Source organism: Eleginops maclovinus, chromosome 22, assembly GCF_036324505.1.
Source record: "Eleginops maclovinus isolate JMC-PN-2008 ecotype Puerto Natales chromosome 22, JC_Emac_rtc_rv5, whole genome shotgun sequence".
NCBI classification, from domain to species: Eukaryota; Metazoa; Chordata; class Actinopteri; order Perciformes; family Eleginopidae; genus Eleginops; species Eleginops maclovinus.
Window position 1 is genome coordinate 574,270 of NC_086370.1, and position 121,896 is coordinate 696,165.

General features: G+C 42.6%; 8 protein-coding genes across 15 annotated transcripts in view; 4 read left to right on the forward strand and 4 right to left on the reverse strand.

Moving 5' to 3' along the window:
- The window catches only part of fbxw4 (F-box and WD repeat domain containing 4), a 61,795-nt gene extending 16,322 nt beyond the window's left edge, over positions 1-45,473 (forward strand). Inside the window, exons 7-10 of the mRNA XM_063875479.1 lie at positions 10,552-10,617; positions 40,754-40,894; positions 44,320-44,461; positions 44,531-45,473. Of these exons, the coding sequence (XP_063731549.1) occupies positions 10,552-10,617; positions 40,754-40,894; positions 44,320-44,461; positions 44,531-44,665 (484 nt within the window). The 3' untranslated portion in view covers positions 44,666-45,473. The remainder of the gene's footprint in view (positions 1-10,551; positions 10,618-40,753; positions 40,895-44,319; positions 44,462-44,530) is intronic.
- A 3,657-nt stretch (positions 45,474-49,130) lies between these two features.
- wbp1la (WW domain binding protein 1-like a) lies at positions 49,131-54,794 on the forward strand. Of its 2 annotated transcripts, none has more exons than XM_063874531.1 (4): positions 49,131-49,332; positions 51,081-51,180; positions 51,547-51,752; positions 52,777-54,794. In XM_063874531.1, exons 3-4 carry the CDS (start codon positions 51,569-51,571, stop codon positions 53,235-53,237), a joined length of 645 nt encoding a protein of 214 aa, XP_063730601.1. In that variant the 5' UTR covers positions 49,131-49,332; positions 51,081-51,180; positions 51,547-51,568; the 3' UTR covers positions 53,238-54,794. The 2 variants fall into 2 exon arrangements, with proteins under 2 accessions (XP_063730601.1, XP_063730600.1); XM_063874530.1 differs by having other exon boundaries at positions 51,591-51,752.
- A 1,124-nt stretch (positions 54,795-55,918) lies between these two features.
- ctu2 (cytosolic thiouridylase subunit 2 homolog (S. pombe)) lies at positions 55,919-64,343 on the reverse strand. Of its 3 annotated transcripts, XM_063874514.1 has the most exons (16): positions 64,083-64,342; positions 63,264-63,338; positions 62,468-62,546; positions 62,210-62,269; positions 61,536-61,596; positions 61,334-61,443; positions 60,972-61,213; positions 60,176-60,311; positions 59,957-60,088; positions 59,370-59,461; positions 59,190-59,281; positions 59,017-59,094; positions 58,701-58,794; positions 57,804-57,870; positions 56,340-56,398; positions 55,919-56,143 (listed from the first exon to the last, which is right to left on the reverse strand). In XM_063874514.1, the coding sequence occupies exons 1-16, from the start codon at positions 64,136-64,138 to the stop codon at positions 56,083-56,085; spliced, it is 1,494 nt and encodes a 497-aa protein (XP_063730584.1). In that variant the 5' UTR covers positions 64,139-64,342; the 3' UTR covers positions 55,919-56,082. The 3 variants fall into 3 exon arrangements, 2 of the variants coding, with proteins under 2 accessions (XP_063730584.1, XP_063730585.1); XM_063874515.1 differs by lacking the exon at positions 57,804-57,870 and having other exon boundaries at positions 64,083-64,343; XR_010164969.1 differs by lacking the exons at positions 57,804-57,870; positions 58,701-58,794 and having other exon boundaries at positions 64,083-64,343.
- A 3,552-nt stretch (positions 64,344-67,895) lies between these two features.
- On the forward strand, positions 67,896-72,690 carry LOC134858570 (E3 ubiquitin-protein ligase RNF166). Its single transcript, XM_063874544.1, has 6 exons — positions 67,896-68,246; positions 69,537-69,693; positions 69,851-69,963; positions 70,468-70,582; positions 71,220-71,327; positions 72,520-72,690. The coding sequence occupies exons 1-6, from the start codon at positions 68,080-68,082 to the stop codon at positions 72,583-72,585; spliced, it is 726 nt and encodes a 241-aa protein (XP_063730614.1). The 5' UTR covers positions 67,896-68,079; the 3' UTR covers positions 72,586-72,690.
- A 10,144-nt stretch (positions 72,691-82,834) lies between these two features.
- Positions 82,835-89,414, reverse strand: LOC134859144 (zinc finger protein SNAI2-like). The gene is made up of 3 exons (XM_063875480.1): positions 89,230-89,414; positions 85,713-86,504; positions 82,835-84,198 (listed from the first exon to the last, which is right to left on the reverse strand). The coding sequence occupies exons 1-3, from the start codon at positions 89,306-89,308 to the stop codon at positions 84,020-84,022; spliced, it is 1,050 nt and encodes a 349-aa protein (XP_063731550.1). The 5' UTR covers positions 89,309-89,414; the 3' UTR covers positions 82,835-84,019.
- Positions 89,415-91,258: 1,844 nt separating this feature from the next.
- Positions 91,259-99,715, reverse strand: LOC134858547 (steroid 17-alpha-hydroxylase/17,20 lyase). The gene is given in 9 exon segments (XM_063874513.1): positions 91,259-91,641; positions 93,030-93,133; positions 93,348-93,466; positions 93,468-93,518; positions 96,304-96,522; positions 97,326-97,412; positions 98,393-98,628; positions 99,055-99,193; positions 99,280-99,715. Coding segments are annotated over 9 exon segments (1,593 nt in total). The 5' UTR covers positions 99,634-99,715; the 3' UTR covers positions 91,259-91,357.
- Positions 99,716-100,431: 716 nt separating this feature from the next.
- borcs7 (BLOC-1 related complex subunit 7) lies at positions 100,432-104,708 on the forward strand. The gene is made up of 5 exons (XM_063874542.1): positions 100,432-100,622; positions 102,178-102,240; positions 102,396-102,439; positions 102,627-102,647; positions 102,732-104,708. The coding sequence occupies exons 1-5, from the start codon at positions 100,458-100,460 to the stop codon at positions 102,781-102,783; spliced, it is 345 nt and encodes a 114-aa protein (XP_063730612.1). The 5' UTR covers positions 100,432-100,457; the 3' UTR covers positions 102,784-104,708.
- Positions 104,709-105,438: 730 nt separating this feature from the next.
- nt5c2a (5'-nucleotidase, cytosolic IIa) lies at positions 105,439-121,466 on the reverse strand. Of its 5 annotated transcripts, none has more exons than XM_063874508.1 (19): positions 121,360-121,466; positions 120,220-120,327; positions 118,960-118,998; positions 117,915-117,988; positions 116,779-116,896; positions 116,582-116,677; positions 115,587-115,678; positions 114,783-114,840; positions 112,670-112,763; positions 112,539-112,592; positions 112,346-112,429; positions 112,169-112,210; positions 111,924-112,031; positions 111,779-111,845; positions 111,033-111,203; positions 110,907-110,958; positions 109,814-109,874; positions 108,910-108,996; positions 105,439-107,164 (listed from the first exon to the last, which is right to left on the reverse strand). In XM_063874508.1, exons 2-19 carry the CDS (start codon positions 120,318-120,320, stop codon positions 106,928-106,930), a joined length of 1,635 nt encoding a protein of 544 aa, XP_063730578.1. In that variant the 5' UTR covers positions 120,321-120,327; positions 121,360-121,466; the 3' UTR covers positions 105,439-106,927. The 5 variants fall into 5 exon arrangements, with proteins under 5 accessions (XP_063730578.1, XP_063730573.1, XP_063730575.1 ...); XM_063874503.1 differs by having other exon boundaries at positions 108,820-108,996; XM_063874505.1 differs by having other exon boundaries at positions 108,820-108,996; positions 121,192-121,365.
- Between the last annotated feature and the right edge of the window lie 430 nt (positions 121,467-121,896).

Below are 121,896 nucleotides of genomic sequence, written 5' to 3' on the forward strand. Positions count from 1 at the left end.
ACATGTGGAGGGATCTCTTCATTTTTTCCAGAGCTGTTTATATATATATATATATATATATATAAATATATACAGTATATACAGTGGAGGAAATAAGTATTTGATCCCCTGCCAATTTAGTTAGTTTACCCACTTACAAAGAGCTGAACACTCTGTCATTTTTATGATAGGTTGATTTTCACAGTCAGAGACAGAATATCAAAATCCAGAAATGCAGATTAAAAAAAAGATATACATTAATATGCATTTAATTGGGAGTATTAAGTATTTGATCCCCTTGCAAAACATGCCTTAGGGGAAGGAGGTTATCAGCCAATATTTTATGGTACATGTCCCCCTCCATCACCCCCTCGATGCGGTGAATCGCCCTGTCCCCTTAGCAGAGAAACTGCTTGACGCTGGGGATGGTGTTCTTGGGGTCATAGTCAGCATTTCTCTTCCTCCAAACACGACATGTGGAGTTGATGCCTAAGATCTTGATGTTGGTCTCATCTGACCACATCACCTTCTCATAAGCCTTCTCTGAATCCTTCAGAGGATCACTGGCAGACTTCAGACGGCCTGTACATGTGCCTTCTTGAACAGGGGGCCCTTGCGGCGCTGCAGGATTGTAATCCATTACGGCGCAGTGTGTTACCAACAGTTTTCTTGGTGACTGTGGTCCCAGCTGCCTTCAGATCCTTAAAGAGTCCCTCCTGTGTAGTTCTTGGCTGACCCCTCACCTTTCTCATGTTCACTGATGCCCCAAGAGGCCAGATCTGAGATGTTGGAGCCCCAGATTGAGGGCGATTGATGGTCATTTTGTGCTTCTTCCATTTTCTAATCATCAAACCAGTTGTCTCCTTCTCACCAAGCTGCTTGCTGGTGGTCTTGTCTTCTATTCCAGTCTTGTGCCGGTCTACAATCTTGTTCCACCACGATCACAGACCTATCTCTGGTCTGGCCCTCGGTGGAGAGGTTGTAATCTGATTTATTGACTGTGGACAGGTGTCTTTTATCCAGGTAAAGAGTTGACATCAGGAGTACTTTCTTAAAGTGAGAGGACTTATTTAACCGGTCCGTGGGAGCCAGAAGTCTTGTTGGTTGCAAGAGGATCAAATACTTATTTCCCCCAATTAAACACAAATCACTTTATATCTTTTCTTAATCTACATTTCTGGATTTCTTTTTTATATTCTGTCTCTCACTGTTCAAATAAACCTACCATAACAATTACAGACTGTTCATTTCTTTGTAAGTGGTTAAACTAACTAAATTGGCAGGGGATCAAATACTTATATGGATACCATATATACAGACGTGGACAAAAAATGTAAATGTAAATAAAAATGTATTGAAAAAAAACTAATGAAAATCAGAAATTGCTTTTGAATTGTGGTTCAACAGAATCATTTTAGAAAACAAAACAATGAAACTGGCCTGGACAAAAATGATGGTACCCCTAGAAAGACTGAAAATAATTTGACCACAGGCTCATGTTCAACTAAGCTGTGTCCTGTAATTAGCATCACAGGTGTCTTCAGACTTGTAATCAGTCAGTCTGCCTTTTTAAAGGGTGAGCAGTAGTCACTGTGCTGTTTAGTATCATGGTGTGTACCACACTGAACATGGATCACAGAAACTAAGGAGAGAGTTGTCTCAGGATATTAGAAAGAAAATGATAGACAAGCATGTTGAAGGTAAAGGCTATAAGACCATTTCCAAGCAGCTTGATGTGCCTGTGACTACAGTTGCACATATTATTCAGAAGTTTAAGGTCCATGGGACTGTAGCCAACCTCCCTGGACATGGCTGCAAGAGGAAAAGTGATGACAAATTGAAGAGACTGATAATACGAATGGTAACCAAAGAACCCTGAACAACTTCCAAAGAGATTAGAGGTGAACTCCAAGGTCAAGGTACGTCAGTGTCAGATCGTACCATCCGCCGCTGTTTGAGCCAAAGTGGACTTAATGGAAGACGACCGAGGAGGACACCACTGTTGAAAGCAAATCATAAAAAAGTGAGACTGGAATTTGCCACAATGCATGTTGACAAGCCACAAAGCTTCTGGGAGAATATCCTTTGGACAGATGAGACAAAACAGGAACATTTTGGCAGGTCACATCAGCTCTATGTTTAGAGACGCAAAAATGACGCAAACAAAGAAAAGCACACTACTGTGAAACATGGAGGAGGCTCGGCTATGTTCTGGGGCTGCTTTGCTGCATCTAGTACAGCGTGTGTTGAACCTGTGCGGGGTATCATGAAATCTCCAGACTATCAAGGCATTCTGGAGCGAGATGTGCTGCCCAGTGTCAGAAAGCTCTGTCTTAGTCGCAGGTCATGGGTCTTCCAACAGGATAAGGACCCAAAACACACAGCTAACAACAACCAAAAATGGCTCAGAACAAAACGTTGGACTATTCTGAAGTGGCCTTCTATGAGCCCTGATCTAAACCCTATTGAACATCTGTGGAAGGAGCTGAAACATGCAGTCTGGAGAATGCACCCTTCAAACCTGAGACAGCAGGAGCAGTTTGTTAACGAGGAGTGGGCCAAAATACCCGTCAACAGGTGCAGAAGTCTCATTGACAGTTATAAAAATTGCTTGATTGCAGTGATTGACTCAAAAGGTTGTGCTACAAAATATTAACTTCAGGGTACCATCATTTTTGTCCAGGCCAGTTTCATTATTCTGTTTTCAAAATGATTCTGTTGAACCACATTTCAAAAGCAGTCTGATTTTCATTCGTTATTTTTCAATACATTTTTATTTATTATTGCTTTTGTCAGTTTCAAGTTATACCAACTTGAAACTGGGTACCAACAATTTTGTACCAACAATTTTGTTGGTACCCTTCTGTTCTGGTATCCATACCAGAACATTTCGAAATTAAAAATCCATCATTTTAAAGCAGTCATGTTATATTATTTTGGGGTGTCACACAGTCCAGTTCCTTTCTATGCAGCTTTTAAAATCTTTCCATTAGTCATCCCAGTTCCTTCCTGTTACCTCCACCAGTGATGTCCGTCTTTCTTTAAGTTTCCCTCATACATGTCATTTTTTCCTTTGAATGATTATTTGTTAGAATTACATTTCTGATGAGTAGTGTAATAAATGAATGTTTCTGTTCTTTAGTGAAATTAGGTTACCAGATTTAAATAAAAGTGTGAGGACGATGACTTAAAGCAGCCAGTCACATGACACAAGTTTTCTATGGAATTAGTTATTTGTTAACCTGGTTCAACATTAAGGTTTGTGTAGAAAAGTCAAGTGTTAAAGTATAGGTGTGAGTAGTGAAGCAGGCAGCGTCAAGCCCTGACAGCATGGGAGTGTGTGATGTGTGTCATCCATACAGCACATTATCCTAATGAGCATCACTCCCACCACATTTGGAGCCAGAGAAAGCTCTGTGATCACTGGACCTCTGCGTTGAGTGGATCCTCACGTAAAATAAGTCAGTCGCGCTCCCTGCTGACCTTCCACACAGAGCCCTGCTGTCCCTTACTCACACTGACCTGCCCCCAAGGACTGGGATGGCTTCAGGGAGCCATAGGGACAAAGCTCAGAGCAGTGTGTTTCCTCTCGATGATAAATGTATATACAGCTCCAGAAAAACTGAAGAGACCACTCCACATGTTACTTTAACTCAAACACAATTAGTAAAACCGGAAAAAATGATAATGCTGCAGGGCTGTCTTATTTTTTTCTGCAGCTGTAGGCTATATGTTGTTTTTTTAATAAATAAAAACTTTAGAATTAGAAGGTGTGTCCAAACTTTTGACTGGTACTATATATATATATATTGTATATATATATACACTCTGCCCGGCCAAAAAAAAGGTCACCACCTGGATTTAACGAGGCGAACAGGAGAGAGCCTCCCATTGGATAATGATGTTTCAGCTGGCAACAAGTTATTAACCCTAACTGATGCAGTGAGTCGCTTCTCATTTGTTAAACAGTCATGTGGAAAGACATATCCTGTGGTCGTGGAAAAGACGTTATCTGTTTCAGAAGGGTCAAGTTATTGGCATCAAGCAGAGAAAACCTCTAAGGAGATTGCTGAAACTCCTAAAATGGGGTCAAGAACTGTCCGACACATTATCAAAAAGTGGAAGGACAGTGGGAACATCATCTTCCAGGAAGGGATGTGGTCGGAAAAAAATCTTGAATGATCGTGATCGGCGATCACTAAAACGTTTGGTGAAATCAAATCAGAACAGCAGTAGAACTCATGGCTGTGTTTAACAGTGAAAGTAAGAGCATTTCCACACACACAATGCGAAGGGAACTCAAGGGATTGGGACTAAACAGCTGTGTAGCCGTAAGAAAACCACTTGTCAGTGAGGCTAATTGGAAATACGACCACTTCAGCATTCTGGGTCTTGTTTTATTATTTTAGGTATGTCTTTGAGTTAAATGATTTCGGTTTTTTAAATTATTGTATTCTATAAACTACTGACAACATTTCTCTGTTGGAATTCAACAGACACTGGAATGGCTGCCATACATGTAGAGATCAAGAGTTAAGAAACATGTGGAGTGGTCTCTTGAATTTTTCATTCAAACTAAATACATGATGATTATAAGGGAGCTATTTGTTTTTTATGGTGATACAATGACAAGTCCAATATAATATTGTCAGGTCAAACTAAATAAAAGAACTACTCGCATTATGGACGGTCTTGTCCTTCAAAAGACCTTAAAATCTAAATGTCCCAAAGTAACATGTTTTTGTTATGCATTCGTTTTTATATGGTCATTTATACAGTCCATGTTCGGAGTGTACTGTGCAGTTTCTGTACATCGATTATCTGGAGGGACCCTCCTCTTTCTCTGAGGGGCTTCCCTGTGTGCTGCAGGGTGTAAGGACAGGGGGGGGAGTATGCTGTACACACTGTAAAGCCCCCTAAGACGCATTGTGCATTTCTGGTCAGAGAAATGTGATGGATGGATTATGGACTATATTCCGCAGCCCCACAGAGGGGTAGCTAGCGGACATGTTGTTGTGTCTGCTGAGAGCCGTCTCAGTCTGTTCCAGCCGGGTGCACAGAGCCGAGGGGCCGCTGAGGAATGTCCTGGTGACCCTACACACAGGAGACACAAACAGAAGCCAAAAGGGCCACAGGGGGGAGGGGATGGGACAACAGGGTGCTGTGTGTGTGTGTGTGTGTGTGTGTGTGTGTGTGTGTGTGTGTGTGTGTGTGTGTGTGTGTGTGTGTGTGTGTGTGTGTGTGTGTGTGTGTGTGTGTGTGTGTGTGTGTGTGTGTGTGTGTGTGTGTGTGTGTGTGTGTGTGTGTCCATGCATAACAGTGTGAATTTGTGACAGAAAGGGCATGTTTATGGTCATGGTATACAAAAGTTTGCCCATGTGTAAGAATGAGAAGTGTGTGTGTGTGTGTGTGTGTGTGTGTGTGTGTGTGTGTGTGTGTGTGTGTGTGTGTGTGTGTGTGTGTGTGTGTGTGTGTGTGTGTGTGTGTGTGTGTGTGTGTGTGTGTGTGTGTGTGTGTGTGTGTGTGTGTGTGTGTTCAGCACATTGTCTCCCTCCCTGACCGATATAAAAGCATCATAACCCTTTGAGCACTTTTTACAAACTAGATACACGTCAGGCACAAAGCCCGGGGTCAAGCGCAACAAATTAACAACCCTCTTTCTGGTGGGGGGTGACAGTGCAAAGCTAAACCGCCTGTGGATTCCATAGCCAAATGCCTTCACATTCCCAGAGCGGGATGTGGGCTGTCCTCCTGCATTCATGTGTAATTGCTCCTCAGGCAGGGGCTGAGATAAATACTGACTTACTTTTTGTGTTTGTACTATGTCCCCTAATAGAGGACTTGTTTGGAATTCCCTAATTCCAATTAAAGTCAAGACGGACATTCTGGAAGAATTGAAATCATGTGTCACTCAGGGTCAGGACCGCCATCAGAGCCGGGTTAACGTTCTAATCCAAACCTTTAGAATGCCATTTCTTTTTGGAAGCTATTACATACTTCAAATATAATACTTACAATAAAACAAATAGAATCAGCTACATAGGCTCAACTTTTATTGAATCGTTTAAGCTAGGCCCCAGTCCACACCATAAATAAAATGAGCCTTTATTATTGTCTGTACGGAACGCCAGGGCTCATGAGAGACAGGAGAGAGAACACTCATAACAATAAGAATAAAACATGTAACAGCTTTAATAAAATAGGTAAAACTGTTTACATCTATACATATGAATATGATAAATCCGGAGTAGGAACATACAGTCCTGCAGTTGGTTAAGGTCCTGGCTCCTCGGCAGCTCAAACTCGGCCCTTTTCTCTCTTCAACAGGGTTCCACTTCATGCTGACACAAATGATTAACTTAACTATAATATCAGTGGAAAAAATGTTTGGATGAATCGTCATAGTATCAGGCAGAAATGAACCTTTGCTGTCGAGCTTGTTACATCCTTGTATAGGTTCACTCTGTTAGAGAGTTTTGGAATTGTCTCAAATCTGGCAGGCAGTTCACACATGCTCCACAGCAGCATGACATCACTCCGCACTCGCTACTTTAAAGGTTATGTGCATTTAAGTTAATGCTTCATATATCTAGGTAGTACATTATATTGTCTTCCAGATTATGCTGAGGCTGCAGGGTGTGTGTGTGTGTGTGTGTGTGTGTGTGTGTGTGTGTGTGTGTGTGTGTGTGTGTGTGTGTGTGTGTGTGTGTGTGTGTGTTGTAAATGACAGGGTTGTAAATGCTTGTATATGCTTCCTTTCATATCTTTAATTGTGTGTGAGTGTGTGTGCGGCTAGCTGATGAGGTTACCCAAACGGCAGCAGAGGCCCAGCATGCTGCTAATGATGAGAGGAGTGGGGGCACAGACCTGGACTCATTGCTCAGAGATGTCACTGTGTGTGTGTGTGTGTGTGTGTGTGTGTGTGTGTGTGTGTGTGTGTGTGTGTGTGTGTGTGTGTGTGTGTGTGTGTGTGAGTGTGCATTTGTGTGTGTTTAGGGGGGACACCTGCCCCACATGAGGCGAGAGAGGCTCTGACCTTAGCAGCTATAATATCAGTGCGAGCTCTGACCCCACATTGGGCCCGTTTGGCCCTTCAGCGGGGTGAGAGAGGGAGGCAGAAGGGGAGTCCTGCTCTCATTGTATGGCTGCTGTCCTCTGCCGGGGCCACAGCCCATTGAGGGGTGAGTAATGTGAGTAATGGAGAGTAATAGGGTCCAGATAGTGAGTGTGGCTGTAACCCTATTGTATCCTGTGTCAGCAGGGTCAGAGGTCACCCACCAGCACATTGGTCCCAGCCCCACCCGACCCAATTGGGCCATAAATGAGTTTACCCAACACTAATTACTGAGGGCTTGCCCATGGGCAGCACTGCTCAACGGGTCTGACAGCTGCCTGTATGCCGCACTTAGAAGACCTCAGCAACCGCCCCCCCCCCCCTTTTTAGATTTACGAGAGCAACATCAGTTTCTGGCGACAGTAGAAGGTTTTTGCAGAAGCAGTGACGCTGGGATTGCAAAGTAGCTGGAACACGACCACAAAAAGGAATATGTGTCAGGGGCTCTTAAGTTGTTTGCAGGTTGAACCAACTGTGAACCAAACCAGGCCAGCCTGACACCAGAACAGAAGTCTTTTCAGTTGAAGAGGGGTAATAGATAGATAGATAAATAGATAGATAGATAGATAGATAGATAGATAGATAGATAGATAGATAGATAAAAAAGTAGAAAATATACATGTCGGAATAAAAATGTACACAAAATATAAAGCAGGATATTATATATACATTAAGTGTGTAACATAAATGTAAAAGGCACAGTGTGAAACTATGGAGAAGAGAGATATTTGTCAGCCAGGGGGGATTTGTTATATATAAAGAGTAATATCAGTAATAGCAATTACAAGCGATCCAGACTGTTCCTGTTCTGATGCTGTCCTCCCTGAAGACGATTGGCCAGTCCAACATGACCACAGAAACATTTCAAACATTACAGGAACAAAGCCTGAGCAATTGTGAACCTATCTTTTTAGTTTTCCATTCGACCTCTCCTTACTTCTCAGTTTCTCTTCACTTGCAGATTACACATCCCTCTTACTGATGTCTTTGGCACAGTCCAGAGAAAGACGACAAAGACACTGTGGACGGCCGCACTGGTTGTCTTGTTGAAATGAAGGGAGGCTTGCTGCCAGTTTCTGACCTGTGCACCAACACAGCTGGAGCTAATAGCTTCCTTCCTTTCTCTGTGGTTTACTGGCTGGGAGTTAACCTTGGGGTCAACATAAATGAGGTTTCCACTTTGAATATACCTACAGTCAGTCCCTGAAACAATCTCTGGGATTGTCTTATTCCCGTACATATCTATATCTTTATCTGCAAATGATAAGTTGGCAATCTTATTTCCTCAAGCATAACAAAGTGCTTCATGCACCTACAGAAACATGTTTCAGTGTTGTCATCATGGAAGGCCAGTCATTCAATCAATCGTTTTGATCCCCAGTATTTAATAAAGGTTTTGAATGGAAATGTTTGGTAGTGATTGATGTGTTTTCGTTGGATGACAATAATGAAATCAATGATACTGTATTCATATTTTGAAAGTAATTTATTCCCACAGGAGTTCAGCAGAAGTCCTTTGACTTGGTGTTTTCCCTTCATGAGGCTACAGAAATGTGTTATAAAGAGATACTTTATTTATCGCGTACTGTCACAGCAGCAGTGTTTTCAAGCATTGCACAAGTTACACATATTGTATAGATACAAAAATAATTCAATTTTAAACACTACAATATACAGTGTCACCGAGCGATATATAGAAATACCCTAGAGACACATATCTCTATCTGCGTCAGTCCCCTCCATCTACACTATTGTCATCCAACCAACAGCACTTCAGCAACTATCTGTGAGTAAAAGGTGGGCCCTCCCCCTTGTCCGTCAACCCTGTAGGAGGGCCCTAAGCCATGAGACTCGGCCCGGCCCAACAGAAGCCCCCCCACCACCAGCACCCCTGGTCACCACCCGCCCTCTACATAGCTTCTAACAGCCAGACACATCTCGTCAGCCTGCTCCCACAGCGCTCCTCCCTCTCCTTTCTCTGCCCCCCCCACCTCTCCACAGGCCCGGTATTCACTGTGCATACCTAGCTGCTAATTCCAACCTGCCACTCCAATCAAAGGATCACCACTGTGTCCTTCTGCTGGGAAACTGTGTGTGTGTGTGTGTGTGTGTGTGTGTGTGTGTGTGTGTGTGTGTGTGTGTGTGTGTGTGTGTGTGTGTGTGTGTGTGTGTGTGTGTGTGTGTGTGTGTGTGTGTGTGTGTGTGTGTGTGTGTGTGTGTGTTTGTGTGTGTGTGTGTGCATGGTCAAGTCATGTTTTTAATGTCTTAATCCGTGCTATGTTTTTATAGTTGTGTCAACTTGGGCTAAAATTCCCACTTCTGTTTTGAACCAAATCCTACGTTTATGAACTACATTGGGTAGGGCCGCTGCCACCGTTAGAAATGAAGTGCTGTCAGTCACTATTGTCCTGGGCCCTCTCCTTAAGTCAATTAGGTAATGAATAAAGAATAAATCCCCAAAACTAAGGGAAAATGTAGGTCCCTCTGACTGTATTACCAGCAACATGGCCGAGCGGAAAGATTATTACATCCGATTTCCCAGACAGGATGCCCTCGCTCGCCCTGTGCTGAACACTGTCGAACCACAAAGAGAGATATTTAATATGACATCCCAGCTGCTTCCCAAACCTGCCGGCAGCCTGGTTTACTCTCAGTGGTGATGCTGCACCGATGGCAGCACGTTTCTCAGTTTGCTCGGCCATGTGATTTATTGTTGCGGCAGTGGCCTCTGTAGTTGTCATTTCTTTAAATATAATGACAGATACAATCTGCAGAGGAAATCAGCATGATTTTTTAGGATTATTAAATGAAATCAAATCTCTCCAGTTTTGCTTACTCCTTATCACCTCCGTGGGAGGAATGTGTCACAACGTGAACACTGTGGTCGCAGTGTGTCTGCTCAGAGTGAAACACTAACTCCCTGAGAAGTCGTCTGTCTGAGGCTTTCATCTGCCTTAAAAAAACATAAGGTCTCAGTTGATCTCTATTCTCCATGCCTTTATAAATGCATAAACTAAAGACCTGATCTGTTTATATTTTTACTAAACAGCCACTGGTGCTTTAAAGCTTCCTATACAGAGGGTTATTGTGAGACTTGAGAGGCTTTTGTTCTCTTCAGGAGTTTGTGCTCATTCAGAGTCAATGTGATGAAGGGGAGAAAGTTCATGTTTTTTACATTTAAGATGTATTTGTTTCCCTGGTACAGTAGACAGTTTAATATGATTAACAGAATGATGTTAGCTTTGGCGATATTGTTATTCTAACAATGGGTTTTTGCTGAGAAATGTGACGTTCATCCTTAATGTGTAATGGTAAGATCAGAACAGAAGTCTAATGGACTTCCTCTCCTGTCAGTATGGGCTGGTGGCATCAACACTTTCTCCTGAGTCAAGTTGATGTGTTGAAGTGGTTTTAATGACACTAACCGTGGTCTGTGTGTGTCTTGTGTGTGTGTGCAGGTCCTTTGTAACGGGCACTGCATGCTGTGAGAACACGTCGCCTCTCCGCGTCTGGGATGTTGAACGGTAAGTCCTGTAGCTCTGCTAAAATGCTTATTGGTGCTTCGTAGGATGTTTAATTTTGGGCCTTTTTTGGTACCTCTGGCGGAGTGGCAGACTGGGGCCTTTCAGACAAGGTGTATATATGCAGGTATTGATCCTGATATCAGAGACAATGTGACCCGCACACACGTGCACTTTATTTAACTACTGATTGACTCTGAAGGTCATTGTTGGGGCTTTATAGCAAAGGGGGGGTCAATATGCACACACTGCTTTTCAGTTTTATTTCTATCATTTTTTTACTTCACCAATTTCTACTATTTGGTGTTGGTGTGCTGCTTTTAATGCAACAGGAAAAACCAATGAGGAGGGGATACTTTTGGAAGGTACTGTATGTATGTACAGTATCTCACAAAAGTGAGTACACCCCTCACATTTTTGTAAATATTTTGTTATATCTTTTCATAGGACAACACTGAAGATATGACACTTTGATACAAGGTAAAGTAGTCAGTGTACAGCTTGTAGAACAGTGTGCATTTGCTGTGCCCTCAAAATAACTCAACACACAGCCATTAATGTCTAAAACGCTGGCAGCAAAAGTGAGTACACCCCTAAGTGAAAATGGCCAAATTGTGCCCAATTAGCCATTTTCCCTCCCTGGTGTCATGTGACTCGTTAGTGTTACAAGGTCTCAGGTGTGAATGGGGAGCAGGTGTGTTACATTTGGTGTTATCGCTCTCACACTCTCTCATACTGGTCACTGGAAGTTCAACATGGCACCTCATGGCAAAGAACTCTCTGAGGATCTGAAAAAAAGAACTGTTGCTCTACATAAAGATGGCCTAGGCTATAAGAAGATTGCCAACACCCTGAAACTGAGCTGCAGCATGGTGGCCAAGACCATACAGCAGTTTAACAGGACAGGTTCCACTCAGAACAGGCCTCGCCACGGTCGACCAAAGAAGGTGAGTGCACGTGCTCAGCCTCATATCCAGAGGTTGTCTCTTGAAAATTGACGTATGACTGCTGCTAGCATTGCTGCAGAGGTTAAAGGGGTGGGGGGTCAGTCTGTCGGTGCTCAGATCATACGCTGCACACTGCATCAAATTGGTCTGCATGGCTGTCCCCCCAGAAAGAAGCCTCTTCTAAAGATGATGCACAAGAAAGCCCGCAAACAGTTTGCTGAAGACACGCAGACTAAGGACATGGATTACTGGAACCATGTCCCGTGGTCTGATGAGACCAAGGTAAACTTATTTGGTGCAGATGGTGTCGAGGGTGTGTGGCGGCAACAAGGCGAGGAGTACAAAGACAAGTGTCTCTTGCCTACAGTCAAGCATGGTGGTGGGTAGTGCTGCGTACCGGTACGCCGAACCGGTACTGGACTTGTAAAAAGTTTCGGTTCAAGTCCGGTTAAAACCGGATCGTCAGGAACTGGTACTTGGACTCACAAAAAAACTAGCAGTTACGTATATTCTCCTTTTTATTCTATACCATCTAAAACCTTCCATAGATCGAGAAATTTGCGCTGAGAAAAGACATCGTGTCGGCTTCTGATATGGCGGCCATTACTGAACTCACCAAGTCTCGCAAAATATCGCAACTGCTCTTTGTAGTAAACTAGTAGTTTACTGTAGTTGATGTCATAAGTCATTTGTAGACTAAGTGGCAAAAAGTGTTTGTAACTTTTTTTTTACATTTGTACTTTGTAGAGAAATGTAGACAGAAGTTGGAAGGACAGGAGCAGGGAACACAATACACCGGACAAGTTTGAATTTGAGTTGATATGAGTTTGTTTTCAATGGATAATTAGCTTACAATAAGTTCACTTTAGTTACTCACCCAAGCCATGGGTTCAGGTCCGGACTTATAAGTCCGGACCTGAACCTGAACCTCTGGACTTGAGTCCGGACATGAACCTGAATGTGAGTCCAGGTAGGCAGCACTAGTGGTGGGAGTGTCATGGTTTGGGGCTGCATGAGTGCTGCAGGCTGTGTGGAGCTACAGTTCATTGAAGGAACCATGAATGCCAATATGTACTGTGACATACTGAAGCAGAGCATGATCCCATCCCTTCGGTAACTGAGCAGCAGGGCAGTATTCCAACATGATAACGACCGCGAACACATCTCCAAGAGGACCACTGCCTTGCTAAACAAACTGAGGGTAAAGGTGATGGAATGGCCAAGCAGAGGAGTGGAAGAGGATTCCAGTGGCAACTTGTGAAGCTCTAGTGAACTCTATGCCCAAGAGAGTTAAGGCAGTTCTGGAAAATAATGGTGGCCACACAAAATATTGACACTTTGGGCACAATTTGGCCATTTTCACTTAGGGGTGTCCTCACTTTTGTTGCCAGCGTTTTAGACATTAATGGCTGTGTGTTGAGTTATTTTGAGGGCACAGCAAATGTACACTGTTATACAAGCTGTACACTGACTACTTTACCTTGTATCAAAGTGTCATATCTTCAGTGTTGTCCCATGAAAAGATATAACATATTTACAAAAATGTGAGGTGGGTGCTCACTTTTGTGAGATACTGTATATTTGTACGAGTAACTGTGTATGTGTATATATGAGCATGGGTACTTCAGGAAGGTAAAGCCGACCCTCTTTATAAGCAATGGTATGATGACATGATAAGAACTTGTCTTAGCCCACTTAACTTATCACAAGTGTTCATCCTTAATGTCAAGTTTCCATTTTTTTATTTCTATTGTCATTCCTAGTTTCTTTTTCTGTCTTACGTAAACTTTATGTAAAAAACATGAGTTTGTATTCTGAGTGACGTCAACAAAGGAAAAGTATTAAAGGAATCAAAAAAACAGGGGCCACCATGAAGACAGGGGGTGAGGATTACTGGAGGGATAACTTGTTGCTGAAGGGCAATCAAACCCTCTGCCTCTTCACCACTTGAACAATTAGAAGTCATCCTAGCGACGTAGTAAGCTAGCAGACTGTTACAAACGAGGGAAAACAAAAGCTGTAGTCTAACTGTTATGCTAAGCTAAATTCACAAACGTGTGCTGCGTTTAAAGGCAATGGAAAGTAGGACATCTTGGCTTTGTGTGAATTGTGTTCTCATCTTTCACATTAAACATGCAACCCATACTGGTCCTAAAGAATGGGCTGTTTGAGATCCTCCCCCTACCTCTGTCCCGGCGTCTGTTTAGCCAGTACGGTAGGCATGGTCAGTCATTCAGTGGTTTCAGTAAGTTTAGATTGAGGGCCTAATTTCTGCTGAGCCCAGTGCATTATGGGTAAACGCTCTGTAATGTCTGTAATTGACCAGGTTAATGGTCCCACACGGCTTCTCTTGCCATGTACAGTGTTACTGCATCAGTCCATGGAGACAGCAGCGGTGTGGCCCCAGGTTTTCTGAACACTATAGGACTATTCTTGAGCAAGGAGCAGATCGAATGGAGGGGCCTCTGAAAATTCCTGTGAATGAAAAGCAAGGCTTAAACCTGATACTCCCCTCCAAGGCTGCTGTAAGACCCAGCTTTACCTGGGCCAATCACAACAGAGTGACACGACACAACACAAAAAGCTGCTTCCTGCTACCGAATGGTGTGGAAATGTGGGATGGGGGGGATGCAGGTGCTCAGGTATACGGATTGATTAAAAGGTGAAGCAGACCCAGAACATGTCCTACAAAGTCAAGGGATGTCTTTCAGGGAATAAGCTTAAGGACATTTGAATATTTGACTCCCGGCTGGGGGGGTGAGACTTAATAATGAGAAAACACAATGATAAAAACATAATTATAATATCATCATTAAAACCATTATCAATATAAAAGTGTTTCATGACATTTGAGGAGCAATGCTTGACGTCCAACATGCCCAACAGGTGTCAGACAGACAGAGACAGAGCCCCCTGGAAAAAATAGAAATAAAAAATTGCAAGACAATCGTGCAAGTAATTGCAGAAATAACTAAGTATAACTACATAGATGTAAAACTGAATATTAGATACAATAGTGTACTCGGGGTATATATTAATGTCTCATGTATTATACAGACATTACCAAGCTGAACAAAGGTTGATGTTTTTTTTCTAGTCTCGAGAGGGAAAATAAGTCAGGATCAGGTCGAGTCTGTCTTGGCGCATTAAACTGATATCGTGTAAGAAATATAATTCAGGGTCATTTACACTGCCTGGACAAGGTATCTGTAAACATGGACCCCCGACCATCAAGCCGGACGTGTAAGTTGTTGGCCTTCAGTGGGGAACTGTCAGGGCCCTATAGGCCCTCTCTAAGATATTCAAAGAAATAATATTGAAAAAGAATTCCATTTTCATTATTTATACCTAAATTACTTGATTTAAGGTTTTCATTCATAATCGTAAAATTCATATTTAAAAAGAAAGTTGGAAGGGGTTATTTCTTCAGATTTTCCTGAAGGCAGTTTTCTTTTGTGAAGGGTTAAATGAAAGAAGCCCCTCTGGCCCTGGAGTTACTGGGAAGATAGGAGGTGAGGGGGGGTCCAGCTATAGTAACTCAAGAGAGAGTAATGTCAAATGACCAATCATATCTTCTCTCTAAATGGGGGGGCTTTACTGTCCGCCCGCTCTCAAGCTAAGGGGAAAGTAGCTAAGTGTTCACTTTTATCCAGAAGGAATTGCTGATGACTTGTAAAGCAAAGGATCAGCTGCATGACCTTGATGCCACTTTGTGTGTTCACACAGAGCTGGGTTAATCATACTATTTTGATAATCACGTTTGATATCGTGAGAGACTGTCAATTTGTTTTATTTACTCTAGTCAGCCATGTTTGGCAGCAGAGTTGATCTAGCTTCTTGTAGCTTTCTAGTTAGTCATCGCTCTTCTGGGAGCTAGTTACTAGACGTGCATTTAGCGGTCCCGGGCTTAGAGGGACACCTGTGCTTCATTTGGGGAAGCGCTCTGAGGGCGGATAGGGAACCTGTTCGTGGGTTTGTTAATGTGTGCTGTTATGCACTACAGTGTATGTTTTTTATGTGTTGTGTTTTACTATGTTTTGTGTTATTGTGAGTGGATGCCAGTTTGTCTTCATCTCAGGGATAATGTCAGTAGCTAATAACACTGCACATAGCAGCATTAATAATAACCTAACATTGGTCTCATAGAATGTGAGGGGTCTCGGTCATGTAGTTAAAAGGGGACGTGTTTTCGCGCATCTCAAATCGTTGAAACCGGACGTAATTTTTCTCCAGGAAACGCATATTGCTGCAAATGAACAGCGCAGACTGAGAGCGAATTGGATTTCTCAGGTCTTCCAAGCCCCTTTTACGCGCAAGGCCAGAGGTGTTGCTATTCTTTTTCGCAAAAATATCCCATTCCGCCTTGACTCTATGACGGCTGACCCATATGGCAGATACATATGATTTCAGGTCATATAAATTCCTTTCCGATAACAATGCTCATATTTATGGCCCGAATGTTGACAATCCTGACTTCTTTCTTAAGGCTTTTGATATGATACTGGCTTCCAGCCATAATGTTATCATTGGGGGCGACTTCAATTGCTATCTGGATCCGATCTTAGACAGGCTCTCAACAAAACCACCTCCTGCTTTAGCCTCAGTGCAAACTCTGAATGATTTAATTAAAACAAGGAATATGGTTGATATCTGGCGACTGCAGCATCCTACGACAAAGATTTCTCTTTCTACTCTCATGTTCATAAGTCTTACACAAGGATCGACTATTTCCTGATATCTTCTGAATTACTACCCTGCATAACCAACTCTACCTATCATAATATTTTGATGTCCGACCATAGCCCGATCTCTCTTCAGTTTAAGAATATCCTGTCTGAACAAAAGTACAGCTGGCGCTTTAACCCTCTCCTCCTTGAAGACCACTCTTTCATTGAGTATATGACTGAAGGTATAGATGAGTTTCTTACCACTAATGATAATGGGGAGGTCTCTGACTCTACGCTGTGGGAGGCCTTTAAGGTTGTGACGAGGGGCCACATTATTTAATTTGAAGCATCTAAAAAAAGGGAACTTAATGGTCGTCTTATGGATATTGAAAAAATGATTCGGGTACTTGAAGAGGCCTATAGATCCTCCCTCTTACAGCCCGACTACAATAAGATCTTAAAACTGAAGTATGAATATAACACTATCCTCAGCAAACGCGTCAGCAGCCTCTTACTGAAACTCAAACGAAAACATTTTGAACTCGGAGATAAACCAGAGAAGTTATTAGCAAGTCAACTCCGAGGTGAGCAGGCTATTCAAGCCATCCATAGGATTCAATCTAAATCAGGTGATTTGGTTACTGACCCACAGGGGATTAATGCTTGTTTCAGGGACTTCTACAAGGAATTACTGTATATTCCAGTAAAGTAAAAGCCACTGAAGTAGATTTTGATAACTTTTTTGCTAACCTAAATATTCCCCAATTAGATGGCACCTCGAGAGATGATATTGACACCCCAATCTCTAAGACTGACCTTTTGGATGCTATTCGAGCTTTCCCCTCTGGAAAAGCAGCAGGCCCAGATGGCTTTGGCTGTGAATTCTACAAGGCAGGAAAAAATAGTCCCTTTCATGTTAAGGATGGTGAATGATTCATTGAAGAATAAGAGAGTCCCCGGCTCGCTCTACGAAGCGAGTATTTGCCTGCTTCTAAAAAAGGGAAAGGAAGAGACCGACCCTGCAAGTTACAGACCTATTGCACTTCTACATTCTGATCAGAAGGTAATAACTAAAGTCCTGGCCACAAAGTTGGCTTATCATATCTCAAAAATTGTGCATCCCGATCAGACCGGATTTATCCCTGGTAGGTTCTCATTTAGTAATGTTCGTCTGCTCCTAAATACGTTGTATTCAGTTCATGAAAAGGACACACAGGCTTCCATCCTATCTCTTGATGCCCAAAAGGCAGTCGATCACATCGAATGGCCTTATATGTTTCAGACTCTGAAACGATTTGGGTTCGGGATGGACTTTATAGACTGGATCAAAATAATTTACTCCGGCCCAGTGCCTTCTATTCTCACTAATTCAGACAAATCTCAATCTTTTGATTTGCAAAGGGGCGTGAGGCAGGGCGATCCACTTTCCCCCCTCCTTTTTGATATTGGTTTGGAGCCTCTTGCAATGGGAATCAGGAGCCACCCAGGTATCCATGGTGTAAAATTTGGTGATATTGAGAGCCTTGTGAATTTATATGCTGACGATTTACTGATTTGTGTATCTGATCCATTAGTTTCAGTTCCCAACCTCCTGAGCTACATTAATCGTTTAGTGGACTGTCAGAATACACAATTAACTGGGATAAAGTGAGTTCATGCCTCTGTCAAATGATCTGAGCCCTGCATTCTTGAAATCTCTGCCATTTAAATTGGTCACTACCAACATTACCTATCTTGGACTTAAGATTTTTTACTGAAACTGAATTTCTTGGATATGGTGGACAAACTAAAAGCTAACATCAGGAACTGGAAGTTGGTCCCCCTCTCAATGATTGGCCCCATCAATGCGGTAAAAATGGTTGCACTTCCAAGGTTTTTGTACCTTTTCCAAAACCTTCCTATTTATCTACCATTGTATTCCTTTAAGCAACTGGATTCAGCTATCCTTTCGTTTGTCTGGGCGAATAAACCCCCTCGCATCTCTGAAGCACACTTACAGAAGACTGTATACAGGCGTGGCCTCGGCCTCCCTGTATTTAGGCATTATTACTGGGCTGCAAATGCGAGGGCTCTCTCCTTCTGGCAATGGGGTTCCCCTGGTGATGACTGGCCTGCTGTCTCCCCACTCTGGTTGAAGATCGAATCCATGTCAGTTACAGAAACCTCTCTCCCAGTGCTGCTCTTTTCCAGAGCACAGCCTTCCTACAAATTACTTGGTCATAACTTCATTCTCAGAAATTCCCTGAAGATTTCGAATCAAATAAAAAAGAATTTGGGACTGCCGGATGTGCCGGTACACACCCCTATCACCTGTTCATACCAGCGCAGATGGACGGGTTCTTTATAGACAGGAGAGAGAGGGGACTGTGCTGTATTGGTGATCTTTACATAGATAATACATTTGCTTCATTCCTTCAGCTCCAAACTAAATATCACCTTCCTCAACCACATTTTTACCTCTACCTTCAGGTCCGGCATTTTGTACGGGGTGTATTCCAAAATTCCCAGTCAAACCAAAGAGCCACAGTTTTTATGATTTACTTCTCTCGCAGCCAAACTCTAAACATTTGGTCTCCCGCTTCATCACTGCTTTTACAGTACCAGTGGATACCGGTCACCTCAGGCAGACCTGGGCTGAAGAATTGGGTGCTCCAGTGTCTGATGAACTGTGGGAGGAGGGCCTGTCCAGTATACAGAGCTGTTCTGTCAATTCTAGGTATAGATTGATTCAATTTAAAGTCCTACACAGACTGCATTACTCTAAAACTAAACTTAGTAAGATATTCAAATCGGTTTCTCCCATGTGTGATAGATGTGTGATTGCCGAAGGATCACTATCACACTTGTTCTGGCATTGTCCAGTAATAGCTGATTTCTGGTGTGACATATTTAATTGGTTTTCCAAACAATGTAATATAAACATTCAGCCGGATTGTAATTTGGCAATATTTGGTTGTTCCGACAGGACAGGGGCCCTTTCTTCCCATCAAAAGCAGGCTCTCGAGGCAGGCATGGTTGCAGCTAAAAAGTTAATATTACTAAACTGGAAGTCTCCATCGTCCCCATGTTTCAGAAGGTGGCTCAACAATATGCTCTCTATCGCTAAGATGGAACAGATTCCTTCTAGCATTAAAACAAATCTGAATTCACAAAATTATTTCCGGAAGGTGTGGGAGCCGTTTTTGAGGTTACTTGATACCTAATTGTATATATCATGGGTTGTGCTGCTATGTTGTGTATTTATTCTATGCAAACTCTGCCCTATCTTGCATGCTGACTGATACTCCACATAGTTTGTTTTTACTTTTGTATTTTTAGTATTGTATTGTTGTTCTTTTCTTGTACCCTTGACCCTCCTGGTGGATGGGGCAGCCTCCTGTTTTGTCAGCAGCATTGCTGTTGACTGGCGGCTTTGGACTGTTTGGATTTTTAGATATGAATCCCCTCTCTTTATGTCTGTTGATTTGTCTATTGGTACTGGGTGCTTTTTGTCTGTTGTGTGTGTTTGTTTGTTTTACTGTAAAAGAAAAAATCTAAATAAAGTAATAAAATAATAAATAAAGACTTGATCTGTAGATATTTGATGTGCTTTAAATCTTCCTATACAGAGGGTCATTGCTCTTCAGGAGTTTGGGAGAAAGTTCATGTTTTTTACATTTAGGATGTATTTGTTTCCCTGGCACAGTAGAGAAATAAATAACAACAATATGTTAGCTTTGGCCAAATTGTTATTCTAACAATGGGCTTTTGCTGAGAAATGTGATGTTGTTGATAGTTGTTGTCAGTTGTTGATATTTCTTATCATCCGTTGTTGATAGTTGTTGTCAGTTGTTGATAGTTGTTGTCAGTTGTTGATATTTCTTATCATCTGTTGTTGATAGTTGTTGTCAGTTGTTGATAGTTGTTGATGGTTGTTGATAGTTGTTGATAGTTGTTGATAGTTGTTGTAAGTTGTTGTCAGTTGTTGATATTTCTTATCATCTGTTGTTGTCAGTTGTTGATAGTTGTCAGTTGTTGATAGTTGTTGATATTTCTTATCATCTGTTGTTGATAGTTGTTGTCAGTTGTTGATAGTTGTTGATGGTTGTTGATAGTTGTTGATAGTTGTTGATAGTTGTTGATAGTTGTCAGTTGTTGTTAGTTGTTGATATTTCTTATCATCCGTTGTTGATAGTTGTTGTAAGTTGTTGATAGTTGTTGTAAGTTGTTGTCAGTTGTTGATATTTCTTATCATCCGTTGTTGATAGTTGTTGTCAGTTGTTGATAGTTGTTGATGGTTGTTGATAGTTGTTGTAAGTTGTTGTCAGTTGTTGATATTTCTTATCATCTGTTGTTATCAGTTGTTGATAGTTGTTGTCAGTTGTTGATAGTTGTTGATAGTTGTCAGTTGTTGTCAGTTGTTGTTAGTTGTTGATATTTCTTATCATCCGTTGTTGATAGTTGTTGTCAGTTGTTGATAGTTGTTGTCAGTTGTTGATAGTTGTTGTCAGTTGTTGATAGTTGTTGTAAGTTGTTGATAGTTGTTGATGGTTGTTGATAGTTGTTGATGGTTGTTGATACTTGTTGATAGTTGTTGTCAGTTGTTGATAGTTGTTGATAGTGTTGATGGTTGTTGATAGTTGTTGTCAGTTGTTGATGGTTGTTGATACTTGTTGATAGTTGTTGATAGTTGTTGATAGTTGTTGATAGTTGTTATCAGTTGTTGATAGTTGTTGATGGTTGTTGTCAGTTGTTGATAGTTGTTGTCAGTTGTTGATAGTTGTTGTCAGTTGTTGATAGTTGTTATCAGTTGTTGTTAGTTGTTGATATTTCTTATCATCCGTTGTTGATAGTTGTTGTCAGTTGTTGATAGTTGTTGTCAGTTGTTGATAGTTGTTATCAGTTGTTGATAGTTGTTGATAGTTGTTGTCAGTTGTTGATATTTCTTATCATCCGTTGTTGATAGTTGTTGTCAGTTGTTGATAGTTGTTGTCAGTTGTTGATAGTTGTTATCAGTTGTTGATAGTTGTTGATAGTTGTTATCAGTTGTTGATAGTTGTTGTCAGTTGTTGATAGTTGTTGTCAGTTGTTGATATTTCTTATCATCTGTTGTTGATAGTTGTTGTCAGTTGTTGATAGTTGTTGTCAGTTGTTGATAGTTGTTGATAGTTGTTGTCAGTTGTTGATATTTCTTATCATCTGTTGATAGTTGTTGTCAGTTGTTGATAGTTGTTGATAGTTGTTGTAAGTTGTTGATAGTTGTTGATAGTTGTTGTCGGTTGTTGATAGTTGTTGATAGTTGTTGATAGTTGTTGTCAGTTGTTGTCAGTTGTTGATAGTTGTTGATAGTTGTTGTCAGTTGTTGATAGTTGTTGATAGTTGTTGTCAGTTGTTGTCAGTTGTTGATAGTTGTTGATAGTTGTTGTCAGTTGTTGATAGTTGTTGATAGTTGTTGTCAGTTGTTGATAGTTGTTGATGGTTGTTGATAGTTGTTGTCAGTTGTTGATAGTTGTTGATAGTTGTTGATAGTTGTTGATAGTTGTTGTCAGTTGTTGATAGTTGTTGATAGTTGTTGTCAGTTGTTGATAGTTGTTGATAGTTGTTGTCAGTTGTTGTCAGTTGTTGATAGTTGTTGATAGTTGTCAGTTGTTGATAGTTGTTGATAGTTGTTGTCAGTTGTTGATAGTTGTTGATAGTTGTTGTCAGTTGTTGATAGTTGTTGATAGTTGTTGTCAGTTGTTGATAGTTGTTGATAGTTGTTGATAGTTGTTGTCAGTTGTTGATAGTTGTTGATAGTTGTTGTCAGTTGTTGATAGTTGTTGATAGTTGTTGTCAGTTGTTGATAGTTGTTGATAGTTGTTGTCAGTTGTTGTCAGTTGTTGATGGTTGTTGATAGTTGTTGATAGTTGTTGTAAGTTGTTGTCAGTTGTTGATGGTTGTTGATAGTTGTTGATAGTTGTTGATAGTTGTTGTAAGTTGTTGATAGTTGTTGATGGTTGTTGATACTTGTTGATGGTTGTTGATACTTGTTGATAGTTGTTGTCAGTTGTTGATAGTTGTTGATAGTTGTTGTCAGTTGTTGATGGTTGTTGATAGTTGTTGTAAGTTGTTGATGGTTGTTGATAGTTGTTGTCAGTTGTTGATGGTTGTTGATACTTGTTGTAAGTTGTTGTCAGTTGTTGATATTTCTTATCATCTGTTGTTGATAGTTGTTGTCAGTTGTTGATAGTTGTTGTCAGTTGTTGATAGTTGTTGTCAGTTGTTGATGGTTGTTGATAGTTGTTGTCAGTTGTTGATGGTTGTTGATAGTTGTTGATAGTTGTTGTAAGTTGTTGTCAGTTGTTGATATTTCTTATCATCTGTTGTTGATAGTTGTTGTCAGTTGTTGATAGTTGTTGTCAGTTGTTGATAGTTGTTGTCAGTTGTTGTGAGTTGTTGATGGTTGTTGATAGTTGTTGATAGTTGTTGTAAGTTGTTGATAGTTGTTGATGGTTGTTGATACTTGTTGATGGTTGTTGATACTTGTTGATGGTTGTTGTCAGTTGTTGATAGTTGTTGATAGTTGTTGATAGTTGTTGTCAGTTGTTGATGGTTGTTGATAGTTGTTGTAAGTTGTTGATGGTTGTTGATAGTTGTTGATAGTTGTTGATAGTTGTTGATAGTTGTTGTAAGTTGTTGATGGTTGTTGATAGTTGTTGTCAGTTGTTGATGGTTGTTGATAGTTGTTGATAGTTGTTGATAGTTGTTGATAGTTGTTGTAAGTTGTTGATGGTTGTTGATAGTTGTTGATAGTTGTTGATAGTTGTTGATAGTTGTTGATAGTTGTTGTAAGTTGTTGATGGTTGTTGATAGTTGTTGTCAGTTGTTGATAGTTGTTGATAGTTGTTGATAGTTGTTGTAAGTTGTTGATAGTTGTTGATAGTTGTTGTAAGTTGTTGTCAGTTGTTGATATTTCTTATCATCTGTTGTTGATAGTTGTTGTCAGTTGTTGATAGTTGTTGTCAGTTGTTGATAGTTGTTGATAGTTGTTGTCAGTTGTTGATATTTCTTATCATCCGTTGTTGATAGTTGTTGTCAGTTATTGATAGTTGTTATCAGTTGTTGATAGTTGTTGATAGTTGTTGATGGTTGTTGATAGTTGTTGTAAGTTGTTGATAGTTGTTGATAGTTGTTGATAGTTGTTGTCAGTTATTGATAGTTGTTATCAGTTGTTGATAGTTGTTGATACTTGTTGATGGTTGTTGATAGTTGTTGTAAGTTGTTGATAGTTGTTGATAGTTGTTGATAGTTGTTGATAGTTGTTGATAGTTGTTGATAGTTGTTGATAGTTGTTGATGGTTGTTGATACTTGTTGATGGTTGTTGATACTTGTTGATAGTTGTTGATAGTTGTTGATAGTTGTTGTAAGTTGTTGATGGTTGTTGATAGTTGTTGTCAGTTGTTGATGGTTGTTGATACTTGTTGATAGTTGTTGATAGTTGTTGATAGTTGTTGATAGTTGTTGTAAGTTGTTGATAGTTGTTGATAGTTGTTGATAGTTGTTGATAGTTGTTGATAGTTGTTGATAGTTGTTGATAGTTGTTGATAGTTGTTGATGGTTGTTGATACTTGTTGATGGTTGTTGATACTTGTTGATAGTTGTTGATAGTTGTTGATAGTTGTTGATGGTTGTTGATAGTTGTTGTCAGTTGTTGATAGTTGTTGATAGTTGTTGTAAGTTGTTGATGGTTGTTGATAGTTGTTGTAAGTTGTTGATAGTTGTTGATAGTTGTTGATAGTTGTTGATGGTTGTTGATAGTTGTTGTCAGTTGTTGATAGTTGTTGATAGTTGTTGATAGTTGTTGTCAGTTGTTGATAGTTGTTGATAGTTGTTGTCAGTTGTTGATATTTCTTATCATCCGTTGTTGATAGTTGTTGTCAGTTATTGATAGTTGTTATCAGTTGTTGATAGTTGTTGATAGTTGTTGTCAGTTGTTGATATTTCTTATCATCCGTTGTTGATAGTTGTTGTCAGTTATTGATAGTTGTTATCAGTTGTTGATAGTTGTTGATAGTTGTTATCAGTTGTTGATAGTTGTTGATAGTTGTTGATAGTTGTTGATAGTTGTTGATATTTCTTATCATCCGTTGTTGATAGTTGTTGTCAGTTGTTGATAGTGGTTGTCAGTTGTTGATAGTTGTTGATAGTTGTTGATAGTTGTTGATAGTTGTTGATATTTCTTATCATCCGTTGTTGATAGTTGTTGATAGTTGTTGATATTTCTTATCATCCGTTGTTGTCAGTTGTTGATAGTTGTCAGTTGTTGTTAGTTGTTGATATTTCTTATCATCTGTTGTTGATAGTTGTTGTCAGTTGTTGTCAGTTGTTGATAGTTGTTGTCAGTTGTTGATAGTTGTCAGTTGTTGTTAGTTGTTGATATTTCTTATCATCCGTTGTTGATAGTTGTTGATGGTTGTTGATAGTTGTTGATAGTTGTTGTCAGTTGTTGATATTTCTTATCATCTGTTGTTGATAGTTGTTGTCAGTTGTTGTCAGTTGTTGATAGTTGTTGTCAGTTGTTGATAGTTGTTGTCAGTTGTTGATATTTCTTATCATCCGTTGTTGATAGTTGTTGATAGTTGTTGATAGTTGTTGATAGTTGTTGTCAGTTGTTGATAGTTGTCAGTTGTTGTTAGTTGTTGATATTTCTTATCATCTGTTGTTGATAGTTGTTGTCAGTTGTTGTCAGTTGTTGATAGTTGTTGTCAGTTGTTGATAGTTGTCAGTTGTTGTTAGTTGTTGATATTTCTTATCATCCGTTGTTGATAGTTGTTGATGGTTGTTGATAGTTGTTGATAGTTGTCAGTTGTTGATATTTCTTATCATCTGTTGTTGATAGTTGTTGTCAGTTGTTGTCAGTTGTTGATAGTTGTTGTCAGTTGTTGATAGTTGTCAGTTGTTGTTAGTTGTTGATATTTCTTATCATCCGTTGTTGATAGTTGTTGATGGTTGTTGATACTTGTTGATAGTTGTTGATAGTTGTTGTCAGTTGTTGATAGTTGTTGATAGTTGTTGATAGTTGTTGATATTTCTTATCATCCGTTGTTGATAGTTGTTGATAGTTGTTGATAGTTGTTGTTAGTTGTTGTCAGTTGTTGTTAGTTGTTGATATTTCTTATCATCCATTGTTGATAGTTGTTGTCAGTTGTTGATAGTTGTTGATAGTTGTTGTTAGTTGTTGATAGTTGTTGTCAGTTGTTGTCAGTTGTTGTTAGTTGTTGATAGTTGTTGTCAGTTGTTGATAGTTGTTGATAGTTGTTGTAAGTTGTTGTCAGTTGTTGTTAGTTGTTGATATTTCTTATCATCCATTGTTGATAGTTGTTGTCAGTTGTTGATAGTTGTTGATAGTTGTTGTTAGTTGTTGATAGTTGTTGTCAGTTGTTGTCAGTTGTTGATATATCTTATCATCCATTGTTGATAGTTGTTGTCAGTTGTTGATGGTTGTTGTCAGTTGTTGATAGTTGTTGTCAGTTGTTGATGGTTGTTGTCAGTTGTTGATAGTTGTTGTCAGTTGTTGTTAGTTGTTGTCAGTTGTTGATGGTTGTTGTCAGTTGTTGTTAGTTGTTGTCAGTTGTTGATAGTTGTTGATAGTTGTTGATGGTTGTTGTCAGTAGTTGATAGTTGTTGTCAGTTGTTGTTAGTTGTTGTCAGTTGTTGTCAGTTGTTGTCAGTTGTTGATGGTTGTTGTCAGTTGTTGTTAGTTGTTGATAGTTGTTGTCAGTTGTTGTCAGTTGTTATCAGTTGTTGATAGTTGTTGTCAGTTGTTGATAGTTGTTGATAGTTGTTGTAAGTTGTTGTCAGTTGTTGTTAGTTGTTGATATTTCTTATCATCCATTGTTGATAGTTGTTGTCAGTTGTTGATAGTTGTTGATAGTTGTTGTTAGTTGTTGATAGTTGTTGTCAGTTGTTGTCAGTTGTTGATATATCTTATCATCCATTGTTGATAGTTGTTGTCAGTTGTTGATGGTTGTTGTCAGTTGTTGATAGTTGTTGTCAGTTGTTGATGGTTGTTGTCAGTTGTTGTCAGTTGTTGATAGTTTTTGTCAGTTGTTGTCAGTTGTTGATAGTTGTTGATGGTTGTTGTCAGTAGTTGATAGTTGTTGTCAGTTGTTGTCAGTTGTTGATAGTTGTTGATAGTTGTTGATGGTTGTTGTCAGTTGTTGATAGTTGTTGATAGTTGTTGTCAGTTGTTGTCAGTAGTTGATATTTGTTGTCAGTTGTTGTCAGTTGTTGATAGTTGTTGATAGTTGTTGATGGTTGTTGTCAGTTGTTGTTAGTTTTTGTCAGTTGTTGTCAGTTGTTGATAGTTGTTGATGGTTGTTGTCAGTAGTTGATAGTTGTTGTCAGTTGTTGTCAGTTGTTGATAGTTGTTGATAGTTGTTGATGGTTGTTGTCAGTTGTTGATAGTTGTTGATAGTTGTTGATAGTTGTTGTCAGTTGTTGTCAGTAGTTGATATTTGTTGTCAGTTGTTGTCAGTTGTTGATAGTTGTTGATAGTTGTTGATAGTTGTTGTTAGTTGTTGATAGTTGTTGTCAGTTGTTGTCAGTTGTTGATATATCTTATCATCCATTGTTGATAGTTGTTGTCAGTTGTTGATGGTTGTTGTCAGTTGTTGATAGTTGTTGTCAGTTGTTGATGGTTGTTGTCAGTTGTTGTCAGTTGTTGATAGTTTTTGTCAGTTGTTGTCAGTTGTTGATAGTTGTTGATGGTTGTTGTCAGTAGTTGATAGTTGTTGTCAGTTGTTGTCAGTTGTTGATAGTTGTTGATAGTTGTTGATGGTTGTTGTCAGTTGTTGATAGTTGTTGATAGTTGTTGTCAGTTGTTGTCAGTAGTTGATATTTGTTGTCAGTTGTTGTCAGTTGTTGATAGTTGTTGATGGTTGTTGTCAGTTGTTGTCAGTTGTTGTTAGTTGTTGATAGTTTTTGTCAGTTGTTGTCAGTTGTTCATAGTTGTTGATAGTTGTTGATGGTTGTTGTCAGTAGTTGATAGTTGTTGTCAGTTGTTGATAGTTGTTGTCAGTTGTTGTTAGTTGTTGTCAGTTGTTGATGGTTGTTGTCAGTTGTTGTCAGTTGTTGATAGTTGTTGTCAGTTGTTGTTAGTTGTTGTCAGTTGTTGATGGTTGTTGTCAGTTGTTGTTAGTTGTTGTCAGTTGTTGATAGTTGTTGATAGTTGTTGATGGTTGTTGTCAGTAGTTGATAGTTGTTGTCAGTTGTTGTTAGTTGTTGTCAGTTGTTGTCAGTTGTTGTCAGTTGTTGATGGTTGTTGTCAGTTGTTGTCAGTTGTTGTTAGTTGTTGATAGTTTTTGTCAGTTGTTGTCAGTTGTTGTTAGTTGTTGATAGTTGTTGATAGTTGTTGATGGTTGTTGTCAGTTGTTGATAGTTGTTGATGGTTGTTGTCAGTTGTTGATAGTTGTTGTCAGTTGTTGATAGTTGTTGATAGTTGTTGATGGTTGTTGTCAGTTGTTGATGGTTGTTGTCAGTTGTTGATGGTTGTTGTCAGTTGTTGATGGTTGTTGATGGTTGTTGTCAGTTGTTGTTAGTTGTTGTCAGTTGTTGATAGTTGTTGATAGTTGTTGATGGTTGTTGTCAGTAGTTGATAGTTGTTGTCAGTTGTTGATAGTTGTTGTCAGTTGTTGATGGTTGTTGATGGTTGTTGTCAGTTGTTGATAGTTGTTGTCAGTTGTTGTTAGTTGTTGATAGTTTTTGTCAGTTGTTGATAGTTGTTGATAGTTGTTGATGGTTGTTGTCAGTTGTTGTCAGTAGTTGATAGTTGTTGATAGTTGTTGATGGTTGTTGTCAGTTGTTGATGGTTGTTGTCAGTTGTTGATAGTTGTTGATAGTTGTTGATGGTTGTTGATGGTTGTTGTCAGTTGTTGTTAGTTGTTGTCAGTTGTTGTCAGTTGTTGTCAGTTGTTGATAGTTGTTGATAGTTGTTGATGGTTGTTGTCAGTATTTGATAGTTGTTGTCAGTTGTTGATAGTTGTTGTCAGTTGTTGATGGTTGTTGATGGTTGTTGTCAGTTGTTGATAGTTGTTGTCAGTTGTTGTCAGTTGTTGATGGTTGTTGTCAGTTGTTGTCAGTTGTTGTCAGTTGTTGATAGTTGTTGATAGTTGTTGATGGTTGTTGTCAGTAGTTGATAGTTGTTGTCAGTTGTTGATAGTTGTTGTCAGTTGTTGATGGTTGTTGATGGTTGTTGTCAGTTGTTGATAGTTGTTGTCAGTTGTTGTTAGTTGTTGATAGTTTTTGTCAGTTGTTGATAGTTGTTGATGGTTGTTGTCAGTTGTTGATGGTTGTTGTCAGTTGTTGATAGTTGTTGATAGTTGTTGATGGTTGTTGATGGTTGTTGTCAGTTGTTGATAGTTGTTGATAGTTGTTGATGGTTGTTGTCAGTTGTTGATGGTTGTTGTCAGTTGTTGATAGTTGTTGATAGTTGTTGATGGTTGTTGATGGTTGTTGTCAGTTGTTGTTAGTTGTTGTCAGTTGTTGATAGTTGTTGATAGTTGTTGATGGTTGTTGTCAGTAGTTGATAGTTGTTGTCAGTTGTTGATAGTTGTTGTCAGTTGTTGATGGTTGTTGATGGTTGTTGTCAGTTGTTGATAGTTGTTGTCAGTTGTTGTTAGTTGTTGATAGTTTTTGTCAGTTGTTGATAGTTGTTGATAGTTGTTGATGGTTGTTGTCAGTTGTTGTCAGTTGTTGATAGTTGTTGTCAGTTGTTGTTAGTTGTTGATAGTTTTTGTCAGTTGTTGATAGTTGTTGATAGTTGTTGATGGTTGTTGTTAGTTGTTGTCAGTTGTTGATAGTTGTTGATAGTTGTTGATGGTTGTTGTCAGTAGTTGATAGTTGTTGTCAGTTGTTGATAGTTGTTGTCAGTTGTTGATGGTTGTTGATGGTTGTTGTCAGTTGTTGATAGTTGTTGTCAGTTGTTGTTAGTTGTTGATAGTTTTTGTCAGTTGTTGATGGTTGTTGTCAGTTGTTGATGGTTGTTGTCAGTTGTTGTCAGTAGTCATGTTGTTTTTTTTGTTTCTGTTGTACGTCTCAGTACTACCCTGGCCTTTGAGGAGAACATTAGTTAGGTTCTGATTTGCAGGGAAAAGAACCCTTGCGGTTTAAACAACCATCAACTTTTGTCAGTTTTCTTTTGATATAGAAATGATTATCATATTAGCTTTTCTTATCATAATTTAAATCATCTTCATAGAATTGTTTCGCTAAATTTCTGAAACTTTTGGACATTATTCAGTTGTAGTTCCTCGAAGCGTCTTTATTCTACTCTAAGATTTATTCTCTGGTTGGGACATTTCCCTCCCTTCTCTCTGCATCTGTTGCGATTCTGTCTTTTTTTCCTCTTGGCGACACAAAGAGCTCCTATGATCAGCCATATAGAGGGGGATCCCACAGAGACAGCGCCATTGGAGCAGCACCCCAACTTTTCCCAGTGTCTTGGCTCATGGCTAAACACAGAGGGGGAAGCATCAAAGAGACGGACCCGGACCCTCACTCCCCTCTGTTCCTTCAGAAAAGGACAATCAAACAGCCAAGCTAGGATTCCTCACATTCCTCAGTGAAAGAGAAGAGTGAAATGTCTGCGTCGAGCTGGACTCTGTTATACAAATTGCAGCGGTATTGTCTTTCCAGTGCGTGCATGTATGTGACATTTGGAAGGTGGTCATTGTTGATCAGCCCTCCTCTGCACTCACATTCCCGCTGCCGGCTGCAGAGGTGTGTGTGCAGCAGGCTGCTGTTTGTTTTACCAGTAAAAACCTCAGCAGGGCTTCCTTTCTCTACCTGTCTGAGGCTTTTGACGAGAGGGCCTGTTTCCCAGTCAGAGCTCAGCCTCCAGCCACTTGTGTCACAAAAACACACACACTGCTTTTCTTTGGCTGCCCCTACACTAAAGGATAATGCCCCCAGCTTCTTCTTTTTCTTTTTTCAACACTGTCAATTCATTAATGAATCCTTTCACAGCCTGTGTGTGTGTGGCCCCTCAAGCCAACCTGACTCCTGCAGTGAGAGCAGACAGGCTTAAATCAGGACTTAGACTCTGCATGTCACACAGCCTGCAGCCCCTTCATAACAATCAGTAAGCCCCCCCGTCCTACACAGCTTACACTGCGGTTCAAACTGCAAATGATTCTGTGATTTACATCTCAATCTTTTTATGGTCCCAGCCTAAGCAGGCTCTCTGTGGGCTGTTTCTCTTACTACTGTGTACTTCTCTCAGCACACCGTGCTTTATCATGCCTTCTGACTGTGCCAATGTGGTATCTGACTTTAGCGCCTTGTTCCATTTATTAGGCATTAGAGGGTTTTTTTTGGTGTGCCTATGGTTATTTATGTCATATAAGTAATTATCGGCGGAGTCCCTGGGATAAGGCGGGACAGCGGTAATATTGCTACAACTAGGCCTGTGTGGAGGACAAACACTAAATAATGAACAATTTATTGTCTTTACCACTTTATGTGAAGGTGAAGGTGAGCCCCATCTGTGAGGGAGGTGCGGGTGTAGACACTCCTGACCATGACCCTGACACTGCGGATAAAAGCAGCCAGTTACATTTTAAACATTTCTAGCCCATAATTCAAAACTCTGTATCTCTGATAAATATAAGAAATGTCAGTCAACTCATTTCAGAGGTGGGAGGGGTACTCAGGTCTTGTACTTGAGTAAAAGTAGAAGTACTCAGGTCTTGTACTTGAGTAAAAGTAGAAGTACTCAGGTCTTGTACTTGAGTAAAAGTAGAAGTACTCAGGTCTTGTACTTGAGTAAAGTAGAAGTACTCAGGTCTTGTACTTGAGTAAAGTAGAAGTACTCAGATCTTGTTCTTGAGTAAAAGTAGAAGTACTAAGGTCTTGTACTTGAGTAAAGTAGAAGTACTCAGATCTTGTACTTGAGTAAAGTAGAAGTACTCAGGTCTTGTACTTGAGTAAAGTACAAGTACTCAGGTCTTGTACTTGAGTAAAGTAGAAGTACTCAGGTCTTGTACTTGAGTAAAGTAGAAGTACTCAGGTCTTGTACTTGAGTAAAGTAGAAGTACTCAGGTCTTGTACTTGAGTAAAGTAGAAGTACTCAGATCTTGTTCTTGAGTAAAAGTAGAAGTACTAAGGTCTTGTACTTGAGTAAAGTAGAAGTACTCAGATCTTGTACTTGAGTAAAGTAGAAGTACTCAGGTCTTGTACTTGAGTAAAGTACAAGTACTCAGGTCTTGTACTTGAGTAAAGTAGAAGTACTCAGGTCTTGTACTTGAGTAAAGTAGAAGTACTCAGATCTTGTACTTGAGTAAAGTAGAAGTACTCAGATCTTGTACTTGAGTAAAGTAGAAGTACTCAGGTCTTGAGTAAAGTAGAAGTACTCAGATCTTGTACTTGAGTAAAGTAGAAGTACTCAGATCTTGTACTTGAGTAAAGTAGAAGTACTCAGATCTTGCACTTGAGTAAAGTAGAAGTACTGAGATCTTGTACTTGAGTAAAGTAGAAGTACTCAGGTCTTGAGTAAAGTAGAAGTACTCAGATCTTGCACTTGAGTAAAGTAGAAGTACTGAGATCTTGTACTTGAGTAAAGTAGAAGTACTGAGATCTTGTACTTGAGTAAAGTAGAAGTACTCAGGTCTTGTACGTGAGTAAAGTAGAAGTACTCAGGTCTTGAGTAAAGTAGAAGTACTCAGATCTTGCACTTGAGTAAAGTAGAAGTACTGAGATCTTGTACTTGAGTAAAGTAGAAGTACTGAGATCTTGTACTTGAGTAAAGTAGAAGTACTCAGGTCTTGAGTAAAGTAGAAGTACTCAGATCTTGTTCTTGAGTAAAGTAGAAGTACTGAGATCTTGTACTTGAGTAAAGTAGAAGTACTCAGGTCTTGTACTTGAGTTAAGTAGAAGTACTCAGGTCTTGTACTTGAGTTAAGTAGAAGTACTCAGATCTTGTACTTGAGTAAAGTAGAAGTACTCAGATCTTGTACTTGAGTAAAGTAGAAGTACTCAGATCTTGTACTTGAGTAAAGTAGAAGTACTCAGGTCTTGTACTTGAGTAAAGTAGAAGTACCAGAGTGTAGGAATACTCTGTCACAGTGAAAGTATTCTAAATGTTCCTCCAGTGAAAGTAGAAAGTACTCTCCTCTAAATGTACTTAAAGTAGCGACAGTAAAAGTAGTCATTGTCTGATTGGTCCATTTCAGAATAATATCTCTGATATGTTTTATAATGATTGATCATTAAAGTGTTCTCAGAGCTGGTAAAGGTGCAGCTAGTTTGAATGGCTTTGTGTACTGCAGGGTAGCTGCTGGATTTACTGCAGGTGAACTACAGTCTGATTTCACATCATTAATCCAGATCTGCAAAGTAACTAAAGGGATTAAATAACTGTAGTGGAGTAAAAGTACACAGTCGCAAATTCCAGTACAGTACTTGAGTAAATGTACTTCTTCAAACCACTGCTCATTTTACTTCTAAAGAATTGTCTGTTAAAGCAGTTAAGTGACCATGTGTAGCCTTCAGGATGATCAAACCCCTCCCTCAGTGACTTCATACTTCAGCTCGTCCCACTGGTGAGTGTAATGCACAGTCAGTGTATGAGCTAATTATAGAGAAAACAGTATAATCGTAGGAACTCAATGTGCTTTACCAGTCAGTGGTAGTTCTGAGCGACTGCTCTGCTGCTCCTGCCTCACACTTCCTCTCAGAGACCCCATGAACTGCGCACTGTGTTCCTGTGACTGCTGGAAATGATGGGCAACACTGGGACAATAAGCCCTGAGTGATCATAAAGTAGAATTTGTCCTTAACAGTGTGTCAGTGGAGTACACACATCCTCAATATGGATTCATCCACTGCTGGTCCTGACCAATTAGCTGTTTCCTCTCCATGTGTGTATGATTATGATTAACTGAGTCTTTAAAAGAAAATCAAACCAAACATAGCACAACAAGTAAGGAAATGTGTGTTTGGTAGATTATTTCTTTGATGTTACAATGCTTCTTGGCAATAAATCGTATACTGTTGGAATGCCTGTCTACTTTCCTTTCAAATGGTGACACATGTGTGAGGAACATGCATTTGTGGGAGGAGCAGCAGAGCTGAGTATGTGGGTTGTGCCTGTGAAAAATGTGACAAATCTCCTCTGACAAACAGTGAACTAAACATGCTTTCCAACAGGATGAGATATTGCCACGAAGAATTGATACAACAAAGAATCTACAAAACACAAATGTCCTTACTTGTTGTGCTATGTGTATATCCTATGAGGTGTTATAGTATGTTGGAGCTGAAGGGAATAATAACACGTTAGTTTTGATCTTTTTATAAGAGTTGTGGACACACCAGAATAACAGCTGCACTGTAGGAATTGATGCTCTATTTCAGTCACCTGTCTCAGTTTTTATTTATTTTAGTGTAGATGGAGAATGACGGACATATTTACATCATACAATGACAACTGAAAAATGTACTGAGCTTTAACCTGGGAAATGAGCTACATAAGGGATCCAGCCCGAGCTTCCACTGCCTGTCCCAATGAGTGTATCAGTGTGTTCTGAGCATTTCCCCCCTGAGGATTCGCCGTGCTCCAGGTAGTGAACATACTGTAGGCAGACAGCCAGGAGAAAGGATGCCCAGATCAGAGACTGTCGCCGCTCGGACACATCCACTCTTTCTTACAGATGACATTCTCATGCCGGCAACCTGTAATCACATGGCCCATAAAGCCGGTGACCTACCAATTTGAGAATCCCTGCTATTTAGCACCGTGCACCAGCTCATCACAAAGTGCTATTATGGCTTTAAGATCCCTGTGCAGATGTCAGGTTCTTTTTATGGAAGCTTTATTTTTCTTGTGTTCTTTCTCTGTGTTTGGGACAGTTTTTTCGGAGCAGAGTCACGTTCTCCTCATGTTGCTTGAAGGACTTGGGAGAGTAACGTTATGAATTGATGATCTCTCTTTCGTCCGAGTGCTCGTGCTGTGTTGGAGACATCATTATTTAGTTCTGAATGAACAGGCTCGTATCCCTTTGGCTTGAATGCGTTCCTTTTTGTGTGACGTGCTAAGCTCCATGGTTTTAGTGGTAAGATGAAAATAAGGGGTCTCTACCCCACACAGACACCAAGTCAGCCTCATCACAGACTCCCCATTGGCCTCGGCTTAGTCATGAGACCCTGGCAATGAGAAAGCTCTCACCCAATAAGGTGCCCCGTGGGGAAAGCCCTGGTCCAATAAGAAGGCCCCCTGGGGTAAGGCTGGGGGATTACCAGACCAAGCCTGCAGATTGAGCCCCAGGCTGGGGGGGGTTGGGGGGGTGGGCACGAGTCCATGCACAGGGCAACTTGGTCGCCAAGGCCAGCCGCCCCCTTTAAATGGTTGCTATGGAGCAGGTATCAAATGTTGGAGAGTCGCACACAGACACGGTCATGGAGGGTGTTAGAGTGCAACAAAGAGACAGTTATTCTGCAGCGCTCAGGAGGCTGTGATCACAGGAGCATGGAGCCACACACACACACACACACACGGTTCTACACTCTGTAACACAGGCAAACGATCAAAACAGGGATAACAATAATAAGACAACATGATGTCCTGTATCTAATCTGAAGTGGGGGGGCAGGTTCCAGGACCAATGGAGGGTCAGAGTGTAGATGGAAGTCAGCATGTTTTCAGTGTTTGTTTGTGTGTGTGTGTGTGTGTGTGTGTGTGTGTGTGTGTGTTCACGGGGGGGCTGTGAAGGTGTTTTCAGTGTCCTGTACTCTGAGGCCAGCCAAACAGACCCTGGATATCTCTGAGTTATCTGGCTTAACTAACCCTAACTAACGAGATCTTGCTAAGCTAGCTATCAACTAAGATAACTTCCCTCTCAATGTAGTGGTAAAATCTAAAATCTCTGTCTCTATTTTATAGTTCAGTTCAGCATTCAACACCATTCTGCCCTCCAAGCTCATCATTAAGCTCAGGGACCTTGGGCTCAACAGCGCCCTCTGTGACTGGATCATGAGCTTCCTAACGGGCAGATCCCAGGCAGTGTGGATGGGGAACATCACATCCTCCACCTTGACCCTCAACACCGGAGCCCCTCAGGGTTGTGTGCTCAGCCCTCTCTACTCCCTGTTCACGCACGACTGCGTGGCCACACACAGCTCCAACACCATCATCAAGTTTGCTGACGACACGACCGTCATCGGCCTGATCACAGACGGCGACGAGACGGCGTACAGAGAGGAGGTCAGAGCCCTGACATCTTGGTGCCAGGACAACAACCTCCATCTCAACGTCAGCAAAACAAAGGAGCTGATTGTTGACTACAGGAAGAGGCAGAGAGAGGCACACACACCCATCACCATCGACGGGACTCCTGTGGAGAGAGTCAGCAGCTTCAGGTTCCTCGGGGTAAACATCAGTGAGGACCTGACATGGACACATCACACCAGGGTCATATCCAAGACAGCTCGACAGCGGCTCTTCTTCCTCCGCAGGCTGCGGAAGTTCAACATGGACTCCAGGATACTCTGCAACTTCTACAGGTGCACCATCGAGAGTATCCTGACTGGCTGCATCACCGCCTGGTATGGCAGTTGCACCGCCCTCAACCGTAAGACTCTACAGAGGGTGGTGAAAACTGCTCAGCACATCACCAGGACGGAGCTGCCATCCATGGAGGACCTCTACACCCAGCGGTGTAGGAAGAAGGCCAGTAGGATATTAAAGGACCCCCATCACCCCAGCAACAATCTGTTCTGTCTGCTGCCGTCTGGCAGACGGTACCGCAGCATCCGGACCAAGACCACCAGACTCAGAGACAGTTTTATACCACAGGCTATAAGACTGCTGAACTCCTGAGCTCTGTGAATGTCTACTCACATCTGTTTATAGTACACACACATATATATATATATATATATTATACATATCTGCCATATATATCTGTTATACATAATATATGCATCTGTCCATACCTCCTCATTCAACAGTGTAAAGTGTTTAAATACTTTCAATGTATTCCACATACAGTGGTATGCAAAAGTTTGGGCACCCCTCTGAGATTTCATGACAATTTGCTTTTCCTTTATAATAGAAGATCACAGCAACAACATTTGTTTTCCTACAAAGATGTAGACGTTTTAGTGTTTTCCAGACCAAAATTCTTAGGGTAGCATTACATAGTTTTATTATAGTAAAATAAAATGCAAAAAATGGGATGTGCAAAAGTTTGGGCACCCTTATAAATAGCATTCATTTCAACACCTGTACGGATTTATAGCTGACAGGTTGCTGCACAAAATTGCTTTGATTAGCTCATTAGACCTTCAATTACAAAGACAGGTGGAACCAATCATGAAAAAGGCTATTTAACATAGGTAATAGCTGGCTGTGCCTGGCCTAGGTTCTTTCTTAGGGAGTGGCAAGATGGGGACCTCAAAACAACTCTCCACTGACCTGAAAGCTAAGATAATCCAACATTATAAATTAGGAGAAGGGTACAAAAAATTATCTGACAGGTTTAAACTGTCTGTCTCCACAGTCAGAAACGTAGTTGTGAAATGGAAGGCCACAGGAACAGTCCGTGTGAAGGAAAGATGTGGTAGGCCGACAAAAATAGGGGAAAGGCACAGGCGAAGGATGGTGAAAATGGTCACAGAGAAGCCACAGACCACCTCCAGAGAACTACAACAACATCTGGCTGCTGATGGTGTAGTTGTTCACCGTTCCACAATCCAGCGTACTTTGCACCAGGAAGAGCTCATTGGAAGGGTGATGTGCAAAAAGCCTTTCCTGAGTGTTAATCACAAGAAGAGTCGCATGAGGTATGCAAAAGCACATCTGGACAAGCCAGAAGCATTTTGGAACAAAATACTGTGGTCAGATGAGACCAAGATTGAGTTATTTGGTCATAACATGAACAGGTATGCATGGCGAAAAAAACACACTGCATTCAATGAAAAGAACTTGTTGCCCACTGTAAAATTTGGTGGAGGATCTATCATGTTATGGGGCTGTGTGGCTAGCACAGGTACTGGAAAACTTGTTAAAGTTGAGGGCCACATGAATTCCTTACAGTACCAGGAGATTCTTGACAAGAATGTTCTAGAGTCAGTCACAAAGTTGAAGCTACGCCGGGGTTGGATTTTTCAGCAGGACAATGATCCTAAGCACCGATCAAAATCCACCAAGGAATTCATGCAGAAGCACAGGTACAATGTTCTGGAATGGCCATCCCAGTCCCCAGACCTTAACATCATTGAAAATGTATGGATTTATTTGAAGAAGGCTGTCCATGCACGGAGGCCAAGAAACCTGACTGAACTGGAGACGTTTTGTGTGGAAGAATGGGCCAAAATACCACCTGCCAGGCTTAAGGGACTTGTCTGTGGCTACAGGAGGCGTCTACAGGCCGTTATTGCAGCAAAAGGAGGCAATACTAAATATTAATGGAATTATTTCTTAGGGGTGCCCAAATTTATGCACATGCCTATTTTTGTTTGAATGCACATAAACATGTTTCTGTTTGACCAATACAAGTTATTTCACTACTGAGATGTTTCTGTTACCATAAGGTATAACATATGTTAAAATGAAGTTGCTGCTTCAAAAGCTCAGCAAGTGACAAACTGATGCAGTGGTTTTCCTAAGGGGTGCCCAAACTTTTGCATACCACTGTATGTATATATTTCACATCCTCAAATCTTTATTGTTGTTATTGTAAATATTCTTCTCTCTTTTTGCACTATTTTATTTATCTTATTTGCACCATGCATGTTGAGTTGTTGGAGGAGCATGGGACATAAGATTTTCTTTGCCAACATATACGTTGTATATGCTGTGCATATGACCAATAAAACCTTGAAACCTTGAAACCTATTACAAATCTCTGACTTGACTGACAGCTGTGAATGGAGCGCTGTGATTGGCCAAAGTATGGCACGGTTGTCCGCGATGCGTACAGGCCTGCAGGTCGCTCTTTACAATGTTTTTTTTTCAGGATACTCACACGGGTTTGTCTTTCCTAGTTTAGATAACACCTGTAGTACACGTCCTAAACTACACTTGTGTTGTTTTATCAAAAATTTGAATTGTAATTATGATATTATTATTATCTGCTGGAGTAACCGGTGAGTGCGTCTTACCAGCTCATTGCTCAACCTGGAAGTCCCTGGACTTTTCTAAAAAGTGCTTTAAAAAATCCCTCACTGCATACATAGAAGTATGTGACGCAAAATACCACTCCATACCGTCTGCAGCACTTCAGCTGCACTCGTGATGCGATGTGATATGAATAAGGGCCACAGGTGCGCTGTGCAATAACATTACGGGACTGCAGTCCCCTTGCTTTCCTATCTCCAGTTACTTATGTTGTGGGTCAGAATAATATATTTAATTAAGCTTATGCACTGCAAATGTTATAATAGTCAGATCTGTCGTCAGCCTTTTATTGCCAGCAGTCGTTCCTGCATTTGGTGGGTTAAACTGTGATTCCATTAGCCTGGAATAGGACTTCATGGCCTTCGTGCACCGAGCCACATATCCTGCAGGTGCTTCACTCCAACCTAACTTTTCACTTTGGGTTTTGTTTCAAATCTGGTTTCATTCAGTCACCTCTGTATTGAGTCCTGTTGTGGTTTTAATAATCACCATGTGCACACCTTCCAAAGATGGGTCTAAAATACTCCAGCCCCAGCTTCTGTCACCAACCACTATCCATTTGGAATGTTGATACAAAAAACTATTCAAACATTCTAGTTAAAGCCAAACTAGAAATCGATATGTTTTTAGTCTACTTTTGTAATTTTGCAACATTTTACTTTCATCCTTAAATTTACACAGGCTTTGACGGTGTGTTTCTATGGAAAGACCGCAAGAGCATCGGCTGAGAAGGTTATGTTTCTCCATAGAAATGACAGTACAGAAAATAATTGAGTTACATTTCAAACCTGGGCTTTATTTTTTAGGACATTTTGGCCAGTCGTGTAGTACTATGTGCGTATGTGCTGGAGCGCCGTTATGACAATCAATCATTAAAAATAAAAAACTACAAATCAGCTTTACAGTGTGCACAGCATATCATCCTTATAATAAGTCAGTTTGAAATATTTGTATATTTATATATTATTTTTGTAGCTAAATCAACACTTCAATAGCCCTTATTTAAATCATTATGTCCTAAAAGTTGTAAGATGTCGTCGAGTTATTTTCTCATCTGAGCAGAGCTGAAAGCATCCGCGATGGGTGGAGCAGGGCTGAAGGAATGATGACTGGAAGATCTGGGTACTTTGTTATTGAGAGTTTTGGTTTTATGTACATGACCTGAGGCCTCCAACGCTGTAACCAGTTCTCTATGCATACATGCAGTAAAGCACCCAGGAAGTGCACCAGATGTTTAAGCACATTTTCATGGTGGTACTACAACTTCCGTGTCAGTCCATGATGTCATTAGGCCCAAAAAAGTGTCCATTGCTGTTTCCAGTTCTCTTCATACATCCATAAAACATACCAGTATCAGGCTGTGGGAGCCAGCAAGGCCGCCATGAGAGGACACCCTGCACTACCCAGAGATAATCCTGTCAGCCTCAGTCTCCCACGGTTCCTCTCCAACCAGGCTGCAGGGTCCCTGTGCTTGGAAAATGACCGGGGTCATTTGACACGCAATTTGCTGTTTGCTCTCCGTGAGGTTAGGCACAGAGTCTTGCGGTAAAAACAGCCACATAGGTTTTGTTTCTATCGTAACGTACCCTGCTAGTTTGCAGCGCTTAGCACAGTTGTCATCTGATTAGTTGCGCATCAAAAGGTCAGTAGTAACTAGGTCAAAGTTGAGATAATTAGAACTTTGAGGGTATTGCTCAATTCCAAGCGGTGTGCAGCGCCGAGGGAGTGCTCTCACCGAGTCGGGCTGCACCACTGTCTCTATGGAAACACCACGGCAACACCAGCAGAGCGCCGCTTTGCCCCTCGTCGTGTGAATGCAGCCTTACGATGCCACATTTGCATTAAAAAATGTGTGCACTTTACTTTTTTTCAGGAAGCAATGGCCAAATGCTTTTACTTTGAAATACGAAAACCACGTTGTGAGCAGGCTATCTGAAAAAGCAACTCAGGTAGATTTGTGTTCATCAGCGGAAAGGATGTCTCAAAAAATGTAAAATGCAAGTCAGCCTGTAGAGTTGAGCTGCACAAACTCATCTATGAGTTCACAAATGCCGATGGAAAGTTGTAAATGTTCGACAGACAATCACTAATGCGTTTTATCTACTGAAATCAATTTAATATATTCACAGATCATTTTCGTGTTTTGGGTTTTTCTTTGTATATTTTGTAGATTGAGTTTATTTTTGGGGAATTTAGAAATCTTTCTGCATTGCGGAAGGTGTTTTGAATGTACAGATGAGACTCAACTTCACTTCATGAAGACATACCTTTCTCCTTACCTAGGACAACAGGGCTGGAATATAGACCATTTTATCTTTACAAATATTTGCAAAGTGTGAAGAAATAACATTTAACATGGATCTCTCCTCTTCTCCTCTCTCTCATCCACCAGGGCCGAGTGTGTGTGCAGTCTGGGCCTGGGGTTCCGTCGTGGGGCCGGTGTGTTGGACATGCAGTTTGAGACTCCGGCGCAGCTCTTCACCTGCGGCTATGACACCTTCATCCGACTGTGGGACCTGCGACTTAGCCCAGGGTAGGCACGGGGCCCCTGAGGGTTGGGGTCTGTTTGTTCATTAGTGACCCCTGTAGTGCAGCCCCTGTACTGTGCCCCGCTGAGGCCCCGGTCTGAATTCACAACCTACAGCCACAAACATTGCTATTAAAACCGGTTTAATGTGTCAGATGAAGTGTAAAGGGATCGCGGTGTCACTTTAAGAGCTAGGCCCCTAAAACCCCTTTCCCACCAAACCAGTTCCAGTTGTAGTTCCTTGTTAGTGCTCTTCTGGTTCCGAACTGGTTCGCCTTTTTGGAACAAGTTGTGTCCACCATCCGGAGCCCGACTGGTGCCACGTCATGACGCCACCGTTTCAGCGGCTTTTACCGCCCGCTGCAGTGCTGCTCTTCCACCGGCATTTAGTCTGCCGTTAACTCACGGCAGCGGCCACTGGAAAGTATTCACTGTCTGACTGTCACACGAGCAGCTGATGCATACCCCCTCCCCATGACTGAATGTGTTTCAGTCTGAATTGACACTGTCTGGCATCACAACGCTGTTATGAAAATTTCTCTCGCATTTTACAGGTGATGTTAGCATAGCAACTGAAGCTAATCTGACTACTTACTTTGCTATCCTGTTGAGCCATAAGCCGTTTTCTACAGGCATATTTTACCGGCGTAGTTTTCACTATGATTCCACTTGTGATACTCGGACATGGCAACCTGTGTAGCCCATGTACTGATTCCATCCGATAGCTGCAATAATACAAAACAACAGGAGAACCTCTGCCTGCTCTTCCCAATGATCAGCAACAGTGAACGGATGGTGATTAAAGTACGGTAAAATATAAACAGCATCACACTGAGCCTGGTTGGTCCTGACTGACTTTATATATGTTTTGTTACTTTGCTCAGCCTATGACGTAAGTCTGACGGATTAGATTCTTGGTTCTTGAAGGGCAGTCGAGTGGTGCCAGCTAAGAACCGGGTTTCCTGCTGCAGTTGAACCCGGAAGAACCGGTTCTTAATTGGGCACTAGCTCCGAACCGGCCCTGGAACTGCTTTGGTCAAGGGGTAATAGTCAGGTGAGCAGTTGAACTACACTGAAAAAACTGAAAGGTTGACTTCAATGAAATGTATCGGGTTGGTTGAAACCAATAATATCGTGTTCAAATTAAAAATATGAAGTTTAACTTAATATTTTAACTAACCTTATATGGTTATTTAAAACTTGTTGACGGTTTGTTGTGTATGCAAACAGTTCAAGAGGTATTTGAAGAGGAGGAGGACTGAAAGTGTCCCTGATGGAGGTGAGGGCGGCTGAAACCTGTCACTGCGAAAGATAAAGTTTCACAGTGAAGGCGGTGCCAGAGCGGAGGAGCTCTTGTAAATGTGACTCTTTAAGAATGTTCTTTTTTTATTTATTTTTTATCATTTTTGGGGGCTTTTTGCCTTTAATCGGATAGGACAGTGGAGAGTGACAGGAAAGTGGGAGAGAGAGTCGGGGTGGGATCCGGAAAGGACCACGGGTCGGGAATCGAACCCGGGTCGCCGGCATACGGTGAAGGTGCCCCAGCCAGTTGCGACACGGCAAGGGCCAAGAATGTTCTCTTTAAGGTGAGCCCTAAAAGATTATGAGTAAACATAATGATTACTAACGCTCTAACCTGAATAAAGCCACAATGCCAGGTGACCCCCCCACTTCTTCCTTCAGTAGCATGCAGCGCGGTGTGTTACTGCAGCTGACCCCCGCCCTCTGCTCTCCATATTAATGCAGCAGTCCTGGCCATCGCTGGGGAGGGCAGCATTTATTGTCGACAGCGGGGGTTAGAGAGTTCTCAGGTTGGGGGGGGGGGGTGTGAATCAGTGAAGTAAGTCAAATAAGATCTGATTGGCAGATTGCTCTGGGGACTGTGAGAGGGGTTGGGCTGGCAGAGGGGGGTCCCTCTTTAGATATCAATAATTCATTGGCCCAAACCGAACCGGCCTCACAGGGTCATCCAGGAGGTTCAGGTTGTCTGGAGGTTGGGGTACACCCCTGAATAGAAATGCAGTGTGACAGAAAACAATGCCCCCATGCTGCTGCAGAAGATATGAAAGCTCATCCTCTCCTCCGTACGAGCCGGTCCGATCGATCCTTTTGTTATTGTGGGATCAATGTGTTCAGTGTCCTGTGTTGTCGTTGGTTATTCCCTCACAGTGGTTCATCCCATTAATGGGAACATAATAATAGCATAAACCAGTCCAGCTACCTTGGTAACAATAACTGAAAGGCTAAAACAACATCTGCCGGTCATTTACCTTATCCATAGCTGACATATAAATCAACTGCTTATTCAGTAAATGTTTTGCTCTCCCACATAAGATTTAAGAATTGCATTACAGTACAACACATTTGATTCATTTGAACATCAGTTAGTTTGGTTTGTTTGAGATTGTTATCATCCATTTAATATGTGAGATAACACACACCCTGTGTTCCAGCTTCCTGTTCACATAGATCAAACACATCCACGTCCTCACAGAGAAGAGCTGTCCTCCACCTTCAGGAGGACAATAAGTCACCTTCCCATTTGCTAGAAATACTGTGTGCGTGTGCGTGTGTGTGTGTGTGTGTGTGTGTGTGTGTGTGTGTGTGTGTGTGTGTGTGTGTGTGTGTGTGTGTGTGTGTGTGTGTGTGTGTGTGTGTGTGTGTGTGTGTGTCTGCTGCCCCTTTGTCTGCCCCTGGTGTCCCTCCCATCACTTATGGATGAGGCTGCACTAATGGAGGATCGATGTCTATTGGCAGAAAATACTTATGCCCAAAATACTTCCCCTCTCTTAACCACAGCCACCCTGCTCTGAGGCTCACCCAGCCTCGGGCAGCCCACACACACACACACACACACACACACACACACACACACACACACACACACACACATTCAAGGCCTTATTAAGAACAGTATCATTTTCCTGTCTCCAAAACTCCACAACACCCACAAGTAGCTCTTTTGCACGTCTGATGGTTTGAAACTTAGATTTTGGATTTGAAGTGCTCTCAGCTGGAGGACTTTCGACTAGTATAATTTTAATATTGTTTCCCGGACCGAACTCCTTGGGTCTTATGCAATGCAGAACACTTTAAATTGGATCAAATCTAGTAACCTTAAATTTATGTGACAAAACAATCCCAACTGAATTCAAAGAACTGGGACTGTTTGTCACACACTTCAGTCTTTGGGATCAGGATTCTAAATAGAAAATCAGATTCAATTTCATTTGACCCCTCTGTTCACCACATTTTTCTGCCATGGAGCTTTCTATTCCAATGTGTCTGGTTCTGGTTGAAGCTTTGTGAAGACACTCTGTCAGTAAAAGGAAAGCAGAGAGATTATATTTGTATGCTCTAGTTAGCACACAGTATCTCTTTGTAATATTTTGAAGTATGACGTGTGCAAACTGTCCCCTCGCTCCCAACAGGAAGTGTGTGATGGAGTGGGAGGAGCCTCATGACAGCGCACTGTACTGCCTTCAGACAGACGGGAACCACATGATAGCCAGCGGCTCCTCGTACTACGGAGTGGTGCGCCTCTGGGACAAACGGCAGGCTGCATGTCTGCAGGTATGTCTGAGCAGACGTCACACAGTGCAGTTATTGCTGTTGTTTTATAACGTACCTTTTTCTGTGCAGTTCTTCCAGCTGAGCTCACGCCCGGTGAGCAGCCCGGTGTACTGCCTGAGGTTCAGCAGCTCTCACCTGCATGCCGCCCTTGCCACCGCCCTGCACTCACTGGACTTCAGACAGAACAATGTCTACATCAGATGACACACACACACACACACACACACACACACACATTTTTATTAATCTGTTCAATAAAGCTGTCTATTTTCACAAGATAATGTTTCTTAAGGAAGTGCTTTTTATGATGAGTTAATAATTAATAATAGTCCCAATGTTAGTAAAACATTCATTACTGTAGGGATTTTAACGGGGACATCTTAAATGTATATAAACATAAAACAGAGTCAGACTTTATGGATAGGTTATACCTACTGAGCACGAGAATAACCTCCACTTGTTCAAGATTTATGGACTATATTTGTTATAAAGTAATTCAGAACGCTGAAGTGGACTGTAGGTAACTATGATCGACCTGTATTTGTAATATTTGATTGTGAAATATAGAGGAAAACGGAGGGAAATGGTAATAGATGGCCCCTCCCCGCTCTCCCTCCATGTGAGCCTTGTGAATGACTGCAGGCATCACGCCCATCATGCTAACCCTGCACACACCGCTTCGTTGTGTGTCTTTGTGTCAGGTTATTGGATGTTATTGGCAGGTCAGCACTTTTTTTGTTTTGGTACTGTTTACCTGCGTAATGGTCTAATTGTTGATTTCCATCCATCCAAAATGGTTATATTGAAACATGCCAGCAAAAAGAGGCTTAATTTCACCTCAAGGCTGGGGTTTCTTAAGGACATTTGCCAGGATAAAAGCACAAACACAATCAAGGAATAGAAACAAATGACATGCACAAATCCCTAAGGAAGCTATAGCTAAAGAACCCCCTTCCCCCACACATTGTATACAGTACCTGTGTACTGTACGTATACAGTGTGCGTGTGTGTGTGTGTGTGTGTGTGTGTGTGTGTGTGTGTGTGTGTGTGTGTGTGTGTGTGTGTGTGTGTGTGTGTGTGTGTGTGTGTGTGTGTGTGTGTGTGTGTGTGTGTGTGTGTGTGTGTGTGTGTGTGTGTGTGTGTGTCCTGATGAGAAGTCAGTGTATTATCAACGGACGTTGAAATGCAGTGTAAAGCTTTATGAAAGTCAATTTACAAATATCAATGTGATTTGGAATAGCATTTCCTCCAGGACAATGCTGACAAAGGACAAATACAAATGATAAACTCTGTGAAAATAAAGTGAAGTGACACTGAAAGTGAGCTGGACAGGTCTCATGTGTAGGACAGGAGGAGCATGCTGGTGCCTGCTGGGAAGGGGCTAAGCCATTAGCTTAAGGTTCTGTGAGCTCCACACATAAAAATCACACACTGTCTGCTGAGCCAGGAAAGAAGTTGCAGAGAGCGAAACTCTTTGGAGTGGCTGTCTGGATCCACCCAAAGCTTTTGAAGGGATTAAGGCACATTAGCGTCTTGACAAACCCGCCTCATCACTGTGGAGACACACTGTTTGGGTTTACATACATTTGACCTCTGCACCTGAGATCACACCGAAGGGGATTGGGGTTTGTGACCCTCTAAATCCCCTCCGTACAATGTGAGGATCAATGTGATGGACACAGATCAGATCTACATCATCTCACATCTGGATCCTCTAGGCACACTCACAGTGCACCTGGTGTTTCACAACAGCTGTGTGTGTGTGTGTGTGTGTGTGTGTGTGTGTGTGTGTGTGTGTGTGTGTGTGTGTGTGTGTGTGTGTGTGTGTGTGTGTGTGTGTGTGTGTGTGTGTGTGTGTGTGTGTGTGTGTGTGTGTGTGTGTGTGTGTGTGTCCTCTGTGACCGTTCCTGCTGCCATTAACGGCATATATTAGATCATGTGTCCTCCATTAGCTAATATGCAGGGCCACATAAAAGGTGTGCCAGGGTGCGTACAGACATTGCACACCCATGCAGGAGATGTGACCTACAGGGACTTCTGACACTTGAATTAATCATAGAGGGTGGGGGTGGGGGCCGTCTCCACAGACACCACACTCCATATTCTGGGTGGAAGATGTTGTTAAAGATGATCTGTAGCCAGGGCGAGTATATAAGGCCTGCCGTCCTCTGCCTGGTGAAGATCTGCGGCGGTTTGGCCAGGTCCTGCACCTCCACAGTGAGGGGGGGCAGCCGTCATCACACTGCTGCTGTCTCCAAAGCCTTATCTAATTTGTGAAAAACAAGGTGTTTTCTTATTTAATGCTGAGCTATTCCTTTTTGCTAGATTCTTTAATAATGAAAAAGTGCTTTGTGTTTTTCTGTCCCGCAAAATAACTATTAAAAGCATTCAGGAGGACCCCAGTCAGGGACCACTGTCAGGAACCACTGTGGCCCTTAAGCCTACCTCACAACCGGGTCCCTTCAATTGAGTGCTGCCGCTGCTAGTTTAAACAGCGTGTTGTTCTGTCTATTGGAGAGTGTTCCTCCTGAGGTCTAGCTCCCTGTGAGAGTACTGCTGAACACATGTCACTGGCGCCATCAGGTGTTCATCCGCTGATCCTCACATGTTGATCCTCCAGCAGAGGCCACACTCTTTACCTACTGCTAGTAATGCCATCTATACATCTGTACTCATTTTCAAAAATGCACAAGTCTGATGTATGAATGTTAATGTGACAACCAAGAGAGCACATTATAGTCATATTTTTAAAATATAAAAAAAATCCACTCTTGCTTGTGATGTGTTTAGCTGGGTATGTATTTTGTTAATTTATTTAACTATATTGTATTGTATTTTGCTGCTGTAGCAACAAAAAAATCCCAATTTGGGATAAGTAAAGTATTTCTGATTCTGGTTCTGATGAATATTTTTAGACCAAGTTCTCAAATATAACTTTCATGTTCTATTTATGTCCTCTTTTGACATTTGACATGAGTGTTAACCAATCGCTAGGAAAAGAGTCCTTATTTCCTCATGTCTAAGGAAAGTTTGATCAAAACTACAGGAAGATGCTGTTTTAGGAAATAACTGAACTGCTTTTTTTAAATTAAAATATATATCTGTGAGGGGTTTGATAAGCTGCATTTGAGAGCACATTTTTATTTCTATTGTGGATCAAATTATTCCGTGCATTCCTTCAGAGGAAAACATCTTCATGTGTGCTACACAATGGAAATGACCAAGCTACCAGATAGTGAGTGTGTGTGTCCCTGCCAAATCACAGTCACCTAAAATACTGCTCACACACCAACCCTCCCAGCTCCCACCCTTCACCTGTCAGTCATTCCTGGGTCCCCGGTGCTCAGGGGACCACAGGCCTGTCAGACCTCCAGCAGCCCCTCAAAGAAATATCCTCCCTACCGGCACGACCCACCCGTCCCCCCCTCCCTCACCCCCATCCCTCTCAGGCCCGCCAAACAAAAATAAAGTCACATTGAAGAGAGAGTGGACGGGGCTCCTGCTTTGCAGATCAGTCAGTTGATACCTGATTGTTGGGCCCTTAATCCTATTGTTTCTCCGACAGGATTACCTCTGTGGTCCCTCTCTCCCTGTGGCTGCTCTCTGGAGAAAGGCCAGATTAAGGGGATTAGTGTGTATCCTCCTGACTTGTCAAACTGGGATGTAAGGAACCATTGACTTGCCTGGGCACCCTGAATGAGCTGCGGCAGAGAGGTGCCTAAAGAAGAAGTCATGAAAGGCAGTGAACAAGCCAAAATTCCCAAAAGGACAATGTGATTTGTTTGCTTTTGTTCCCTTGAACTGGGATGAAAAGTTCAAAGGGCCGGCCCTCAGGAGCCCGGAGAAAAGGAAGGAAACAGGCAGAGAGTGGAGGAAACGTAACTTTACCAATTTCACATCACTACAAAGAAAGTCATGGCAGTAAACTGCTGCAGTGGAATCTGAATCAGAAATACTTTATTCATCCCAAACTGGGAAATGTTTTCGTTTCAGCAGAAAAATACAGCATAACAATAATTAGAACTAAAAATAAGAATATACAGATATACAAATAGTGCATCTGTATATGGGACAATACAACTGGCTGAACTGTCAAGGGGTCAAAGTTCAGCGTTGATATTCTTTCAGGTGATAACAACATGGTGCCTTTACCTTAACTGTGGCTGCGATGGAGTGCAGCCGTCTTTCAACCAGAAGGTTGTGGGTTGGATCCCAGCCCATGCAGTCAACAAGTCGATGTGTCCTCGGGCAAGAGAGTTGCTCCTGATGGCCAACGGTGTATGGGGGGGGGGGGGTGTTAAATAAATATGATATTCATCACAACGACTCAAAATGACAAGAAAATGCAAGGACAACTGAAAATACAAAAGAACAACATGTTGGCAGGTTTGAGGACAGCAGTCTGTTTAAGTGATCATGTAAAATACCTGGTTTGAGCAAAGAAATGAAAGACGACATCTGCCTCAACATCGGGACAAAACCTACAGTGGATGAAATGTGTAAAGCAATCGATAACTGGTTAAACCAAACCTTTCAAAGGGAGGCTAAAGTGGAAGCTTTCCGCTCGCCTGGTGACAGGTGACGCACACTTCACTGAGCGCGCCTTTCAGAGTGACATCAGTAAGAGCCAATCACTGTCCATGAAGAAACGTCATTCATAAATGGACCAATGGAGTGAGAGCGAGCTGAGGGAACAGTTATTGAAGTTGTACTTGTTGTTATTTGGTTAGCCACCGAGGTTTTTAACAATGCAACTGTTAATGAACTCTTCAGTGCTTCGGATGTTTTAGAATCTGATGCTTTTGGCGATGGGGTCACTGAAGCTCAACGTTGGTCAAGAGAATCCAGCGACAACGGCCACAGTGGAAGAGGTAATAGCTAGCTGATGTCATTTAAAACTTAGTGAGCTACGTTAGCTTTACTTAGTTAGCCTGTTAGCTTTAACCTGTTGGCCTATTTTGGCTGACCAAGTAAGTTTGTATTCTTTGCTCTCCGACCTATCTGCCGTGACTTTGGTTTTGTGTTAGTTTAGATGCTTGCCCCAATGGTCACACCAAGTTGACGTTGCTAAAGTTAGCAGTCCTGTTAAACTAGCACGTTAGACCACCAGCTCACCCAGCAGGCGTTAGCAGGGGGGTTAGCAGGGATGGGCACTGGAGATAAATACACATAATAAGACGTCCTTTTATTGATCCCAGTTTAGGAAGCCTTTCGTCCCAGCAGCATGTAGACAAGCATTGCATATAAACTACAAATGGGATAAAAATACAAAACAAACAAAGTGAAAAGGTATATGGACAAACAGTAAAACAAGTCTAATAAACACAACAGGAAAGAGCATATTGATATCAACAGCGAAATATGTAGAGTATCTCTGTTGAATATACGTATACAGATTATTATAATGAACAGCATGTCAACTAATTACATTATAACTACAAGTAATTACACTTTGGAATAAATGTAGATGCACAAGGTACAATATAGACAAACAGGTGAAAGGTCATGAAAAAGAGGCTCAGAGAGGAGCAGCTGAGCTGTCAGGCGGCTTCAGGAGTGACTTCCTGTGTATAACTAACAGTGCTGACATATTAATATGTCTATATTTAAAGTAGCTGGTGACATTTTACACACAGGGCATAGGTATAGTTAACAAACTCATTAGTTACATCATTTGAACTAGTTAAATCAAGTAGTCATATGTTGTACTGTAGTGATAGCGACTGGTGGGTTTGTTATAGGCTTAATCCAAATCTATCCAGGGATTGTGTGACTGATACTTAAACTGTACAGGCTGCACATCCTCGTGACACTAAGTGTAGCTTGATATGTGCGTGTATTACCAGTAAACCAGTAGGTAAACCAATTGGTGAAATATGAAGATAATAAATCCTGTACAGATGTAGGAGCCTAGGACCACAAAGTGTTTCTGATCCATCACTGACAGTCGGGTCAGACCCATGCTGATGGTTCCGGCTAAATGGAGAAAAGTAGCTTGGTAAGCGCTTCTGAAAGGAATGAAATGTGTAATCACATCGGCTGCTGAGCGATATGAAACTAAAGAATGTTTTTATTAAGAGAGGATCAGGATACTACGCTCAAACTTACTTCTATAGTTATTTCATTATGTATGCCTCATAGGAACTTGCTTTATGCTTTGATCATATTACAGGAATGGTGTTCAAATGTTTTACAGCTGAAAACATTAATCAATTATTTCTCAAATAAATATAAAATCAATTGCAAAACATTTGAGTCAGTTTATAAAGACACACTTCTCTGATTCCAGCTTCTTGAATGTGAATATTTTCTGGTCTCTCACATTTTTCACCATTAGTGCCACTTCATAGAACGAACCAGCAAAGTGTTTGACAGATTACTGCCAAATAAAATATTGAGAATTGCCATCCTAGCGTAGGATAATATTTAATAATAAAAAAGGGGGCTATGCTTTGAGGGTTGAAACAGTTTGCTAATGTCATGCTGTTGAAAGAGATGTTATTTCATTACAAAACATGTATAATGCTTTTGCTGTCAGTACTATATTTGAGTATTATGGTGTGTTAATGCTGCATGTTGTTGCGGGTCTAGTGATGAGTGCTGTGTGTCATGTTCACAGGCTCTGCTGTGCCAGGGACTGAATAACCAGAGCTACATCTGTGAGTCGGGTCACTGCTGCGGAGAGACCCAGTGCTGCAGCTACTACTATGAACTGTGGTGTGAGTGACCCCCCCTCTATTCCTTCAGACATCAGGACACCTATTAAATTATGTGAAGCAAAAATACACAGGACTCAAAACACATTCAATCACATAAATGTGTCCACGCTGCTCATACAATGTGCATTTACTATATTTTAACTTAATCCAACACATATTACACATTAGAGTGAATCTGCAGCGAAGCAATAAGGAGGCAGAACATGGAGCTGTTCCTATGTCTGATCCAAACCTGATCTTCGCATCATTTTCTCTCATTTAAATTGCAGACGGGTGCTTTTCTAACATAAGCACTCCAAACTTTTCAGGGCAACCTCTGCTACTTTATAATTGACAGTTATCTTTATACATGGCACCGTTGTGAAGACGTGTTAAGTGTCTTTGGTCCATGTTCTGTGGGCCCTCTGCAGGGTTCTGGTTGGTGTGGACTCTGATCATCATCCTCACATGCTGCTGTGTTTGTCAGCACTGGCGCTCCAAGCAGCGCTTCCAGCAGCAGCGGCGGCAGAACGAGATCAACCTCATCGCCTACAGAGAGGCTCACAACAACTCCCAGCTGCCCCTCTACCTCAGTAAGGACCACCGCCACACATTCCACTCTGACAGCAGAGCCGGGAGGGTACTCAGCTCCTGTACTTGAGTAAAAGTAGAAGTACTCAGCTCCTGTACTTGAGTAAAAGTAGAAGTACTCAGCTCCTGTACTTGAGTAAAAGTAGAAGTACTCAGCTCCTGTACTTGAGTAAAAGTAGAAGTACTCAGCTCCTGTACTTGAGTAAAGTAGAAGTACTCAGATCTTGTACTTGAGTAAAGTAGAAGTACTCAGATCTTGTACTTGAGTAAAGTAGAAGTACTCAGATCTTGTACTTTAGTAAAGTAGAAGTACTCAGATCTTGTACTTGAGTAAAGTAGAAGTACTCAGGTCTTGTACTTGAGTAAAGTAGAAGTACTCAGGTCTTGTACTTGAGTAAAGTAGAAGTACTCGGGTCTTGTACTTGAGTAAAGTAGAAGTTCCAGAGTGTAGGAATACTCTGTCACAGTGAAAGTATTCTAAATGTTCCTCCAGTGAAAGTAGAAAGTACTCTCCTCTAAATGTACTTAAAGTAGCGACAGTAAAAGTAGTCATTGTCTGATTGGTCCATTTCAGAATAATATCTCTGATATGTTTTATAATGATTGATCAGTAAAGTGTTCTCAGAGCTGGTAAAGGTGCAGCTAGTTTGAATGCTTTGTATACTGCAGGGTAGCTGCTGGATTTACTGCAGGTGAACTACAGTCTGATTTAAGGGAGATTATATTTACCATCATTGATCCAGATCTGTAAAGTAACTAAAGGGATTCAATACATGTAGTGGAGTAAAAGTACACCATCTACCTCTGAACTGTAGTGGAGTAGAAGTACTCAGTAGCATAAAATGGAAATACTCTATAGTAAGGTACAAGTTTCTCAAAATGGTACAGTCCTTGAGTAAATGTACTCGTTTACTTCCCGCCTCTGTTGGTTAGCTGTTCCTCAGAGGAGTGTGTTCTGTGGTCAGGACGGTAGCAGAGTGCCTTGCTGTTTTCCCTCATTGTGCTCTGGGGTGTGTTACTTTCCAGGATTCCTGCCCAACTACCTGCTGCCAGCCTATGAGGAGGTAGTGAACCGGCCAGTCACCCCTCCTCCACCCTACACCCCCCTGCAGTCGGCACCCCACACGCCCACAGACCCTGCTGAGGACTCTCCTTGCCCCGACCTCGCCCTCTCTGTTTGCAGTGATGCTGATGCAGCGCTGCCTGGTTCTCCAGAGGTCCCGCTCAGCCCCCTCCACAGCGCCTCCCACCCCAACAAGGACTCCACCCCGGGCAGGTACCGGCGCTTCACAGGGGATTCTGGGATTGAAGTGTGCGATGGCCAGGAGCTGTGGGATCAGCACAGCTTTTTAGAAAGAGAAGTGATGGAGGAAGAGGGGGCGGGGCAAATGGAGGAGCCATGTGATGGACTTGAACAAAGCCAAGTCAGCGGAGCGGAGATCCACAGACACGCAGCGGTGGAAACAGAGCCACAGTCCCATAGCTAGTGCTGAATACAGACACTGATCCTGTGCTGAGGCCGGGCTCTGGGCTCTGTGGGGGTTTGACTAACAGGTGCGAGTGACAGGCCTGGAGACAGATAACCGATAAAGCAGAAAGTATGTTTTCAGCCGAGCTCCTCTCTTCTTGTTTTCAAGTTGAGGTTTGGTTTGTGGCTCACATCCCCCCTCCCCAAGGTGGCACTACTGTTAATGTGTACTCGCACAGTTTCTGAAGCTGTGTCCAGTGCTTCTGATCCACAGAACTCCATGTATGTGATCTGTCTGCGACATCACACCAGTTCATGTATACATATACCCCCCCCCCCTACAACACATATATTTGTACATTTACATGAAAACTTATCTTGAACACATTTATTTCTGAAAGAATTGCAACCCAGATCTATACCAAGCAGAACGTTAGTGTAATGTTTTTGCGGGTGTGTGATAAGCTGATGTCAGCCTGGTGTCTGATGCTAGCTATAGATAATATCTCATAGATCAACAAGCAGGACTCTTTAGCATCAATGTGTCCATTACGTCAAGGTTTCATTCGCCAAATCAGACTATCCCAACAGGTTTTGTACAACATGTACGTTTAGTTGAGTTGAATGACAGCTGTGGCTCCGTGCTCCTCCTGGTGTTGCTGCACAGCTGTTCAACAGAGGTATGCCACGGACCAACATTCTGTAGTAATGCTGTCCATCAAGTTTCAGCCTCCCTGACAAACCTAGAAACAACTTGTTTTTGAAACATCAATCACCTTTTCGTAGATGCTTTTTACTTCACACCTGTATCCAGAAGCCATCGTAATGAGAGTTCAGGTCCACAGCAGCATGTGACCAAACTGAAGCAGAGCCACAGATTCCATGGCTGGTCGCTCATTATGAGAGGCATAGTGAAGCTTTTAAGGGCTCATTTTTTTCAAAATGTTCTGCATGAGTTTTTCTCATTGATGCTACACTCCTGCTCTGATCAGAGTTCGCCAGGTGAGTGAGGGGGCAGGTGTGCTGCATACCGCAGAAGCAGACTACATTGGCATGTCCTGGTTTACTGGAACTAACTACTAATATCTGGGCTTATTGCTAATTCCTTCTAGAAAATAGCTTCATGGTAAAATCAGTCCTTCAGCCTTTTAAAGTGTACAGTGTGATACACAGGCCTTACAGTTCCACAGGTTAGCCAGCACAGCTGCGATCTGTCAGAGCCAAGTATGGAGACATATAACAGACATAGCACGATGCTTTACTCCAACGGTGATGCAACGTTCTTCATAAAAATGTGTCAAAGAAGATGCATTAAATAGGTGTGTGTGTGTGTGTGTGTGTGTGTGTGTGTGTGTGTGTGTGTATGTGTGTGTGTGTGTGCGTGTGTGTGTGTGTGGTGAGATGCCACAGTGCCATAATGTGCAGGGGTCAGGGGAAGTGTGTGTGTGAGAGAGTGAGAGAGACACTCCATGCTGCTGCACTGTACAGTATATGCTCTTTTTAATCCGCTGAATGAAAATATAGTTTTCTGTCACAGTTTTTAATGAGTAATTAAAAGTAATGGAGACCACCTGGCTATTGGAGTTTCTGAGACGGTTCTTAATATGAGGGGTGCATGCTAACAGCACATTGCATGCAGGTTGAATAAAGAGTGCTGTCAGCTGCTTTCATATCGCACAGTGTATATGCTACATACTATATATATCAATTATATTTATATATAGTATTGCGAAACACTTGAGTCAAGTCAACGCCGCTGTCACAACTTCAGGGGGGGAGCCCTCCAAAGAGCGTCATGGCTAATCGCAGAAATAAGAGAGAAAGACTTAACCTAAACTAAACTGCTGCTGGGGCGCCAGAAAGCCAATGTTATGCAGGGAATCATGTCCAATGTCCCGGCAGAACATCCTCACGTCCGTTTATTGCAGTGTGTCCAATATTAAACAGAATGATGATTTTCATCTTTCTTGCTGTTTCTCCTGGTAAAAAAAACATCTGGTGCGCCAATCCCCCCCTCACCTGTCTCAGGTATATACTACCAGGTGCACAGAACCTCCTTCAAAAAAAAGCACAGAACTACTGCAGCTAAAGTAACTGATAAATAATCATTCCTTTAGTACAAACTAAACCAGCTAGAGATACATATTCAATGACTAAGAACATAAACCAATATATAGCTCCAACACCCAGGGTCACTGACATCAACACATCTGAATCCAGTCTGCATGAGAGGTTCAGAAAGGAAGTACACACACTGACGGCTCTCACACATGACCCCATGTCCCACAGCTGAGTGAAGAGAGCATGGGATGGTCTGACCCTGGATGTAACTGTACTGCATATCGGGGTGAAGTGCCTTGCCCAGGGACACAACAACATGCTGACTCATGCAGTCACTGGACTGGAACCTGTGCACTGTCCCCCTGTGCCACAGCCGTCTCCCTGTAGCACAGTGACAGCAGTGCACCCCCCTGGCTCAGAAGCCAAGCGGTGTCCTGTGTGGAATAATGCCAGTAATGCTCATCTTATGGATGGCTAGGAGCCTAGGACCACAAAGTGTTTCTAGAGGGCATTTGTTACTTCCCTCTTGGAGTTGCCTCAGTTCTAAGTTCTTATTTCTTCTGTTGGAACTCCTCGAGTTTATTTCAACCTCATTGATGATCAAGATGGTTTTTAAATGAGTCAACACAGAAGAAGGCATTTATGTCTTAAAAATAACTATGTTTATTATAACAGCATTTACACAATTCCTCTGTCACACACAGCAGAGTGTTATACCCTAAACATCACTTTCATAGCAGTCTTACAATTTGGATATGAAAGCATCTCCTGCTGCCGACTGCAGTGAGCTCCACAGCGTCTGTTCACCCTTCGTCAGCCTCATCCTCCAGCAGGAAGTCTCGGATCTCCTCCCTCAGCTGAGACCTGCAGGACAACACACGCATCATTCTCCTGTCTATACTCGTGTTGTGTTGATGTTAGACGCTGGGTCGTTGCTCAAAAACAGGTGCAGGTGTTCTTACTGGGCGCAAATGACCAGAGAAGCTCTGAGTATTGTAAAGGAAAAGAGAGAGGCACAGCTCCATGTTCCTAACTCTGATTATTGTACAGTGCTCCTCACCTCCTGAGTCTCCTCTGAGCCTCCGACAGGATGTAGTGCGGGAGAACCTCCTCAGACGACTGGAGAGAGAACAGACAAGAGACAGGGTCAGTAGCAGCAGACTAAATATTGTATGAGAAACACTTATTTCTTTTTTTACAAAAATGATATTTAGCAAAATTCAATACATGTGGAACACCTGACCACCTGATCAAAGAAATTAGGGGCAGCAGTTTACTTCATCAGTTCCCAAATAAACAGAGGGCCGGCTGTGTGCGCACGGAAGATCAGAAACTGCACCAACTGCTGGAAGCCACGTTCAATCTGGCAATAGGTGCTATGATGTGTATTCATGTATTACAGTTTTGAAGGTACTTATGTGTACTATGATGGGATTATCTATATGCACATCAGATTAATATGATGGGTGAGGCGGCTTTCATCCACTACGCCCTAAACTGTGGAACACCAGAAACATCAGAGGGGTCGTGCACTTTTAACCGGCTGCTGAAGAAACACCCCTTCTTAAAATTCAGTTTCCAGTATAACGTATTTACTTTAGTATATCATTGTATCTTGTTCAGTTGACTTGTAAGTTTTAACGTATACTATGTAACATTTCCTTTTAACTTGATCTCTTGATCTCTTATGCTCTGTGATCACCAATGCATTTGCATCATTTGGTTGTGTATACATGTTTATTCTATGTGTTTTATTTTGTCTTTGTATTCCTTTATTCCTTTGAGGGGGATAATTATTGCTTTCATTGTTTTTATTATCATACCTTGTACCTGCTTGTGTTTGAACACATTTAAACCCTGTTTTATGCTGCATGTGATCCCAGGCCTTACACTCTGATCTGAGGTGAAGTTCTTCTTGTTGGTTTTAATTTGTGATGTAAAGCACTTTGAGCTGCACCTGCTGTATGAAAAGTGCTTTATAAATAAAGCTTTATTATATTAAGTCAGATATAAAGGGCATTTGCAGGAGGCATTTGGAATACTGCGAGTGTAGAACTCAAAGATCAAACTCCATGCTCTGCACGTTGCACTGACGGGAAATGGCAGAGAAAATGAAGGAAGGGTGAAAGAAGGAGTGATAGTGTATAGAAAGCTAGTGATTCTGCAGAACTATCATATAGTCAGCAACAGTAGGAACATGTGGACCTCACTGTGTCCTTTGACCCCGCTCATGGAGTTTTCAGTGACGGATGATGCATAATGGGAATCTGTTTTGAATCCGTGCTTTAACACTAAATGCCTGTGATATTGGAAGGTGCAACAGATGTTGACATGTTATTTCTTAAGTTATATTGGGTCAGCGAATGTCATGGCTACTTTTATGGATGCATATTTCAAAAAGGACTATCAAAGACTTCAGTGACCCATGTCTAATCTTAAAACTGTTTTCCTCAAAGTCAAACATTCAATCATTTTAAAAGGACCCCTTTAACAACAAATACAAAGTTTAGATTGTGTCCCTCACCAGGTCTTTGATGGTCAGCTGACAGCTGTAACACAGCAGGCTCCTCAGGGGGGGGGGCTCAGAGGCTCTGTCACACAACAACACCACAGCATTTAGTTTTTGTGTCCGCTTTACAATTGCACCCAAAAAGTATAATGACATCATGAAGACACAAAGACAGAGGCTGCAAGAGTAATGACATCAGCTCCATCTGATCACTGCTAATGTGGACGTGCTATCGCTAACACGCTAAAGTAGAACAGGATGCACAAACGAGGGCTAACCCTGCGGCCCGTTACTGTACATACATGAAACCTGCACTGACTGAACAAGACATAGACCTGCAGACTCGTGACAATATATTCAACAATCCAAATATGTATATATGATCATTCAAATGATCCACGTTTTACCCTGATATCTTGTTTCAAAGGTTACTATATCCTTTTAAATTTAATTAACACCGGTCCAGTCTTCTAGTCTTGATACAAGACGCCTCCAAAAAATCCATGGTACACAAAACACACTTGTTTCTATTACCACTGTGATAACTGTCTGCTACTTCAACACTTTTTAATGTAACTTCTCATTGATGCGGCTACTTGTTTGATTAGATACTCTGTGTTTAAGATGTGAGCTTTCTCTCTGTAACACTGTGAATCCCTATGGGACGGATGACGGACTTCTGAGTCCAGCAACTCCTGTCCTCATCGATGTAGACTGCTGGCTTTAAAGGGAGCACAGAACAGCTTCAGCTGCCCTGTCCACACACTGCTTCAGTTCTGATTCCACTGTATGCATGTCAGACTGAGTATGGAGAGGTTACTCACACACCTCCCTTAAAAAAAAATGAACCTTTTCATTTAGTGTCCCTAAGAGCCATGTTTGAAGCAGGTCAATAAACCACTCAACACTTACTCTGCAGACGAACAGCAGCCTCCACCACGGTTCCCACAAGCCTCTCCTCCAACAGCGGAGCAGCACTGTGAGGCGGGGGGGGGCGCCTCTGGAGCTTTGATGAAAACAGGAAACTGGAGTGTAAGAGCTCATCTGCATGGGTGTGTGTATATACAATGTATGTGACACAATATCTATTCCATCACTGACAGAAGTGTCATTATCATGTCTCTCACTGGACGAGAGACGTATGCTCATACTGCTCAACGCTCTCTGTATGCAGGTGGACCGCAGGCAGAGTGTAGGCTGTGTGTTCATTGGCTGACAGTATATGTACCTGGTCGGCTCTGTTCTGGAGACTGAGTCTGCGAGAGCTGCTCTGAGATCAGGGTGGCGCTGAAGGCTGAAGCATTCTCTGGACAAGAGAGGGACAGAGACAGACAGGCTGAGGAACGCTGGACGCTTCGACTTCACATCATTACATCACAGAGCTCAACAACACCTTCTCACCAGCAGCAGTGTCCAGGGCGCACACACATAGCAGACACCTGTCCCCCCCCGCTGAGGCCAAGCTCTTGCAGCTCTGCAGCTTCTCACTCGTCCTGCAACACACACACACACACACACACACACACTTTAGAAGATGTGTAGCCTCCCTCAGTGAAAGCCCCCTCAGGTGCTCACACTGACCTGTAGATGGTGCTGACGGTGGAGGGGAAGTCTGCCTGCAGCTTGGTGACGAAGCTCTCTGTCAGACGCTGGATGCTGGACTTGTCTGCAGTCTGTGGGAAACAACGCACACACAATCACACAGACCACACATGTCATGTGATGTTTCTGAAACACCAGAGCCAATTCCTCATGAGTTAACCTACTGGGAAATAAATGAAATGTTTCTGGTTCTGATTCTAAACAGCAACATTTCAAGCTAGGAGCAGCAAGCTCTAGGAGCAGGGCAGCCTGGGGGTTCCTGACGTGGGGAAAGTGCCTCAGAACAACCTGGTGTGTAAGATCCAACCAGACGAGAGGAAGCAGCTCCAGACTGATCAGCACCAGGAGAAATCGTTACTACAGGATTTTGTGTGGGTGTTCAATTGGTGTTGACGGAAGCTCCTCAAAAACAGTACAAAACAGTGCAAAACAGTTCCAATGGAGACAGTTGTCAGACTCTTTTCGGTAGAGGTGCACAGAGAGAAATGGTTTGGAGTTGCTTGTTTTATTCTTCTGCATCTGAAACATGTGTGTGTGGTTCCTGCTGTGTTTCTGGCACATCTTACCTTGGTCTCGAGGCCCGCTGTGAACACCGACGGCACGCTGAACATACGGTTGTAGTAAGCTATTTCTTTAGCTGAGTAGTCCCTCATTGGCCTCACTAATATGATGTCCCCATACCTGGAGTCTGAGAAACCCTGAAAACACACATCCATTGGCATCATTTGTTTGGTCAGATTTCACATTCTGTGGAACCCTAGAATAAGAGAAGAAAGGGGTCTCACTGTGTCGTGAGCCAGCTGAGCCCCTCTGCCCAGGGAGATGCTACTGAGCAGTTTAACAGCTAGCCGGGTGCAGCTGTCCCCCAGCATCACTTTGCTGTAGCCTGCAGAGCGCGCTGTGTGCACCAGCAGGTGCTGCCTGTGAGGAGAACACACATGCTCAGAAAAATACACAAAACACACAACGGATCTTCCTGCACACCATCGGCTGTTAAAGGTCTAACCCCCCTGTCGTGTTCGGCTAGAATCTGTCACTCGTAAATATTGTGTTTTACATTTGATTGCCTCAGCAGCTTATGATTTCCTCCACAATAGGTATTTGAACATAAACCATTTCTAATCACCACTTCATACAATTTTGAGGTTTAGACAACTTTGTAACACATATGGTGTTCCCGCTCAAAACCGCCACCACAGGAAATGAAGGGGTAATGGTGCTTAAAGAGGGAGTGAAATAAAAAGTGGAGAGGATTCATGTTTTTGTGTTAATGTAAGAAAGCAGTTCAGACAGAACAGCAAAGTGAGGGAGGAGAGGGGGGAGAGGGGGAGAAAGTAACACGACAGGAGGCGTTAACTGGCATCACCAATGCTAACATGCATACTACATGTTGTCTGACCTCTCTTGGCCTCGCACTTGGTATTAACCACATGGCCGTTCAGAAAGGAGCTCAACACCTTCCTGGGGGGGTGTATCTGCACTCATTTCGCAGAAATGTCCCAGTCTGGGATTCATAAAGTAAATCTCATCTTATTCACCATAAACCTGAGACAGTGGAGGGGAAAGGAGCTGGGGTCTGACCTCAGTGTGTTCAGCAGCTCTTCTCGGGCGGTCAGGGTCCTGGCAGAGCCTAGGAGCCGCTGCAGGGAGTGTGTGTGGGCCTCCTGGACCTCAAGTGGGGGAGTTTCCTGCTGCTGCTGTGCAGTCACACCGCTGCTGCCGTCGCTGAGCAGGAAGTGATCCACGGCTGCTTTGTAGGCGCCAGCTTTCCATTCTGGAGCTCCTGGAGCCGACAAAACAACTGAACTGGGGAGGTCCAGAACCTGAGCCGATGAAACACACACTCCCTTCAGACTGTGGTCATGGTATAAGGACACGTGTATTTACTGACATGTAGTGCCACATGTAGCCACGAAGTGCATGTGGGAACGGGCCACACTGACCTGCTCCAGAGGCACCACAAGGAAGGGGAAGCCTGTGGCTCTGAACACCGCCTGGAGCTGGTCCACCGTCCTCCGTCTGTCCTCCACCGACTGACCCACAGCCCCCCCCTCTGGGAACAAACACACACAATCAGTGCAAAGGGTTGGACCGAACCATTCCAGAAATGCAAACACTTAGATAATAACTTCTGATTTGATTTACCGTCAATGTAGACAATGCCGGGTAAGAATCTCAACTTCTTGTGAGCATTCTGACTCAAACCCTGAGGAAGGAGAGGTCCACAGCTGCATTAGTGTTATCCAAGCAAAGGATCCATCAGATTATTATTACCATCAGAACATACAGAGGCATTTTAAAGACGTTAGAGTGTCCAGAACATAACCTGCTCTACTGCTACTGATAACATTGAAGCAAAGACGACGGCCACAGGAAATCCTGGCTGAGCGGCAGGACAAAGCCTCTGACAGCTGTACATTAGTACAGTGCAGTTTTGTCTGCAGGTGTGTAAGGCTCTGTGCTCTGGTGCTCATGTTCTGATAACAACACATGATTGCTTATTAAATAAATAAATGTTTATAGGAAATAAACTAATAAAGCTTATTTTTGCTGAATGTAAAACCTCACAAATCAAAGGTTTCTTGTTTAATAGATATGTCCAGATATACACTATTTGAATATTCATACGTACAGAGATAGAGAGTAATCATTCAAAGACAACAGTTTGAGCAGAGCTTGTTAGATGATGAGATTGTGTACGAGGATATCTTGGAACATAGTTCATCACAATACAACGAAAGGAGATAAATGCCCGTATTGAACGGGCCAGATCATAGTGACCCTATACTTAGGGTCTACATAGACACAGATGGGGTCACCTCTTGGACTTGACTGAGCATGGAGCAGGAAGAAGGCCCTCCAGACACCGCCAGCAGCACCTGAAGCACAGTTATCACAGCTTCACTTCAGATCACTGTTCTGAGGGGCATTTAAGATGCACAAGCAAAAATAAAAAGATTTAAGGTAAGATTTTTTAAAACATAAGTTTAAGGAAGGATTGTACACAGCTGCCCAGACACATATATTACATCCAACAAAGAAAAATAGAAACGTGAAGTCAGTAGAGCAAAGATTACCTTTTCTCCAGGAAAAATCAGCCGGTTTTTGCCCAGCATGGCTCTGAACTTATGAATGAAGTACTCCTTGAAACAGCCCCTGACACACCAGAAACCATCGGAGTCAAGTCGGTGAAACACAGTCAATGTGTTCTCAAACCACGGATCATCTCTGCAGCTCTACAAAGACCTGCTCATTTTCCCTTTTTCTTTCAGAATTAAACTTTTTTACATTTCAGTCTCTCCTGCCTCCCTTCCTGCAGCGGTTTCACTTTGAACGTCTCTCAGCCAATGTTGGAGTACAGAGCGATGTGAAATGCTTAGTTTTACATGCAACGAAAACATTTCCCAATTTGGGAAAAATAAAGTATATCTTATCTTACAGCTGAAATCAGCCCTGACAGAGGGAGCAGTAGCAGTGTGTTTGATGACAATAGAGAGCTTGTACATGGTGTCATTTAGGAGTATATACGTCTACCTATGTTTTTCCACTGATAATGAGAGCATGACTAAACCTTATTCATTCAGAAAAGTAAACAGTTTGGGTTTTATTTGACTAATATAATACAACTAATAGATTTAATTAAACAGACTTGAAATAAAAACAGGTTTTAAAAAACTAACAAGACGTTAGTTTTTATTTGTTGGTCTTTCTTTAACAACTCCACCCACACATGGTGTGTCCCTAACCCTAACCCACCGCACATGAAGCTAAGACTGTATCAGTTTTAAACAAAATCACAAAGATCTGAAGCTGGAGGATCAGGGCTTTGGGCTTGTTGTGTTAGCGTCATAGCACTGCAGAGTATATACCTACCTGCAGTATGCATCTCCTGCTCTGATCACCACCGCTGCACCCGCCTCTTTGCATTTCATACACTGCTTGGAAACACTGCAGATGGAGGAACAACAGCCATGTTAGAAGCTGCTGTGAATGGATTGTTATTGTTGTACATATGTATGTGCTGTCATTCTGTAGAAATGGAGATGTTCCAGAGTAATCTTTTAACGGGGGAACTTGCCGGGGCCCTTCTGATTAAAGCTTTGGATGAGTTTAAACCAGTTTAATCTCACCGTGTTTCTGAGTAGACGCTGAAATAAATGAAGTGATCTTTCCTAACAACATCTCAAAGTCTAAGCACTGCATGTGCAGCAGTGAGACTTCATTTTGGGAGTATGCACAGTTAAAACCACTGGTGGAAAGTAACTTAGTACATTTACTCAAGTGCTGTACGTAAGTGCAGTTTTGAGAGTCTTGTATTTCATGTGGCGACAAAACTACCATTGAATGAAGTCGCTGAGAGGCTAAGTCTGGTTCATATCTGTGACCAAAGTAAATACTTTAAACCACCCCCTGTAACAATTGCAGGAAGTGAAGAATTACAATTACAACAGTGCATCAATCATTATAAAACATAGAGATATTATTCTGAAATGGACCAATCACACAATGACTACTTTCACTGTCGCTTACAATACTTTCTACTTTCACTGGAGGAACATTTAGAATACTTTTACTGTGACAGAGTATTCCTACACTCCGGTCTTCTACTTTACTCAAGTACAAGACCTGAGTACTCCTCCCACCTACGTTACATCCGGTACGCTGTAACGTGACATGCTAACGTGAATTTACCTGGGCAGCTCCTCGCGCTGCAGCGGCCCGTGGTACTCCTCCTCCACCTGACACATGACCGCGGAGCTGGGTCTAACTGTTCACCCGGCTTCGGGACCTGGCTCTCAGCCTCTCTCTGTCCGTCGGGCTGTTATACCGGCTACATTCACTGAAGTCCCGTTGATCCAGTACCGGCTGTCTCGTGTGTGTTTTCCATGGATGATATGTCTAATGCATACAAATCATGTCTCTTTCTGATGACGTAGAGGGTCTACTTTCTGATGCTTGAATTTCGATACCGCCCCCAACTGGTGTGGAGGGCGGGTAAAACTATGACTGGATAATATATGAATTATACTGTATATGTTTTTATTATTTGCATTTTAAGAAATGATTTGATTACAAGGCCTACATAACAGAAGAAATACTCAGATACATAACATAATTACAAAACAATCCACATATCAGGAAAAGAGAGGAAAGAAAAGGAGAGAGAAATAAGCAAAGGAAAACAGATTGGTAATAATTTATAACTTATAAGGTTTAGTGGTGTTTCGGTGAGCAGTATGCCTGAGCAGGTTTAAGAACTGTTACAAGTGATTGATCAAGTGATTGATTAAGCTTCAAGTTAGGGTTTCAGTGTGCTCATTATGTGGAGGTATGCAGCTCATCTTTAGGGAGCAGCCAAATAACACCTCACACACAGGTTAAATTCCATTTAGACAAAGTTCAAGAACATTAATCTCATTCAAATAGAACATGTTATTGCAATGCTCTTTTGACTGGAGGTGTTACTAAACAGTCGTCTTGGCAGTGGTGGCGATGTCCATAGGGACCGGAAGGTCACCGCTTCAAGTCCCCAAAAGACCAAGTGTTACCGAGGTGTCCCTGAGCAATGCACTCTTCCCTACAGTGCTCCCCGGATGCCGTACATATGGCAGCCCACTGCTCCTAACACTAGGATGGGTCAAATGCAGAATCTATATTTCCCCTCAGTGGGACCAATCAGAGTTCCTTCTCTCTTCTACTTAAAATACAATGCTCAAAAAAAATTAAAGGAACTCTTTCAAAATACATCAGATCTCAAAGGGCAAACAAATAATACTGGATATCTATACTGATATGGACTGGGTAATGTGTTAGGAACGAAAAGACGCCACATCCTTTGATGGAAATGAAAATGATCATCCTACAGTGGGCTGAATTCCAAAACACTCCCAAGCTCAAGGGGTGCTACAGGCTATAACCAGAAAAGTGCCATAAAAGCAAAAGATCGGATCTGTTTTGGTGGAAAAGGGGCATTAATGACACGACGGGTGGTGTCCTTGGGTATCGCCTCCCAGATCCGTACCAGGGCATCAGTGAGTTCCTGGACCGTCTGAGGTGCATTCTGGAGGCGTCGGATGGACCGAAACTAGGGATGCACCGATTGCCAAAATGTCGGCCGACATAACATTGTTGCCGATACCGATGGCCGATGTTTTACTATGTAAACTGTAATGGTAGCACAATGCAGACTAAGGCAGCCTATCCCTTTAAGAGAGAGAGTGGGGGATACGTGTGTGCATGTGTAAGAGCGAGAGAGAGGTTGAGCCATAGTAAGTTTCTGGAAGTTAACGGGAGTAGCAGCAAGTATAACAAAGTCACACATATAAACGACGCCCCCCCCCCCCCCCGATGTGCCGATGGTGGTAAATAGGACTAACATCGGCCAAGGCCGATGTCTCACCGATGTATCGATGCATCCCTAACCGAAACATAATGTCCCAGAGATAATAACATAATATCGTAATGTGTTCTCTTGGATTTAGGTCTGGCAAACATAGGGGGGCATTCAATGGTATCAATTCCTTCCTCCTCCAGGAGCTGCCTGCATAATCTCTCACCATGAGGCCGGGCATTGTCATGCACCAGGAGGAACCCTGGACCCACTGCACCAGCGGAGGGTCTGACAATGGGTCCAAGGATGTCATCTTGATACCTAATGGCAGTCAGAGTGCCGTTATCTAGCCTGTAGAGGTCTGTGGGTCTCTCCATGGTCATGCTGAACGATGTGACAGGCAGCAGATTGTTCTCCACGGCTTCTCCAGACCCTCTCACTCCTGTCCCATGTGCTCAGGGTGTTCTTGCTCTCCTCTGTGAAGAGCACAGGGTTGCCAGTGGCTGACCTGCTGTCAGGTCCAAAACTGACACTCGCAGCAAACACTGTTAAATAAACACATGAGACATCAGTTAAGGTTGTTAAAACTTGCAAGGAGAGAGTGCAGGAGACAGTGCAGTTACAACGCCCCCACAAACTCTGCCTGTCCCGCGCACCTCCCTTTCTTTTTATTAGTTTTAGGATGCCCTAATCACATAAGCACGAGTCAGCATAGAGGGAGGGGATTGTGAGGCTGCTCGTGTCCTCTAAAGTACATAGTTGCTTTATATGTATATTTGTTGGTGTGTGTGTGTGTGTGTGAGGAGTGTGGAGGAGTCTTCCTGCACGTGCGTCCTTCGGTGGTCATGTTGCTGAGTGTTGTTCTGAGAACGTTCTCAGGGAGTAGTTTCTCATACCAAGTATCTGTACAATCATAATAATCTGTTGCTTAAACAGACGGTTTCTACCAGTTATTTTCCATACACGATTAGGATATGGTAGACAATGATAATGACTGTGTATTTAAAAATATATACATTTATTTACATTTAATTCTAACACCTGCCAATTCTGGTGTTCTCTGGCAAATCCAGCTCCATGGTGCCGGGCAGTGAGTACAGGGTGCACTAAAGGACGTCGGGCCCTCAGGCTACTCAGGCTCATGAAGTCTGTTTCTGATTGTTTGGTCAGAGATATTCACAACAGTGGCCTGCTGGAGGTCACTGTAGGGCTCCGGCAGTGCTCTTCCTGTTCCTCCTTGCACACAGGAGCAATTACCGGTCCTGCTGATGGGTAAGGACCTTCTACGGCCCTGTCCAGCTCTCCTAGAGTACCTGCCTGTCTCCTGGAATCTCCTCCATGCTCTTGAGACTGTGCTGGGAGACACAGCAAACCTTCGGGCACTGGCACATATTGATGTTCGACTGCCGGTACAACCTCTGTAGGGTCCAGGTATCACCTCATGCTACCAGTAGAGACACTGACCCTAGCCAAATGAAAAACAGTCAGAAAAGATGAGGGAGGGGAAAATGTCAGTGACCCCACACCTGGAAAATCATTCCTGTTTTGGGGATCGTCTCGTTGTTGCCCCTCTAGTGCACCTGTTCTTAATGTCATTAACACCAGAGCAGCTGAAACTGATTGACACCCCCCCCCCCCCCCCCCCCCCCCCCGCGCACACACGCACACACAAACACACACACACACACACACTGCTACTTAACTGACCAGATCAATATCCCAGAAGTTTAATTGACGTGATGCTATTCTCTGATTAAAAAGAGTTTTTCTTTTATAGCAGTGAAAGTCAACTAATTCTAAACTGTACTGCAAGACCTCTCACTGAGACAGGGGAGGAACCAGATCCTTTTTCAGTTCTTCTTTGTTTCAGCTCTGAGGATCGATAGAACACATTTGAAGGTTCTTTCTTTGTTTTTTAAAGTTCTGAATTGTTTGGGACCAGGCAACATCAATGATAATATTTAGCAAAATAATAATTGTACTTAGATTTTAATATTACTGCTATTGTTATTATAGGGACTTGTTTTTTTGTTTGGTTGGAGCTTATCTGACAGCAGCTGGAGGAGCACGTCGGCCAAACACACACACACACACACACACACACACACACACACACACACACACACACACACACACACACACATACACAGCTCTCTGTCACAGTGTTATTCAGGTCATCTGCTCGCAATGTTTACCTCGCGCTCGGCTGACCTCGTGCAGCAGGATGGTGTGTTCTGAACACCAATAACCAGACAGAAGAGCATGTTTTCAGTACATTTATTGAAAGTGCTGCATGGCTAATGCAGCAACTCGCAGCCTCCAAGACAGCTTGTTCTCTCTGAGCTGAGCGCAGGCTCCATGATGGCGATGTTCCGGAGCTTTGTCTCTTCGGGCTCCCAGCTCCGGCAGCAGCAGCCGGGCAGCGGCGCGGCGGCCCCGGCGGAGGGCATCGAGAGCCAGTTCTCCTGTCCGATCTGCCTGGAGGTGTACCAGAAGCCCGTCAGCATCGCCAGCTGTGCTCACACGTAACGTAGCTGCTCCATGTCGGCATGTGTGTTATGGACATCAAACCGCAGACTGAATGTATTTTGTTGTGTTCCAAGCACGCAGCATGCAACACCTCCACCGTGCCGCTCCATCACTGCATGGTATCCGGTTCTGAAAATAATTCACTAGCCTTTCCCGCGTATAGAAACCGTGTCCAGTTCTATGATGTGTCCATGGTAGCCTACTGAATCAAGAGGAGCTAGTAGTCCTTTTATGCCTGGTAAAGTAGCCTTTACAAACTAACATGTGAGACATAAATACGCAGCAGCAGTCTGGCTTTCACTTGTTATGTCACTACAGACTGCAGACACTGAGATGTTGTATAGTTCTGGTAAGGCATTTATTACCAAGTTGTGATCCTCTAAGAATACACCATTTTAAACGTATCATAACACTGAGTCCTGTACTACTGGTTGTAAGAGATCTTTTTTTCACTCTTATTCTGTTGCTGCTTAAACCACTGAATTTCCCCACAGGGATTAATAAAGGTTCATCTTGTCTTGTCTTGTCTTGTCTTGTCTTGTCTTGTCAAAAGTCAAAGTCCACTTTATTGTCAAAGTTTCCACATGTTATACATAGAGAAAATTGAAATACCTTTTCTGGCAGTCCCACAGTGCAAATATAAAAGAACATATAACATGAAAAGATAAGAGCCTAGAAAAAAAAGGGGTTGTCTTGTCTTGTCTTATCTTATCTCTACCTGACACACACAGCTGGTAGGGTGCAGGAGTTGAGTAGAGACCCGAGCTGGACCCCCTACAGTGGGACCCCAGGGCCCATAGTGTTTTTTCCTGTGGGTGGTGGGATGCTCCTCACTGATAGGTGACATCATGTGATCTGTCTATCTGTCCCCACCCCCCAGGTGACGACTGTGTACAGGGAGAAAACAAGTCCAACACTCTGCAAAGTAAATACAGCTGCCTGGATTTAAACAAATAAGAAATAGAGTTTTTATGGCAAATAAAGCATTTAGGAGACTTGAACCTCTGTTTTAAAGCTCCACCTGCTATAATGTACAGTATAACCCTTTAAGACCTAACTTGTCATAAACCATTGGCCGTCCAATAAATGGTGACGTGAAGCATTGTGAAAGAGCAGAGCAGACCTAATGTATCATCACATCCAAACATGCAGTAACTCCTCTGTCTGTCTGTCTGTCTGTCTGTCTGTCTGTCTGTCTGTCTGTCTGTCTGTCTGTCTGTCTGTCTGTCTGTCTGTCTGTCTGTCTGTCTGTCTGTCTGTCTGTCTGTCTGTCTGTCTGTCTGCAGGTTCTGTGGGGAGTGTCTGCAGCCCTGTCTCCAGGTGAGCTCCCCGCCCTGCCCTCTGTGCCGGGTGCCCTTTGACCCTCAGAAGGTGGAGCGCTCCTGCAGCGTGGAGAAGCAGCTTTCATCACACAAAGCTCCCTGCAGGGGCTGCAGCAAGAAGGTAAACTCCACAGAACATATACTGTATACTTCACATGATGTATAACGCCATGTAATAAGTACAAGGGAAGTACACATAAGCTAGAAATCAACAATTGCATTTGTAATTTATTGATTTTATATCACCGTGCCTGAAAACAAAATATCCTGAATCTCAGGTGGCTCTGCTAAAGATGAGGTCCCATGTTGCTTCCTGTCCTAAAGTCCAGGAGCAGATGGCTAACTGTCCTAAGTTTGTCCCTGTGGTCCCCACCTCCCAGCCCATTCCAAGGTACACACACACACACACACACACACACACACACACACACACACACACACACACACACACACACACACACACACACACACACACACACACACACATTCACACTGAGCATGCAGTACACACTAGCTCACTTCATCTGAAAATGCTGTTTGCATGCAACAACCACATTTGTTCACACTCCCATTTTCCAATCACTTTAAATTTCCTTGCCAGACTGGCACAATGAATGTCTTGTGCCAGTCTGGAAAATGGAGTTGTATGAACGCAAATGAAACCACTGTTTGTTCTTGGTTAATATGACGTAGCTTCACACCTATCACCAGTATTTATATTACTCTAAAACCTAAGCTGTCTATAGCAACAACTGTCTGGAAGTGTACTCTGACTGTCTTGATATTTAGCGCATTTACACAGTGTTAAATACCAACCGCTGTTAGAGATTGAATGAGCTTCTACAAGCTGGTGAAAAGTCATGTCTTCTGTCTTTATGTGACCTTCTACATGCAGCAATATTCCAAATCGGTCCACATTTGTGTGTCCGTTCTGTGGGGCCAGACACCTGGACCAGCAGGAGCTGGTGAAGCACTGCATGGACAACCACCGCAACGACCCCAACAAAGTGGTGGGAGACACAGCAACGCATCACATTACACCTTAGGTTCTCACATGCTTTGTTATCTAACAGCAGAATACAACCGATAACAGGTGAGAAGACGGTGTGGGGCTTTAAGGTTGGGAACCCCCACTTCTCTACCTGACTGATCTCTAAAAAGGCTTGTGCAGGAAAATAAGTATTTATACGAAACGATACACTTTATTATCCTTGTCAGCAAATAGGATTTCGACCCCATCCTGCAGTTCAACAAAACATAAATATCATGGTGCACAGTTTGCACACACACGTCAACACACACAACATATTGAAACTGACGCCAAATTGCACAAACCCCAGGGCCAACATTTAAACTGTACATTTAAATGAGGAGAGAACATTTAGACAAGAGGGGAGTCCATGACTTTAATCTCCTGTGACTGTTGGTTTAGTGTGTTCACTCATCTTCTGCCTCTCTGCACAGGGGCCCCCCCATTCTGCACGAGAGCCCCCTCATTGTAGCAGAGGATGCAGTGAGACCCACTGTGTTACAGGAAGTATTGATCCATGAATCTTGTGCTGTACCCGTAGTCAACCTGAGCTGTGTGTGTGTGTGTGTGTGTGTGTGTGTGTGTGTGTGTGTGTGTGTGTGTGTGTGTGTCTCCAGGTGTGTCCCGTGTGTTCAGCCATGCCGTGGGGAGACCCCAGCTATAAGAGCTCTAACTTCCTGCAGCATCTCCTCCACAGACACAAGTTTTCTTACGACACCTTTGTTGTAAGTCTGTTTGATTGCCATTTATAACTTCTACTGAGAGGAGGTCAAGTGATAAAACCCCCAGTCCTCTTCAGTGGTAGGGGTAGTTCTCTCTTACACTGTGGGGAATGCATACTCAAAAGTGAATGTGTTAGATCACACTTTCCCACAGAGGCCAGGCAGAATTACATCCCAAACCCCCGATGCCCCCTAACAGGTTCATCTGAATGAAAATAATGTCCCAGCGTGATAATAACCATAAACATGTACTGTATGAACAACATATTCTTAAAACAGACGGATAGTTTAAAATGTGTTTATCAGGAACCTCTGCACCCTCTAAAGACGCAGAGGATTCAGCATCACCGTGCCTCTATAGGTCCATGACGAGCCCACATTACTTAAAGTCTGTTACATGGCACACTGTAGCTCTCTGATATCCAGGGTCTCTCATCTTTTATGTAGGATATTATATAGTTCCCATTATTTTTAGGAAGATGAATGTGCACTCATCAGTGCTTATTAAACACCTGTTGCCTTACCTGAGAGCACTTGCTTGCATTAGTAGATTTGCAGCTTCCTGAGATGCCCTAAACAGACAGTTCTGACGTGTTTTAATTTATTTGTATTTACTTACAGTTGGGATGACTTGCTTGGCTTGCGATGATATGTTAATATAACATGTGATATATATATATATGTATATATATAAATCCTCACACATTCAACAAAGAAAAAAAGGCATGTACAATAGTAAAGACATAATCCAAACAAAGGGGGCACAGTTCAAATAAAATAACAACACTTAGTCTTTCTATCTTTTACGTTGTATAACTTAAGGGTTATAAACTGTGTCTAAACGGCGCTTCCACACAGGTTGCCCATACCTTTGTCTCTCTTGTAAGGTTGGTTAGCTTTCTCTTATCTGAGATGGATGAAAGGATAATCTTTCTGACCGGGTTCCACCCTGTCTTTCTATTCTATATGTGCAGGTGTGGTTTGTATAATAAGGCATATTATCGCAAATGTATTTTTCTTGTCTCTGTATCAACTGAGATAATATGGTGAAGATTGTTTCATTATACAGAGATTTTAGAATCTTCTGTTTCATTTAGCCTCATTTAAACTATGGCAGTATAAGCGGTCGATGTGACTCTATGTTCACATGAAAACACTCAGAGGTGTGCAGTGACCTGTGTTTTTCTGTTGCCAGGACTACAGCATCGATGAAGAAGCAGCACTGCAGGCAGCTCTTGCACTGTCACTGGCCGAAAACTGACAACCATCTCCACCAGCACCACCCTGTCAGCCCTGCCCCCCCCCCCCCCCCCCCACACACACACACACACACAGGGACTTCCTGCTGCACACTGAAGAAACTTCCCTCCCCCCTGTTGCTCCTGGTGAAGCAGGACAGTGTGTATCTGCTGCTTCACTGACTGCATGTTTTAAAGACCAATAGAATCAGTGATAACTCTGCTGCAGTGAAAGAACCGGCGTACGGCTTTGGTACTTTTTACAGTCTGGAACATCCTACAGCCGGCTCTCTGCGGCCCTCATCACCGGCGCCCAGTCATTCGAGGAGATCGTGATCGCTGGTCCTCGCTGTAAGTCTGATTACATGGGATCATGCACATGACACTGTCTGTGAAGATGCATGAGGTGTAGATATGATGCTACAGTACATGCACAGTGTTGGAAAATAAGCTATAGGGCTTTACATTCCTATAAGATAGAGATTTTATATTAAAATTGTTATTTTTTATGCACACACATAAATGGAATTTGTTTAATAAACCCTAAAAAGGAAAGAAAGAACAGTTTTGAGGAACATTCATGAAATACGTTTAGCTTTTCTGGAGTCTGGTGAGCTCAGAGGTGAAACGTTCTGCTGTTAGGAGCTGGGTGGGGCGACACACACACACACACGCACGCACGCACACAAACTCCTGCTGTCAGAGATGTTCTCTTCCTAAGGTCTCTGTGATAAAATGGTATTTCATTTATAATTCTGACCTGGCAACACCGACCTTATAGATTATATTTCTACAATCTGAAGATCTGCATTTCAACCGTTTTTTTTACAACATTCATCTAAGGTCAAACTTTTCCGTTGTCTCCTCCACTCCAGTACGAGGAATATGTTATCCATGCCGGAGCATAACCAGTAGATGGCACTCCTTCCCCAGACATGCAGAGAGCTGAACACACACACACACACACACACACACACACACACACACACACACACACACACACACACACACACACACACACACACACACTCGAGATGCGCGGATAGGCTATTATTTCATCCGCATCACAAAACTCATCTCCCATCCATCCGAACCAACGTTTTTTGACCAATTTTCAAAACCGAACCCGCCCGCCATCCGCCGGTTGTTTTTAGGTCTATGCATTTATTTTCTGCAAAAAGAAAGAAAGCCCGAATATAATAAGTCCTTCACATCATAGGCGAATTAACTCTACGCATTAATTAACTGTCATGTCAGGGTAACATCCAGGACGAGCCTGTTCTGAAGACGTTAATGTTGACTGCATGGGAAGAGAGCGCGTCTTTCTTCAGACAGACAGTGCAATTCATGTTATACCAGCAGGCCAAACAATCATACAAGACATATACTATGGAGCCTCGATATTAAAGAAACGCCTACTCTATTCATTCCGAAATTCGCTTAAAGTCCACAACAGTGCAACGTAGATGTTCACATTTGTAAATGTCCATAACAACCCCAAAACTGGCCTTCTTGTCTTGTCTGCACTGGTGTCATCCTGATTCACCACTTCATAAACGTTATTCCAGGCAGCACTTTTCCAACCTGCTTTTCCTTGGTTTTTAGTTCTCCCTTTTTGAGTTTGTCATGTACCACCTTCTCTGATAATAAACAAAGCAGTATGCATAGACGGCACTAAGCCAAACTTCCTGATGAAAATTAGACTATTTCAAAGTGTGCTCGTTTTTTTTGGGATGTAGGTAACAATATTTAACCATGTATATATTTTTTCATTTGATTGGTTCAACCGCCGCCCGAATTTAATCAAAATATTATTTTTCGTCACGTCCTCCGCCCGATCTGCGCAACTCTAACACACACACACACACACACACACACACACACACACACACACACACACACACACACACACACACACACACACACACACACACACACACACTACATGTTGTGTGTTTTGTTTAAAAGAAGTGAAAGAGTGTGTAAAGGGTTTGAGGGTATTTTAGAAAATATGACAGGAGTTTCGTTTGTCTTCTTGAGTTTCATTGGCATCAGGTGCCATTTCTTTCCTCCAATAATGTTATTGTGGTGTCAATAATTAGAAGTGACTAGAAATGTTTTTATGCAACATCAGATCCACACACAGATCCGTGTGATGAGGAAGAGTAAAGGAGAAAGCTTGAAATAACTGAGAGCTGCACATTTGTTGGTTATCTTTTTAGGTGCCATGTCCAATATATCACTTCTCAGGTTTGTTGTTTTACCCCAATGTCACAAATGTGTCTGAAAGGCTTTATGGGGTGCAGAGCATACGATAGCTCTGATAGACAGAGTAGAATAGAATAAAGCTCAGAGAGAGTAAAAGAGGAGGGAGGAGACAGGAAATAAGTGCCATGTTCACATAACAACATCACAAGATTACAGATGTCACTACCTGATTTTCATGCCTGCCTGATTCACAACGTACTGCAACTCAACTAGGACATTTGACACAGCGGCGTTCTGCAAAGCAGAAAAAAAAACTCAAAAGACCAAACAACATGAATCTCAACGAGAGAGAGGAGTTATTGTTATTACAACGTAACTGCACGATTATTTAAGAACTCCTTTAAGTTAAAAACACTCTTAGATTAAGTGAGAAATGGATTTAACTTGTTTCACAGCTGAAATAATTCATATCGAATACTTAAAGGTTTCCTATGCTATATTTGAACAATATACTGTATACTTCACATGATGTATAACACCATGAAAAAGTACAAGTGAAGTACACATCAGCTGAAAATAAACAATTGCATTTGTAATTTATTGATTTTATAACAATACTGTGTTCTCAGGTGGCTCTGCTAAAGATGAGGTCCCATTCAGCTCGCCGACTGTATATGGGGGACGATAGGTTAGGACGTGTCACGTGGGCGGGACGTTGCCAGGAGTTCAATGTAAAGCCAGCCCACATTTCTGATATGACGTCATAACCGAGGCAAATCTGGATCAGCTCGTTTGTACCCCCGTTTTTAGAGATGTGTGTAAGGAGGAAAAGAAAGAGGGTTGTATTTACTGACACTTTGTGAGTCTCCTTACACACAGGGGACACAGTTATGTATAAAGGACATCAAAAAGTGCATTTGGCATAATAGGGGACTGTGAATGTCTTTCATTTTATTTCAAATTAAAAACAATTACATTAAATATTTTCCATAAAAAAGTTCTAACTCTGTTATTAAATCAGAATTTTTCTTATTTGACAATTATTGCTAAATTCTTCATCTTGTCAGATTTGCAGATGTATCAGATTACATTTATGACTTGCGCAATGCAAATTGGGCGTTCGTCTTGACGTCCTATTTGAGTTGCCGTACGCAGCTGTGAAATATGGTGGACCATGTAAATCGGGTAGTGACAACTGTCGGACAGAATGGAAATTCATGATGGCAGTTTCAATTACAGCTGCTACATAAATCATAAACATAAACACAGCGTGAAGAAAGTGGAATCAAAGGTGCGTTCGGACTGTTTAATCTCGTTCACCAGCTTTCTTCTTTCTTCATTTTCCACCAGACTCTTCGTGCATTCATGAAATACAGTCATAGACCAAATCTCTTTGCAGTGAATAAAAATTAACTCTTCAGTTTCTTTTGGAAAACTCAAAAGAAACTGATTGACTTATCAGTAAATGCAAATTATTTTTCTCCTGCACTATTCCCCTTTATTTTATTACATATCTTACAAATATAAAGATAGAAGTCTTTATATTTAAATAGGTTTCCAAACCTCCTATACTATTACCATTTCTGATTTGATTTTGTTATATTCATGATATAATAGCAATCTTTTGTAAGTGTTTGTAACATTCTTTACTCTGTAGCAGGATAATGGGTTCTTATTGTGTTACCTGTTACTCTTCTTCTTTGTGACTTTCCAGCTGAACACAGGCTGTAACAATGTCTGCGTCTGTTGTGAATGGTGACTGCTCATCACTAAAGCTCTTTAAAGCCTGCTGTAGCTGCAGGTGTGTGTGGCTGTGGACCCCTGCCCAGGTTTTGGTTGATCACAAACACTTTCCACATGTGAAGCAGACATAGAGGTGTACGAACACTGTTACAGCACTGCTTCAGAAACCTCCTCATCAGTCGCTGTAACCCTTCCTCCTCTTCAGACTGCAGCAAACATTAAGCTGCATGGCAAACCTGTTCACTGGAATCTGAGTGGAACTACACAGACTCAGCTCATTTCTAAAACTACCATCTTTGATCGAAGTTTGTGTCGTGTGGCTGTCATCATATGCTTGGATAATATTGTTGTTTATTCAATATTTATAAACTTAACACAAAAAGTAAGGAAATGTGTGTTTGATAGATTATTTCTTCAATGTAACAATGCTTCTTGGCAATAAATCTTCTATCGTTGGAAAGCCTGTTTATTTCCCTTTCAAATGGTGCCCTGTTTGTGAGGAACATGCATTTGTGGGAGGAGCAGCAGAGCTGAGTATGTGGGTTGCGCCCATGAAAAATGTGACAAATCTCCTCTTCCAAACAGCTTGTTCTGCTGTTGACTCTTTTGGTGTTGTTTGGTGGATTGGATGATTGAAGTCTGATGAAACCAGACATATTGGCAACTATTTATTTTTAAAACAATGTATTCATTCAACAAGCAGCCTGAGTAACGTGTGGAAGAACCATACACAGCCACAACCTCCTCTGCTGGTCTGCAGCCTGATCACTGCTGTGGGACGCCACCCCATTCTTCAACCAGTATTTGTCCCAAGTCAGCCAAGCGTGGTTGTGTTGGTCACTCTGGCACGGACAACAGTGCCCCAGCTGATCCCACAAGTGTTCAATGTGGTGGAGGTCAGGACTGCAGGCCATAATCTATTGGTGCAGTAATGTTCTCTGTGTCGTCTACATACTGACCCTATGATCCAAAATTGTTGCCAATATGTCTGGTTTCATCAGACTTCAATCATCAATCCACCAAACAACACCAAAAGAGTCAACAGCAGAAAAAGCTGTTTGGCAGAGGAGATTTGTCACATTTTTCATGGGCACAACCCACATACTCAGCTCTGCTGCTCCTCCCACAAATGCATGTTCCTCACAAACAGGGCACCATTTGAAAGGTAAGAAAACAGGCTTTCCAAAGGTATACGATTTATTGGCAAGAAGCATTGAATACAGCAAAAATTAAGCTACCAAACACAAATTTCTTACTTTTTGTGTTAAGTTAATTTCAAGCTGCTTTTACCACCCTTTCCCCACAGCCCCAGATGTTCCTGCACTGTGATGGCTCAGAGGTTTGAAACAGAATCTACTTCACTTCATCAGGCTGCAGCTTGAACTCATAAAACATGTTGATGAGGTTGATAAAGAAATCCTGTTGTTACAAGCTGAATTATGGGAAATGTAGGACCACCGAAGTGAAAAGTGAACCATTGCCAATCCGTTACCTCCAAACACCAAAACTGAACATAACTGGTCGGTAACATTTTCGTACCCGTTATAAAAGAAGAGCGTTTTATGTTCAGCCAGACCATCGTTTTCACAACAGGCACGCTAAAGCAGCAGGTTCACGTCTCACTGTAATGCATTAGAATACCAATAAGAAGTGCTTGCTGCTGGAGATGATGATGGTGATGATGGTGATGATGGTGATGATGATGATGATGATGGTGATGATGGTGATCATGGTGATGATGATGATGATGATGATGATGATGAAGATCTCCTTGGGGTTCTATTAAAACACAGTTAGGATGTTTTGTAGCAAATTATCTTTCTGTTCCCCTGAAATAAAATGAAAAACACTGAAGATGTTGTAGTTGTGTATCATGATGTTTCAAACTGGGCACCAGGAGGTTTATATTGTTTCGCGTTGAGTGACAAATATAGGTTACATGTCAGAACCCCCTGCCCCTTGTTTTACCAGTCTAGGAAGAAAAACTCTAAAGAAAAAGAAATGGGTTTTATTTCTAAGACAGCACTCTGAGTACCTTGGACCCATAAGTTCCAATATAATGACACAAACTATCTACCTGTATACAACGCTTTAATAGATTTAATTTTACAATGTGTCAGGCTTGCAATATATACACACACACACACACACACACACACACACACACACACACACACACCACACACACACACACACACACACACACACACACACACACACAGTTGTGGTGGAAAAAGAGGCTTGGTTTGGCATGGTTGGAAATGTTAGCGCCTCCCTGAGCTACTTTCCACAGCGAGGATATATCCAGCTCCATCTCTGCTGTCTGTCTCTGTCCACCACAACCAGTCAGCCATTTCTCTCTCACTTATCGAACATATTAAAAGGAGCTCACGCTGCTACTGAGTATGCACCAGATGGAAGACAAATGTTTTTACTACCTGTAGGCCTAGACAGCAGCCACAGTAAGCCCATATGCCGGCTTGGGGAGTAACAGATTACATGTAACGGAATTATATAATCAGGCTGTATTCCCTTACAGTTCCTTAAAAAAATATGTAATCAGATTAATCTTGCATTTAAAAAAAAAATGGGATTAGTTGCAGTATTATAATGTATTAACAAAGATCAATATAACACAGTACAACAAGTAAGGAAATATGTGTTTGGTAGCTTATGCTTCTTGGCAATAAATCTTATTAAATCTTATTCCGCTGCGTTTAGTTCCCTTTAAATGGTGCCACATCTGGGAGGAACATGCATTTGTTGGAGGAGCAGCAAAGCTGGGTATGTGGGTTTTGCTGGTGAAAAAATTGCCAAATGTTCTCTGCCAATGCCAAACAGCTGTTTTTGCTGTTTGTACTGACTCTTGTTTTTAGCTTCTGGTTCCCCCGGGTGCTGACGATCAGGCGCCTGATTCATACTGCCAACGGCGCTCTACCCAGATGCACAAATGCATGGTCCTCACAAATGTCGCACGATTTCCAGCGTTATTAGATTTATTGCCTAGAAGCATTGATACATCAATGTCACAACTCCGGAAGGTTGGAGATCTGCTCCTCTCCGTGGACGGCTGCTCCATCGCTCCATCCCCTGAAGTCCACAACCTGGGGGTCATCCTGGACACAATCCTCTCCTTCCAGGCTCACATCAAATCGGTCACTAAATCTGCTTTCTATCATCTTAAAAACATCTCCCGACTCCGGCCTTCATTCTGCGACTCTGTAGCAGAAACACTCATACATGCCTTCATCACGTCCCGATTGGACTAATGCAATGGGGTCCTCTCCGGGGTTCCCAGCAAAACCCTGGAGAGACTCCAGTATGTCCGCAACTCTGCCGCCAGAGTTCTCACCTGCACCAAATCATGGCAGCACATCACCCTCACCCTCATCCACCTTCACTGGCTCCCGATCAAGTCCCGAATCACTTTCAAAACCCTCCTCCTCACCTACAAGTCTCTCCATGGTCTCGCTCCACATTATCTATCAGACCTCCTCAATCCCTACACCCCCTACACGGAGTCTGCGGTCCTCGTAAACAGGCTTCTCTCTATTCCCTGCACTCGCCTCCGAACCGTTGGTGATGGCGTTTAGTATTGCGGCCCCCACTCTCTGGAACGCTCTTCCTGCAGAGATCCGCAATGCTGCCACCCTGGACATCTTCAAATCTGCATTAAAAACTCACCTCTTCACCATAGCCTTTGACCACTAACTCATCTTAGTCCCCTGTTCTTCTACCACAACTGCCATTTTTGTTTTGTATTTTGTTTTACTCTATTTTTCTATTCTCTTATTTGCCTATATAAATTCAAGAAGTTACATACCAAACACAAATTTCCTTAATGTTGGTGCTATGTACTGTCAGAATGTTCTTTTTTTTAATTCAGTAGGTGGACCACTAACTGGACAGGGGCAGGGGCCGGCGGGACCTCCGACTGGAAAGGGACAGGAGTCGGCGAGGCCCCCGACTGGGAAGGGACATGGGTCGACGAGGCCCCCGACCGGGAAGGGACAGGAGTCGGCGAGGTCCCCAACTGGACAGGGACATGGGTCGGCGGGACCCCCAAAGGAACAGGACCAGATGTTGGCAAGAGCCCCAACGGAACAGGCAATGGCAGGACCCCGAACGGAACAGAAGCAAAAGTTGGCGGGATCCCCATCGGAACAGGTGATGGCAGGGCCCCCACCGGAGCAGGACCTGGTGTCGGCTAGATCCCCGGCAGAACAGGTTTCGGCAGGACCCTCAACAGGACAGGACCAGAAGTCGGCGGGAACCGCGACGAGACAGGAGAGGATGGAGTCGGCCAGGCCGAAAACAGGGCAGGTGGGGCTGGAGTCGGCAGGAGAGGCGAGGCTGGGCTTGGAATCATGGCGGCCAGGGCTTGGCCTGAAAACATGGCGGCTAGGGCCGGAGCTGCAGCCGGGAACGCGGCTGCTAAGGCCTAAGTTTGAGCCGGAAGCATGGCTGCAGGAGGCTTGACTGTAGGAGAATGGGCTGGTAGCGTGGCCTTGCGCCTCTTATGAGCCTGTTGAATGTTCCGCGGGCCAGGCGGGATCCTAAGAAGGGGTTTGTGGCTGGAGGATGGCCCTTTGGGCTGCTCGAAAACAGTCTTAGCCATTTTTATTAAATGAAAGCTGTTAACAAAACACAAAGGCAAGGTACAAAAAAACAGAAAAAAGTAGCAAATAAAAACGATGACAAACCAAGGGACGCAGGAGGACATGGGAGGGAAGACTAGGACATGCCACAGGGAACAGACTCTAGGGAAAGACGATGACGAACGAACAAGGAGTAAAAGAGAAGACAAAACTAAATACACAGAAGGGTAATCAGAATCCAGAAAGTATGGAGAGAATGACTAATATCAGCAGAGCAGGAGAGGCTTTTACTACGTACATAAAACAGAAGCAATTTCACGAAACATAGAAACAAACCTCTTCACTTACATCAAAGTGAAATGTTCCCTTATCTCACACACACACACACACACGGTGAGATGGAGCCTAATATAACAGCTCTCCATGTATTTATAGGCCTGCACTATCCAAAATAGCGTCTGTGTGTATTGGAAGTGAACCTGGCTGACTGGTGGGGAATATTTAGCCCTTGTTCCACAGACAGTTACTGTTCATATCATTCCATGACATCATAATAGAGGCATTTGGGGTGGGCAAACAACAGGTGCTCACACTCCCTACAGGTGCAAGGCAGTGTGTTTGATGCTGCTGGAAAAACTTGTATCATCTTTTTATTATACGGTACAATGTCACCACACTGAATACAGCATAGACTGTGAGTGATAACGTATTGATAATTGACTGATCATTTTCCCTGTCAGTTAAAGGTCCCCTCTCATGCAAAATGCACTTTATGATGTCTTTTATACATAAATATGTATGTGTAAGAAGACTCACGAAGTATTTCACAAAAATACAACCCTCTCCTTACCCACATCTCTAAAAACGGGGGTTCAAACGAGCTGATCCAGATTTGCTGTCCTTATGACATAATAAGGAAAATGTGGGCTAGCTTTACATTGAACTCGCCCACTTGACACATCCCAACCTATCATCCCCCATATACAGTCCTGAGCTGAATCCACTCTGTTCTGGAAGTAATATGGTCTGTGTTTACATTAGCAAGCATCGCTAACACTCAGAGCTAACACTGTTCTGGAGAAACTATGTGTTATATAAAGGTTCTGTCCTTGTGGTAAACCCGCGAAGGAGAAACGTTTGAGCTCCAGACTGTTTCAGTTTAATCCCGGCAGCGTTTAGCTGAGTTTCTTCTGGTAGAAAACTCTGTTCAGAGAGATCATAATGCTATAAAGGGGCGTGGCCAGCAGCAGCTCAAAGGGGCGTGGTCAGCAGCAGCTTCAAAGGGGCGTGGCCAGCAGCAGCTCCAAAGGGGCGTGGCCAGCAGCAGCTTGGCTCAGCTCAAAGGGGCGTGGTCAGCAGCTGCTTCAAAGGGGCGTGGTCAGCAGCAGCTCCAAAGGGGCGTGGTCAGCAGCTCCAAAGGGGCGTGGCCAGCAGCAGCTAGTTCATTTAAAGCTACAGTCACAGAATCAGCACTTCAGGAACAGGGCTGAAATAGAGGGGGATGAGGCATGCTACAATGGGGGATCTGTTTGGGATTTTAAGCAAAACACTTCAGAGACATGTTTTGTACAGAGTTGGCCCGATAGTATATTGTCAAAGATAGCATAATAGGAGACCTTTAAAGTGCGTTATGTTGCCTGTGAGTTACATTGAAGTGCATAGAAACTAGGGTTAGTTTGTAAATAGGACCAACGGTTATAACTTCCTCAGAGTTGCTGTGTTGAAATGCTGGATAGGAGATTTTTGTGGTTCTCCGTTTTACCAGAACAGGTATAGTTTGCATACTTTTAAGAAGTGTTTATAATTTGAGTCACTCACTTTAGAATGAGTTCAAACAAAAAGCATGTATTTGCAAAAACAGAACAAGTTTATGAAACAGCATATACAACAATATAGATTTGATTCAATGATGTGCTGCCTCTCCCCCAGATACTGGGCACACTAGCTGAGGTAACAGGACATGTAAACCTTCCTACATCTGTTTGTTCCTTTAAGGTGCAGCCCATACTTCAAAGAACATTGAGATTGATGTTTAAGTTGTACTACCAGAACCTGAACGCAGCCAACAAGACTGCCTGGCCGGGGGTTTTGTCTACATCTTGGCCTAAATAACAAATGGCACTACGGCAGTCTAGAGTCTAGACTGTACCGGTGCACTCCCTCACTAACAGGAACATGGAGCCAGACAGATACTGGGACAGTGAGACTGTGCTGCTGTGTTTTCTCCTATATCTTTGTAATGACATCGGAGAAAGCTGACAATAAGCACCACAGGAAGCAAGATAAACAAACAAAGAGCCATCTTGTTTTAGTGACAACACATGTAGTAACACAGACATCCATGCAGAGGGCACACTGCTTTCACCGTCACAGCATGAGCCGTCACTGTGAGCTGATCCTGATCACGCACCACTCATTGTTAGTGCTAGTATTGTAGGGCTATATTAACATAATGGTAACCTTCACTTCGGACAAGGAAAAACTTCCAAAGAAACCCCCAGTTAACGGGGAGGATCATGTGTAAATTAAAAAGATTTACAACAAAGGTAGTCCAGATGTTGAAAACGCATGTGTCGATGACGATGAAGATGGATCCAGTTGGATGGTGTTCTAACATCCCTGTTACTAGGCAACGAGAGCAAACAACATCATATCTATTTCAAAATATGCTGACTCACTCTGTGCAACACTGTCAACCCTAAACATGATGTGTTACTTATGGAGACATACACACCTGCTGCAGGTGACTGAATACACAATGTAGTCCCAACATTTCTTCTGAACAGTGGTTGGTGTAAAAGAAGGCTGTCATCAACAAAGTGTGACCACACGACACCGCATGTTCCACTGGTCATACTGCCAGCAGGTCTGGAGACAGTTCCAAAGAGCCTGCTGAGATCCCAGGCTATCAGGACCGGGCACAGCCCGCCTCCTGGTGCTTGGCTAAGAGTGAGATCCTGGAGAAGGTCTTGAAGCAGCGTGCACACTGGTATTTCTTCACTTCAGAGTGGGTTTGGAGGTGCGCCCGCAGGTTAGACCGGTCAGCAAAAGCTCTGCTGCAGTGGAGGCAGGAGAACGGCTTCTCTCCTGCAGAATGCACACATAGATTCATGTCAGGGATGATGGCTGTTTCCTTTTCCTGGTCGGCCTTTAACCCAGCTGTTCCAGAAGTTAGGTTAGCCAATTGACAACATACAAGACAAGACATGTGACAAGAACGTATGTTTTCTCTCCGGCAACTTGAATGTGACTTCTGTGGCTCTCCCATACACACACACCGGAGTCTTCTCTCCCTCAGTCCATCAGCAGACTCACTTCCTCTAACTCAGTGCTGTTTTCTCAATTTGCTGATCATTTTCAGACTCTGTTGTGGTATTGGATTATTAAAGATGATATTGAATAACAACTTTTAATATTTCACCTATAGAAACATCCAAAAGGCAATGGTAAGTGAATGCGTTTAGAAGTAATGTGCCTTTTGTAAAAGGCCAGTGTCCCTGTCACGCTTCTTTTTTGCCAAAATCCACCCCCACCAGTCTGTCCTCTATTGTTGAGTGCATGTTTGTGGACCTACGACAGAGAGGGCTATAGAGCACATTTCACATATATCTAACATTGTGGTGTCTTTATCAGTAGTTTTTAGATGTACACGTAAATGCAATTCATTAAGTACTTGAGGTCCCTGACGTGGATCTCAGGTAAGGCTCTCCATACCCTCCTCTCCACCAGGGTCAGACGACGATTAATGGATGCCCGACTTTGGTGAACAGATAATAATGCGTTTAAAACAGAGAGAGAGAGAGAGAGAGAGAGAGAGAGAGAGAGAGAGAGAGAGAGAGAGAGAGAGAGAGAGAGAGAGAGCGTGCATGTGCGTAGGCAATCAAGAGAGCCCGGTTGTTACCTGGCTGAGCTTGTTTGTAGTTTTTCCCTCCTCCTGCTCTTTTCTCTTTTCCCTCTTTTCTTCACTCCAGGTAATCAGCAGCTGATCAGAACCTGCCTCCGCAACTGATTACTGACGGCTGATTAGATAACCTCACCCTCAGCTGGCCTATCAGCAGCCAGGGCCGGTCATAAAGGAGGCAATGGAGGAAGCATGTCCTCTCTCAGACCTGCTGCTGACTCGAGAGCCTCTTTGTGATCTTTGATAGATTTGTTGATTATTCTGTGACCTTGTTTGTTAGTATTGTTAAATGTTTGTGTGGTGGGAGGTGGGGATTTAGATAAGTTTGGGGTACCCTGTACATTTCATAACGTAGATAAAATCATAAATCATCGTAAAATCCTCCTCCCCCTCACTGAAAGAACATTTGTTTGCAGTATTGTTTTTGTAAGAATAAATATGTTTGACTCTCAACTGAGTGTGTTGCTGTGTGTTACTGTGTCCATTTTCCCCTAGACCTTATTGGAGGGAAAATTGAACTTACCGTAACTTTAATATGTGACTACAAATTACACGGCACACTCAACACTCTGAGGAGGGGGGGGGGGGACAGTTTCACAGACTGTATCTGAATGGGTGAACCCATGTCACATGCATGTCTGAGACTGATAAATATATAAAAGACAAACCTTTTAGTTGTGAATGTGTGTGTTTCACTGACCTGTGTGTGTTCGGATGTGTCCCTGGAGCAGCCACGGTCTGGAGAAGGCCTTGCCACAGAGTTTACACACACAGGGCAGAGTGTGTGTCCTGATGTGCATCTTGAGGGCTCCCAGACTGACATACTCCTTCTCACAGTACTTGCAGCTGAAGAACTTCTTGCTGCTCCACTCACACCGGAGCTGCTTGTGTTTGGCCAGGCCCGAGAAGCTCGAGTATTCTCTATGACAGTCCGAACACTCAAAGCTCTGTTGGCTACTGCTGCCGGGAGGGGGGGTTGGAAAGAACACCAGGAGAGGGAGGGGTGAGGTGGCGAGGCTCTGTCTCTTCCTGTGGTCTCCTGTGACACACTGCAGTCCCAGGTTCCCTTTGCTACAGGACTCAGCTGGTTGGTAGGCATCGGCAGGACTTCTGCTGTGAGTGTGTGTAGAGGGGCCCAAAGAGGAGAGAGGGCAGGTGTTTGGTGAGGATGGAGACACAGGAGGACAGGAGAGGGCTCTCTGCTGCAGCCAGAGGCGTGGGCCTGGACAATGGTGGGGGTCATTGTGCAGCAGATAGTCTTCATGGGTGCTGCAGGGGGGCTCTATGGAATACACACACACACACACACACACACACACACACACACACACACACACACACACACACACACACACACACACACACACACACACACACACACACACACACACACACACACACACACACACACACACACACCCACACACACACACACACACACACACACACACAGGCAAACAAACATGGCTTATTGTCAACCCTTTAACTCTAGCTACAAAATGTCTGAGTGATAATTACATATAGACTTACAGAATTAGTTATTTTAATGCTTATAAGTACGATGGCCGATGGCGGCAAACATCTCACAGGAACCCGAAACAGTTTCACTAGGATAAACACACTGCCCTTTCAAAAACTTTATATATATAAAACAACAATGTGCCAAAACACATGCAAAGGAAGAAATATCTTCACCAACTTGACAACAAGATGAAACTTTGAACACATGAGCAGCGTTTACTAAAAGCTGTGGAAACCAAACGCTGCAAATACAAAACACTGCAAGAAGCCAACACAACGGAAACCAGGGGACACTAAAAAGTGACACACACAGCTGGGACTGGAGCGCTTGGTGACATTCAGGATTATAAAGCTGGACAACTGTCTCTGTTGGCAGAGTCAGTGTGTTTTGTCAATATATTTCAACTTTATAAAGTTGAAATATACATTAGCTATCAAGTTTACAGCAGATCTTCGATAATATGGGAATTGATATTGTTAAAATAAACCAATAAAACTTACATCTTAGGTATTTTTCCAACAACAGTGACAGTTTGCCAGCTTTGAATCCCTGAACATAAACAAAGACCTGCATCTTGCAGCTTATTTTTATTTGCAGCGAGGGGAGAGTGGGGTAACATGAGGCAATGTTTACCTATGGTGTCCTCTAGGCAAGCAGAAAATAGAAGGAAGTCAAATGACAACAACAACCTTTTCTTCAGGATGTCTTCTGTCAATCAACATGATAATAATGCTTCTATCACAAAGGGCCACGCAAATATGACTGGATAAATTGATCTGAGTCAGGGGGCACATTAAGCCATCTGGGAGTAAACTGACCAATTGACTTTTCAAGAGTTGTTTGCTTCAGGAAAGTTGTTTCTGTAATTCAAAGCCAGTTCACAGATTTCTTTGGAGTAAGGCCATGGAACTGGTCAGCAGTTTTTTGATCTGGTCTGAAGCTCCTTCTCTCTCCTGAGTGAAGACCCTCTCTGCCTCTGCTGTTCCACTGTACTGTCTTCACTTCCTGTCCTTCTTCCTCTTTATGTCCCTACGCAGGGTGGACCTGTCAGTATCTCTGTCTTTAACCACTGCTCTGATGGGTTCTCCAGCCCCCCCATCAGTGTCTGCTTTCTCCATCTCCTCAGTCTTTCTCTGGGACATTCTTGGCATGATAGCCTTTCTACAAATTTAGAACATCAAAAACACATCAGTTGTGTAAAACTACACTGAGATACCATTTTATACTAAGGCAACCTAACTTCAGTGCTTCATGGGGGGGGGATAAGTTGAACCACTTTGCCCCAGTCACTTTGTTTTGAAGAGAGCTGTCTATCTTAGTCCTTCATGCTAATCTCTAGCTAAATGATTCACCTGGTTTTACACCTTGCTAACATGCAACATGTATGATACATATTTTATGACCTGGAAACTTTTTCTTTGACAGAACAGTAATATACCTGACATGTTGAAACTAGAAAAAAGCTAAACATGGGTTATTGTGCTTCCTGAATGTATGGTCACATGACAGCAAATGTGCACAGTTCCCTAGATACAGGGGGAGGGTAAACTTCCTGGTTCATCTTTCCCCACTCTCCCCTATTGTGTCTGCAGCCTTTCTTTGAGCAGTTTAACTTTTAAAATTAAACTCATATCAAAAAAGTTGGTGGTGTTTTCTAAATGTTGCATGTGTTGTTAGGTTGGTGAAGATGTTTCTTCATTTGTTTTTGCGCATTTGTGCTTTTGTAATTGCATCGTTTCTGAAGATACAGTGGGTGTCTCCTAATTGAAGTGTTTTGGGCAGTTGTAGCGCCAGCCACCGTACATATAGGTGTCAGAGATGAACAAAATATATTTTGGGTTGTCATTTCAAAGAGAGACAAAGTATCACAGAGTAGAAGCCAAATTGAAATAGTTAAAATCCAAATGAAAACAGACCCCAAGAACATAGGGCTTACAATATAAATTGTCAGTGTCTATATAAAATAAGTAATGTACAAAAAGTGAGTTGTTGCTTATTTATTCCTGACTATTTAATTTAAAGACAACACTTTATGTCTGAAAACAAGGTTTCAGAGGCTTTGTTATCATCCTAAATCACTCAAAAGGTCTGAAAACAGAGAGCAGTATGACAATACACACAACACACGCAATACAACATAAAATGTGACTCAGTCCTTGGACGTGCCAAGTACTTCAAGCCAAAAGTGAAACCAAGTTGACCAAGTGAGTTTACACTGCTGCATATTTCCCTTTAAACTACATTTGAGTTCACTTTTATTTTCTGCTCGGCATCCTTCGTCCCATTCTGCTGGCAATAAAGGAAGTTGGCTGAAGGACGGACTTATTAGGAGCCTGGAGGGGGCTACATGGGCTCTTGAGGTGGCTTAATGGGGCCCTTATGGTCTCTCAAGGACCTGGAGATTTTGCACCTGCTAAACACAAAACTGCATTTTGTGTGTAAGACAAAACAGTCATGTCCCGTATGCAGCCCTTGTTCAGCGTGTTGAAAAGAGTTACTGAAAAGTGTTGGTTTAAAATATTTAGTAGGATCATCAGGAGCCAAGACTTCACTGTAAAACCTCGGTCAAATCTACATAAAGTATTACAGGATGACACGTGATTATTCTTCTGGCACAACAAATGTTACAACTTTTACCTAAACTAATTTCAAATGCCTGCATTGAAGCAATACAATGAAAGAATGATACCATTACCCTCAGCGCTGGACTCCTGTCTTCCATAGTTGGCTCTCTTGCAGCTGTGCTGTTTCTTCACCAAGAAAGAGCGCGGCATGTTGGCTCCAGCGGCCGGGTAATGGGTACCGGGGCAGCGGGTCCCGGAGAGTGTCGGAGGCAGAGGGCGGGTATCTGGTACCGGGGCAGCGGGGCCCGGTGCTGGCTCACAGCGGCGCGTGTCTTCTCCCCTGCGGCCATGCGCTCTCTCCCGCTGGTCAGGTGTGAGCTAAGGGTCGCACGGGGGAACTTCTATACACACCATGTCCAACCAATGAGAATGAGAGGACAAGTGCAGCGGGCGGGCTCTGAGTGTCAATCAGCATACCCCAACACAACAGGTGTATGAACAACTCAGAATGGTATCATGCATTTGTGACATAAATAAGAATGAGAAAAAAGCAGTTAAGACAAACAGTGAGCTGTATTAACTACAGAGAAACCATAATGAGCGATCTGCTTCTCTCTCTGTCTGTCAGCAGAGGTGGGACACGTGCTCAGATCTTGTACTTGAGTAAAGTAGAAGTACTCAGATCTTGTACTTGAGTAAAGTAGAAGTACTCAGATCTTGTACTTGAATAAAGTAGAAGTACTCAGATCTTGTTCTTGAATAAAGTAGAAGTACTCAGATCTTGTACTTGAGTAAAGTAGAAGTACTCAGATCTTGTACTTGAGTAAAGTAGAAGTACTCAGATCTTGTTCTTGAGTAAAGTAGAAGTACTCAGGTCTTGTACTTGAGTTAAGTAGAAGTACTCAGGTCTTGTACTTGAGTTAAGTAGAAGTACTCAGATCTTGTACTTGAGTAAAGTAGAAGTACTCAGGTCTTGTACTTGAGTAAAGTAGAAGTACTCAGATCTTGTACTTGAGTAAAGTAGAAGTACTCAGGTCTTGTACTTGAGTAAAGTAGAAGTACCAGAGTGTAGGAATACTCTGTCACAGTGAAAGTATTCTAAATGTTCCTCCAGTGAAAGTAGAAAGTACTCTCCTCTAAATGTACTTAAAGTAGCGACAGTAAAAGTAGTCATTGTCTGATTGGTCCATTTCAGAATAATATCTCTGATATGTTTTATAATGATTGATCATTAAAGTGTTCTCAGAGCTGGTAAAGGTGCAGCTAGTTTGAATGGCTTTGTATACTGCAGGGTAGCTGCTGGATTTACTGCAGGTGAACTACAGTCTGATTTAAGGGATTATATTTACCATCATTCATCCAGATCTGTAAAGTAACTAAAGTTTTAATAGTAGTATTTATGTATTAAATAAATGTAGTGGAGTAAAAGACATTAGAACATCAAATTTGCCATTACAGTCTGTGAGTGCTCGGAGTGGCAAGATGCTGTGCTCAGTTTGCTTTTAGGAATTTGAAAAGGCAATTTTATAAGAGACATAGCTCTGGGCTATATGTTTTGTAAGGCGAGGATGTGGCACAGCGGGATAGTGCGCCGATCTTCGGATCAGGTTCCAGTCCCACAGCAGTCAGCATGTCGCTGTGTCCCTTGGCAAGACACTTTCCCTTAGTATTCCACAGGATTTAATGTATGTAAGTCGCTTTGGATGAAAGCGTCTCACAAGTGACATGTAATGTAATAAGGACACAGCTCAGTACAGGAGGCGTTCCTCCACTCATGAGTGCTCATGGTTCCTTGTAACTTATTTTGAGTCAAACTCTCCCATAGGTTGAGTTCAATCAACACAGGCTGTTCTTGCTTCACTTTTCTCTACTTATCATGCTGTTGCTAAGAGGTCACCTTTACGCTAACCTTTGGTCACAGAAGTTGGAAAACCCCTTACACACATGGATACCTAAAAGATAATTGAAATAATCTGCAGAATAAATGTGTTTTCCCCAACCTTTGTTGGAGCTACAGGAATACTGTGTTCCCTATTGAATATTAAACCATTAGTGTAGACATGTAGATTATTCAGTGAAGTATTCACAGGAATAGAAAAATGTTTATTTATTAGACCTGAAAATCATTTATGAATAAAGAAGGAAACAGATTGTGTTGGATTGGGAAGAAAAAAACGATGTCACGCATACAAAGAGATGATAGTAAATGTCCGCTTCATGATCTGCATGATGATGCTCGGTAGAGAAGACTGTCAGGTCCTAAATGGACACATGGCCGCCGTCACACTCCCAGCCCGCTCTGGGAGTGGCGGTCACCTTGTACCGGGCCGGCTGGAGGACCACGCCAAACTTTCCCTCGAGACTGGGAAGAGAGTGTCCTGTGGGGACTGAGAGGGAGAAGCGCTGCAGGATCCACGACAGGAAGAGGAAGAGCTCCATCTTAGCCAAGGCCTCGCCTAGACACACCCTGACCCCCGCACCGAATGGCAGGTAGCTGCTGGACGGGACGCTCACCCCTGTGCCCTCACTGTTCAGGAAGCGAGCTGCAGAGGAACATAAGCAGGGTTCAACCAACTCTTGGCTCACACAATGTTCACAGAACCGTATTAGTATTAGGTGAGTTGAAAGCAATAATAATAAGTTAAACCTTTTTAACTTAATAATATTGCTTTCAACTCACCTAACACAGTTATGTGAAATCTGTTGACATAATATATTTCATTAAAGTTTTTAATTAGGCTGAATTGATCCCTGTACGATGACATCTAGATTATCCTGAGCAACTAGGCTTTTATTTCGGAACTGTGAGCACTAACAATGACATTCCATTGACACTCAATCTGTAGACACTAGGTTTTATTATGCAAATGCACTTTTTGATGTGTTTTCTACATAAATATGTGTCCCTGGTGTGTAAGGAGAATCACAAAGTGTCAGAAAATACAACCCTCTGTCTTTTCCTCCTTACCCACATGTCTAAAAACTGGGTTCAAACGAGCTGATCCAGATTTGCTGTCCTTATGACATAGTAGCGGAAATGTGGGCTGGCTACATTGAACTCCTGGCAACGTCCCATCCACGTCAGTCAGCGAGCTGAAACCACTCTGTTCTGGAAGTAATATGGTCTGTGTTTACATTTGCAAGCATCGCTAACACTCAGAGCTAACGCTGTACTGGAGAGATTGTTTGTCATATAAAGGTTCTGTCCTTGTGGTAAACCGAGAGAGAAACGTTTGAGCTCCAGACTGTTTCAGAGATAATGCTGGATGTGGTTTGAACATAATATGGCGTTTAATCACTGCAGCGTTTAGCTGAGTTTCTCCCGGTAGGAACTTCTCTCTTCAGAGGAGAGATCATAATGCTCCAAAGGGGCGTGGCCAGCAGCAGCTCCAAAGGGGCGTGGCCAGCAGCAGCTTCAAATGGGCGTGGCCAGCAGCAGCAGTTCAAAGGGGCGTGGCCAGCAGCCGCTAGTTCATTTAAAGCTACAGTCACAGAATCAGCACTTCAGGAACAGGGCTGAGATAGAGGGGGATGAGGCATGCTACAATGGGGGATCTGTTTGGGATTTTGAGCAAAACACTTCAGAGACATGTTTTGTACAGATTTGGCCCTATAGTATATTGTCAAAGATAGCATAATAGGAGACCTTTAAACTATTAATCCCAGTATATTATCATTGCTCCAGGTGGTTGATAGCCAATGAACAGTTAATGTTAGCTCTACACCCTGTGTCCTAATTAACCACACTAGAGAAGGCTGTATCCTTTGAATTGTCAGAAATCTGGATCTTTGTTGAGTTCGGTAATTATCTGTCAAATGCTTTCTCCCAGCATGCATGAGAAAGGCACCTTGAACGACAGCTTGAATCAGACTTCAGTGCATCCTGTTCTTGGATCAGATATCGCACACATTGGACACAGTGGCGTCTCACCAGGGTCAAAGAGCTCGGGATTTTTCCACTCCTTCTCATCGTGGTGCAGGGACCACAGGTTGATGATGACTCTGGTCCCCTTCTTCACGGTGAAGGGCCCAATGCTGCACAGATCATACACAGTGGTTCAGTGTTTGCAGGCGTGCCTGGCTGTGCCTGGCTGTGCCTGACACAAATATCTTTGTAAAGATGGATATTAAGCACAATTCTCCATAACGAATCCAGAGCAGTCATGTGATCAGTATATGTCAGTAAACTGCTGCGGTGTTGATCACTCGCATTGTTTTCTTCCTGTCTGTTGGAGGGGGGTGAGTGTACCTGGTTTCACTGAGGGCCACATGTGGGATGAGCAGAGGGGCCACAGGTCGGATCCGTAATACCTCCCTGATGGTGGCTTCCAGGTAGGGCAGGCTCCCTCTGTCAGTGAGTTGGGGGGGGCCGGTCCCCTCCCACCTTTCTGTCCAGTTCCTCTTGGATACGCCTCTGCACCTGAACCCACACACATACACACACAGTCATGAATACCCACGTTCTGTACCAACAATACACATTTACAATGGTGTGTGTGTGTGTGTGTGTGTGTGTGTGTGTGTGTGTGTGTGTGTGTGTGTGTGTGTGTGTGTGTGTGTGTGTGTGTGTGTGTGTGTGTGTGTGTGTGTGTGTGTGAAGGCGTGTTGTATGTCAGGGTTTTTAAAGTTTTACTAAATGGTAAATGGACTTGTACTTATATAGCTGTTTATCCAGTCTTTTCGACCCCTCAAAGCGCTTACTACATACTACATGTCATTCAGCCCACTTTTTGCTCTGGGTAACAACCTTTCACACACAACCTTCTGGTTGAAAGACAACTGCACTACCTTGCAGCCACAGTCGCCCCAACTAAATCATAGTCACACTTACTCAAGTACTGTACTTAAGGAGGTAAACAGAGTACTTTCACTCCACCACATTTATTTAATCACTTCAAGTTACTTTACAGATTTGGATTAATGGTGGTAAATATAATCAACCCTTATGACTACTTTTACTGTCGCTACTTTAAGTACCTTTAGATCTGAGTACTTTCTACTTTCACTGGAGGAACATTTAGAATACTTTTACTGTGACAGAGTATTCCTACACTCTGGTACTTCTACTTTACTCAAGTACAAGACCTGAGTACTTCTACTTTACTCAAGTACAAGACCTGAGTACTTCTACTTTTACTCAAGTACAAGACCTGAGTACTTCTACTTTACTCAAGTACAAGATCTGAGTACTTCTACTTTTACTCAAGTACAAGATCTGAGTACTTCTACATTTACTCAAGTACAAGATCTGAGTACTTCTACTTTTACTCAAGTACAAGACCTGAGTACTTCTACTTTACTCAAGTACAAGACCTGAGTACTTCTACTTTACTCAAGTACAAGATCTGGGTACTTCTACTTTCACTCAAGTACAAGATCTGAGTACTTCTACTTTTACTCAAGTACAAGACCTGAGTACTTCTACTTTTACTCAAGTACAAGATCTGAGTACTTCTACTTTACTCAAGTACAAGATCTGAGTACTTCTACTTTTACTCAAGTACAAGACCTGAGTACTTCTACTTTTACTCAAGTACAAGACCTGAGTACTTCTACTTTTACTCAAGTACAAGATCTGAGTACTTCTACTTTACTCAAGTACAAGATCTGAGTACTTCTACTTTTACTCAAGTACAAGACCTGAGTACTTCTACTTTATTCAAGTACAAGATCTGAGTACTTCTACTTTACTCAAGTACACGATCTGAGTACTTCTACTTTACTCAAGTACAAGATCTGAGTACTTCTACTTTTACTCAAGTACAAGACCTGAGTACTTCTATTTTACTCAAGTACAAGATCTGAGTACTTCTACTTTACTCAAGTACAAGACCTGAGTACTTCTACTTTTACTCAAGTACAAGATCTGAGTACTTCTACTTTACTCAAGTACAAGATCTGAGTACTTCTACTTTACTCAAGTACAAGATCTGAGTACTTCTACTTTTACTCAAGTACAAGACCTGAGTACTTCTATTTTACTCAAGTACAAGATCTGAGTACTTCTACTTTACTCAAGTACAAGACCTGAGTACTTCTACTTTTACTCAAGTACAAGATCTGAGTACTTCTACTTTACTCAAGTACAAGATCTGAGTACTTCTACTTTTACTCAAGTACAAGACCTGAGTACTTCTATTTTACTCAAGTACAAGATCTGAGTACTTCTACTTTACTCAAGTACAAGACCTGAGTACTTCTATTTTACTCAAGTAAAAGATCTGAGTACTTCTACTTTTACTCAAGTACAAGATCTGAGTACTTCTACTTTACTCAAGTACAAGATCTGAGTACTTCTACTTTACTCAAGTACAAGATCTGAGTACTTCTACTTTTACTCAAGTACAAGACCTGAGTACTTCTATTTTACTCAAGTACAAGATCTGAGTACTTCTACTTTACTCAAGTACAAGACCTGAGTACTTCTATTTTACTCAAGTAAAAGATCTGAGTACTTCTACTTTTACTCAAGTACAGGAGCTGAGTACTTCTACTTTTACTCAAGTACAGGAGCTGAGTACTTCTACTTTACTCAAGTACAAGATCTGAGTACTTCTACTTTTACTCAAGTACAAGACCTGAGTACTTCTATTTTACTCAAGTACAAGATCTGAGTACTTCTACTTTACTCAAGTACAAGACCTGAGTACTTCTATTTTACTCAAGTAAAAGATCTGAGTACTTCTACTTTACTCAAGTACAAGATCTGAGTACTTCTACTTTACTCAAGTACAAGATCTGAGTACTTCTACTTTACTCAAGTACAAGACCTGAGTACTTCTACTTTACTCAAGTACAAGATCTGAGTACTTCTACTTTACTCAAGTACAAGACCTGAGTACTTCTACTTTACTCAAGTACAAGCCCTGAATACTTCTCACAGCTCTGGACACAACTATTAAGATCTGAAATATGGAAATACAATGACTTCCCCCTACTTTGAATAGAGTCAGAGTAGCATCTAGTGGACTGCAGAGGAACTGCAGCCCCTGGTTTAGTACATTGTTTCTGTTATTTTAGTAAAAGTCAAAGAAAAGCTAACTTGAACACTAAGTCAGACTCTAACTGAATTCAGACAGAGCGTGTGCGTGTCCTAGCCAGAGGAATACAGGTCCAGGTACTTGACTGCCAAAGACACAATATATGGAGAACGAAAAAAAAGCCCTTCAAAGCCAAGGCAGAGCGTGCTGCTGCGCCCCTCCTACCTCTGGGTGATGGACGAGGTAGGCTATGGCCCATTTCAGCACGGTGGTGGTGGTCTCCACACCGGCTCCAAAGATGTCTCCCACAGTCATGAGGAGGTGGTCGTCACTGAGGCCCACAGACTCGGCACTGATCTCTGCCGTATTGTTGTTGTCGGCACTGCGTTTGGCCCTCAGGAGTGCGTCCAGCAGGTCCCTCTGCACATGGTCACTGTAGACTGCCTGGGTCAATGTACAGAACACACACTCACATATCACAATAATAACCAATCAACGATGATCGTTGTGAGCCGGGGTCATCGTGTTGAGACCGACTGCTCCTCACAGATTCCTCACGCGTTGCTCCTGCAACATGAGTGTGATGCTGTCACTCAGCATGTTGCCTCTAATAGTTTTGAATTGATTGGTCTGAAACGTGGTGCAATGCAACAAACTACATTTCTTAACAGTAAGGTGTTAAATATGGGCCAAAATATTGATTACATTATTTTTTTATTTGATCTTTTTTCGCTTACTAAAATATAAGATATACGATTTGGAAAAGTGAAAAACAATCTGAACGAGAACAAAGGTTTTAAACCACACTCATTATGACTTCATTAGGAAATATCAAAATATAAGTGAAATAAAAAAAATCAATCATAAAAGGTAACTGAAAATAAAGATGATAAAAATAATATTTACTCAAAGTTTGAACACGCTGTATTTTTCCAAGCATATCAAAATATGAACTTTCAAATACATTTTCTTTTTTCAAATGATCAAAACTCTTGGCCCAGAGTCAGCTCCATATTAACACTTTTAAATATATAACTTAGGTCAAAGTAATGTGTAAAACTGATTCATTTGAACTCATTGAAAGTCTGCAACATTCTCTATTCTTCCTATTTTATCGGTGACAATTACATAACGATTGTATAAACTGTGGGTATTTGTTGGCAGCTTGATTATCTCACCTGTAAATGTTAACCATTGTTACCACTAGAGACAGATTGTACGCATCAGTATGCAGAGGCCAGCTGTACCTTGTGTTCATCATATTTCTTCTGTAGGAGTTTGTCTCTGATGGAAACACACTGCTTCAGAAGACGCAGGTCTGCATTTGGAAAAATCTGTGAGAGAGAGAGTCAGAAGTCATATATACAGCATGGTATTTCATAATAATAGAGTAGATATATTTCTCTATGTTGCAGTTTCCCCTCCCTCCTTTTGTTTTCCCAGAATTCGTGTTATATGACTCTGGATGGGTTGGATGGTCATAGTGGGTTAATATAGCCCGTTGCTTAAATGACTCTTTAACTTCAAACGGACGGATTCAAGGAAACGCAGTCTTATTCACGGCCTTGCAGCCTGGAGAGGACTGTTCCTCCAGAGGCTTTATGACATACAGTAGGTATCTATGGGATTTATGGGAAATGCGGTCATATGAAAATAGGCTAGGTTTTCTAAGATTCAAATAACCTTTTATTGGCATTTCCATATCGAAAATACAGTATGGCCAAAGCACTTTGTACAAGGTGGAAGAGCAGGCAGTAAACAATCATGTTTACAAAATGATGTCATTGGAAATCTAGGAAAGAAACTAACCATAGCTAATGGGTATCCTCACCCAATCAAAATGATGATAATAAAATGATATCACATTACATAACAATATGTGGGTAAAATGATGTGTGTTCTGTACCAACAATACACATTTACGATGGTGTGTGTGTGTGTGTGTGTGTGTGTGTGTGTGTGTGTGTGTGTGTGTGTGTGTGTGTGTGTGTGTGTGTGTGTGTGTGTGTGTGTGTGTATGTGTATGTGTATGTATGTGTGTGTGTGTGTGTGTGTGTGTGTGTGTGTGTGTGTGTGTGTGTGTGTGTGTGTGTGTGTGTGTGTGTGGGTGTCACTCACTGCTCCTCAGATTGTGGACAGGTCACAACATTTTATTATATTGGCGCACAGCAAACATCCAAAGTGATCACTGATGTTGAAAAATACCCATGGTGCACCTCTTATGTCTTCATGCATATATTCTGTCATTACTTTTGTCTTCTTATTTATTAGCTTATTGTCACATGACATGTGGTTAAATGTCCCTTCTGTATACCTGTAACCAGGGGAAGATGTCCACCAGGCTGTCCTTGGCCACCGTGTCCACGATGCCCTGGCTGTAGCGCAGCATGTCCTCAAACTCCTGGTCTCCTCGGCTGTAGGAGGAGCTGAAGCACAGCGAACAGATGACGTTGGTGACGGCCCGGGTCAGCTCCGGAGACAGGTCCAGGGCCAGGCCAGCAGCTGCTGCCTCAGACAGGACGGAGCACAGAGACTGGGCCTGTGCATGGACTGACCAGGACACAGGACACACACCATCACAATGCTTACTGTCTAAAGAGCAGACACAGGACACACACCTAATAACCACAGAAGCAATTATTAACTCTGAACAACATTTAGAAAATGTTTCTAACTTCTCAAATGAGAATTTGTTCTGTTTCCTTCGACTTCTTTTGTGGTATAGTGAATACCTTTGGTTTTGGGATGTTTTCAGAAAATAGAATATGGATAATGAAATGGCTCATTATCAGTCGTTTTTGAAAAACGTTATTTTTGGAGAAAAATAAAACCAAAAGCATCCGTATGTCGAGATACAAAGAGGGGAGATGGCATGTTTTAGTCATGGAAGGACTGAACCTTTAAATTCCTATTACACTCATCATTAAAGCTGTCTGCAGCGTCATGGTAACAGAGGAGTCTTGAGGCAGTACTCACTGATCTTCTCGATGGAGGCAGAGCCCTCCCCGAACATGCACAGAGCTCCATGCACGATCTTCCTGTGGAACCTCCAGGCAGCGCTGTAGTCTCCAAATGCAATGTCTCTTCCATCTCTGGTCAGAACGTCTGTGGTCACCTTCATCACACAGCACAGGATGGAAAAGGAAGAACATGAATCACTCCTGCTGCTAACATGGAGACAAGGAGAGGAGGTTTACCCACAGTTCTTGGTCTTCCTGCGAATATCTTCCCCTTCTTCATCAGGACTTCTTTGGCGTGCGTGTGCTGGTTGACCACGATGACACAGTGGGAGCCCAGCATCAGAGAGTACGTCTGTCCATATTTCTGCTGCAGTTCTTTAAAAAGCACATGAGGGGGGTGCGAGCTCCGCAGACTGAGCAGACTACCGATCAGAGGGAGTGCTGGGAGATGAGGGGGCTCCTGGGGGCCATGTGCTGACATCCTGAGCTTCAACTGCAGAGCTAACAGAACCAGGCCCACCACCAAAAACACACCCAGATACAGGAACCAAGCCATATCCACAACAGAGGGCCCTGACAGGGGGAGGCCAGGCATCACAGAGAGGAGCTCTTCAGGAAGGCCCCTAGCTGCTGCACACACACGCCTTTATACACTCCTTCAATGCCACAGCCTTCACTCGCAGTGTGTAAGGCTGGGCCAACCTAAACAAGATAAGGTCACACTTGATTCATTGAATCCTTGCAAACACCAAGAACACAGACCCTGTCAGCCGAGAGGAGAGAAGACTCACTGAGGAGGCCTGTTCAGCCTCTGATCCCAGATCCTGCCTGCTAGTGCTTTGCAGATCCTTTCATGCTATCAAACAAACGTATACTTATACACAACATTTATACGCAAACTCAGTTTCTAAGTAATTACAACTTAACAGTTTAAACCTCTGAATTTAAAGTGTAATCTTGTTTTTAATTGCTCCATTTAAGTACTGTCAGTCCTGCCCACCGCCCAACATATTTTGAGTGCCTCTTTTAATATCTGCACAGGTATCCACTTTTCGTGACAATACTGCACATTATTTTATTTATTATTCCAAGTATTTAATCATATTATTCTGTACGTCTTTCTTTTATTTGTCTATATTTAGGGCAAATAGTTTTCTATATTTTAATGTTATACTAGTTCATTTTAAACCGTTTTTTATAATGGGTCGTTTTCCTACTCGTTATGTTCTTCAACTCTGTTAAAGGCAAATTCCTCATGTGTATAAAGCTGTTTCTGATTCTCATGTGAACTCTAACTTTGATCACTTGTATGACCGTGTAGATATCAGAAGCATTTGAAAACGAAATACAAGAAAATAGGACACACGCTAACGTTAGAGCGTATCATCACACACAGACGCGTTGTGGTGTATTTTGGCCATGCTCTCTCGCCATCTCCAGTCAAAACACAACATGGCGTCTGCAGAATCCCAACCGCGGTTCGGCCAATCTGTCAAAGGCTTACTCTCCGACAAAGTGGGCTCCTGTAGCGGGGATGTGATCGCTCTGACACGGCAGGTGCTAAAGGGATCCCGCAGCCAGGAGGTAAAGCCATGCAAAGGATGTAATCACTTCAGACAGCAACAGATAACAGGCTAACAGGCTAACGGCTAGCACAGAGAACAGACCTCCTCTGGTGTCAGAAAGAATAGAGCGGGGTCAGGACCACCGGCACCACATCTGTGGCTCCACCAGTCATTCGGGTTTTATTTAGAAGGCGCTCTGCGTGTGTTGGCTGTTAGCCTGATGCTGCTAATGCATGCTTAGGTCTTGGTGTTTGATGTTTTAAATGTAGCTTAAAGGTCTCCTATTATGCTATATTTCAACAATATACTGAAGGGGCCATATCTATACAAAACATATCTGTGAAGTGTTTTGCTCAAAATACCAAACAGATCACCCATTGTAGCATGCCTGATCCCCCCATGGATGTATAATAAGAACTGGATGCCTCGTCCATTCCTGTGGGAGCTGCTCATTGGCGCATGAAGACAAGACGAAATGGCCTGAGATTCTGGAGAGTAAAACGTCTCCAATAACCCATCATGCCTGGCTGTCGAGAGCATAGAAAATGTGCAGTTGAGTTTCCCCTTAAGCCCCGCTCTCTGCTCACGAGATTGAATGGAAAGAGAAAATACATCTGAATCCAGCTTTTAGCTTATTTCACTTTAAGGACCTAATGTGTTTAATAAGGGCTATAAAAGGGTTCATACTGGGTAGTGTATTCAGTTAAGGAAATCATCGACCGATTTACAGTACCTGCCGTTTGGACACTACGAATATTTTGTGAAAGTCCCGAGCATTTCCTGGGGGGGGGGGGGGGGGATTCAGCTCACGACTGTATATGGGGGACGATAGGTGGAGACGTGTCATGTGGGCTTTACGTTGCCAGGAGTTCAATGTAAAGCCAGCCCACATTTCCAATATGATGTCGTAACCGAAGCAAATCTGGATCAGCTCGTTTGAACCCCCGTTTTTAGAGATATGGGTAAGGAGGAAAAGAGAGAGGGTTGTATTTACTGACACTTTGTGAGTCTCCTTAAACACCGGGGACACATTTTTATGTAGAAAACACAGCAAAAAATGCATTTTGCATAATAGGGGACCTTTAACATCCTGGGTAAAGCTAAGGTTCCTTACACTTGTAAGGACTTGTACTTGAGTAAAAGTAGAAGTACCAGAGTTTAGGAGTACTCTGTTACATGTAAACAAAATAATACTCAAGAAGTACAAAAGTAGTAGCATCAAGTAGTCATTGTCTGATTGGTCCATTTCAGAATAATATCTCTGATATGTTTTATAATGATTGATCATTAAAGTGTTCTCAGAGCTGGTAAAGGTGCAGCTAGTTTGAATGGCTTTGTATACTGCAGGGTAGCTGCTGGATTTACTGCAGGTGAACTACAGTCTGATTTAAGGGATTATATTTACCATCATTCATCCAGATCTGTAAAGTAACTAAAGGGATTCAATACATGTAGTGGAGTAAAAGTACACCATCTACCTCTGAATTGTAGTGGAAGGACAAAGTAGCAAAACATTTAAATACTCAAGTAAAGTAAAAGTATCTCAAAAATAAGTTTTCTCCTGTCTCTCTCAGCTTCTTGGACAAGCAGCAAGGAATATGGTGATCCAGGAGGACGCCATCCTGCACTCTGAGGATGTACGTATGAGCACAGAGTCAGTTAAAACAACACAGACAGTTATCACACACAACAGTGCCGCACACTGAAGGCTACACCCATCTCGAGGGGTTAACATGGTTTTGCTCTTTTTGTATCATCACAACAAACGTCTTCTTTGGTATTTGTCTTCCAGAGTCTGAGAAAAATGTCCATTATCACGACACATCTACAATACCAGTGAGTACCAGCCAGCTGTTCATCAGGACATCATGATGCTCTATTGGAAGGGATTATTAAGTGTGTGTGTGTGTGTGTGTGTGCGTGTGTCTCTCTCTCTCTCTCTCTCTCTATCTCTATCTCTATCTCTATCTCTATCTCTATCTCTCTCTCTCTCTCTCTCTCTCTCTCTCTCTCTCTCTCTCAGGCAGGAAGCCATCCAGAAGAAGTAAGTCTCCCCCGCGCTGTGTCTCATTAGAAACAGTGAACATTAACACAAAGTGATGACGTGCTCCTCTTCCCCCCTCTGCAGCGTAGAGCACTCCAAAAACCTGCAGGACCAGCTGAGACACCTTCTGAAGTGATGCCCCCCCCCCCCAACAATGACACTAAGGCTCTACAATGCAAGAGCCTGGGAACATGTTGTATTGAATAATGTCAAATGTTTTGAATCCATTGCGTTACGTTAGTGTATGAAGTTCTTTGTTAGTGTCATCTTGGCTAACTGTAAATCAGGGAGGGAGGGGGAGTCGATGGTAAAGGAACACATTGTTCTCAGTGGAGTCAGAGAATTTTACCACCGAGTAACTTCCGTAATACCTACATATATTCATGTTCTGAGAAGCAAGAAGCCAGGCAGTGAACATGATCTGGAGAACACATGCTGAAGGCCCGTCGGTTCAACATGTTCACTTCCTGTTGGTGACGGCTGCTGTGACACACGTACCGACTTCCAGACTTTGCCTCATTGTCATTTAAAGGATCTCTAGAAAAAGTCTGATGCTTTTTGAACATGCCAGTGTCACTCCACAGATTAGTAACCCAGCGCTGTTACAGGATGACAGGTTGAAGGTCATGATTCTAAGAATTTTTCTCCGCAAAGCTGAGCGCGGGACAGTTATCGCAGCCTGAGGGCCAAACGGCTGCATGGCCCTGACACTGTCCCTGAGGCCCTCCCTTCTGCACCTGTCCCCCAATGGCCCCACAGCCGGTGGAATCTGGAAATGTTATAACTTCCTCAGAATGTTTTATCTTGAGAGGGCATGCAGCTCTGAGAGAAACAGGACTGTGTGTGACATATTTGTGAGCCATGGAGAGGATAAACTATACTGAGGGCATGATTCAGCTATACAGTGAAGGAAATAAGTATTTGATCCCCTACAGATGTGTCAGTTTACCCACTGAAAAAGAACTGAACAGTCTCTACTTTTAATGGTAGGTTGATTTTCACAGTGAGAGACGGAATATCAGAAAGAACATCCAGAAATGTAGATTAAGAAAAAGATATAAATTGATTTGCGTTTAATTGGGGCAAATAAGTATTTGATCTCATCTGACCACTTCACCTTCTCAGAAGCCTTCTCTGAATCCTTCAGAGGATCACTGTGCCTTCTTGAGCAGGGGACCTTGCAGGCCTTTTCTTGGTGACTGTGGTCCCAGCTGCCTTCAGATCCTTAAAGAGTCCCTCCTGTGTAGTTCTTGGCTGACCCCTCACCTTTCTCATGTTCACTGATGCCCCAAGAGGCCAGATCTTAGATGTTGGAGCCCCAGATTGAGGGCGATTGATGGTCATTTTGTGCTTCTTCCATTTTCTAATCATCAAACCAGTTGTCTCCTTCTCACCAAGCTGCTTGTTGGTGGTCTTGTCTTCTATTCCAGTCTTGTGCCGGTCTACAATCTTTTCCCTGATGTCCTTAGACATTAGTTCCACCACGATCACAGACCTGTCTCTGGTCTGGCCCTCGGTGGAGAGGTTGTAATCTGATTTATTGACTGTGGACAGGTGTCTTTTATCCAGGTAAAGAGTTGACATCAGGAGTACTTTCTTAAAGTGAGAGGACTTATTTAACCGGTCCGTGGGAGCCAGAAGTCTTGTTGGTTGCAAGGGGATCAAATACTTGTTTCCATCACTGTATATGTGCACAAGATACACTTTTTTTACTTCAATCTTTCCTATGTTTTGATTAACTCATGGACACATATGATATCATTAAATGATGTTGAGTCTGTCTCGCAGCCTCCAGCTGCTTCACTTCAGGAGTAGTAAGGGATTATTGTCAGTAAAAGGAAGTGAGAATATTGAGTGTTTATGGATTATATAATCGGCAGTATAATGACATCCCCAGGCATCTCTTTTAAGGATGTTTTAGATTTGGATAAACCCGACGTGAGACATGTTCATGTTTCTTTGAATCAAGGTTCTTTTGATTCTATGCAATTGTTTTTTTAAATCTATTAAAACCACTTATCTTTGAGAAGAGCTCAACAAATAAAGTCATTGTTATGGTGATATTGTGTCATTACTTGTCTATGTTCTCCCTCCATAACCCAAACGGTGGTGCATTATAATTAGTGTTCTTGTGTATTTGGCAACCTGTGGAAGTGAAGGGAGAGTCAGGCACAGAGCTGCCACGATCAGCTCCCTTCATAAACCTTGAGTGTGAAAGGTGTTCTTGTCCTACGACAGCAAGGGATCTTATCAGCCCGGAGGCCTGTGAGGATGCGGTGCCAGGGTCAAATGTTTTCACTGAAGCCATTTGATCCCAGACCAGCATCTGCTGGGACAGGTCATCATATACTATCACAGACAGATGTCAGGGTACAGAGGATGAACAGCAGGGCCACGGTCCTACAGGTCTGACGAATATGAGTCCAGTGCACCTGCATTACTTTTATTACACATTCAATTTTCCCTTGTCCCTTTTCCTTGTCATGATGCACTGAATGAAGGGTCCCAGCGAGACAGAATTTCTCTTTATATTCGAGTTCAAGTTGCTGAACACCTCTGAAGCTGACACTTCAGTGTTACACAACCATGTGTATTATAGTGATGAAGGTTAAATCAAGACACTACGCTTCAGCTCCCTCTGCTGCGCACCCCCACTGTGTAACCTTATACTCAGATGTCTCCATATGCTTAGTTCCTACACAAATACAATATTGCCAAACTAGTAAAGGTTGTGTTAGGGTGGAAAGCTGCTTTCAGCTGTTCGACCTGAGAGAAAAACAGAAGTACAATACCAGATCAAAACATTTATTAAAAACAGACTCACAGCATCTGAAATTCAACGGTCTTCACAACATAAAAATAAAACATAAAATAAAACTGAATAAATGCAACATGCATTAAATACTGCTGGTAAAAAACAACATTCATTTGGTTCACTTTACACAGTATGTGTGATTATCAAAGCTGACAGCAAACAGAATAGAGGAAGAGAAACCTGTGGTTCAGCAGGCTGCTATTGCTTCCATACTCAAATACCAAGAATAACATCGCAAGCTACAGTGGGCCGGACATGTTCAACAATCAGCTGTCAGCAGGATATACAAATACAACGAAAGAAATACGCGGCCAAAACAGGACGAACACACATCAGGGTCCAGCTCCTAACCATGTAAGATCAATCCTTCAGCACATTTTACAGCTCCTACTGTTCAACCAGAGGCCCTTAGAGTAAAGGCAGTAACATGAGACATCAGGGCACCACAGCATCATAATGTGTGTGTGTGTGTGTGTGTGGGGTGCTCACATTACAGTAACAGCATGTTGGCAGCAGCAGGAGGACTAAAATATGACAGTAACTGCATGTTTGACTCATAGCTCTGAACAACAACATTTCGACTCACATCATAACTACAATATATTATCTCATACATTTTGTCTTTTAACCGTTAAATAAACTCAATCATTGATGAGGTTGTCAAAAAAGGCCATTGTTTTCCCTTTAAAACAAACACGTATGGCAGTGTGTGAATAAGTATGTGGAGTTTCTCTCAGCGGCTGCCATGTTAGCAGCCTCCCGTCAACCTCACCTTTAAAACACACTTTTAAAAACCTTCTGCTGGACACAAACTGATTGTGATCCAGTCTACTGTCAGCAGCTGTTCCGAATAACATAACTACAGTCCTTCAAGTCAAAATCCACCCTTGGATGTGCTGTTAGTTCCTACATTTCCCCCAACCCCTTAAAACAATAACAACAAAGAATGGATTTAACAAATAGCTTCTCAACACTGAGGCAGGTCCATGTTCAAACACCTGCTGCTCTGTGGACGACACGCATCATCATCTGAACATGGCCCCTAAAGGACTGACGGAGCAGCAGAGTGACGGTCAGCAGGTTGTTCAGAGCAAGGGGGAGCAGCAGAGAGCGCTGTGGAGCAGGGGGGAACAGCAGAGAGCGCTGTGGAGCAGGGGGGAGCAGCAGGGAGCGCTGTGGAGCAGGGGGGAGCAGCAGAGCCGTTTACAGAGCAATGAGTGCATGCATACAGGACTCCTGAACACTAAAGCAGAACAGTTCTCCTCGAACACACCTCCTCAGACTCAGGGAGGAACTCTTCTCGTTCACTTTCATTTCATCATCACTCCGCCCCATCCTAACAGACATGCATCTAAAATTACAGCCCTCACCCCACGGACTGGAGCAGGTAGCAGGGACGAGACGGGACTCCAGTCACAGGTCCATGTCATGCCTCATATGCAGACTCCACTGCTTCGACCCCCCTCTATTCCTCCTCCTCCTCTTCCTCCTCGTCATCATCCTCATCGTGGCAGTGAGTGATCTCCTGTGGGGGCTGAGGGAAAAAGTGGGGGGGCTGGATCTCACTGACGGAGCGAGTCAGCTGGTGCCGTTTGCACTCCATCTCTTTGAGGTCCACGTCTTGCCGGTTGCGCGTTGCCAGCGGAGACTCAGTGTCCATGACGCTGACGTGAGTGTGCTCCACTGTGGACTCATGGGGCATCTGAGGGGGACAGTTAGAGCTTAGAGTCCAGTCGCCAGCTCAGTGGACCCGGAAATGTTGAGCACCCCAAAGTTTATGTTAGCAGCACACAGAAACTGCCGGATACTAACCTGCATATGTTGATTATCTGCAAGTTGCAAAATTGCATAAGTTGCGTTGATTAACATTAATAACCTCCAAGCCAGTGATGGGCAAGTTACTTCCTAAATGTAATACAGTACATATTAGATTATTACTGTCTCTGAACTGTAAGGCGTTACACTACTTGTGCGTTACTTTGAGTTAATCCCACCAAAATAACCGCAAAAGTAGGTCTTTAAATGCTAAAATGTAGTTTATTGCAGCTAGAAATTAAACTCATGCTAGGTTTTAAACTCAGGAGCCGTTTAAGTGGGCTGACTAATATGTGATACCAGTACCATGACGTCTCTGTTTGTTATTAACAACATGTTAGAGGAGCCTCTGCACCGCCCTGTGACCTGCTGTATGTGAACGAGTCTCTATGGCAACGTTAGCTCACCTTGTCATTGGTGTGTTATCGGGGATTTGGCTGACAAGCTTTCTAAAAGCCGGCGATTCCACAGAGGACAGAGGCTGCAGATCGTCAACACTCTGCCACGAGTCTCTCAACTTCTCTGGGTTCAACCAGCAGACCCAGAGAAAGTTACCTTCTGTTGTTTCTGCCTGCGCGCTCTCCTGCCTTTCTCTTTTCTTCTCTCCGAGCCTGCAGCTCGCTCGAGCAACAGTGGAGTCTGCTTCTGCAGGCCTTTTAACCAATAGCAAACAGGCTTACTGAGTTACTATTCTACCTGCAGAATTATTTCTCTGGTGTCGGAATGTATCGCGTTACTGAGAAGTGTAACGGGTATTATATTACCCACATTTCAGAAGTAATGCGTTATATTACTGCGTTACAGCAGAAAGTAATACATTACTGTAACTCCGTTACTTTGTAACGCATTACACCAACACTGTTTATAGCCTACTGTATGTGGACAATAGTAAAAAAAAAAAATGGCTTGGATGATTTGGACAATTTCAGAGTGGTTCTGAGGTTAAGAAGTATGCTGAATCCATTTCTGACCATTTCTGGATCAAAAATTGCAACGTTTCAACCAGAAAGTGGTAGTTTCTGTACTGCCGGGGGGCTGATCTTGAATACTATGAGTAGTGATGCGACCATTGGATATAGAGAGCGCAAGAGGAAAATGATTACCTCGACTGTTGACTATATTCAAATAAATAAATAGGCAATCTGTCCAAACCAAATGATTCAGAATCCCCTCAATCTTCAAAATCGACCCTAAATTAATCCAAATCAGCCAGATACAGATATTGGCATTTTGTGGTTAAAACCGACAGTTTTTTGCCCCTAAAAAGGTCAGAAAGGGATTCAGCATCCTCAATAGCACCCAATACCACTCCTGAAGACACTGGACTCTCAATTTTTGAACTATTGTCTACATATAATGATCGTAATTAATGCAACTTATTCCAATTGTGTAAATTGCCCAACATATGCAGGTTAGCATCCGGCAGTTTCTATGTGCTGGGGACCGTACTATACATTTCTAACATAAAACTTTGGGGTACTCAACATTTCCGGGTTCACTAAGCTGGAAACAAGGCTATTGAATCCATCACGAGAGCCTCACCAGCACGTGAGCTGCCCTGAACAGGTAGCTGAAGGGATAGTACAGCAGGTTGATGAAGGAAGCGGCATACAGGTCAGCGTAACGCATCACCTGCGAGGCAAACAGCGTCTGTCGGGATCCACTGCGGAACAGACTTCCCATCATACCGTAGCACATGTCCATATCATGGGTCACTTTCTGCAAGGGACACAAAGACATGGGGATTCTGTGTGTGTGGCAGAAGGACATCTTTCTTTCTTTTAGTGCAACATCTGGAGGACATCCTGGCCCCTCACTGCCCACTGCTAGAAGAATTTGAATTTCTTTGATTTAACCTTTATTGAACCAGGTAAAAGACCCATTGAGATCGTGATCTCATTTTCAAGGGTGACCTGGCCAAGAAGGCAGCAGCACACGTCATCAACATACAAGATACAAATACATTACAATAAAAAGTGAATAAAATAACAACAAAGTGCAAGAGCAAAGGAATCGATCATAGGAAATCATTGGGAGCAGAGGCACCAAATACTTTTTTAGTTCGGCCTGAAAATTGTTCCAAGTTGATGGGGCAGCAAAACTGAGAAGGTGTGCTTGTGATGACGTTTAGTCTCCTGCTGCAGCTTCTCTGTTTCATTTGAAGCACTGCCCTTACTAAACTGCGCTTTCAGGGTATACACATTTTTATATTCTTGGTTTATGCATTATATTTTGTTCCAGGCCTGTGTTAAACTATTCTAAATCCAGCTTTGGGTAAAGTACCTTCCAACTTTGAGTATGTGCTCTGAATATCTAAAGCCCATCCTACAAGTTTCTTGGTTGTGGCATTATTTGGGTTGAATGCACTTCTTCTGACATTGTGAGTGCCTCTGTGGGCCCAGGCCTTTTTCACAATGGTCACCAGACAACATATTGATCCTTTAGTACAAATGAAATGTTTAAATAAAGTTTTACAACCACTCTTCACTGGTGGCTCTTTTTATTAAAAGGCAGAGTGAGCGGGAGGGAGTGGTACCTTAATGCGTCTCTGCAGGGAGCTGATGTCCGGCCTCTCGTTGCTGCTGCTGTCCAGATGCCTGAGGACCAACACAAGCTCTCCATTTAAAATGGACCTTCACAATATTACCATTTTATCCTCAGAACATTTGAAAAATGTATGTAATGCCATCAGTGTTTTACTTCATGTTTATTTTGTCTTTTTTCTTGGTAAATAAATTACAACAAAAATCTGAGTGTAGTGAGAAGGAGGAGGAGGAGGAGGAGGAGGAGGAGGAGGAGGAGGAGGAGGAGGAGGAGGAGGAGAGGGTCTCCAAGCACAACTTTTCATTTGAGAGGTGAAGAAGAAGGTGCACTTTCAAAAATAATTTCAACAGCCCTGAAGTCAGAAATCTGTAGGGATAATTTGCATGAAAACACACAATATAAATGAATAGGAAATAAAGTACATTTTACAGGGCTACATTTGAACACCTCATGGAGTTCCAACTGGCTGTTGCCCATACTCATTTTTATTAAATAGTTTGAAGCCATCATAATGGTACTCAATGCAACCTCTGTAGCCTGCTAACAGCTAACAGCTAAGGTTAGCTAGAGCCTCTCCTGCTGAATTGATGTGCACAATGTAGCTGCTGACATAAAAAGGTCATACCAGTAAATCACAACACCCCTATTTCAATATCAAACCCTGCACGGTAGCAATAGTGAGCCCTTCTGTGAGCCTGGGGCAGCCATCACACACTGCAGGATAACTAACAATGAACATTGGTTCCTTCTACATACCATAGTCACAAATGATCCAATAGCAAAATAATGTAAATAAACCAATGAACAGTAATCCACTGAGCAGTGATGACCAGAAAAATACATACAGTAAGTATGTCAATCAAAGAACAGCTGGGAACCCATAAATAATCGCTGGAAAAAAGGTCACACATGCAAGACGTTTTTACTGTCAAACATTTGCTTTCAGGATATTTCCCTGGAGATACAACTGAATCCAACAATGTCAACACAGAGTGAACGCTGAATTTCCTGTAGGGGAAGTATTTCTTCTTAATTAAGAATGCGTTGGTAGGAATACATCTAAAGACACACGGAGAGGAACTCACTTGTAAAGCTCTGCCAGGAAGCACTCCAGAGACTGAAGCTCCTCAAAGATGGCTGAAAAATCCAAACAACTTCCATCAGTGTGTGTGTGTGTGTATGTGTGTGTGTGTGTGTGTCTCCAGTCTCACGGCTCTTGTCGGTCCACACGTGCAGCTCCTGGGCCAGCTCAGGAATCACCAGGAAGGTCCTCCAGCCCTGACGCTTCTTGGATTTGAGGATGTCACCGAAAATGTGGTCTCCAATGTAGATGATGTCTTTCCCTTTGGCCCCCAGCAGATCACACACGATGTCTGAAGATCCTGCCAGTACGAAAATGGCATCAGGAAATTGAAGCACACTATTTACACCTCTTAAAGCCATCATCAAGGAGGGTGTGGATGGAAGTTCCAAAGGCTTTATTTACTGAATCCGTAACAGCTAGTTTTGGCAATGAAAATTGGAAGTCTCAGGCTCCAACAATGCAACATACCATAAACTTAAACTGCATCTATTTTCAAGTTAACCCCCCCTCCCCTGGTTGGTGTTGATGACACGAATGCTGCCCACACTAAGTTTTGCAAGAGTCAGCACATCAGCTCTTCTTTTCCTGTGTTGCACAATACAGTTATTCATGGACACAATACTTTCTTCAAAATCACTCAAGAATCTGCTGCTATCATCTCAAATATACAGAAACGTTCACAGAGCCTGTTTTTGGATTGCTCAGCTGATCTGAAGTGCAAATCCAAACAAACCTCGAGCAGCATGAGGAAATGTTTATGAACACAGCGACCATCTCAACATGCAGATTCATGACCAATAAGGACAGGACAAAGGCTGACGGGTGTTTGTGTGAATATTTGGAATCTTAAAGTAACTTGGATTCCTCATTTACCTCCAGAGTAAACAATCCCATGCTGCAGGGGCCCCGTGTATGTGCCGATCCTTAGCCGGCCTGTGGTCTGAAGGAAACACACTGTCACACACACACGTCATATTTCAGATAAGTATTTGGTCCATGCAGGCCTCTACACACTCACAGTGTCCACTTGCCGCAGCACCGTCCCTTCTCCAAAGAAAACAGGTTTGCGAGCATCCACCAGGATCAGGTCGAAGTAAGACTTCCAGGGCCGGTGGGGGGTGCCTGGCTGCACACACGTATCATGAAAGTAAATCCTGGTAGGTTTATATTTCTCTCTCTTTCCGCTCTATAATCACAACACACTGCCCCAGACAGGTTTAACCCAGCTGCTTTAATTCAGACAATGCAAATCACCAGTGTTACCTTTGGGCCGTGAGGAAAGTCAAAGAGGTAGGTCATAATTTTCTGAAATAAGACAGGACGAAAACCACCAAGCAATATTACTTCATGAAAACATGAATCAGTACATCATGACAATATGAAGCTCAATGTTGTGTTTTAAGACATTTGACATATCGGACTGTAAGCTGTCCCCCCCACCTCTGTGTATTTGTAATCACTGTTGGTGGCCAGAAACACTTTGGCTACTTCATTCATGCGACTTAGGAGCAGAGGAAGCTTGGGCTGGAGGAGAAACACAAGCAACATGAGCTGATCAAGTACTACAGTACAAGTGGTGTGTGTGTGTGTGTGTGTCTGTGTGTGTAAGACCTTGATATGCTGCTTTACTTACGTCCTTTGCCACATACTTCTCCAGGTTTTCAACTGTTTTCTCTTTTAATGACCCCTGTGGAAATAAAAAGCAGCGGGCTGAAGGCAAACAGCCTGGAAACAGGATTCTTGTGGAAAAGCAAATGATTCTACCTTCATATGAACCCAGTCCACGCCGTCTCGCACATCCTGGAACATGCTCTTGTAGGACATGAATAGGTCGCCATTTTTGAAGCCAGCCTCACAACTGCAGTGACAGAATGATGTTAACAATAGACGCTGCACAACATGGAATACTGACTGAGCATTTCCCCAGAACACAGGAGAGACTCTGAAAGAGCAAGAGGGCATAATGCTAGATCAAGGTATCAAGGTGGGGATTGTGTGTGTGTATAACATCTCTGTTATCTGTACCACCCTGACTCTACAGCATTTAAGATATTTACACATTTACTTCAGCAGGATAATCTCTGTATATTTACCCCACTTTATGATTTCTGAAGTAAAAAACTAATGTTGGGCTATAAAGGAACTACAGCACGGTCACAAGACTTCACGTCATCACCGCTAAGCTAAAGGCAGCTAATGTTGGGCTATAAAGGAACTACAGCACGGTCACATGACCTCATGTCTCCACCGCTAAGCTAAAGGCAGCTAATGTTGGGCTATAAAGGAACTACAGCACGGTCACATGACCTCATGTCTCCACCGCTAAGCTAAAGGAGGCTAATGTTGGGCTATAAAGGAACTACAGCACGGTCACATGACCTCATGTCTCCACCGCTAAGCTAAAGGAGGCTAATGTTGGGCTATAGAGGAACTACAGCACGGTCACATGACTTCACTTCATCACCGCTAAGCTAAAGGCAGCTAATGTTGGGCTATAAAGGAACTACAGCACGGTCACATGACTTCACTTCACCACCGCTAAGCTAAAGGCAGCTAATGTTGGGCTATAAAGGAACTACAGCACGGTCACATGACTTCACCTCACCACCGCTAAGCTAAAGGCAGCTAATGTTGGGCTATAAAGGAACTACAGCACGGTCACATGACTTCACTTCATCACCGCTAAGCTAAAGGTGGCTAATGTTGAGCTATAAAGGAACTAAAGCACGGTCACATGACTTCACATCACCACCGCTAAGCTAAAGGAGGCTAATGTTGGGCTATAAAGGAACTACAGCACGGTCACATGACTTCACCTCACCACCGCTAAGCTAAAGGCAGCTAATGTTGGGCTATAAAGGAACTACAGCACGGTCAAATGACTTCACCTCACCACCGCTAAGCTAAAGGCAGCTAATGTTGGGCTATAAAGGAACTACAGCACGGTCACATGACTTCACTTCATCACCGCTAAGCTAAAGGTGGCTAATGTTGAGCTATAAAGGAACTAAAGCACGGTCACATGACTTTACGTCACCACCGCTAAGCTAAAGGTGACTAATGTATGATGAAGTTCAGTCATGTCATTTACTGACTTGTTAGCATCCACAGTTTTTACGACACATAGAAGCTTCAGACATCACCAGAGGGGAATTTACTGACAAGTTTGAATGCCGTAGAACAGGGGTGTCCAAAATACAGCCCGGGGGCCAACTGCTACCCTTTATCCATTTTTAATCGGCCTGCAGCAAATTCTAAAAGTATAATGGAATATCGCCTACAGCTGAAACGTGTCCTTTTCTTATATTGTGCTTCTTAAATATATGTCATAATATATTAAAAAGTATTCATGTGTTAAAAACTTTCATAATTAATGAATCATTTTCAAATAAATTCAGTCAATTGAAGTTGAAAACATTTTCTAGCAAATATATCATGAAAACAAAAAGCCTAATAACTTATTTATATAGTGAGCTTGAAATATACCCTTCTTATTTCCCCTTATAAGCACTCTGAGGCTTCTGTTTTGACTGATGAGCTACAAATACTTTTTGTAACAAATACATGAAACCTTATGGAAAGCTCATACATTTCCTCTTCAAGCTAAATGTACCTACATTTGATAGATCTTTCCTAACTTATAACCGAACTAATGAGGCAATATACCTCACAGACTTTATTTCAGGCTTCTAACAAAAAATACATCCAACAAACCATTGACTTTCGGACAAGGGAACAGGAAGTGGTAAAATGCTAATTAACTTGCTGGTTTTAAGACTGTTCCCTGGACGCCTTCATTGAGTAAGATGTAACCTTTCCTTAATAGTTCAGGTTGTCATGGACTACACCTGTGCAGGCAGCAGTGAGTGTGCAGTACCTGGAGTATCTGGAGCAGTTGCTGAAGAAATCCACCAGGCAGGCAAAGAGGTAGGTTTCTGTGCAAGAAGGCAGTAGACTGGAATCAGATAGACTGAATATGATCATACTTTCAATATGACAACCCAAGAATGTAAAGGAAACAGTGAACCCCATGTTACACTTCACTACGTTCCTTTGTACTTTCTGTTTAACATCTTCCTACGTATGTTCATACTACGTTGGTTCATACACTACATTCATGTGGGGTGATGCTGATGGGAAACATTCCTAGGGTAAAGACTTGCAAGAGTGTACGGTAACCAGAGGGTAATATGATCACCTTAATACTGCATATCCATTCTGTTATGTTCAAATGACACTGAACGGTTTTGGCAGATGGGAGGCGTCAACATTGGCTTTGGTGTCAGAGACAACCTTATTAGTAAGGGCCAGATATATTGGAGCTTTCACAGAAATGGTAACTGATAAGAGCACAGATCTCAGGACGTGAACTCTGATAGCACTACGTTAGCCTTTTGGTCCTGATAGTAAAGTTAGCTTTCCACTAGTTCCACCATCTCCAGCATGTCCTGTTTTTAAAATGTTGGACTTTGGAGTTTTAGACAAATCAAGAAGTTTGAATGACTTTGGGCTCTGGAAGAATGGTTCACTATACTTTATATCACATTTGAAATGTTCAGCTTTAAGTGTGTTGTTAACAAAGGCAGCCCTAAGCATCCTCAGCTGATTCCCTTCAAATACATGTTCTGTTTTAAATCTGAAATGTATCATGTGAAGGCTGAAGGTGTAGAGCAGTTCTCACCAGGCAGGTTGAAGAGTGTGTTGAGGATGTAGAAGCGGTCAGTGTCTCCACGCTGAATGAATTTGTTTGGATAAATCTCTCGGATGTCCGGTCTGTGACACACACACACACACACACACACACACACACACACACACACACACACACACACACACACACACACACACACACACACACACACACACACACACACACACACACACACACACACACACACACACACACACACACACACACACACACACACACACACACACACACACACACACACACACACACACACACACACACACACACACACACACACACACACACACACACACACACACACACACACACACACACACACACACACACTTCAGTATTTTGCAATGTATGTAAACAGGGGTCAGAAATGTGGAGCAGCCATCACACTGAAGATTGCAGCAGAGGAGAAGCTGCAGCGCCTCCAGTCCTCTCCACTGCGCTCAGGATACTGTAGGTCACCCTTAGTTTCTTAATCAGTCAAAATGAAGGACGCCTTCAGGTTTTTTGGTCATTGTTAGGAAAATGTTTGGTTCACGCGATCACTGCCTGCATGGTGCCCAGAAGATGAATCATATTTGATGCTCTGACTTTTCCTGTACGTTGTAACTTCTGCTTAGAGATATTCATGGTGCCTAGATGAATGATCATAAAATAACATCTGTTCTAATTTTACATTTCCAAATATCTGCCAAACAGAGCCTCAGCGGTTCTTTGTTTTGGAGCTATTCAGTCTAGGGGAATATCATTATTATAATGGCATAACATTAGCTTGTTAGCATTGTCATTGTGAGCATGTTAGCGTGCTGACATTTAGCTCAAAGTCAGGGTGCATGGCTGCAGACTCTAGTGCTGTGTATGACTCATTTGCATGTGTGTAGTAGGTGGTATGCAAGGAGGATCTAACGTTGTGAATAAGTGTGTGTTTTTAGAGATGTGGTGTGCAGCTCAGTGGGAGTCGTGGACCTCACCCCCTCAAGAAGTTGAATCCGTGCACACACACCAGGATGTTCCCATATGCATCCACTTTGAGCAGATTGCCATACGTTGTGTCGAACAGCAGACCTCTGGAGGAGGGAGGGGGGAAGACAGTGAGACAGGAATATCACTTGTGAGAATGCACTGCTGTTCAAATGGATTTCAAAAAGGCAAGGCATCGTAAACCAGCCTGGTTGGGAAGGAGGGGTCGTAGACAAAGTTGAGCAGCTCTTGTGGATAACCAATGTTCACCAGGCGCTCCACCGTCAGGTCGAAGCCTAGCGACTCGTACTCAGGAGATTTATACACTGACAGAGAGACAGACAGACAGACAGACAGAGAGACAGGCTCATGTTTACCACACATACTAGATCACCCTGATGGGACCAAATACTCTGATTCTACAGAAACAGTCATGCAGCCGTGTATTCCATAATCTTGATCACTTATTACTACTCACAGCGCTGCAGCCTCTTTAGAGCCAGGCTTCGTGATGCTTTAATATACACTGTGGAGATATTCACTTCTTGACTGCCAAAGGAACTGGTTAAGTATAAATCCCTTTAAAAGTATTTTTGTCAGGGGTAAAATCTCATTTTGTAAGTTTTAGGCTGTTTGCTCCACAATGGTGGAATGAGCTCTGATATCAGAACACAAGGAATCATCTTTGAACCACAAACAAAAAGTCCACTTTGAAACTATTGCACCAGCACTTAGTGGTTTGGCTCATTTGAAGCAAAGGTACTGCAGGGTTCCATATGGTTTTTCACTTATTGTTAGTCATTTTGGATTAAAGCGTCAGCTTAGGGAAAAGAAATGTAGTACATTTGCATCAGCTTCTAAAAACTTGTAAGTCTCTGACCCTCTATACCACCTCAGCCCCCTCCCCCCCCATGGGTGTTGTGTGTGGAATAGCTGCCAGGAATATCCTGACACAGCTGGGTGGGAACAGCTTGGGTTGCAGTGTGCTCCAGAGAACTCAGGACTATGTTTACACTCCCATCCGGCAGATTAGCACTCTGCAGGTAATATAACAGAAGATAAAGTCTTGTTGTTGTGAGACAGTGCCATGTAGCTTCACACACCAACTGGATATTTAAACACAGTAGATGATTAACATTGGGAAGTGGTAGGATTAGAAAGTGCTTCTTTCAAAAAATGTATTATGCAAGTAAATAAAAGTATCCCCATTCATAAAGGGCCGTATGGAGGGTATCCTTTGCCCTCAGTCGCTGTGTATGAGGCAGACAATCGTTGGCAGAACATTGAGGGTCTCCATGCAGCAGCTGGGGCTCTTCACGCTAACCTTTATCAGACTGCACTCACCTGCCAGAGTGTAATCCATGTCAAACCCAAAGCACTTGATCCTCTCCATGGCCAAGCTTCGATTGACAAACACTCTGGAAAGGGAGAACAATGTTGGGTCAAACAATGCATGGCACCTTGAGGTCCGTTTTAATAGCCTGGCAGCGAGTCACTCAAATTAAACAGAACAACCACAACACCAACAGACATGCAATCCTGCAGGTTATTTATAGTGATCCTGTGAAGTGAAACACTCTCAGGCCTGCCAACAGATACTGCTTCGTCTCAGGTGGAGAGCTGCTGTGATTTCTGCTGAATCATGTTGTCAGATACATTAAAAAGGACTGTCATCAAGTTAGGGCATTTGTGATCGCCTCAACAAGAACAGGTTCCTTCCTGATGTGTGGACACATTCATGTGTGAATGGCTCTCATAGGGTACCAACAAAATACCGCATAAAAGAGTCTGTTGCTAAGAAACTACAGTATGCTTTTTTCCTTTAAAATTCGTATTGATAAAAATACAATACAGAATTGTTGACATTGGGTTAGTTTTTTTAAAACACCAACGTTATTCACCAATTAGTAGAATAGTTGACATTTTTGCCTTTGTGTTGATAAGGTTTCCTATCCAGCCATAACCCCCTGAGCCTAACCATCAATCTATACGTTTCAAGCCTATCAGGCAACCTGCACACTTACAGAAATAATGATTTATGTGTATTTCCCATTTGCTCCTTTTATCTGCATCAGTTCAACATTTTCATAGAATCTGTGCCCCCCCCCCCCCACCCCCACTGTACAGTCAGACATACACTCTGATCAGACATCGGCCTCAAGTTTCTATTGAGATGGCGTGAGAGATGACATCATTGACAGTTACAGATGAGGATTAAAGCAGAGATGCAGGAACAAGGGGAATGCAGCAGGAAATCACAATGAGCACCACCTGCTGCCTCCAGGAGTCAGGGTGGATTGAGTTCAATGAGAGTTGGATGGAAATCATTTCACATCAAGGAAGAGTCATTTAGTCAGCAGTTTGCTTCAACAACAGAAGTATGGCATACCTGGTTGCAGGATGGTTTTGAGTCTGATCCCTTGGAAAGCTTTGTAATAGAGAATACATGAAGTATTACCATGGAGGCTGCATGGCCACGGTCAGCTGCTTTTGTCAGAGAACAGATTCTACTGCAACTCAGTACACTTCATTTATTTCCACAGCGGTGCAACAACTCTGCCTTCAGCCTATATTTCGTTACACTTTAAGGCTGGCTTGGTTCCAACATCTCTCAGAGTCAGGATATACTGTATGTGTAGTGTACGAGATTTAAGGGAACAACTTATGTTGTCAAAAGTTTTGTTTCACTTTCCCTCTTCATTATTTTAAACTTTTATAGGGAAAAATAAACTTCAATAGTTAAATTACACAAACACAACAACAATTACAAATAATGTTCCGGTGCAGGAGGAGGCAGAAAACCCATTGGGCTTATTTAAATACTCCATCTAAATAGTATTAACATTCCACAGTATTAAAGAGAACACAAAATAAATGTACAAAACACAATATGACCTCGTATTAGTGATGTCAAACTTACAGAGCAAGACATAACAAACTAAAGAAATAACAATAAATATAGATTTTAAAATATATTTAGAACTATGCTTTTGTTTCTGACGGAGTGTTGGGTTATACTCCTGATCAGTAGTGAGATCACAAAAAAAAAACTGGGAAAACTGTTTTTGGTATAAATCAGAATTTGGTATCTCTAAATCTACTCAAAAAAGGATCTCAGCAAGTGAGAGGATTAAGATCCGGAGCGTGACGAGTCGGATAAGAACCGACCCGCTGGCTGTTATTCGGAAAGTATCTTTTTTTTAAACCCACATTTCAGACATATCATAAATACTTAGAATCTGGAGTTTCTGAAAGAGCAGATGAGATGTGTGACTGATTGGGTTTGCACGCAAACTACATGTACTTTATGGAGCGTAGTACCCCCCCACACTCTATTCAATACGAAAGATACATTCAAGTGTGATAAGGGTGGTGGTGGCAAAGTGGTTAGGGGCTTGGCCCGGGAACTGGTACGTCACCAGTTTAAGTCCCCGAAAGACCAAATGCTACCGTGGTGTCCCTGAGCAAGGCTCCGTTCCCTACACAGCACTAGGATGGGTCAAATGCAGAATTCTCAAATTTCCCCATGGGGTATAACCAAAGTACATCTTTCTTTCTAAAGAGTAAGGAACCATTTTATGGTGACAAGATGACTAAACTGTTTTATACCAAGAGATCTATCTCTAACTGAAAACACACACACACACACCTTTGGTGAGCTTCCCGGCGGTACTTCTTCATGGCCACACCGTCCATGTTGGCAGGGAGCTCGGAGTAGTTTTGCAGACGGTCGCTCCATGAAGTTGTCATCTTGATTCTGGGAGGAGAGGAGCTGATCATAAACCAGAAACAGTCCAGGAAAATCTTTACTTCAGCAGGATTATTGGTTAACCCAGTGGCCAGACCTAAGCCTCACTAACAGAACTCATGTTATCCTGACACACATGTAGGCTGCCTTATTAAACCAGAGGTATAAGAAGTACTCCGATGTCTGTACTTAAGTACAACATGGAGTACAAGAATGTACGAATACTCTGTTACAAGTAAAAGCACAAAAGTATTAGCATCAACATGTACTTAAATTACCAAACTTGAAAGTGCTACATTTCAAGAATGGCCCAAATCAGACTTAAAAAGATTACATTTATTTATTCTGATTATTAATGCATTAATGCCAATGTTGCACTTGGTGGAGATTATTAAAATGACTTGTTATTCTGCTGAGTAGCTTAACCTATAATAATACATGAGTAATACATTGATTCATATTCTGTATTATATGTAGGAGTAAAAAGTAAAAAATGACCTCCAAAATGTAGTAAAGTAAAAGTATAAAGTCCAATGACATGAAAATAATCAAGTGAAGTTTAAGTACCTCAAAATTGTACTCAAGTACAGTACTAACATGTACTTCATGTATTCCACTAAAGCTAAACAAAGTAAGAATGTGATCCACCGAGGAATAAGTATGTGAAGTCAAACATGGTATAAAGTATGATGTGTTAAATGTTTCTGTATTGATGCAGTCCACAAAAACAGAACACAGAAGGACATTAATATGACCCACCCGGTGCCAGAGTCAGGAGCTTCACATTACATGAATGCCTGTTCCTTCCCACACCGGAAACATTTGCAATACATCAAAATAAAGGCTAAGCTAGAGTTAGCTGTGTGTAAGCACCGTTATGTCTCATCAGCTCGCTGCTAGCTTAGCCGCTCTGAACTCCACCGGTTAGTCAGCCAGTGTACCGCTGTGAGCCGTCTGAGAGAGCCCGGTAAGCTGTCACCGTGCAGCTCTCAGAGTCCAAGCAGACACACACCACACAACACATACACACACAACACTCACCGTGACCGTCCACTTCTGGTTCTCTTCTTCTTCCTCCTATTCTCCTCCTCCTCCTCCTCTTCTTCTTCTTCGGGTTTACGGCGGCTGGTATCCACCTTAACGGTACATTACCGCCATCTTTCTGTTCCAGGGTGTGGATCAGAAAATACTTAGAGTTCTCATTCCAAATCCCTCACAATACAATGAAAAACTCAAACAAAACAAAAACTAAAAACCCTCAAATCCTATGAACTCATTCCTGTTTTACTTCCCTCATTTAGGCATCTTCTATTTCTTCTCGTTTATTCAGTTCCATTATTTTACAAGAGTTATAAAACATCTCTACCACTATATCCTTTCTTCCTTTCCATAATTCAACTACCAAATATTCCAGTTGTTTCCCAATACCTAGTACTCTGGTCCTTTGCTAATAAATTTGACACAGCCACCTCCTGTCCCCCTCTTTCTACCTCGCCTAATTGCCCCATATCAATCAGTCACACTGAAGTTGGGTTTATCCATGATTCCTGCAGACACAAAATGTCAGGTTTTTCTTGT

What these genes read in the sequence shown, in the direction of transcription:
- wbp1la (XM_063874530.1), top strand. Translation starts at nt 49,258, where the DNA reads ATGCTTTTGGCGATGGGGTCACTGAAGCTCAACGTTGGTCAAGAGAAT. An exon ending in CAACGGCCACAGTGGAAGAG is followed by an intron (nt 49,333 to 51,080) that starts GTAATAGCTAGC and finishes TCATGTTCACAG; the next exon opens with GCTCTGCTGTGCCAGGGACT. An exon ending in CCAGCTGCCCCTCTACCTCA is followed by an intron (nt 51,753 to 52,776) that starts GTAAGGACCACC and finishes GTTACTTTCCAG; the next exon opens with GATTCCTGCCCAACTACCTG.
- ctu2 (XM_063874514.1), bottom strand. Translation starts at nt 64,138, where the DNA reads ATGTGTCAGGTGGAGGAGGAGTACCACGGGCCGCTGCAGCGCGAGGAG. An exon ending in TGATTTTTCCTGGAGAAAAG is followed by an intron (nt 62,270 to 62,467) that starts GTAATCTTTGCT and finishes ACTGTGCTTCAG; the next exon opens with GTGCTGCTGGCGGTGTCTGG. An exon ending in CTCAGCTGGCTCACGACACA is followed by an intron (nt 60,089 to 60,175) that starts GTGAGACCCCTT and finishes GTGTGTTTTCAG; the next exon opens with GGTTTCTCAGACTCCAGGTA.
- LOC134858570 (XM_063874544.1), top strand. Translation starts at nt 68,080, where the DNA reads ATGATGGCGATGTTCCGGAGCTTTGTCTCTTCGGGCTCCCAGCTCCGG. An exon ending in GCAGGGGCTGCAGCAAGAAG is followed by an intron (nt 69,694 to 69,850) that starts GTAAACTCCACA and finishes CCTGAATCTCAG; the next exon opens with GTGGCTCTGCTAAAGATGAG. An exon ending in TTTCTTACGACACCTTTGTT is followed by an intron (nt 71,328 to 72,519) that starts GTAAGTCTGTTT and finishes TTCTGTTGCCAG; the next exon opens with GACTACAGCATCGATGAAGA.
- LOC134859144 (XM_063875480.1), bottom strand. Translation starts at nt 89,308, where the DNA reads ATGCCGCGCTCTTTCTTGGTGAAGAAACAGCACAGCTGCAAGAGAGCC. An exon ending in ACAGGAGTCCAGCGCTGAGG is followed by an intron (nt 86,505 to 89,229) that starts GTAATGGTATCA and finishes GACATTTTGTAG; the next exon opens with CTAGAGTTAAAGGGTTGACA. An exon ending in ACACATCCGAACACACACAG is followed by an intron (nt 84,199 to 85,712) that starts GTCAGTGAAACA and finishes TGCATTCTGCAG; the next exon opens with GAGAGAAGCCGTTCTCCTGC.
- borcs7 (XM_063874542.1), top strand. Translation starts at nt 100,458, where the DNA reads ATGCTCTCTCGCCATCTCCAGTCAAAACACAACATGGCGTCTGCAGAA. An exon ending in AGGGATCCCGCAGCCAGGAG is followed by an intron (nt 100,623 to 102,177) that starts GTAAAGCCATGC and finishes TGTCTCTCTCAG; the next exon opens with CTTCTTGGACAAGCAGCAAG. An exon ending in ACGACACATCTACAATACCA is followed by an intron (nt 102,440 to 102,626) that starts GTGAGTACCAGC and finishes TCTCTCTCTCAG; the next exon opens with GCAGGAAGCCATCCAGAAGA.
- nt5c2a (XM_063874503.1), bottom strand. Translation starts at nt 120,320, where the DNA reads ATGACAACTTCATGGAGCGACCGTCTGCAAAACTACTCCGAGCTCCCT. An exon ending in GTGATTACAAATACACAGAG is followed by an intron (nt 112,211 to 112,345) that starts GTGGGGGGGACA and finishes GTCTTATTTCAG; the next exon opens with AAAATTATGACCTACCTCTT. An exon ending in CGTGTGGACCGACAAGAGCC is followed by an intron (nt 110,959 to 111,032) that starts GTGAGACTGGAG and finishes TGGATTTTTCAG; the next exon opens with CCATCTTTGAGGAGCTTCAG.